This window comes from Somniosus microcephalus, chromosome 28 (genome assembly GCF_052327205.1).
Source record: "Somniosus microcephalus isolate GS21.2 chromosome 28, FLI_Smic_1.0, whole genome shotgun sequence".
NCBI lineage: Eukaryota > Metazoa > Chordata > Chondrichthyes > Squaliformes > Somniosidae > Somniosus > Somniosus microcephalus.
The window spans coordinates 13,811,957-13,956,135 of record NC_141014.1 but is presented as its reverse complement, the minus strand read 5'-3'; the positions used below and the strand labels follow the sequence as shown (position 1 = coordinate 13,956,135).

Genomic DNA, 144,179 nt, shown 5'->3' with positions numbered 1-144,179 from the left:
GACAAAAAAAAATTGACACCGAGCCACATAAGGAGAAATTGGGCAGGTGACCAAAAGCTTGGTCAAAGAGGTAGGTTTTAAGGAGCATCTTAAACGACGAGAGAGAGGTAGAGAGAAGTGGAGAGGTTTAGGGAGGGAATTCCAGAGCTTAGGGCCCAGGCAGCTGAAGGCACGGCCGCCAATGGTGGAGCGATGGAAATCGGGAATGTGCAAGAGGCCAGACCCGGAGGGGGAAGGGATAAAACTGGCAGGAGAAAAGAACAAAACGTAAACCAATTCTTCCATCAAATTGTCAAACTTCAAGCGGATGGTCTGAAAATATCAGGAGCAGCTATGAACAAACACTAGGCTGCTGTCACTTCCAAGAGATTTTACTTTTTGCACTGTACTCGAGCTCTACTGCACCGCAGCACCTTCCACCAACACAAGACAAATGTGGCATTCTCACAGGGAGATCCTGTTAATTGTACCAACAGGTTTGTTTTTAGAAAGAGCTGTGGAGAGAACATACCAGATCCACTGCAGCAAACAGCATTGAGCCACAGTTTCTCATACTAGTTAAAAGAACATGCAACAAAACATGCCAGTTATTACTGCCCAATTGTACGCATTGTAAAAATAATACGAACGACAATGTGGGAACACAGATTGCAAGAGGTTGATTCCGGAGATGAAGGGGTTGTCTTATGAAGAAAGGTTGAGCAGGTTGGGCCTATACTCATTGGAGTTTAGAAGAATGAGAGGGGATCCTATTGAAACATAAGATACTGAAGGGCTTGACAGGGTAGATGCAGAGAGGATGTTTCCCCTCGTGGGGGAATCCAGAACTAGGGGGCATCGTTTCAGAATAAGGGGAAACCCTTTCAAATTGGAAATAAGGAGGAATTTCTTCTCTCAGAGGGTCGTGAATCTGTGGAATTCTCTACCCCAGAGAGCTGTGGAGGCTGGGTCACTGAATATATTTAAGGTGGAGCTAGGCAGATTTTTGAACGATAAGGGAGTCGAGGGTTATGGGGAGCGGGCAGGGAAGTGGAGTTGAGGCCAAGATCAGATCAGCCATGATCGCATTGAATGGCGGAGCAGGCTCGAGGGGCCGAATGACCGACTCCTGCTCCTACGTCTTATGTTCTTATGCAAGAGATTTTTTGTTGCCGTTGTGCTTAGTGAGATTTTGCAATCAGACTGAAAAATGGTTAAACCTCGGGGAGGTGGTTGGAGCTCAAGGCGGAGAAGGCTCCTGACTGCGACAACTTTGATCCCGGGACAATGTTCCCTCGAATTCTTTTTCCCCCCCACCCTGTGCGCGGTCCCTTGAAACTTGCTGCCCGGCTACGCGTGCGCAGTATCTTTTCCAGCGGCAACAGCTGGTGAGCGGCCTTCGCGGGACCTCCCGATCGACGTGCGGCCATGGGGCAACACTGCCCAGGGGTCTGAAGGAATGTTCACTGGACCCAGAGGATTGGGGGGGGGGGGGGGGGGGGCAAAAAAAAAATTAATCGCTCACCTTCAAATAAAAGGGGCGAAAGATAAACCATAAAATAGAGACCTGTTAAGCTTTAGTTGCACTGTTGGGAAAGTTTTTGAAAGTATTATGAAGTAGAAGGAGCATTTTGAGGGACATGAGGTAATCTGAAACAACCAGTGTGATTTTAAGAGTGAGGGAGTCCTGCTTGATTAATTGAATGGATTTCTTTGAGGAGATGACAGACCTAATTAGATAAAGGAGAGACAGTAAATATCTACCAGGATTTCTGGAAGGAATCCAACACTGTCCCACATCATCAGCTACTACATAAGGTCTAAGACCATGGAATAGCTGGGAATGTATTGGCAAATGGTTGCTTGGTGGCGAACGAGTATGGTGCATGGGCAGGTATCGGGTAAACAGCTGGATACCAGAAGTTTCAAAGAACCAGAGGCGACATGAGGAAACAAAAATTGCTCAGCGAGTTATGATGATCTGGAACGCGCTGCCTGAAAGGGCGGTGGAAGCAGATTCAACAGTAACTTTCCAAAGGGAATGGGTTAAATACTTGAAAAGGAAACATTTGCAGGGCTGTGGGGAAAGAGCAGGGGGGAGTGGGACTAATTGGAGAGCTCTCTCAAAGAGCCGGCGCAGGCACGATGAATGTTGGAGCTGCCGTTTATAATTTTTATATAAATGATTTAGAGGAAGGAATTATGTCCATAGTTTCCAAATGGTGAGCAGTGGAAAACAATGAATATCAAGGAGCACAAATTCAAAAAGGATCTCGACAAGATCGATCGTTGGGTGGAGAAATGGCAGATGCTATTTAAAGGGAGAAAAGTGCAGATACACGATCTGGCAGAGGGAAGGTTTATGTGGATTATGCACTACATGGGAATGTAATTGAGCTATCAGAGTAAGGGAGAGATCTTGCGATTTTAAAGGACAGGTCGCTAAAACTAACGGCACAATGTTCTCAGAAATCCCCGGCTGCTTTTGTTGTTTATAAACCTACAGAGTACGAACGTACCCAGTCAACTTCCATCAGAATATCTCGCTCACACAGAAAGGAAGATCCCAGCTACAATCTGCAGTCTGCCCCAAGTTTGCTCATCTTAGAGAGGGTAAAATTGGCCAGTGTTCTCACTCATGATCAATATCAGTGACTCCAACTGGGAATATTTCTACAGCGCCTTTCACGACCACCAGACGTCTCAAAGCACTTTACAGCCAATGAAGTACTTTTGAAGTGTAGTCACTGTTGTAATGTGGGAAATGCGGCATCCAATTTGCACACAGCAAGCTCCCACAAACAGCAATGTGATAATGACCAGATAATCTGTTTTTTTAGTGATGTTGGTTGAGGGATAAATATTGGCCAGGACACCGGGGAGAACTCCCCTGCTCTTCTTCGAAATAGTGCCATGGGATCGCTAGATGTTTTTCATTTTGAAGGTGCTATCTAAATGCATGTTGTTGTTTCACATTAGGAAAAATTGGAATTATTTGATAGTGAAAAAACGACATTAAAATCATCAGTAAGATAGTAATAGACTCATTCTGTAAAAAACAATTTGGAACCCATTCAGCCGGAGTCACTGGAATCCTTCCAGTCACCTCAGAAACCTTCCTCGTTAATTACAGCACAGAAATGTGAAAAAGCTGATGTGCACATCTGGCTGGCCCGAACTAAAAACCAGTCGAGGTTTGCGTGTCAGATTGGCCAATCCATCAGTTGCACACATCATCACAACCATCTTTCGATAAGAGAGAGAGAGAGAGAGAGAGCGCGAGATCGCAAGTCCGAGAGTGGAGTGAATCTGTCGCAAAAGCAGCATCTGGGCATTCGTGTAATCACACACAAATCATTCACACAACACACAGTCTCATCAGCACTCAATACTTAAACATACACACAAAAATGCAAAAGTTAGACATTCCTGCCACTATTTTAAAAAAAGGATACTGGTGGTTAATAAATGGTAACAGACCCATTGGATGAGAAATGACCACAACTTTGTCAGCTGACTGCAACGGCCAGCTTCAGAAAAGTACAAGTTTCCTAAATCTAGAGGTTACAAGAAAAGGATATTGACATCAGCATTATAAAATGACACGTGTTGTGGTAAGCAAGACCGAATTAGATAGACAACTGGAAGTGAATATCACATCAGAGGGTTTCAGTTGACAAGTTTAAGGAGTGTGATCTGGAACGCGCTGCCTGAAAGGGCGGTGGAAGCAGATTCAATAGTAACTTTCAAAAGGGAATTGGATAACTACTTCAGAAGGAAAAAAAGGGCTGTGGGGACAGGGGGACTAATCGGAGAGCCCTTCCAAAGAGCCTGTACGGGCACGATGGGCCGAATGTGTGGATCATTCTAGGAGTGAAACTTAAGCGATTTAAAGTTCATTTTAACAAGACCATAATGTACTACGTGAATATAGTGGACGGCATTAGATTTTTACAATTTAAGATCATAAATCCAAAGCTGTCCGGAGAGAAGCTTAAACTATTCACAGTTTACAAGATCAACCAAACTGGCTGATTATATTACGCCACATAAAATGGGTTATGAAATCTACATAATAAATGTATTTCAAAAATATAGGTTCCAAAAAACACTATTGTGCAAGTCTTTTCCCACCGATTGGGTACTGCATTTGAAAAGAAGAGCCTGTGTGTAATGTGTAGAGACACAATGAAAAAATATGAAACTTCTTTTTTTACGATTCCAAAAGTAGGTGGAACAAATATAACTGGAAACTATCTGTGCAGATTTGACAAGTTTCCAGCACATTTCACAGCACAGAAAGAGGCCTGAAGCCCACTGCCTGTGCTGGCTTTCTGAAACAGCTGTATACAGTACTTAGTCCCATTCCCCTGCACTTCCCACATACTCTTTCCCCACATATTTAACCACTTCCCTTTCAAAAACCATTATAATTGTTACTTCCACTGCCCTTTCTGGATGGGCATCGCATGTCCCAACAACTGACAAAAAAAACCAGCCTCCTAACCTTCCCTTTGTTCTTCTGGGGACATCTAGCTCTGTAACCTCAGCCAGCGTATTGAATCAACCTCATTTGTTTCCAATGGACTTCAGGAAGTCCAAAGGCGGAAGTCACACCCCCATCCACATCCATGGGGCTGTGGTGGAAAGCTTTAAGTTCCTCGGAGTCCACATCACGGAAGACCTCTCCTGGTCCCTCAATACCTCCTCTCTGGTGAAGAAGGCCCAGCAGCGCCTATATTTCCTAAGGAGGCTGAAGGGATGTAACCTGTCACCCCTGATCCTCTCGAACTTTTACCGCTGCACAATAGAGAGCATCCTGACGAACTGTATCACAGTATGGTATGGCAGCTGTAGCTACTATGACCGGAAAGCCCTGCAGCGGGTAGTCAAAACTGCCCAACGCATTACCGGCACCCGGCTACCGACCATAGAGCACATATGCCAGAAACGCTGTTTACGGAGGTCACGGACCATCATCAAAGACCCTACCCACCCCAGCCACAGTCTGTTCGCCCCCCTGCCATCTGGGAGATGCTACAGATGCATTCGCACCCGAACGACCAGATTTAGGAACAGCTTCTTTCCCAGGGCTGTCATCCTACTGAACTCCACAAAAACTCTAAAGCCTGCACATCTGCCAATGCACTTTATTATGGTTATGTTTATGTTAATGTATTACAAGCCAAATGAATGTTGAATGTTTAAATGTCTTAATCTAAATGTACACTCTCGGGAGCCGCAAGCCTACATTTCGTTGTACTGCACTTGTGCACTAACAATGACAATAAAGTTGATTAGGATTATCTGTTAGATGAGCAGCACATTTGCACTCAGAAGCTACATTCACCATTTCCCTCAAATACAGTGCTTAAATTAAAATACGCCTTCCCTCGTAAACGGCAAGTACGTGAGGGAGAAAGGAACGGAAGGATATGTAGATAGGGCGAGATGACTTGGGGTGGGAGAAGGCTCGTGCGGAGCATAAGCGCGGCATAGGCCAGTTGGGCCGAACGGCCGGTTTCTGTGCCATGGGCTCTATGTAATGGACAGAGTGGAAAAATGCTGCAGTCGCCAACACTGGGAATCCTCACTTGGAGCAGCACAAAAAGTGATCCAAAATATTGCTCCCACAATAAACACAATCATTCTCCAATGGTCCACCATTTTATTCCAGCAACATTTTTTTCAAAACCCTGAAAGGTCAGGAAATTGTGTTATTTTTAGGCTCAATGAACAAGTAGAATCTTAATTCACTAGCAGAGGGGCAGATTACATTCTCCGAAAATCAAATTCTCAACAAATAAAAGCCAACGAGCAGAACCATCAGTGCTCGTTTACTGTGAATCTCAGCAGCCTCGTACTAAGCAGGATAGAGCGAACTGGTTCCAAAAAAACCTACTTACATACACAGTACCTTACCACAACAACGGTGGCTAGCAGAAGATTATTCATTTGAAAATGGAGAGAGGAAATGTTATTTATTGAACAGCCATAAAATACTACTTTCTGCTAACACAGCTCATTGGGTATAATACATTAGTATGCTGTACATCGGGTTTTAGCCTTGAGTATTGTGCAGTTTTGGTCGCCTTATCTGAGGAAGGATGTTCTTGCCATGGAGGGAGTGCAGTGAAGATTCACCAGACATACCTGGGATGGCAGGAATGACGTATGAAGAGAGATTGGGTCGATTGGGCTTATATTTGCTAGAGTTTAGAAGAATGAGAGGGGATCTCATTGAAACTTATAAAATTCTAACAGGACTAGACACAGGAAGGATGTTCCCGATGGTGGGGGAGTCCAGAACCAGGGGTCACAGTCTAAGGATAAGGGGTAAGCCATTTAGGACAGAGATGAGGAGGAATTTCTTCACCCAGAGCGTGGTGAACCTGTGGAATTCTCTACTACAGAAGGCAGTTGAGGCCAATTCATTAAATATATTCAAGAAGGAGTTAGATATATTTCTTAAGGCTAAAGGGATCAAGGGATATGGGGAGAAAGCAGGGACAGTTTAGGGAGCTAGGAGTGAGATTAAAAAGCAGGACCTCAAAGGGGAGTAATCTCCAGATTACTCCCAGTGTCACGTGCTAGTGAGTACAGGAATAGGAGGATAAAACAGATGAATGTGTGGCTGGGGAGATGGTGCAGGAGGGAGAGCTTTAGATTCCTGAGCCATTGAGACCGTTTCTGGGGAAGGTGGGACCAAGAGTCATAACGGCACAGAAGGAGGCCATTCGGCCCATCGAGTCCACGCCGGCTCTCTGCAGAGCAATCCAAACAGTCAAGAAACACTGTAGCCGCCAGCATTGCACAAATTTATTGTAACCTCTCCCAACAGCTTCACTGGTAAATGCATCTCCAATGTCACGGAGCCACACAGCCATACAAACAAGGCTGGGTCACAGGTTCAATCGCCAGTCCGTGCAGAGTTAACTGATCCGAGCCCGGCCGCGGCAGCAGAATGGACAAAGCTTCCCTGGGCTAAACAAAGCAGCAAGGTTCCTGCTCACTATCCACAACTTCTGTTCCGAGTGTACACACGTGCACATTGAGGGAACTGGGTTCAGTCGAGATGCCCGTTGTAGTCAGACTGATAGTGAAGAATAGCATCTGGTGTCAGCCGTGGCCGAGTGGGCAGCACTCTCCCGCCTCGGAGTCAGATGGTTGTGGGTTCAAGTCCCACTCCAGAGACTGGAGCACAGAATCCAGCTGACACTCCAGTGCAGTGCTGAGGGAGCGCTGCACTGTCGGAGGAGCCATCTTTCGGATGAGACGTTAAACCGAGGCCACGTCTGCTCTCTCAAGTGAGCATAAAAGATCCCAAATCACTCTTCCCAAAAGGAGCAGGGGAGTTATCCCTGGTGTCCTGGCCAATAGTTATCCCTCAATCAACATCACTAAAATAAAAAAACAGATTATCAGGTCATTATCACATTGCTGTTTGTGGGAGCTTGCTGTGCACAAATTGGCTGCCGCGTTTCCTGCATTACAACAGTGACCACACCTCAAAACGTACTTCATTGGCTGTTTGAAAGGCACTATAGAAATGCAAGTCTTTCTTGTTTTCCACACTTCAAACTAGCGCTCAAGGACATTTGAGAAATGCGATACAGTGCTACATAGAAATAATTCTCTTTGTTACTCATGTATGCCCTCCTTGGCTGTTACAACATGTCCACACAGAACCAACTTAACCGAAAACAAGTTGCACTCAGGCTCTTATGAAGAAACCCTTGAACTGGAGATAAATAACATCAATGAAAGGATCATCGGCCTGAAACGTTAACTCTGTTCCTCTCTCCACAGATGCCGCCTGACCTGCTGTATACTTCAGATTTCCAGCATCCGCAGTATTTTTCTTTTATTATAATTATCTGGCCTTATTTAAAAATGTATTCATTAGGAATGACCAGCTCCCCCCTACACTGGCTCAGTTGCCAAGGCCAACAAAACAGCCATTTTGACAAAAAAGCTGCAAGCTGGATTCCTGGTCTGTGCCAAGTTAGTAATTTCAGCAGAGGTGGGAGTGGAAGGACTGCAATTTGTCTCAGCAACTCTGGCGGGGGAGGGGGGAGAAAACTCTGGCGGGGGAGGGGGGAGAAAACTCTGGCGGGGGAGGAGCGAGGGAGTATAGGCCCAATCTGCTCAACCTTCAGTCATAAGACAACCCCTTCACTTTCAACCGACTGCGTTGGTTGTTGGGGGAAAATACGTTGTGGGCAGACTAGAGGGAACTTTTCTCGGCCGTCTCATCTGCTGCTGAAACCTCTGCTTACCCAAAGAGCGGTGAGAATGTGGAACTCGCTTCACAAGAGTGATTATCAAACAAAATGTAACACCGAGCCAGATAAGGAGATATTAGGTCATAGAGGTAGGTGTTAAGGAGCGTCTTAAAGGAGGAGAGGTAGAGAGGCGCAGAGGTTTAGGCAGGGAATTCCAGAGCTTAGGTAGCTGAAAGCACGGCCACCAATGGTGGGACAATGAAAAGCGGGGATAATCAAGAGGCCAGAATTGGAGGAGTGCAGAGATCTGAGGGTTGTAGAGCTGGAGGAGGTTAGAGACACGAAAGGGCAAAGCCATGGAGGGATTTGAAAACAAGGATGAGAATTTTTTTAATTGAGGCGCTGCCGGAGCAGCAGCCAACGTAGGTCAGCGAGCACAGGGGTGTTGAGTGAAAGCGATTTGACGTCTATGTTTCTATTAAGGCTAAAGGGATCAGGGGATATGGGGAGAAGGCAGGGACAGGGTACTGAATTTGGGATGAGTTCAAGCTTGCAGAGGGTCCAAGGTGAGAGGCCGGCCGGGAGAGCATTGGAATAGTCGAGTCTGGAGGTAACAAAGACATAGATGAGGATTTCATAGGATACACAGCTCAGAAACAGGCCATTCGGCCCAACCAGTCCATGCCGGCGTTTATGCTCCACTCGAGCCTCCTCCCGTCTTTCCTCATCTAACTCTATCAGCATAACCCTCTATTCCCTTCTCCCTCATATGCTTGTCCAGCCTCCCTTTAAATGCATCCATATCGCTTCAACCACTCCCTGTGGTAGCAAGAGCCACACTCTTTGGGTAAGCAGAGGTTTCAGCAGCAGATGAGACGGTCGAGAAAAGTTCCCTCCAGTCTGCCCACAACATATTTGCCCCCGACAACCAACGCAGTCAGCTGAAAGCGATACTTCAGCATTTTCTTTTAGAAGAATTATACACATATACAAATTTGGAACATTTCTACAACAGACTGAATCTGACTCAACATCTCAACCCACAAAGGCCTACAATTGCACTCAACAAAAAAATCTGAATTCTTCCAGCAAAATATTAATCTCGTGCAGACCCAGACTTCTTTGGGTCTGCACAAGAGAAAGAAACCACGTGTGTATAATCGCTCCTTTCACAAACTCAGGATAGCCTGTCGTTTTAACATCTGGCAACCAAACAAATTGCAGATGGCATAATGCAAAACCCGGATGTGAACCTCCTGTAATCAATATCACACATTATAGAATGGAACGCACAGAAAAAGTCCTGACGGTGTTCGTGTCAGCCGTGGCTCAGTGGGCAGCACTCTCGCCTCCGAGTCAGGAGGTCGTGGGTTCAAGTCCCACTCCAGAGACTGGAGCACAAATATCTAGGCTGACACTCCAGTGCAGTACTGAGGGAGTGCTGCACTGTCGGAGGTGCCATCTTTCGGATGAGACGTTAAACCGAGGCCCCGTCTGCTCTCTCAGGTGGATGTGAAAGATCCCATGGCACTATTTCGAAGAGGAGCAGGGGAGTTATCCCCAGTGTCCTAGCCAATGTTTATCCCTCAATCAACATCACTAAAACAGATTATCTGGTCATTATCACATTGCTGTTGTGGGAGCTTGCTGTGGGCAAATTGGCTGCCGCGATTCCTACACAGCACGGTGGCATAGTGGTTAGCACTGTTGCCTCACAGCGCCAGGGACCCAGGTTCGAATCCGGCCTCGGGTGACAGTCTGTGTGGAGTTTGCACATTCTCCCCGTGTTTGCGTGGGTTTCCTCCGGGTGCTCCGGTTTCCTCCCACAGTCCAAAGATGTGCGGGTTAGGTTGATTGGCTATGATAAAAATTGACCCTTAGTGTTAGGGGGATTAAATACGTGGGGTTACAGGGATAGGGTGGGATATGTGTCGGTGCAGGCTCGATGGGCCGAAATGGCCTCTATCTGCACTGTGAGGTTTCTGTGATCTGTGATTACAACAGTGACTACACTTCAAAAAGTACATCATTGGCTGTAAAGAACTTTGGGACGGCCGGTGGTTGTGAAAGGAGCTATATAAATGCAAGTCTTTCGTTTTAGGCTCCACACGAGCCCGAAACGCATCTATGCTAAATCTGCATTTTGTTTGGCTACACGTAGTGGTAGCGTAAGAAAATAAGAATTAGGAGCAGGCCACACGGCCCCTCGAGCCTGCTCCGCCATTCAATATCATGGCTGATCTTCGACCTCAACTCCACTTTCCTGCCTGATCCCCATATCCCTTGATTCCTCTGGAATCCAAAAAATCTATCGATCTCAGCCTCAAATGTACTCAAAGACTCAGCATCCACTGCCCCTTTGGGGTGGAGAATTCCAAAGATTCACAACCCTCTGAGTGAAAAAATTCCTCCTCATCTCAGTCTTAAATGGCCGACCCCTTATCCTGAGACTATGCCCCCTAGTTTTAGACACTCCAGCCAGAGGAAACAGCCTCTCAGCATCTACCCTGTCAATCCCCTTCAGAATCTTATATGTTGCAATGAGATCACCTCTCATTCTCAATAAGCTGCACATTCTCACCACTTGCTATTTCTAACATTTCACTACAGTCTCTGCAAAGATAAATATAAAATGCTTTAAAAATAAAACGCACAACAATGCATTCCCCGCCCCGCCACGAAAAAAGAAATCTGTTGATATCTGAAGTGCGGTCCCTGCAGCCCAAAGCCTGCAGAACGCAGCCAGCTGATCCGACCTGTCAATCACCCCGGCCTCGCCCCGCCCCATTGGTCGCCGACCGATTGGCCGGCGCGGCTGTCAATCAATCAATCAAACAATCACCCGCCCACCGCAAACGCCCATTGGCCGCTGAGCCGAGTGGAGCCGGCGCCCGATTGGCCGGCGCCGCTGTCAATCAATCAAATAATCACCCGGCCGCGCCCCGTCCATCGCAAACCCCCATTGGCCGCCGCGCCGGGTTGAGCCGGCGCCCGATTGGCCGGCGCGGCTGTCCATCAATCAACCACCGGCGCCGTCAAAGTTCGGCCGTTGTGTTGAGAGGGGGAGGAGGAAAAGAGAAAAAAAAATCTTTTCAATGGCGATTGAAGCGAGACGGCAGGAGAAACCGGCACCGCCCCGAGGAATATGAATGCGTTTTTTTCCTTACCGACCCGCTGGCCGACCTGGGTGCTGAAGGGATTGCCGTAGAGAAACTCCATGGCGGGCGAACGGCTGAGGGAGCGAGCGGACCAGCGGACGGACAGCCGCCCCGCCTCACGTGATGTTTACCGCCCGCGCCAGAGACCCTGGCAAACAGCGCCGCCAGCACAGTCACCCGCTGCCCGTCAGCGGCGTGCCCAGAGTCAAATACTGCGCCTGCCAATATCGCCTCTTTTTGATCTTAACCCCCGCCCCCTTCATGCACTCATCGCTGCCGACAAGCTCTGCCCGGCGGCAAGAGGCCACCTTGACTCCGCGGACTGTGTGGAGTCGCGCCCTCTGCCGCCTGGGCTGAGTAATGGCAGCAGATTCAAACCAGAGACAGCCAAAACATGCTCTACACATAAAGAGTGGAATTAATACAGCGCCTTTCACCACCTCAGGACTCCCCAAAGCTCTTTACAGCCAATGAAGTACTTTTTTTTTTAAGTGCAGTCGCTGCTGTACTCTTTTGGTGAAGCAATAAACAAATAACATAGAAGATAGGAGCAGGAGTAGGCCATTCGGCCCCTCGAGCCTGCTCCGCCATTCAATGAGATCATGGCTGATCATCCAAACTCAGTACCCTGTCCCTGCTTTCTCCCCATATCCCTTGATCCCTTTAGCCTTAAGAAATACATCTAACTCCTTCTTGAATATATTTAATGAATTGGCCTCAATTGCCTTGTGTGGTAGAGAATTCCACAGGTTCACCACTCTCTGGGTGAAGAAATTCCTCCTCATCTCAGCCCTAAATGGCTTACCCCTTATCCTTAGACTGTGACCCCTGGTTCTGGACTCCCCGACCATCGGGAACATCCTTCCTGCATCTAGTCTGTCTAGTCTTGTTAGAATTTTATAAGTTTCAATGAAATAAACTGTGACTTATAAAACATTAAAGGAAACTTAATAAATTAAATTAAAATTTGGTTGTGGGGTGGGGGATGTGCCCACCGGTCGCGGAAGGCGTGCTCCATCTCCAGGACCGCGGAAGAGAGGCAGGCAGTGCAGTCGCTGTTGCAATGTAGGAAATGCGGCAGCCAATTTGCACACAGCAAGCTCCCACAAACAGCAACGTGATAATGACCAGTTAATCTGTTTTAGTGATGTTGATTGAGGGATAAATATTGGCCCCAGGACACTGGGGAGAACTCCCCTGCTCTTCTTCGAAACAGTGCTGTGGGATTGTTTACGTCCACCTGAGGGAGCAGACGGGGCCTCAGTTTAACATCTCATCTGAAAGACGGCACCTCCGACAAGGCAGCACTCCCTCAGCACTGCACTGGGTGTGTCAGCTTAGATTCTGTGCTCAAGTCTCTGCAGTGGGACTTGAACCCACGACCTTCTGACTCGGAGGTGAGGGGGCCTACCTAACATCAGAGTTAGGGGTTACCAATCCTCCAGGAAGTAAAGGTTAATCTCCAGGTGCACTGCTGCAAACAGCTCAGGAGATAAATCACAGGGGGCATTAAAAACAAATTGTGTTTTTTATTTTATTTTATTTGAACGCTTTTGTTGGTTAGTAATAAAAATATTGAATTTGGGGAAAAAAGGTTGTTACACTGACAGCCAAGGATCATCCAATTGGGTAACGGAGAGTTCATTCACTTTCCAATTAGCATGGGCAGACGGTACTGCATGAGAATAGACATGTCGGACAACCAATGACTGGAGCATAGGTGCGGGGTGGTTGGACACAGGAGACCATGTGATGACACCCTCCAGGAACACATCCAACCATTGTTGGCAACTGTAATCGGAGTCGGGATGACCCATGCTGGGCACATTACTTTCCACCTTGGTATTGCCGTTGTGCTGATTCCACGGTGCCATATGCAATCAGGTGGAGCACCAATACCATTCAATGCCCATTCGCTGAAATCGAGGCAGCTCTGTCCCACTGCTGAATCTCGGAATGTCACAACGCAGAAACAGGCCATTCAGCCCGTCGAATCTGCCATGGTGTCTTTCTCCAAATCTAATCCCGTTCTGTTGCTTGCACCCAATCCACTTTAATCATAGAATCTTAGAGCACAGAAGGAGGCCATTCAGCCCATCGTGTCTGTACTGACTCTTTGAAAGAGCGATCCAATTAGTCCCACTCCCCCCTCTGGTCCTTTTGCTAATTATCTTAAATCTGTTTCCTCTGGTTACCATTCCCCCATCTTACCGATAAAAAAACCTGTACTTCCTATTTTCAACACCGTTCCCTCTCGACCGACATCCAAATCATTGACCAGCACAGTGAACAGATGTGGCTCCAGAACTGAACTTTGTGGGACACTGCCACCCACTTCTAACCACTCGGACAACCTTTGTTTCCTTCCTGCTATCCAATTTTTAATCCAGTTTTCTATCCCCCTCCTGTTTCATACCCCTTAGCCTAATCATTTTCCATGTGGTACCTTGTGAAAATCTTTCCTAAAGTCCATATGCATTTCCCCTATCGAGGAACAGCACCTCATCTTTCGATTGGGCACTCTACAGCCCTCTGGACTCAACATAGAGTCCAACAATTTCAGATCATAACCTCGGCCCCTATTACACATATATATATATATATTTTCTCTTTTTTTTAATCCACACTTTTGTCTGGGCTTTTTTCTTCCCTCCCACACGGCAGCTATCCTTCACTCTGCCAGCGCCATTCACACTTCATCTCCAGCCACCCTTTATTCCTTGAATATCTCTTAATGTCTCTCAATGTCTCTTAATCTCTCCTGCTTTCTATCCTATCTCTGACCTTCCCTTTTGTTCTTTTATCCCCTCCCTTTTCCCAGCCCCCGCTTGCTTTAAAATCTATCCCTGTTCCTGCTTTTTTTCCCGTTCTAACGAAAGGTCTTCGACCTGAAACGTTAATATTATGTCCGTGTATAATTGAGACACGGAATGCAGGAGTTGATTATAACAAGTCTTTACTGAATGGAGACAACCTGGAAACTGAAACTACAGAAGCCTGCTAGGGCCTTTTATACAGGGGTGGTCACTGCTGGTACTGCAGTCTGAGACCAGTTATTCCCTTAAAGGTACATACACAACAATTCCTCCCCTTTTAGATAAATAGTACATAACATTCATTTAACAACTAAATAATAACTAATTACAATTACAATTACGGTTGCTAGATACATTGGTTGAAGTTAAGCAATTATAAGTTCAGTCTTTGAGGAGGCTTCCTGATTCTGTCTGGATAACGCCTCTTTGGGATATCAGGTTCTTCTGGCAAGGTTGTGTCGGGATCAATGTCGTTGTTTGGTTCGTCTGCTTCCAATATCACCGATTCTGCGGTAGATGCAATTGGTACTTCGGTTTCATCGCCAGGTGTATCAGATCGTGGTGTGGAGTTGGCGTTTTCCAGTGACTCTAGAATCTGGTCAGCATGGCGTCTTACAATGCTCTCTCCAACGTCCACGGTATACATTAGAGGTCCTTGCCGTGTACAGATCGTTCCTGGCTGCCATTTCTCTGTGCAGTAGTCCCGGGCCAAAACTGGTTGACCTATCTTAAAACTCCTGGTCGGCCTTTCATTCATATTCTGAAACTGCCTGTTCTCCACATCTCTTCTGACGTTTGGCTTAACCAAATCCAAGCGGCACCGTAGTCTTCGATTGAAGAACATCATGGCTGGAGTTTGGTTGGTAACCGCCTGTGTCGCATTCCAGTAGGCAAAAAAAGAAGTTATCCACCTTGTGTTGTAGGGGTATATCTTCATTACACATTGCCTTGATAGCCTTCTTGAATGTTTGAACGAACCTCTCGGCCAATCCATTAGTGGCTGGATGATATGGGCCGGATGTGTAATGCTTGACACCATTGTTCTTTAAGAACCTCCGGAACTCTTCAGACACAAACTGTGGTCCATTGTCAGAGCAAATCTGTTCAGGCAGCCCATTCCTGGCGAATATGGTTCGTAAGACTGTGATAGTTTTTTCTGTGGTGGTTGAGGACATTTTTATTACCTCTGGCCACTTTGAATGTGCATCCACCGCAATTAAAAACATCGAGTCCATAAAGGGACCAGCAAAATCAATGTGCACCCTTTGCCATGGAGATGAGGGCCACTCCCATGGATGTAGAGGGGCTTGTGGTGGGGCGTTTTGGACCTTCTGGCATCCTGTACAGCTCTTGGTCATCTCTTCGATTTCTATATCGATTCCCGGCCACCACACAAACGCTCTGGCTAAGTTCTTCATTTTTACCCCTCTCAGATGACCCTCATGAAGCTCATTGAGCACTCTATCCTTCAATTTGGGTGGAATTACTACTCTGGATCCACACATCAAGGTTCCTCTGCACACTGACAGCTGTTCTCGGCGAGAATGCTGGCAGCAGTGGTTCGCCATGTGCTGGCCATCCCTTCACCGTTAAATCATAGACCCAGGAGAGTGTCGGGTCATTTCGTGTTTCCTTTTCTATGTTTGCATTCGTCACCGGGAGACATTCGACTACAGTCGAGTGGAATAACTCCACTGGATCCACTGCCAGTTCTTCTTCCACCGTCAGCAACGGTAGGTGCGACAATCCATCAGCATTCCCATGCTGTTTAGTTCCTTTGTACCCGATGTCATATTGGTGTGCCCCTAGGAAAAGGGACCACCTCTGTAGCCGTTGTGCCGTCATTATCGGTACGCCCTTCTGAGGGTTGAAAATGGAGACGAGAGGTTGATGATCAGTTAGTAGAGTAAATTTCTGACCGTGCAGGTAGTGATTGAACTTCTTCACCCCCCACACCAGGCTGAGGGCCTCTCTGTTAATCTGGGCGTAGTTACGCTCGGCTGAAGTTAACGAGCGTGACGCAAAAGCTATCGGCCTCTCTGAACCATCAAGGAATTTATGTGACAGTACCGCCCCAATGCCGTAGGGAGACGCATCACACGCCAGTCTTATCGGTAGTGATGGGTTGTAGTGAGCCAATACTTCTCTTGAAGTGATTAGGTCCTTACTCTTCTGAAAGGCCCGCTTACATTCATCGCTCCATTTCCATGCTATTCCCGTTCGTAGTAGGGCATTCAGTAGATGCAGAATTGTGGACAAATTCGGCAAAAACTTATGGTAGTAATTCACCAATCCGAGGAATGACCTCAGTTGCGACACATTTTCAGGCGCTGGAGCCTTAACTACTGATGTAAGAAAAGGAGACTGACCATCAAGTAACTTTAAAGTAAGCTTTAAGTAACTTATAAACACACTATATACAAGAGAGGTCTTTACCATGCCTCTGGTAGAAGCCTCTTACAATACTGAACAGACCAGTATTTATACCAGTCCAACAGGAAGTGACATTTACAGGAAGTGAGGTATGTACACAGTTCATAGTTCATAGTTCATAGTTCACAGGAAGTGATGACATAACTTCCCGGAAGTTAGCATTTTTATCACATTCTTCCCTCCTGCAGGATTAGGAGGCTGTGGTCTACCTTTTGGTCCGCAGCCGCCGAACAAGGAAGAGTCGTACCCGTTTGGATTCCCGTCGTAGAGGGTCGCTGGTCCGCTTACATGCGGTTGGCCATTGGTCAGAGTCTGTGTGGCCTGGATTGCCCTGTGAAGGGTCGGGGAGATCATGGCTTCGAGTGCGAGCCCCAATAGGTTCAAAGTCGGACTGCCTCTGTTCAGAGGGAGGTGCAGAGCTGGTCTGTGGCGGATCAGTACTTTCATGCACGGTACTGGGAGGGTCGCAACCTTGAGCACGGGGTTCTGCCGGCACCAAGCTAGTTGGTGTCCGATCAGGATCCTGGAGAGGGGTACCCGATAGGTCCCAAGAGTTTCCTGGTGAAATGCCATCACCCGATGTCCCACTAGGTCCTGGTGGGCAGGGAGCCAGATCCCGTAATGATACGGTAGATTCTCGGCCGTCGGAATATCGTATGTTTGCATAGGTGGGGTTGGCATCGGTTAGTTCGACCTCGTCTACAAGAGGGTCATTTTTAGACGTCCGAACGTATCTTCGGAGTAATACAGGTCCAGGAGTAGTTAGCCATGACGGGAGTGATGTTCCATGAGATGAGCGACGCTGGAATCCAAAGAACCGCTCATGAGGTGTAGTATTTGTGGCTGTAGAAAGCAGGGACCGTATAGAGTGCAATGCATCCGGAAGCACTGTTTCCCATTGCTGGTCTGGTAGGCCCCGAGATCTTAAAGCGAGACGTACGGAATTCCAGATGATACCGTTATACCTCTCTACCTGCCCATTTCCGATGGGATGGTATGGTGTTGTTTTGCTTGCAGCAATTCCCCGTTCTGAGAGGTAGTCCTTGAGTTCCCTTGACATAAAGGATGGACCCCGGTCTGAGTGAATATAAGCCGGCATGCCACAGAGAGAAAATACCTGCTCAAGGCAGCAGATTACTGTGGATGCCAGCATATTGGAGCAGGGGAAGGCAAACGGAAAACGTGAATATTCGTCGATCATGGTGAGCAAATATGTGTTCCGAGTTGAAGAGGGCACTGGGCCCTTAAAATCGATGCTAAGTCGTTGCATCGGTTGGGTTGCATGTATGAGTATACCATCTGAGGGGCGGAAGAACTGAGGTTTTAATTCCGCACAAAGCCGGCATTCTGAGCATATTTTCTTTACATCTCCAGTGGAAAAAGGGAGATTCCGTGATCGTACGAAATGTAGCATGCGCGTAACGCCAGGATGACACAAACCATTGTGGACATCCATGAGAGTGGAGGATGACATAGTGGAGCAGAATGCCCGTGTGAGGGTGTCCGGGGCCACATTCTCCTTGCCAGGCCGATAGAGAATGGTATAACCAAAAGAGGCCAGTTCCATCCTCCAAAGTTGTATTTTATTATTCTTAATTTTGGTTCGTTTTCGATTATCGAGCATGAAGGCGACTGATCGTTGGTCCGTGATCAATGTAAAGTGCTGGCGAGCTAGAAAATGGTTCCACTTCCGTACTGCCTCTATGATGGCTGTGGCTTCTTTCTCAACCGGAGGATAATGTAGCTCGGCACCTTGTAAGGTCCTGGACATAAATGCTACAGGACGACCTTCCTGATTCAGAGTAGCCGAGACCGCCACCTCCGAGGCATCACATTCAACCACGAAAGGGAGATTCTCATCGATGGAGTGAAGAGCCGCTTTCTCCAACTGTTTTTTGAGAAGGTTAAAGGCTGCAACAGCCGCTGTTCCCAGTGGAAATGATCTAGCATGCAGCAAGGGTTGGATTTTGTCCGAAAAATGAGGAATCCATTTAGCGTAGTATGCAAACAGACCGAGAGCCCGACGTAAAGAAGCCGGATTCTTAGGTGACGGGAGCTCTTGGAGCGGGCGAAGTCTTTCTGGGTCTGGCTTAATGATACTATTGCCTACGCAGTAGCCAAGGATGTTGATGGTCGGTTGCGACTCAACAGATTTGGATTCATTCAGGGTCAAATTACGGCGATGGAGGGCATCCCGAAATTTTTGGAGGTTGGAGTCGTGTTCCTGTTGATCGTGACCTGCAATGGTAATGTTATCAAGATAGGGAAAAGTGTCCCTTAGGTTTTCCTGCTTAACCAGGCCATCCATTGCCCGTTGAAAGACAGCCACTCCATTAGTAACCCCGAATGGGAGGCGACGAAATTGGTACAGCCGTCCATTAGCCTCAAAGGCTGTGTACTGCTTTTCTGAGACCTTCAAGGGTAACTGATGATAGGCACTTTTTAAATCGTAAGTTGAGAACACTTTGTATTCGGCCAGTTTATTAACCATATCATCAATGCGTGGCAATGGGTAGGCGTCCAAGTCGGTATATTGATTGATGGTTTGCGAATAATCGATGCATAGTCGCTGTTTGTGAGGTTTTAGAGGGTTCTTGACAATGACGACTTGAGCCCGCCAGGGCGACGAACATGGTTCAATGATATCCTCTGCTAGAAGTCGAGAGATTTCAGCCGCAATAAAAGATTGGTCTCCCTGATTAAAGCGCCGCGATTTCGTTATTATCGGTTGGCATTGAGGCGGAATACTGGCAAATAATGAGGGTTCATCAAGTGAAGCTGCTGATAATGCACAAAATGGTAATTTAGATGGTATATTAGAAATAGTAAGTCCGGGTTTGGATCCACCAAACTCAATGGTGAGTTTCTTATGCTGTTTTTGGAAGTCCAGCCCTAAGAGGAGATCACTACATAAGTCTTTGAGCACTGAAAGTCGGGTGGAGGGATACATACGACCATGAAGTGTCATATCAACAACACAAAAGCCGGAGATTCTGGTATTAAGTGATGACTGGGCCATCGCAATTGCCTGGTCCGATGGGAAGACATGTAGTTTCAATTTCGCAACAATCTGTTCCTTAATGAAACTATCAGTACTTCCTGAGTCAATTAAGGCATCTAAGGTATGCCCTTTAATTGAAATTTTTGTGGCTGCCTGAGACAGGTTCTGTGGGCAAGCAGCTGTAATTGGTGTCGTTGCACAGAGAGTGGCTAAAACTCTCGGTGTGCTTCTTCGGGAGAGAGCTCGAGAGGAAGCTTGATAGGTCCTAGCTGGAGCATCTTGATAGGCCCTAATTGGGGCAGCTCGGTAGGCCTTAGCTGGATTGGCCCTCGTAGAGGCCCTTGATAGGCAAACTTTAGCAAAGTGTCCTTTTTTCCCGCAATAACTGCAGATTGCATTGCGAGCAGGGCAGGTTTTCCTAGGGTGAAAAGCATCTCCACAAAAGAAGCATTCCTTCCTAGATTGCCAAGAGGCTGCTAAAGTGGGGTCGTCCTCCTCTTCTTCATCAGAATTATCAGAATTAGATTCCCCCATGATAGGGTTCACCTGAGACCGCTTGAATTGTCTGGTTGCAGCTACAGCAGCAGATCGAGATCTGGGCAGCTGATAGAGGTCTGCATTTCTCTTTGCCAAATCCAGTGAACAAGCTAGGTCAAAAGCTTTTTGTAGCTCAAGTGTTTTACTTTCTAGTAGACGCTGGCGTATAAATGGAGAGGCAATCCCGCAGATGAAAGCATCACGAATCATTTCTTGGCGGTACAGCTCAGCTGAGGCTGCCTGAAAGTTACAATCTACGCTGAGCCTGCGAAGTTCTTGCAGGAATTCGTCAATTGATTCCCCTGGCCCTTGTCGGGCTGTGGCCAGTAGATGTCTAGCATAGACCTCATTTGGGGTCTTCGCATACAGTTTCTTAAGTGCCCGAATCACCTCTTCGTAATTATCCCATTCATCAACATATTCGAACACTTTTGGGGTCACATAATTGACAAGTATCTTCAATTTAGCAGGAGCATCCACTTTACATTCATCCAGAAAATTCTCAAAAGTACGATACCAATGCTTCCATACCCTGCCAGCTGCTGGTGTATTCGGGTCCAAGTCCAGACGAATAGGTCTAAGGATTTTATCCATGATGGGTGGTTCCCTGGATCCTTAACTTCCGAGTTTGTCTGAAGGTCTAGTATTTGTCAGTGTAAATACTAAGTTACTTAAATTGATGTAAGAAAAGGAGACTGACCATCAAGTAACTTTAAAGTAAGCTTTAAGTAACTTATAAACACACTATATACAAGAGAGGTCTTTACCATGCCTCTGGTAGAAGCCTCTTACAATACTGAACAGACCAGTATTTATACCAGTCCAACAGGAAGTGACATTTACAGGAAGTGAGGTATGTACACAGTTCATAGTTCATAGTTCATAGTTCACAGGAAGTGATGACATAACTTCCCGGAAGTTAGCATTTTTATCACAACTACCGCTTCAATTTTGTCAGGGGACTTATGCAACCCCTCTTCATCAATCACGTGGCCACAATACGATATCTGTTTCTTAAAAAACTCGCACTTGGGGCGATTGGCTCGTAGCCCATGTTCACGTAGTCTAGTGAGCACCTGCTCTAGGTTGGCAAGGTGTTCACTGTCATCTTCACCTGTCACTAGGATGTCGTCTAAGTAACACTGAGTCCCCGGAATCCCTTGCAGGACTTGTTCCATCGCTCTTTGCCATATTGCCGGAGCTGATGCTACTCCGAATACCAGTCGATTATACTGGTAAAGACCTTTGTGAGTGTTTATCGTGAGATACTTCCTAGAGGATTCTTCAACCTCCATCTGCAAATATGCTTGTGCTAGGTCAATTTTTGTAAAATGCTTCCCTCCAGATAGTGAGGCGAAGATATCTTCTATCCTTGGAAGAGGATATTGTACTGTGTGAAGGACTGGGTTCACCATCACCTTGAAGTCCTCACAGATGCGAACCTTCCTTGGCTCCTCAGACTTATTGTTTAACGTTTTCTTCATGACAGGAACGATGGGTGTCGCCCACTCGCTCCAGTCTACCTTAGATAACATGCCTGCATTCTCCAGATTCTCCAGCTCTGCCTCTACGGCTCGGTGAATTGCATATGGTACCGGTCTTGCTTTGAAAAACTTGGGAATTGCATTCTCTTCTATTTTTATCAAGGCGGTTACGCCTTTAAGAGTGCCCAGTTCTTGTTGAAATACCTCTTTGGCGTCAGCTAAGATTGTTGACAATCGTCCAGGAGTGACGTCGTCATCCTTTTTACCAGCCACCGTCAGTGCCTGAATGGAGTGCCAGCCTAAACTTATCTTTCTGATTCGTTCACGTCCCAATAACGGTGGTCCACCATCTTGCAGAATGTAGAGATACAATTTCCGTATTTTCTTGCCGTTGTATTCGACAGGCACCCTTATTTTTCCTCTGGGGTATACTTTTTGCCCCGTATACGTCCTCAAGACAATGGATGTCTCTCTCAAGGGTATGTGTGAGAATAGCCGCTCGTAGTCTCGTCGATTCATGACGGTTAGAGCTGATCCTGTATCCAATTCCATTTTGACTTGGGACCCTGCTATTGTGAGGGTGACCCAAATGGTTCGGAGATCCTCTTTTGCGATTACGTTGTAAAGTTTGAGACAGTTTAGTCTCTTGTTCCCGGATTCACTATCGCTCATCTGGTCTTCGGAACTACTGTCCGTCATCTTTTGTACTTTCCTGTACGGTTCCTTAGTAGCCTTTTTGTTGTTGTTGGTCTTCTTCCCAGACCTGCAAACTCGTGCAATGTGTCCCATCTTTCCGCATTGCCTGCATATTTTGTCCTTGGACCAGCAGTCCTTCTGGTCATGGTTTGTTCTGCTGCAGCGATAACATTTTGCAAATCCCTGTGTCATTTCGTGGGTGCCGTATTCCTGTGGCTTTTGTTGTATTTCCGCAGCTCCCCTTGCTGCTGCTTCGTACGATACTGCCACGCTGAAAGCCTTATCTAGCGTCAGCTCTTTCTCTGAGAGTAACCTCTTCTGGGTTCCTTCACTCAGGAGTCCACAGACAAATTTGTCCCGTAAGGTATCTGCCAGTCCTGCTCCGAACTGGCAGTGCTTTGATAGCTTGCGTAGTTCCGTAAGGTAATCAGCATTGCTCTCATTTTTATGCTGATTTCTCCTGTGGAATTTAAATCTTTCTGCTATTAGCAGCGGTGTAGGATTTAGGTGTTCCTGTAGGATAGCAACAATTTTGTTAAAACTCTTCGCCTTCGGTTTGGCTGGAGTAATCAGGTCCCACAATAGGCCGTACGTTCTTGCGCCCATTAAATTTAGCAATACCGATGCCTTTTTCTCATCGGCTATTTCGTTTGCCTCGCAATATACCTCGACTCTTTCCACATACGTGGTCCAGTCTTCTATTGCATTATCGAAGGCAGTGATATCGCCAGTCTTTGGCATCTTGAAAATCTAAGATGGCGCCTCCAGCGCTTTGCCTTCGTCCCCGATGGATCAAAATGGCACCTCCCGCGCTTTTCCTTCTTCCCCGCCGAGTTAAGATGGCGCCTCCCGCGCTTTCCCGCCGCTGCTGCCAACGCTGTTGCTGGCGATTATATTTATTTTACTATCCTGTAATGGCGACGCCCTATAGTCTTCGCGCCTCCCCGATCGCTGCTGCCAACGCCACGCTCCGCGGTATTTTTATTTTTCTATCGCGCTTCAATATTTGCTCCGTTAATTGAAGAACCGTTCCCGTCATGGAGCGGACCCTCTGGGACACTTTCCTCCCTCTTCTTAGGTCCGAACGCTGCCCGGCTTCGAAGCACCGGCCGCGCCCTGTGTGCTCCACCCTCTCTCTCTCTCTTTGCTTCCCGACTCGCTGCCCGGCCCCGTTGCAGAGCCACCCGATCGAGCTCTAGCCCGCCGCAGCCCAGGAAGGATCAGTGCACTACCTGCCACCAGCCCGATTAGCTGGGTAACCACAGACTGGAGAACCAAGCCTGGCTCTCGACAGTCTCTCCTGCACTTTTCAATTCGATGATTTGGAGGGCAGTTGCCCACGGTCGACGCCCGTTTCTCGAGTTTCTTTGGATTTTTTTTTTTTCTGGCTTCGACCTTCAATAACGTCGTCTGAGGTGCTGCCGAGTTGCAGGTAAGTTCGTTTCTCACTCGTCGCCAGTATTATGTCCGTGTATAATTGAGACACGGACTGCAGGAGTTGATTATAACAAGTCTTTACTGAATGGAGACAACCTGGAAACTGAAACTACAGAAGCCTGCTAGGGCCTTTTATACAGGGGTGGTCACTGCCGGTACTGCAGTCTGAGACCAGTTATTCCCTTAAAGGTACATACACAACAGTTAACTCTGTTTCTCTCTCCACGGATGTTGCCTGGCCTGCTGAGTTTTTCCAGCATTTTCTGTTGTTATTTCGGATTTCCAACATCTGCAGTATTTTGCTATCGTCCCCTATCTACTGGTCTTGTTACATTCTCAAAAAAACTCTAGGAGGTTTGTCAAGCACAATTGTTCCTTTTGAAATCCGTACTGGCTACTTTTAACTATTTTCTCTTTAAGTACATGGTCATTTCATCCTTAATTAAAGGCTCTAAGAGCTACCCTGCCACAGACGTTAAACTAACTGCCCTGTAATTACCAGGATTAGCTCTGTCTCCCTTTTTAAAAATGGATAGCCACTCCAGAGCACACGCGATGTAGCCCTGAAATATAATTTCTAGGGCCTCGCCAATGTCCTCCCTCATGATTCGAGGATGTACCCCATCAGGCCCTGGCTTCTTGACTTCCTTTAGACTAACTTATCTAAAAATGTCCTTTTATGCTCCATAACATTCATCTCACTCTCGAGCATTCTAAAACTCACCTCCCCTTCGATATCCTTCTCTTTAATAAAGACCGATGTAAAGTACTTACTAAATACCTCCACTATTTTCTCAGCAACAAATTGACAATCTTCTCCTCACCAGGGGTCCGACCATTCAGCCCAACTGGTCCGTGCTGGTGTTTATGCTCCACACAAGCCTCCTTCCCACAACCTCTTCATCTCACCCTATTGCCATATCCTGCAGTTGCTTTTCCGATAACTAGTTATTTCAAGTGCCAGCTGTGGCTCAGTTGGCAGCACCCGTGCTGCTGAGTCAGAAAATTGTGGCTTTAATCATAGAATCATAGAAATTTACAGCCCGGAAGGAGGCCATTCGGCCCATCATGTCCGCTCCGGTCGACAAAGAGCTATCCACCCATATCCCACCTCCCAGCTCTTGGTCCGTAGCCTTGTAGGTTACGGCACTTCAAGTGTACATCCAAGTACTTTTTAAATGTGATGAGGGTATCTGCCTCTACCACCCTTTCAGACAGTGAGTTCCAGACCCCCACCACCCTCTGGGTGAAAACATTTCCCCTCTAAACCTCCTGCCTTTTAATTTAAATCTATGGCCCCTGATTATTGACCCCTCTGCCAAGGGAAATAATTCCTTCCTATCCACTCTATCTAGGCCCCTCATAATTTTATACACCTCAATAAGGTCTCCCCTCAGCCTCCTCTGTTCCAAAGAAAACAACCCCAGCCTGTCTAATCTTTCCTCATAGCTAAAATTCCCCAGCCCAGGCAACATCCTCGTAAATCTCCTCTGCACCCTCTCTAGCTCAATCACATCCTTCCTGTAATGTGGTGACCAGAACTATTCTAGCTGTGGCCTAACTAGTGTTTTATACAGTTCCCACTCCAGAAACTGGAGCACTCCAGTGCAGTACTGAAGGAGTGCTGCACTGTCGGAGGAGCCGTCTTTAGGTTAAGACGTTAAACCGAGGCCCCGTCTGCTCTCTCAGGTGGACGTAAAAGATCCCATGGCACTATTTCGAAGAAGAGCAGGGGAGTTCTCCCCGGTGTCTTGGCCAATACTTATCCCTCAACCAACATAACAAAAACAGATTATCTGGTCATTATCACATTGCTGTTTGTGGGAGCTTGCTGTGCGCAAATTGGCTGCCATGTTTCCCACATTACAACAGTGACCACACTTCAAAAAGTACTTCATTGGCTGTAAAGCGCTTTGGGACGACCGGTGACCTCTGGAGTGGGGCTATGAACCCACAACCTTCTCACTCAAAGGCAAGGGTGCTACCAACTGTGCCACGGCCGAGTAGAGTAAGATGCCTCTCCGCGGACTCAGACAGAGTAAATTGTTCCTCCACGGAGCTTGCGCTAGGGCCTGGAGAAATGTTTGCGGGCATCTTGGCAGGTGTGAGCATCTAGATCACCCCAATATGTTCTTGTCCGTGCAGTGCCACTGAAACCATGATGGCCATGGTTTTGCTGAATGAATAACGGCATGTGAACGACGTTCGCCGTTATTAATGCGTAAACCGGTTAGAAACTTGCAGCGTGGCAGAGATTCCTGCGAATTGCGAATCGCCACAAGGTGCTGGACGATTTGTTGCTATTAGCTTCACGCAAACAGCACCTCGCGCTTAACTTCCCCGTGATTTTCATGCAGTTGCTGCATTTGCACATTAATTGCCCATTAAACTCGCCACAGAAAGTGAAGTCTAGTAATTAACAGCGTAAGTACCCTTTTACTGATTTGATAATTGTTACTGACTGCCAGTCAACCCCTCTAGCCCAGAAAGTAAACAATTGTAAATACAGAGTTTCATTCCTTCAGGTTGTGAATTATTTTAGGAGATTTAAAAAATGTCAAATTTTAACATTTTTTTCCTTTCTTTTCCTTTCTGTCTCTTTCTTTCACTCTCTTTATTTCTCTTTCTGTACCTGATTTGACATTGAATTCACTCACTCTAATTCATCCTCCTTCTCAGTTCTTCCTCTGTTTATTTTGTATTCCTTTAATCACCGAATCGTAGCACAGAAGGAGGCCATTCGGCCCATCGAGTCTGCGCCGGCTCTTTCGAGGAGCAATCCAGTTAATCCCACTCCACCGCCCTATCAGGCAGTGCATTCCAAATCCGAACCACTCGTTGCTTAAAAAAGTTTCCCCTCATGTCGCCTCTGTTTCTTTTGTGAATCACCTTCAATCTGTGCCCTCTGGTTATTGACCCTTCAGCCACTGGAAACAGTTTCTCTTTATTTACTCGATCTAAACCCTTCATTATTTTAAACACCTCTATCAAATCTCCTCTTAGCCTTCTCTGCTCCAAGGAGAACAATCCCAGTCTATCCACGTAACTGTAATCCCTCATCCCTGGAACCATTTGGGTAAATCTCTTCTGTACGCTCTTCAAATCTCATTGGTTAAGGAGATGCACTGTTTGTCCCATTGTTCACCAAGGTCCCAGATGCCCTGTTGCCCTCATTCCGCTGTTATCAGCTCAAACTTCCAGCAAAAATTTTTAAAAACCTAATTGTGCAATTGTAAGTCTAACAGAGCACTTCGCGAGATGCCTCGTTCCAGCAAATCTGGCCCAATATTCCCTGATTGGGGTATTGGGAGGAAACAGCTTCCAACAATTCATCGGGCATTCTCATAGCTGCCATCGGGAGGTTACTGTCCCAGCTTCCTTTGCAAGGAGTCATAACGGCACAGAAGGAGGCCATTCGGCCCATCGAGTCCGTGCCGGCTCTCTGCAGAACAATCCAGTCAGTCCCATTCCCCCGCTCTATCCCCGTAGCCCTGCAAGTTTATTTCCCTCAAGTGCCTATCCAGTCTCCCCTTGAAAACATTGAGGCCTAGAAATTGAGTTTGCGCTGCGCCAGGGCTTTAGCGCCGGAAGTTAGCGCCGGCGCTAAGTCCCTTTGCGCGCGCCAAAAATTCAGTAGCGCCGCGCCCAAACGGCTGCCGGCGCTACTGAAGGGTTTTAGCGCCTGAAAACTGGCGCAACGCGCCGCATTGCGGCGCTATTCCGGCGCTGCGGTGCCCGCTGCGGTGCGGCAGGCTCGGGAAGTGCAGGCCTCCTCCTTCCGTTAAGGAGGAGCTGCCTGCACCCGGCCGCGGCCCGCGCAAATCTCTTCAAAAATGAGCCCGGCACCTCGGACAAGTGCCGGGCTTGCATCTGTTCCGGGGGGGTGGGGGGGGAGAAGTCCGGGGAGGGAGCTGCGGGCAGGCGGCCGGCGGGAAAGCGGCCGGCCGCGGCGCCTCCTTAAAGCGCCGGCGCAGACTCCGGCAACACTCGTTTGCCGGAGTCTTAGTTGCGGCTGCCACTGGCGAGGCGGCCGCAACTGAATTTCGGCTTGGGGCCGGGTTACCACGGCAACCGGGACGCTGCGCACACCGATGACGTCATCGGTGCCGGCGCAGCGCTACCGGTCTACCGCCGCGGAAGGGCGCCAGGCAATTTAGGAACCGGCGCCAATTGCAGCGCTAGGCCCTCTAGCGCCGCAAAATCGGTGCTAAGGGCACTGAATTTCTAGGCCTGAGTGTCTCCACATCCCACTTCCGTCGGCAGTGAGTTCCAGGTCCTCACCACTCGCTGCGTAAAAAAGTTTGTCCTCACATCCCCCCTGTATCTCTTGCCCAAAACCTTAAATCTGTGTCCCCTGGTCCTTGTACCATCAACTAGTGGGAAGAGCCTTTCCCCGTCTAGCCTATCCAAACCCGTCATAATCTTGTACACCTCGATCAAATCACCCCTCAACCTCCTTTGTTCTAATGAAAACAAATCCAGCTTCTCCAACTTGTCCTTATAGCTAAGATCCACCATCCCCGGAACCATTCTGGTAAATCTCCTCTGCACCCTCTCAAGGGCCTTCACATCCTTCCTAAAGTGTGGTGACCAGAACTGGATGCAATACTCCAGTTGTGGCCTATCCAGCGCTTTATAAAGGTTCAGCATAACTTCTCTACTTTTGTACTCAATACCTCTATTTATGAAACCCAAGATCCCATATGCTTTGTTAACCACTTTCTCAATATGTCCTGCCACCTTCAGGGACCTATGCTATATTGGATAGGAGCAGACAAAGAAAGATTACAAAAAATTCAAAAATGGGTTTATAGAAACATGGAAGATAGGAGCAGGAATAGGCCATTCGGCCCCTCGAGCCTGTTCCGCCATTCAATGAGATCATGGCTGATCATCCAAATTCAGTACCCTGTCCCTGCTTTCTCCCCATATCCCTTGATCCCTTTAGCCTTAAGAAATATATCTAACTCCTTCTTGAATATATTTAATGAATTGGCCTCAACTGCCTTCTGTGGTAGAGAATTCCACAGGTTCACCACTCTCTGGGTGAAGAAATTCCTCCTCATCTCAGTCCTAAATGGCTTACCCCTTATCCTTAAACTGTGACCCCTAGTTCTGGACACCCCGCCATCAGGAACATCCTTCCTGCATCTAGTCTGTCTAGTCCTGTTAGAATTTTATAAGTTTCAATGAGATCCCCTCTCATTCTTCTAAACTCCAGCGAGTATAAGCCCAATCGACCCAATCTCTCCTCATACGTCATTCCTGCCATCCCAGGTATCAGTCTGGTGAATCTTCGCTGCACTCCCTCCATGGCAAGAACATCCTTCCTCAGATAAGGCGACCAAAATGGCACACAATACTCAAGGTGCGGTCTCACCAAGGCCCTGTACAACTGCAGCAAGACAGGGCAATTCTGATCAGAAAGCTAGTCCGTGCCAGTAATGGTGCTGGGGGGGAAAATAATTTACAACTAACACAAAGGCCCATGAGAATGTAAGCGCCAGCGGAGGAATACAATTAAGAATGGTTAAGCAAGAAATAAGAGGAGAAAATTGCTGGGCTCTGGGGAAAGAGCAGGGGAGTGGGGATAATCAGATCGCTCTTTCAAAGAGCCGGCACAGGCACGATGGGCCGCATGGCCTCCTGTGCTGTATGATTCTATGAATATATACTTAACTTTATTGTACTGTGTCCTTTCCACAACTACAAGAACACAATGGGAAATGGAGTACAAGACCAACATACCCACACATTAACATTTAAATCAAATACCCAACTCTACTGATGCTGGTCCCACCCACCAGCAAACTCAACACAACTCTGGCAGGGCAGGACTTCCACTCATTATCTGATAATGTCTAGAACCAGGGGGCACAGTCTCAGGATAAGGGGTCGGCCATTTAAGACCGAGATGAGGAGGAATTTCTTCACTCAGTGGATTGTGAATCTTTGGAATTCTCTGCCCCAGAGGGCTGTGACTGCTCAGTCGTTGAGTATATTCAAGGCTGAGATCAATAGATTTTTGGACTCAAGGGGAATCAAGGGCTATGGGGATAGTACAGGAAAGTGGAGTTGAGGGTGATGATCAGCCCTGATCTCATTGAATGGCGGAGCAGGCTCGAGGGGCCGTATGGCCGACTCCTGCTCCTAATTATTATGTTCTTGTGCTATTGGCCGTCCGACTAACGCACAACAGGCATTTGGGATTGTAAGATTCAAACTTGGTCATTTGCCAACAACTAAGAAGACTCATTTCCAAGCTTATCCTGATCTCCTATTCTGAAGATGAATGCTCATCTTCGCCCCCCTTCAGTCACCTCGCAATTTTACTGAGAAAGAAAGCAGAACTTGCATTTATGTAGCGCCTTTCAAGACCGAGGACGTCCCAAAGAGCTTCACAGCGGATTAAGTACTTTTAAAGTACTGCTATAATGTAGGGAAAAACAACAGCCAACTTGCACACAGAAAGATCCCACAAACAGCAATTAGATAAATTAGATAAGGGGCGGCACGGTGGCATAGTGGTTAGCACTGTTGCCTCACAGCGCCAGGGACCCGGGTTCGAATCCGGCCTCGGGTGACTGTCTGTGTGGAGTTTGCACATTCTCCCCGTGTTTGCGTGGGTTTCCTCCGGGTGCTCCGGTTTCCTCCCACAGTCCAAAGATGTGCAGGTTAGGTTGATTGGCTATGATAAATTGACCCTTAGTGATGGGGGGATTAAATACGTGGGGTTACGGGGATAGGGTGGGATATGTGTCGGTGCAGGCTCGATGGGCCGAAATGGCCTCTATCTGCACTGTGGGGTTTCTGTGTGTGTGTGAAATGATCAGATAATCTATTTTAGCGATGGTCATTGAGGGATACGCGTTTGCCAGAAGACCAGAACAACTCCCCTGTTCTTCTTCAAATAGTACCGTGGGATCATTTAAGCACATCCTGACCAGGCAGATGGGCTTTTGGTTTCATAACTTAAGAACATAAGAAATAGGAGCAGGAGTCGGCCATTCGGTGTCTCAAGCCTGCTCCGCCATTCAATCAGATCATGGCTGATCTTCGACCTCAACTCCACTTTCCTGCACTATCCCCATATCCCTTGATTCCTTTAATATTCAAAAATCCATTGGTCTCTGTCTTGAATATACTCAACGACTGAGCCTCCACAGCCCTCTGGGGTAGAGAATTCCAAAGATTCACCACCCTCTGAGTGAAGAAATTTCTCCTCCTCTCAGTCCTAAATGGCCGACCCCTTATTCTGAGACTGTGACCCCTGGTTCTAGACTCTCCAGCCAGGGGAAACATCCTCCCTGCATCTACCCTGTCAAGCCCTGTAAGAATTTTGTATGTTTCAATGAGATCACCTCTCATTCTTCTAAACTCTAGAGAATATAGGCCCAGTCTACTCAATCTCTCCTCATAGGAAAATCCCCCCATTCCAGGAACCAGTCTGGTGAACCTTCGTTGCACTCCCTCTATGGCAAGTATATCCTTCCTTAGGTAAGGAGACCAAAACTGTACACAATACTCCAGGTGTGGTCTCACCAGGGCCCTATATAATTGCAGTAAGATGTCTTTACTCTTATACTCAAATCCTCTTGTATTAAAGGCCAACATACCATTTGCTTTCTTAATTGCTTGCTGTACCTGCATGTTAACTTTCAGTGATTCGTGTACAAGGACACCCAGGTCCCTCTGAACACCAACATTTCCCAATCTCTCACCATTTAAAAAATACTCTGCTTTTCTATTTTTCCTACCAAAGTGGATAACATCACATTTCTCCACATTATATTCCATTTGCCGTGTTCTTGCCCACTCACTTAGCTTGTCTATATCCCCTTGAAGCCTCTTTGCATCCTCCTCACAACTTACATTCCCACCCAGCTTTGTATCATCAGCAAACTTGGATATATTACATTTGGTCCCCTCATCCAAATCATTGATGTAGATTGTGAATAGCTGAGGCCCAAGCACTGATCCTTGTGGTACCCCATCAGTCAGGGGAAACATCCTCCCTGCATCTACCCTGTCAAGCCCTGTAAGAATTTTGTATGTTTCAATGAGATCACCTCTCATTCTTCTAAACTCTAGGGAATATAGGCCTAGTCTACTCAATCTCTCCTCATAGGGCAATCCCCCTGATGTAAGAAAACTACTAGGCACTTGGTCAGAGTATTAAACAAGGCTTTAATCGACTGTTTCACAACATGGAGGTCTAGTTGTGTCCTTCACTAGTTCCTGTTTACAAAATGTCCTGAGCAAGCTGGGCCCATGCCCAAGTATTTATACTCTCCCTGGACAGCGCCACCAGCAGGCCGCTCAGTATTATTCCATAAGCCATTTCTACATGAATGGCAAGATTCATGTCACCCCCCATCCCAGGAACCAGTCTGGTGAACCTTCGTTGCATTCCCTCTATGGCAAGTATATCCTTCCTTAGGTAAGGAGACCAAAACTGCACACAGTACTCCAGGTGTGGTCTCACCAGGGCCCTATATAATTGCAATTGCAAGTTTCACGTCCCATCCAATAGTGTCAGCCTACATTCTGTGCTTAAGAACCTGGAGTGGGGCTTGAACCCACAACTTTTTGACTCCGAGTCCAGAGTGCTACCATTAAGCCAAGGCCAGCACCTCCAAATTTTGGAAAATTATATTCAAAGTCTCTGCTATTTCTTCTCTCAGGACCTGCTGATGTAAACCATCCTGGTGATCTGTTTACTTTATGTTTGAGTAACTTCTTCAGTACCAGAAAGGAATAGAAGGACATGCTGATCAGGTTAGACGAAGAAGGGGCAGGAGGAGGCTCGTGTGGAGCATAAACACCAGCACAGACCAGATGGGCCAAATGGCCTGTTTATGTGCTGTGCATTCTATGTAATTCATTGAAGAAAGGCAGACTTGCATTTATATAGCGCCTTTCACGACAAGCACTTTACAGCCAATAAAATACTTTATGAAGTGTAGTCACTGTTGTAATGTATGAAACGTGGCAACCAATTTGGCACAGCAAGCTCCCACAAACAACACTGTGATAGTGACCAGACAATCTGTTTTTGTGATGTTGATTGAGGGATAAATATTGGCCAGGACACCGGGGAGAACTCCTCTGCTCTTCTTCGGAATAGTGCCGTGGGATCTTTCACGTACACTTCCTTTATCAGTTCTCAATCACAATATCCATTTCCTCTGTGAAAACTGAAATTCAGTACTTCAGCCACTCCCTCACTTTTAAATACAAGTTTGCCTCCTTTATCTCTTATGGACCATATTCTACCTTGAATGTCCCGTTACCATTAATGTATCTGTAAAAGCATTTATATCGCCCATGATTCTTTTCAGACAATTTTCTCTCGTACACCTTCATAGCCTTTCTAATCTCCCTTTTTGTAGCGTTCCTGTATATTTCTCTTGGCTTTATATTTTATAAATCGTAAGAACACATTTTTTTTCAAGTTTCAAATTTAATCTAATTTCCCTACTGATCCTTGGAACCCCAGCCTTTGTTTGTGTGATGAAATAACTCTGTGTTCTGGCGTTTTGTATTGTTGTTGTTGTTGTACTTGTTAATGTCTGGAATGTTCCACCGGTGTAACCACTAATGCTCCTCACTAGTCCCGCCCCTCTTCTGGAATGTTCTACCAAGGGCTGGGTCGGTGATGACTGTGTTAACTTGATGCCGTGTTCTTACTTAATAAAAGCCTTTAGTTTTAAACTTTAACCTCATGGATTCAGGCAGTTATTTGGCACATCAATTTGATACACCTCTTCACTTCCTGGGAATGTACTTGATTTGTACCCATTCTATTTCTGGTTAAAATATTTCCCTCTGTTGATCTATAGTTCCATTTGTTGAGTTTTCCCTTCGATTTAATCTGGGATAGATCCATTTCTCACTATAATGTGATTTCTTTTCTCCAGTCAAGTATCTTTGCTTACAACTGATCCTTTTTCCTTTTTAGTTTTTTACACTGAGCCTAATTGTATTATGGTCAGTGTTTTCAAAATGGTTCCTTACTTTGTTGTCCACTGTCTTACCATAATCGGGTCAAGTGGTGCTTCCTTCCGTGTTGGAATAGCAAAATTCGGATTCAGTAAAAACACCGCTAAAGAGCCCCTTCTCTTTATCACTACATTTCCCAATCCCAGTCTATTTTTGGGTAATTAAAATCTCCTACAGTTGTAAATCTAATGTGAATATAGTGTCTTTCTAACTTGTCTACAGATCTCATAGAAATTTACAGCACAGAAGGAGGCCATTCGGCCCATCTTGTCTGTGCCGGCCGACAGTTATCCACCCTAATCCCACTTCCCAGCACTTGGTCCGTAGCCCTGTGGGTTTCGGCACTTCAAGTGCATATCAAAGCACTTTTTAAATGTGATGAGGGTTTCTGCCTCGACCACCCTTTCAGGCAGTGAATTCCAGACCGCCACCACCCTCTGGGTGAAAAAAATTCTCCTCAAATCCCCTCTAAAACTCCAACCAATTACTTTAAATTATGCCCCCTGGTTATTGGCCCGTCTGCTAAGTGAAATAGGTCCTTCCTATCCACTCTATCTAGGCCCCTCATAAATTTACACACCTCAATTAGGTCCTCCCTCAGCCTCCTCTGTTCCAAAGAAAACAACCCCAGCCTATCCAATCTTTCCTCATAGCCAAACTTCCCAGCCCAGGCAGTATCCTTGTAAATCTCCTCTGCACCCGGATCACTCCCGGTGCCACGTGCTAGTGAGTACAGGAATAGGAGGATAGAACAGATGAATGCGTGGCTGGAGAGATGGTGCAGGAGGGAGGACTTTAGATACCTGAGGCATTGGGACCATTTCTGGGGAAGGTGGAACCTGTACAAGCTGGACGGGTTACACCTCAACAGGGCCGGGACCAATATTCTCGCAGGGAGGTTTGTTAGTCCTGTTGGGGAGGGTTTAAACTAGCTTGGCAGGGGGATGGGCACCAGCATATAGGAGTAGAAAAGAGGAATAAGGTTCATTAAAGAGTGAGTGTGTGAATAGAACTAGAGAAGATAGTACTAGGGGCGGTAGTAGTATATTAGATAGGAGCAGACTAAGAAAGGCTACTAAAAATTCAAAAATGGATTTAGAATGCATGTACGTAAACGCACAAAGTGTGGTGAATAAGGCTGGTGAGCTATAAGCACAATTAGCCCTGTGGCAATATGATGTTGTGGCAATAACGGAAACGTGGCTTCAAAACGATGAGGACTGGGCACTTAATATTCAAGGCTACAAGGTGTTCAGAAAAGATAGGGAAGGAATAATGGGAGGTGTGGTGGCAGTGCTGATTAAGGAAGACATTGTAGTGTTGGAAAGGGAGGATGTTCTTGAGGGGACAAGGACAGAATCCATTTGGTTAGAGTTGAGGAGCAAGAAGGCTATGATCACGCTATTGGGGGTATTCTATAGGCCTCCAAATAGTGAGAGGGAGGTAGAGGAGCAAATCTGTAGGGAAATCGCAGAGATATGCAAGGGCTATAGAGTGGTGATATTGGGGGTCTTTAATTACCCAAATATGGATTGGGATAATGCTAGGGTAAAGGGAAAGGAGGGGGAGGAATTTCTGAAATGTGTTCAGGAGAATTTCCTTGACCAGTATGTTCTTGGCCCAACTATGAAGGAGACATTGCTGGATCTGGTGCTGGGGAATGAGGTGGGCCAGGTCGACCAAGTGTCTGTGGGAGGACACTTGGGTACGACTGATCATCGTATCATAAGATTTAGATTAGCAATGGAGAGGAGCAAGGGATAATCTAAAGTGGAACTTCTAAACTGGAATAGGGTTAACTTCAATGGTATGCGAAAGGATCTAGCCAGGGTAAAATGGAACCAAAGACTGACAGGAAAAACTGCAATGGAAGAATGGGTGATCTTTAAGGAGGAGATGTTCCAAGTACAGGCTAGGTACATTCTAACAAGAGGGAAGGGTAAGGTAACATAGAAACATAGAAGATAGGAGCAGGAGTAGGCCATTCGGCCCCTCGAGCCTGCTCCGCCATTCAATGAGATCATGGCTGATCATCCAAATTCAGTGCCCGGTCCCTGCTTTCTCCCCATACCCCTTGATCCCTTTAGCCTTAAGAAATATATCCAACTCCTTCTTGAATATATTTAATGTATTGGCCTCTACTGCCTTCTGTGGTAGAGAATTCCACAGGTTCACCACTCTCTGGGTGAAGAAATTCCTCCTCATTTCTGTCCTAAATGGCTTACCCCTTATCCTTAGACTGTGACCCCTGGTTCTGGACTCCCCGACCATCGGGAACCAAAGCAAGGGCTCCTTGGAGGACGAGGAAGATAGAGAGGATGATGAAACAAAAAAAGAGGGTGTATGATGCATGTCAGGTGAATTCTTCAAGGGAGAACCAGACCAAATATAATAAGTTGAGAGGGGATTTGAAGATGAAAATACGATTGGCAAAGAGAGAATATGAGAGTAGAATGGCGGTTAACATAAAAGGGAACCTGAAAATCTTCTACCGACATGTAAACAGTAAGCGGGTAGTAAGAGGCGGGGTGGGGCCTATTAGGGACAAAGAAGGTGATACATGCTTAGAGGCGCAGGGCAAGGCTAGAATACTCAATGAGTTCTTTGTATCGGTGTTTACTAAGGAGGTGGATGCTGACAAAATATCGGTAGAAGTGTAAAAGGTAGAAGCAATGGAAGGGGTGAAAATTGATAGACAGGATGTACTAGAAAGGCTGGGTATGCTTAGAGTGGACAAGTCGCCTGGTCCAGATGGCTTGCATCCCAGTTTGCTAAGGGAATTGGGGGAGGAGATAGCGGAAGGGCTTGCCATAATTTTCCAATCTTCCCTAGATGCGGGGGAGGTGCCCGAGGATTGGAAAGTGGCAAATGTAACACCATTGTTCAAGAAAGGGTGTAAGGACAATCCTAGTAACTCCAGGCTGGTCAGTTTAATATCAGTGGTGGGTAAAGTTTTAGAAACAATAATCAAGGAAAAAATTAACGGGCACTTGGAGAGGTTTAAGCTAATTAAGGAGAGCCAACACGGATTTGTAAAAGGCAGATTGTGTTTGACTAATCTAATTGAATTTTTTGATGAAGAAACAGAGAGAATCGTTGAAGGGAATGCAATGGATGTTGTCTACATGTATTTTCAGAAGGCGTTTTACAAAGTACCACATAGAAGGCTGGTTAACAAAATTGAGGCTTATGGAATAGGTGGGTCAGTGGTAGCTTGGATAAGGAATTGGCTTAAGGTAGAAAACAGCGAGTTGTGGTAAATGGCTGTTTTACAGACTGGAGGATGGTAGACAGTGGTGTTTCCCAAGGGTCAGTGCTGGGACCACTGATTTTTTTGATATATATATAAATGACCTGGATATTGGAATACAGAGTAGAATTTCTAAATTTGCCGATGACACCAAACTTGGGGGTGTGGGAAACAGTGATGATGATACCAATCAACTGCAACAGGACATAGAAAGGCTAGCAGAATGGGCAGATGGAATTTAATACAGAGAAGTGTGAGGTGATTCATTTTGGCAGAAGGAACAGGGAGAGGCAATATACACTTAATGGCACAGTTTTATAGAGTGTGCAGGGACAGAGGGACCTGGGAGTTAATGTGCATAGGTCCCTGAAGGTGGCAGGACATATTGAGAGAGTGGTTAGCAAAGCACATGGGATCTTGGGCTTCATAAATAGAGGTATTGAGTACAAAAGTAGAGAAGTTATGTTGAACCTTTATAAAGCGCTGGTTAGGCCACAACTGGAGTATTGCATCCAGTTCTGGTCACCACACTTTAGGAAGGATGTGAAGGCCCTTGAGAGAGTGCAGAGGAGATTTACCAGAAAGGTTCCGGGGATGGGGGATCTTAGCTACAAGGACAGGTTGGAGAAGCTGGATTTGTTTTCATTAGAGCAAAGGAGGTTGAGGGCTGATTTGATAGAGGTGTACAAGATTATGACGGGTTTGGATAGGCTAGACGGGGAAAGGCTGTTCCCACTAGTTGATGGTACAAGGACTAGGGGACACAGATTTAAGGTTTTGGGCAAGAGATACAGGGGGGACGTGAGGAAAAACTTTTTTACGCAGTGAGTGGTGAGGACCTGGAACTCGCTGCCGACGGAAGTGGTGGAAGAGGACACACTCAATGTTTTCAAGGGGAGACTGGATAGGCACTTGAGGGAAATAAACTTGCAGGGCTACGGGGATAGAGCGGGGGAATGGGACTGACTGGATCGCTCTACAGAGAGCCGGCATGGACTCGATGGGCCGAACAGCCTCCTTCTGTGCCGTTATGACTCTATGACATCCCCTCTGGTGCAATCACATCCTTCCTGTAATGTGGTGACCAGAACTGCATGCAGTACTCTAGCTGTGGCCTAACTAGTGTTTTATACAGTTCAAGCATAATCTCCCTGCTCTTATATTCTATGCCTCAGCTAATAAAGGCAAGTATCCCGTATGCCTTCTTAACCACCTTATCTACCTGTCCCGCTACCTTCAGGGATCTGTGGACATGCACTCCAACATCCCTCTGATCTTCTGCACTTCTCAGTGTCCTACCATTTATAGTGTATTCCCTTGCCTTGTGTAGCCCTCCCCAAATGCATTATCTCATCCCCAATTTCCTTCCTCTGCTATTTATAGGTCTATGATATATGTAAACAATCCCTTGCAATGAAAAGATTCTGTTTGGACAACTTGTCTGTTTAGATGCCTATCACCCTCTGGTGTTGTCTTCAATTAATGTCACTGCCCCTCTTCCCTTCCTCTGTGTCAGCCTTGGCTCAGTAGTCGCCATCTTGCCTCAGAGACAGGAGTGTCAGTCCAAAATTTGAGCAGATAATTTAGGCCGACACTTCACTGCAGGTCTGAGGGAGAGCTGCATTGTCAGAGATGTCATCTTTTGGTTGAGATGTTAAACCGTTGGTGGGCATAAAATATCCCATGGCATTATTTGAAGTGCATGGCGTTCTCCCAATGTCCTGGCCAAAGCCTGCTAGAAGTTTTATAGCCAAGAATATTTCATGGTCAATTCTGGCCCAGCTGCTTCAGTTAATGCTATTGTCCTGATTTTAATCAACAACTTTTAGTTTCCCAATTGTGTCTTAATGTATATTAAGACTAGCTGAAGTGCCCGGCGGTGCCGAGGCTTTTTCGAGGGCATGTTGTTGTTGGAAGAGAGAGAGAGAGCGACTGGGGGGAAGAGAGAGAGTGACTGGGGGGGAAGAGAGAGAGCGACTGGGAGGAAGAGAGGGAGGGGAGGGGGAGGGGAAGGGAGGGCGGGGAAGGGAGGGGGGGAGGGCGGGGGAAGGAAGGGGGGGGAAGGGAGGGCAGGGGAAGGGAGGGGAGGGGGGATGGAGGGCGGGGGGGAGGGAGGGAGGGTCGCGCCCCCCCCCCCCGAGGTGAAGACCGCTGATTGCGCGCGCAGCAGGAGCTGAGACGCGGCGTCTCTCTCGGCCGGCGGGCCCGGTTGCCAGGGCAACCGTGACGCTGACCAAGCCAGAGAGAGAGACGCCGCGTCTCAGCTGCTCCTGCTGCGCGCGCGGCCCCCCCCCCTCCCCCCCGAGGTGAAGACCGCCGATTGCGGCTGTGCGATACGTCCGGCGGGCCCGGTTGCCAGGGTAACGCTGGACGCTCAGCAAGCCCCGGCAGAGAGAGACGTCTCAGCTCCTGCTGCGCGCGCACCCTAGTGCCGCTGGGCTGAGGCTCGGCCCTCCAGCCTTCGAGTGGGGCCGGGAGGTGCCTAGCTCGGGCGTGGGTGCGGAGGAGACGCCGAGGCTTCTAGGCCTACCTGGAAAAACGGGGAAAGGTAGGAAAATTAATGAGATTAGATAAGTTAATTACTTTCTAAATCATTTTTTAAAAAAACAATATGTGTTTTAAAAGCAACGTTTTTTTTTTAAGACGCAGAAAGCGGGAAAAAGGAAAAGTTTGGAATCAAGATGGCGGCGACTCACCTCGGTTCAGAACGATAAAGCCCGGCCACACGCGCACCGATTGGCCCGGCGGCACACGCCAGCAACCCGGCGTACGATTGGTCGAGCTCGAGGTCACTCTGTCGCTAATGAGCGGATAATGAGATGCTAATGAGCGGAATGTTGAAGGTTTTTGGGATACCGCGGGCGCAATTTTAGCCCGGCCGAAACGTAAATACGCTTAAAACCGTCTCGGAAGCGTAAGCTTTCTTTGGAGGTAACGCGCGCGTAGGTACGCCCTGTAACTTTCGAGTGCATACCCGCAATGCACACGCGATGACAGACAGATAGACAGAATGACAGAAGTACCGATTTATATATATAGATACGTACACCTTCGTTTGGATTCCCTTGCTTTGGCAATCTCTCCCTTTGTCTTCTACATGAACTACAGTCATTTTCTATTGATGGGGGTGGTTGTACATTTGCTTGTCTGTGATTTGGTCCACTTTGTTCATCCACCTGGCCCGACACTCTGCAACGCAGAGGCGGGGGCAGAAAGTCTGGCTCCAGCTCATGACTTGGTGCCTCTCGCAGCCAGCTTCTGTGGGTGCCAAGGCGTGACTCTCTCATCCACCCCCGCTATGAAGCATTAGTTTCCTCGTTTTGCCTTTGCCCCTGCTGTGCTTTAGATCATAGAGAGGAGCTGCATTCACCACCCCCGCCCTCACCAGTGCTCCCAAGGATAATGCTATCAAAATGTGTGCTCGAGTTAAAAACAAAACCCTGATGGTTCAGAGTTATCGTAGAAGGAGCGATCGGCATTGTGTGCGGAGTTAGCTTCATTCAGCCCAAGCAGCAGGAAGGGGTACTGAAACTGCTGAGTACGACAAGGTTCCCAATCCTGAACCCCATCCAACTACCCCTGCTAGTGGTGCACATGTATGAACATCAGGCGAGGGCAGAATCAGGCTTGGTTTTGCTACTCACCCATGTTAGAATAGCCCTCTCTGTGCGTAATTAGTGCCTGATACACATTAATCTCAGTGTGTGATCATTGCCTGATATCCATTAATCTGTGTGATGGGTTATTCCCTGTGCATAGAATTAATGGGTATTATTCAGTGCAAAAACTGTTATCCCCATGCCACCACTGCTGATGAGAGCAATAATGCACACAATGGAATAATAAGACTGACTCAAGTACAAAAACTCATCTTTTATATGATGATAGTACGTATAGTACTGCTACAATTTACAGTGTGCAACTCGAGACAGAGCAGGAAGCACTTTTTATAAAAGCTCAAAGTAAAAACAGCAAATATTCTTTACATGTTTTCTTTTTTTAAAAAGATACAATCAACAAACAAATATATAAATCTTTAAAAGGGTAACACCCAACCTAGGGCAGTACTGGAGAAGTGTCAGTGATACTAGCATCAGCCTCATGGTGCCACAGTGGGGATAGAAAGAAAACCAAAGTGACCCATTAAACATTTCAATACCACAGCCATCGTGCATGTTATAATCAGTTCAGTAACCCTCAATGATCCATGGTTATAGTGTGGTTTCCTGCCTGGGGGCAGGTGGGTGTAATGTGTACTGTAACGGGAAAGGTACAGGGAGTGGTTGAAGCAAATCGTATAGATGCATTTAAGGGGAGGCTAGATAAACATGAGGGAGAAGGGAATAGAGGGTTATGCTGATAGAGTTAGATGAAGAAAGACGGGAGGCTCGAGTGGAGCATAAACGCCGGCATGGACTGGTTGGGCCGAATGGCCTGTTTCTGTGCTGTAAATCCTATGGCCTAGTTTTATTTTAAACAGTGTTGCTTTGAGCTCATCAGGTCAGGCATGCTAGTCTATTTCTGGCTCCCAGTTTCCGCCCGTATTCCTAGGTCAGGTGCAGCAGAGAGTGAGGGGCAGGTACAGCAGAGAGTCAAGTTCCTGCTAGTCAGCTCCAACGACATGCTCCAGGTCCATCCTCTGAACACCTTCTATTGCATTAGTGTGACATTTCCAATTCCCACACCAGCCATCCTCGTGGTCTCAGTTAGTCAGAAGAGATGGGGAGACCTTTATCCCATCGGTCTGGACTGTGTGTGAATTCTGACCGCAGACATGAAAGGACATGTGCAAACAGACTTTAATAAATAGAGTGAGACTGGGAGAAATAACCTACCAATCAGGATTCTCTTTCTATTCCAAGTGGGTTGTATGCCAAGCTGTTATTGTCATTATCGACCATGACCTCCAACCTACCTTAACTTCATTAATTTGATGCACGGCCAACGTAGTGGTCATATTCTAGACCCTCAATACCTGGGACCTGCTTTGGGTTACGAGGCACACTGTACCTTGTGTTTTACACCATTTGGATTCACAACTTCCGACCCCAGTTCCTGTAGCCTGGGGACACAGCTTAGCCTTGAGCGCCGTTACACAAAGCCTCATCAACCATCAGATACGGACTGCCCATATGATGATCAGGTGCTGAATGCACGACCCACACAGGATGCAAAAACTGTACGTAGCACACTGACTGTTTAACTTAGATGGTGCAGATATGCACAGGAATGGGACTCCGCTGCACGAGATTTCTCGGATGAAGGACTCACTTGAGTTATTCTTCCTGTTTCGATTGGGACAATGCTCCCTGTATTCTGAAAAGTAAGTTAAAAATGTGATTCAAAATAATGGCATGCAAATAGTTAGGATTGGGGAGATGGCATTATTGCTAATAGCCCGCTCACGCTGCAGGGTAAATGTTTGAAACATTTCATTCGGAGTTTGAAAGAGCTACTCCATTGCAGTCGACATGAAGGGTCAGCTGTACTGCCATCTCATGCACTGTGTGCTTGTTGAGGACACACTGCACTTTAAGATGATTAAAAGGATTTGATAGGGTAGAGAGAGAGAAAAACTATTTCCTCTGGTGGGGAGGGTCCACACACTTAAAATTAGAGCCAGGCCGTTCAGGGAAATCTAGAACTCTCTCCCCAAAAAGCTATTGAGGCTGGGGGGGCGGGGGTCAATTGAAAATTTCAGAACTGACATTGCTAAGATTTTTGTTAGGCAAGGATATTAAGGGTTACGGAACCAAGACGGGTAGATGGAGTTAAGATGCAGATCAGCATCATTGAGTGGCGGAACAAGTCCGAGGGGCTGAATGGCCTCCTCCTGTTCCTATGTTCCGTCACACCAACTGACCAAAATACTCCAGCCATTGCTCAGTTAATGACAACTCAAAGTTTAGCAAGGCATGATCAAACTTGCATCCAAACTGAATTGATGCACATAAAATGTAGCTTGAGTAGCTGTAAGGAGGCCGGCCCAGTTGCTTCCCAAAGATGCGTTGTAATGCAATCAGCCCAAACCAAAGCAAGCCACTGCAATCATTATGGGCGCCGATAAAGGAGCATCCAAGTTCCACCCATGGAAGTATGGCCCTTCTTCCAAAAACCGGACAGGTTCACATTTCTGTCCAAACACCCACAACATATCTGACACCAGCTCAGTTCCGATTTCACGCATAAAAATGTTCAGCCGGTTATTGGCGAGCCAGACGGGACACTGCAGGCAGGCTCAGGTCAGAAGCTGGCTCTCACTCATCCGGAGAATTAAACTGGCTGAAAACATGAAGATCCACACAAATACCAAAGTACTCCAAATGATGTGTGCACGTTTGAATGGTATTTAACCCTTTAAAATGTGTTCTGGGAAGGCAACTTATACACCAAAACAATTCACACTGCAAATGTTTCCATTTACAGAGCTCCTTCATGGAGCCCCATGTATTCTCCATCTCCTCAATGGCACTGACTGAGGAAGTGGAAGACAGAGGTATGGTTTACAAGATGGAATAATTCAAACATTTCTCGTCAAAATAAATATGGGTTAACTGAGGACATGGTAGAATCGAGCTGGAATGATGTCGTGGTTCAGTTATCAATCTTCCAATTAACACCTGACTCTAGTGGTAGATAGCTGTCTTGAAAACTGATCTTATCTTGTGCACTTAAAAGTTGTCTGCACTGAGGTACAAAACAATTTATGGTTTCTTAAATGATGCGACACAATTGCAGAACTGTTGGGAAAATTGCAATATAGCTCTACACCCTCAAAGGTCCTCAAACATGGTATTATACGAAGAAATATGGAGAGAAACAAGGGGAATAGTGTTACTTTCCTTCCTACAGATCAGAGTACCATAACTTGCATTTTTATAGCGCCTTTAACATAGTAAAAAGTCCCAAGGCACTATACTTTTTGCCTGTAAGCAAATGAAAGAATAACAAAGCATTGCTACGTTAAAGACACAACATAGATGCAAGCTGTCAGCGAATGTTTCCAACCCGGTTCAGAACATGTCAGCCATTTGGACAACCTTCTCTTTCTACGCACCACAATATTTTTTTTGCCATTTTAACCCGTCATTCCAAGTACAGAATCATGGGATCAATGCACAACAAACTTCTCCATGGGTGGAATTTTCTCGACAGTGGGTGCATTCCATGGTGAATGGTGCTGTTTTTTTTGTGGAATAGTTGTTCACGGGCCATAGCAGCTACACAAAGACCCTCAAACATGGTATTATACGAAGAAATATGGAGAGAAACAAGGGGAATAGTGTTACTTTCCTTCCTACAGATCAGAGTACCATAACAACTTGCATTTATATAGCGCCTTTAACATAGTAAAAAGTCCCAAGGCACTTAATAAACATCAAGCATAATGTCTGCAGTTACCATCAGCATTTAACCCACTTGGACAGCCAGCCCTGCTCACGAAACCAGTTATAGAATCAGGTCATTTATAACTGCACAGTTAATTTCAATCAGTTTCTAGAAATGCTATTAATAAATGCCATTTGGTTAATGCACTAAAATATTCGCACACAGAAATCAAGAAACTAGGGCAATAATCAGGTATTACAATTAGCTTCAATTGAGGTGGGAGAAAAACAAAAATAAAACTGAAGGACGTCAAGGCCTTGGAGCGGGCGCAGAGGAGATTTACTAGGATGTTACCAGGGGTGCGGGACTTCAGTTACGTGGAGACACGAGAGAAGCTAGGATCGTTCTCCTTCGAGCAGAGAAGGTTAAGGGGAGATTTAGTAGAGGTGTTCAAAATCATGAAGGGTTTTGATAGAGTAAATAAGGAGACACTGTTTCCAGTGGCAGGAGGGTCAGTAACCAGAGGACACAGATTTAAAAAGAAAAAAAAAAGACTTGCATTTCTATAGCGCCTTTCACGACCACCAGACGCCCCAAAGTGCTTTACAGCCAATGAAGTACTTTTTGAAGTGGAGTCACTGTGGTAATGTAGGAAACGCGGCAGCCAATTTACGCACAGCAAGCGCCCACAAACAGCAATGTGATAATGACCAGATAATCTGTTTTAGTGATGTTGATTGAGGGATAAATATTGGCCCCAGGACACCGGGGAGAACTACCCTGCTCTTCTGTTGAAATAGTGGCCGCGGGATCTTTTACATCCACCTGAGAGGGCAGACGGGGCCTCGGTTTAACGTCTCATCCGAAAGACAGCACCTCCGACAATGCAGCACTTCCTCAGCACTGCACTGGAGCGTCAGCCTAGATTTTTGTGCTCAAGTCTCTGGAGTGGGACTTGAACCCCCAACCTTCTGACTCAGAGACGAGCGAGTGCTGCCCCCTGAGCCACAGCTGACACTTAAGGTAATTGGCAAAAGAACCAGAAGGGATTTTTTTTTTTTTTTTTTTTTTTTAAAGCAGTGAGTTGTGGTGATCTGGAACGCGCTGCCTGAAAGGGCGGTGGAAGCAGATTCAATAGTAACTTTCAAAAGGGAATTGGATAAATACTTGAAGGGGAAAAATTTGCAGGGCTGTGGGGAAAGAGCGGGGGAGTGGGACTTATTGGAGAGCACTTTCAAAGAGCCGGCACAGGCACGATGGGCCGAATGGCCTCCTTCTGTGCTGTATGATTCTATAACAGGTCAGGGTTCCCTCGCCTGATCATAACCCAATGACCCAGATGCCAAGTGCACAGTTGTGGGCATTGGTAAGGACTGGAATGGCTCAACTGTGATACTTTGATGGGAAATAGCCGACTTAACACTCACTGTCCAGACTCTCTCACCGAGAACTGTTAACCGAGTAACCAGTCAAGGCGTTCAGGAAACGAGCGGGTAAAAGGTTCAAAACTGAATGGAAAAAAAGAGACATGATTGCACAAGATTTTTGCACGGCCAAAACAGATTTTGAAAAATGTTAAATACCAGCTGTATACTGGACGAGAGCTGCTTGCGCATGCGCATAGAGTCAAGCTTGAAATAGGACAATGAGTCATGACTGGCTCTGAAATTTTACAAAACATTAGATTCCTCAGCAAGATGCTGTCACAGTGGGAGCTTTATACTCTTATCTACTACAGGGATAATCCACGGGAGAGCTAATTGGAGGAGTTCGTTTAAAGGCCAGTCGCAAGGAGGACTGAATGAGACCATTGGGAAACAAGCTGCATTTTCAGTGCTATATAATAATGAAATAAAACACAAAACACTGCAAATACACAACAGGTTGCTCAGCGCCCGAAAGCAAAAGACGGGTTTGGCACTTTGGGTGTGATCTTTCGTCACAACACTCCATTTTTCTTGTTTCGGCTGGCGACTGACCGGCTACATATTTCCAATGTTTTGATTTATTCCAGACTTGCAGTTTAAAAAAAAAAAATGTTGTAATATACATTTTTTTTTAACATTACAAACTTACAAAAGGACACATACCCGTGACAACAATGAGGTTTCAGCACACAAGATGCTCCAGTGAGGACGTTCAGATTTGGCGTCGGTGGTCCCTGGTGGGCGCAGGTTAATCCAACACTCCCTCCGATAAATGCACATTCTTCCCAGCGAATCATCAGTCCCAGGCTTACCTTGTCTCAACCGTTTCAAACCAGGCTTTTCACGCCATTCAACAATAATTGCAAATACTATGGGAAAGGGTATTCTGCAGCGAACAGTCTTTATGTACAATATATTATTCAGCTTTCCGCTGTTGATCCAGTCCCAAATGTCTCTCACGGTCAAAGCCCTGGCATGATATAAGCGATGTTATCCAGTGTGTGTGCCTGGGTGAATGAAGAAAATGCAATGAGAAAGCTGTAGTTAGAATGGAAGACAGCTGGTGAACTGATCTCAGCCCCTATTGGTGGTGGACACGATCCATTTCTCCTCGAGCCTCCATGGGCTAGAGATGGGTAGAGGAAAGAACAAACAGGAACAGAAGAAAAACCAGAGTGTCTATTGACGCCACTGTGTCAGCCAATGAGTTGGAGGCGGGGCGGGACTTACGGCAGGGCTCACAGCAAACAGAGTCTATTTACTCAGCAAACAGAGTCTATTTAAAGAGAGTCTCTGTGAACGACAGCAAACAGAACTCGTGGCCGAAACTGCAGCAACTTATCCCATTCATCTCCATTCTGGCCAGGAATCGCGGTGTCACTCTGTGCAGCCCAGAAAAACAGGGCTCCTGCTCTTCATCACGGTCCAGTGGTCCCTGGTGGAAGGCGCACTCGTCTGGACAGGATCAGGTTTGGCTGTGATGCCCTTCCAGAGTCAAAATAGCCTGCCAACACTCAGTGCCAGGCTCACAAATGAATAATGGCCAAGTCAGTGGAAGGCATGTAATTCCCGTCGAACTGTTGCAGCATACAAAATGGAGGGCCAGGGTTTGCGCTGACATTTGGGTTGTCCTATGAGGAGAGATTGAGTAGATTGGGCCTACACTCTCTGAAGTTTAGAAGAATGAGAGGTGATCTCATTGAAACATACAAGATTCTGAGGGAGATTGACAGGGCAGATGCTGAGGTTGTTTCCCCTGGCTGGAGAGTCTAGAACTAGGGGGCATAGTCTCAGGATAAGGGGTCGGCCATTTAAGACTGAGATGAGGAGGGATTTCTTCACTAAGAGGGTTGTGAATCTTTGGAATTCTCTGCCCCAGAGGGCTGTGGATGCTCAGTCGTTGAGTATATTCAAGGCTGAGATCGATAGATTTTTGAACTCCAAGGGAATCAACGGATATGGGGATGGGGTGGGAAAGTGGAGTTGAGGTCGAAGATCAGCCATGATCTTATTGAATGGCGGAGCAGGCTCGAGGGGCCAGATGGCCGACTCCTGCTCCTAATTCTTAATTCCAGGAACGCTTGACCTGGAAAGTACCAGTGAATAGTCCTGAATGTGCGGACGGCAGATTTATTATCTTGCTGACCAATGCATCTCATGAAATCAATAAAAATATTTCCATTACTGAAGTGGCAGTGGCATTGGTTCACTCGAGGGTTACATATTTACTTTCTAGTCCCTCTGCAATACTCTATTGTATCAACAATATCAGGAACCATCCAGGAGCTAATAAAAAATGCTTTCCGAGTTAATTACATAGAATTTACAGCACAGAAACAGGCCATTTGGTTCAACTGGGCCGTGCGGGTATATATGTTCCACACTCTAACCCTATTAGCGTATCCTTCTATTCCTTTCTCCCTGATGTGCGTATCTAGCTTCCCCTTAAATGCATCTACACTACTCGCCTCAACTACTCCCTGTGGGAGCGAGTTCCACATTCGCACCACTCTCTGGGTAAAGGAGTTTCTCCTGAATTCCTTATTGGTGTCTATCTTGTATTGGTGGCCTCTAGTTGTGGCCTCCCCCACAAGTGGAAACATCTTCTCTACGTCTAACTTATTGAACCCCTTCATAATTTTTAATGACCTCTATTCGGTCACCCCACGGCGTTCTCTTGTCTAGAGAAAAGAGCCCCAGTTATAATCTTATACTTTGTAACTGTTCTGGGGGAATACAGGAAACTTTGGTTTATCCGGAGGTTAACTGTCCGGAATGCTCGATCCGCCGGCAAAAATCAGGAGCCGTTTCGTTAGTTTTTTTTTCTTTTCGTTGCTTTTTTTCCCCACCAGTCAGGCTCTGCAAGGTCTCGCTGAAGCTGTTGCTAAGCTACAGAGACGCTTGCAAGGTACGGCCGACTGTTTAGAAGCTGTTGCTAAGCAACAGGGTTTGTTGCCAGATACGGAGCGTATGTTTCAACATTAGCGCTGGTTTGTCCGGCAGTTTTGATGGGACGGCAACAGCTCGGTCCCGTCGGTGCCGGATAGCGCACAGTTTCCTGTAGAAGGAAAAAAATGAAGCAAGAAAATTGAATGGAAAATAAAAGGGAAAAAAATGGAGTGCGAGAATAGTATACATTAGCAGCCAAGTGCAGAGTTACAAAGTGCTGGGATATGGGCTGTCACCCACGATTCCTTCAGAGTGAGTTCCTGCTCTCAACCATATTGTTTGGGAGTGTCAAGTGAAGAGAGGGGGAGAGCAGCTCCCAGAGTGGCTTTCGAATTAAAGAGAGGCAGCGGAACGGTCTTTGGCTGGGGAGGATGCACATCACATGGAGGTGACGGCGGAGCGTGGGAGAAAATCTAAAATGCTTAAAAGGGACAGTCTCAACGTCAGAAGAAATTAAAGAGCCAAAAGGAAGTAACAAGAAAAACAGGCACTCAAAGAGAAATATCACATCCAGTGTGGCCCCCCCACCACCCAAATAAAACCCAACAGAAATCCTTTACCTCAGAAATCTCCCAATCTATCCAGGACGTTTCCCACCCCAAGTCTGCCCCTGATTTCGCAGGAAGGCATCCCAACATTTGAGGGGCTTCAGTTACGTGGAGGAGCTGGGATTGTTCTCCTTGGAGCAGAGAAGGTTAATATTGCAGTTATCTAGGAGAATCTCAATTTATCCAAGCTGGCCCCAACCCCAACAAACTTTGCCCGCTCGCTGGAGCAGTGTAGTTATAGGATCTTACAGCACAGGAGGCTGCCATTCGGCCCAGCTCTTTGAAAGAGCGATCCAATTAGTCCCACTCCCCTGCTCTTTCCCCGTAGCCCTGCAAGTAGATACCCAATTCCCTTTTGAAAGTTACGATTAAATCTGCTTCCACCACCCTTTTAAGGAAGTGCGTTCCAGATCACAACAACTCCCTCTGTAAAAAAAATGTTTCCTCATGTCGTCTCTGGTTCATTTGCCAATCACCTTTAATCTGTGTCCTTTGGTTACTAACCCTTCTCCCACTGGGAACAGTTTCTCCTTGTTTGCTCTATCAAAACCCTTCATAATTTTGAACACCTCTATTAAATCTCCCCATAACCTTCCCTGCTCTAAGGAGAACAACCCCAGCTTCTCCACGTAACTGAAGTCCCTCATCCTTGGTGCCATTCTAGTAATTCACTTCTGCTATAAAGTTTGAACTTGGGACAGTCCAGTATATTAATTCCCACGCCAGACCTTACTGGATCAGGCAGCCTCCTACCTCATTACCGGCAGGAGGCTTATTTGAGCCTAGCGAGGCAGCGGCCTCAGTTTAGCCGGCTCAGATTATGACTTGCAAATTGCCAAGTCTGCGGGACGGGAGAAGCTTTTCAGTTCTGAGAGATGAAATATTGCAGGAGGAGAAAAGAGCTTACCAGAACCTCTTTCGGACAGCCATTGAGATGATCAAGCTGTGCGGTGAGGCAGGTTAAAGGTCCCAGTGCACAGATTATGGAGTCCAGCAGGACAGAGAGACTCCCGGACACTGCCACCATGCCCTGGAAAGAAGAAGGAACTGTTTCAACTCTTATCCATTTGATGAATTCAAAACAAAAAGTACGTTTGCGCAGTGTTCGATGCTGTTCCGGCCTTAACTTTAAAAACAAAAAAAACACTGGTCCCGGATTGCTCAGCAAGTTTATCCATTGAGCTGCTGAGCCCACAGGGCCAGGAGGGTTCCAGGTTCCAGCTCCACTCTGTGCTGTCGTTGGACGATCTCAACTGGGGACGGACGGCGCTGGTGGAAGCTACATTTGCCTGGAGAACCCTTGAACTAAGGGAAGGGAGAAGAAGAAAAAAAAAAAATCAGTCAAGGTGCCCGCTCCCAATTGCTATCCAGTGACCTGTGCTGGAAAGCGTGCACGGACTTCGGGCGAGGACAGGACCAGATTATGACTCTGTTGCCCTGGTCAAACAGCCCAACACCATCAAAGCTCACACATAACGGGGAATACAGTGTGGACGACAACTACAATCGTGATCGTGATTATACTAAACCATGATCAGTGTAGTGCAAACAAGATTTCAGATTTTGCTCACCCAACTTGAACAATATTTGAGCCCAGGACTCTTGTCCGCGTTGTTTTTGTAAATTTTTCTGTTTTCTTCTCTAGAATGGGATTTATTTATTTGGGGACGGGGGGGGGGGGGTGGGTGGGGGGAACCGATTGTATTTGTTGTATTGTTCCTATAGCTTGTTGAGGAGAAAGCCCTTTTGACTTGTGGAAACCAGTGTTTTGAGGGAAAAAAATAGCTTTTCAAAGAAACAGAATGTAGTCGTTGGCTGAGCTGTGGTTGACGGCCTTTTGCGAATCCGTTCTGTTAAAATTCATTATGTGACAGGACAAATTTGAGTATTTCCGAGGATAAATACTTGAAGGGGAGAAAATTTGCAGGGCTATGGGGAAAGAGCAGAGTGGGATTAATTGGAGAGCTCTATCAAAGAGCCGGTACAGGCACGATGGGCCGAATGGCCTCCTTCTGTGTTGTATCATTCTATGATTCTATAACCCACTTTCAAGTTATAAGGAAAAAAAAAAGTTTTCTTTTTAAATATCTACCAGATACAGATCCTTCGACGCTGCTCCAACAAAGGGCCTCAGCCCAACCTCAGAGAAACACCCCGACTGCACCGGTATGACGTTCCTTCCATTTCCACACCAGCTGTCTCTGAATGATAGTGCTAATTAGAGACAGTTTGGGACATTAACTCCTACCCACTAGGATCCTTACGGCTAACAGACAGAAGAGACTTTTGTTCCATCAATCTGGACTGCATTTGTCCCAAAGCGGAGAGGCCAGTGTCTAACCCACTGCAACACCCAATTCCCTAGTTTATCATTAAAAAAACCACATTGGCTATTCTAGGAGAAGGGCCAAAGCCCACAATGCAGGGCACCATCAACGAGAGAAGCTTCGGTGAATCACAAGGCATTGTTAGGTGACAGCAAACTTTGTTTTTAAAGTTCAACAATTTCAGATCATAACCTCTGCCCCCATTTTTTCCCCCGCCCAGACGGCAGCAGTTGTTGATGATTCTGATATTCCCATTTACACCTCCTCTAGACCCATCTTTTGTTTCTTTACTTGTCCCATTACCACCCCCTTTTGGCTTGCACTGTCATCCTTTATGTCATTTAATCTCTCCTGCCGTCCACCCCATCACAGACCTTCCCTTTTGCTCTTTCCTCCCCTCCCCCCTCTCCCAGCCCCTACACTTGCTTAAAAACCTGTTACATCTCTAACTTTTTCCAGTTCTGACAAAAGGTCATCGACCTGAAACGTTAACTCTGTTTCTCTCTCCACAGATGCTGCCTGACCTGCGGAGTATTTCCAGCATTTTCTGTTTTTATTTCAGATTCCCAGCATCTGCAGTATTTTGCCTTTTGTATTAGCTTTTAAAAGCATGTAGTTTATAGAATTACATCGAGTTTCACAGCACAGAAACAGGCCATTCGGCCCAACTGGTCCACGCTGGTGTTTATAATCCACACGAACCTACTCCGGCCCCTCTCCACCTAAACCCATCAGCATATCCTCCTATTCCTTTCTCTCTCTCATCTGTTTATCTAGCTTCCACTTAAATGCATCAAGGAGTGAAGAGTGAAGTCTGAGGAAAGAAGAAAGACTGGCATTTCTATAGCACCTGTCACGACCACTGGATGTCCCCTTTCAGCCCATGAAGTACTTCTTGAAGTGCAGTCACTGTTGTAATGTGGGAAACGTAGCAGCCAATTTGCACACAGCAATGTGATAATGACCAGATAACCTGTTTTAGTGCTGTTGCTGGCGAGATAACTATTGCCCAGGACACTGGGGAGAACTCCCCTGCTCGTCTTCAAAATAGCGGCCACGGGATCTTTTACGTCCACCTGAGAGAGCAGACGGGGCCTCGGTTTAACATCTCATCTGAAAGACAGCACTCCCTCAGCACCGCACTGGAGTGTCAGCCTGGATTTTTGTGCTCAAGTCTCTGGAGTGGGACTTGAACCCACAACCTTCTGACTCAGAGGCGAGGGTGCTGCCCACTGAGCCACTGGCTGAACATAGTTTCTTCCAATCGGAAAGAATTTATATCACTGTATTTTAGCTAGAGAAGGAAAGAGGGTGTGCAGTGAGTTTTAAAGAAGCTTTAAATAAGGCTGCTCAAACAAAAAGTTAGCCACTGCACGACAATATTAAAATCTTTCTCTTTAACATTTGATATTTTATACAAATACTCGAAGAAATTGCAGGGCTGTAGTGTGGAAAATCCCTCTATCTTCATGTAGGAAACTCAGATTTATTCAGCGGTTAATCATTCTCCCACGTTTATTAGATTTTACAGGACTGTTCTACATGGAGTTTGATCCATAGAAACTAGGAGCAGGAGTAGGCCATTCGGCCCCTCGAGCCTGCTCCGCCATTCAATGAGGTCATGGCTGATCATCCAAATTCAGTACCCTGTCCCTGCCTTCTCCCCTGTTCCTGGGACTAGGGACAGGGTCACTGGCAAGGCTTGGAAGCTAAGCAGAGCCAGGCCTGGTTAGTACCTGGAGGGGTGACCATCAGGGAAGACCAGGTGCAGAAGGTCACGGAAGGAGCCCCGGGGAGGGGCGGTTGGTGAGAAGGTCACGGAAGGAGCCCCGGGGAGGGGCGGCTGGTGAGCAGGCCCGGGCGTTGGGCTGAAGATTGTCGGACAGGAGGAATGATGGAAATGGAATGGCGGCGCGCATAGACGCAGCGGCTTTGCTTCTCCCAGGACGGTGCTATTTACGTTTAATGTTAATGTTATTTGTACTGGACTCATGGGAGCTTGCAAGATCACATTTCGTTGTTCATGTACTTGTGCATTGTACAATGACAATAAAGTTGAATTATTATTATTATATCCCTTGATCCCGTTAGCCTCAAGAAAATTGACATCACCCCAGACGGGACTGGAACCCACAATCCCTGGCTTAGGAGGCCAGTGCCTTATCCATTAGGCCACTGGGGCTGGACCTCTCCTTCTCGCCCACTTCCCACCACATCTCACCTCGGTTTCCTGCAAGCGGTGACCGATGAGACTCAAGGATTCACCCAGGAGCTGCAAGTGTGCTGCGACATCGATTGGATCGGCTTCTGGCATTTTAACCGGGGAGCAGGAGTGACTGCTTCCCCCTAATCCCACCGGATGGGATGATTTCTTGTGAGGTGTTGCCATGCTGGACAGAGACGAAGAGCTCTGCCTGCCTGAAATACGGAGAGAATGAGAAGTTGAGGAAAATCGACCCTGTTCCACCATTCAATTAGATCCCGGCTGATCTGTAGCTCAACTTCATTCACCCGCCTTGGTTCCATAACCCTTACCTAACAAAAATCTATCAATCTCAGTATTCAACCTGTCAATTAACCCCCAGCATCCACAGCCTTTGGGGAGAGCGAGTTCCAGATTTCCACTACCCTTTGTGTGAAAAGTGTTTCCCGATTTCACTCCAAAATGGCCCAGCTCTAATTTTAAAATGATGTGGAGATGCCAGTGTTCACAGAATCACAGAAACCCCACAGTGCAGATAGAGGTTGGACTGGGGTGGACAAATGTGAGAAGTCACACAACACCAGGTTATAGTCCAACAGCTTTATTTGAAATCACAAGCTTTTGGAGCGCTGCTCCTTCGTCAGGTGAAGTGAAGAGATGCATACAGACACAGCATATATAGTCAGGCAGAGCTCTTCGTCTCTGTCCGGCATGGCAACACCTCACAAGAAATCATCTCATCCAGTGGGATTAGGGGGAAGCAGTCACTCCTGCTCCCCGGTTAAAATGCCAGAAGCCGATCCAATCGAAGTTCTCTGACTATATATGCTGTGTCTGTATGCATCTCTTCACTTCACCTGACGAAGGAGCAGCACTCCGAAAGCTTGTGATTTCAAATAAAGCTGTTGGACTATAACCTGGTGTTGTGTAATTTTAAAATGATGCCCCCTTGTTCTGCATTTCCCCCACCAGTAGGAAAAACCTTCTCTGTATCTACCCCATTGAATCCCTTTATCAGTTTAAACACCTCAATCAGATCACCACTAAACCTTCTAAACTCCAGGGAATACAAGTCACATTTATGCAACCTGTCCTCATAATTAAGCCCCGGTGTCATTCTGGTGAATCTGCACTGTTCCCCTTCCAAGGCAAATTTATCTTTCCTGAGGTTCAGTTTCCAAAAATGAATGCAGTTCTCCAGATGGGGTCTGACCAAGGCTCTGTACAACCGAAGCATCACTTCCTCACTTTTGAATTCCAACCACTTTGAGATAAAGGCCAATATTCTATTGGCATCTTTGATGACCTTTTGTGCCTGTGCACTAGCTTTTCGTGATGTGTGTACCTGGGCACCCAAATCCCTTTGTTCCTCCACAGCTCCTGGTCTCTCACCATTAGGAAAACATTGCGATTTATCTTTCACTGACCCAAAGTGGATGACCTCACCCTTCCCCACATTCATACTCCATTTGCCATAGTTTTGCTTGGCAATTTCAAAATCATGAGGGGACTGGACAGAGTAGATAGGGAGAAACTATTGGCGGAAGGGTTGAGAACCAGAGGACACAGATTTAAGGTGATTGGCAGAAGAACCAAAGGCGACGTGAGGAAAAACTTTTTTACGCAGCGAGTGGGTAGGATCTGGAATTCACTGCCTGAAAGGGTGGTGGAGGCAGATTCAATCGTGGCTTTCAAAAGGGAATTGGATAAGTACCTGAAGGAAAAAATGTGCAGGGCTACGGGGAAAGGGCAGGGGAGTGGGACTAGCTGAAGTGCTCTTGCAGTGAGCCGGCACGGGCTTGACGGGCCGAATGGCCTCCTTCTGTGCTGTAACCGTTCTATGATTCTATGTCCCTCTGTAACGTCCTCCTCCCATCCAAACAACGTACTGTGCCTCCTAATTTAGTGTTATCTGCAAACTTGGATATGGAACTCCATTTCTTCATCCAAGTCATGAATGAATATATATAGTGAAAATCTGATATGAGATCAGGCTGCTTACTTATATAATGTGTCATACTGGAAAACATGAAACAAGGAAGAATTTGAAAATAAATGAAGTTCAATCTACAACATATGGAAAGAAAGACTTGCATTTATATAGCGCCTTTCGCGACCTTATGCTTCACGTCACAGCGCTTTACAGCCAATGAAATACTTTTGAAGTGTTGTAATATAGGAAATGCAGCAGCCAATTTGCACACAGCAAGATCCCACAAACAGCAATGTGATAATGGCCAGATCATCTGTTTTAATGATGTTGACTGAGGGATAAATAATGGCCAGGACACCTCCCCTGCTCTTCTTCGACATAGTGGCCATGGGATCTTTTATGTCCGCCTGAGAGAGCAGACAGGGCCTCAGTTTAACGTCTCATCCGAAAGACGGCACCTCCGACAGTGCAGCACGCCCTCGGTAGTGTCAGCCTGGATTATGTGCTCGAGTCTCTGGAGTGGGACTTGAACCCACAACCTTCTGACTCAGAGACATGAGTGCTACCCACTGAGCCACAGCTGACTCCAAATATAATTTAAAATGCAATTATCTTTTAATTGGTGAAGCACGTGGCCTTAGTTCCAGCACCATACATCCTATGATTTTGCTTCTACCTATCAACAATCTTTAAAGTACCTCCTATATATCATTATTGAGAGGGGGAGGAGGCACTACAAGTTGAAACACCAGCAAATTGTGGGAGGACAGTTGGATTTTCACCCTCTCTCAGGCCTCAATATCACTCGCATGGTGGGTGATATTGAGGTTTTGGAAAGGGTGGAGAGGAGGGCCGCTAGACTAATTCCCAGCTTAAAGCATCTTCGTTACCAAAATAGGCTAAAAGAGCCGAGACTCTACACGATACAGAAGCGTAGACTTGGGGTGATTTGATCGAGGTTCATTAGATGATGAAGGGAATAGATTGTGTAGGCAGTTTGTTTGAACTAACTAGGTTAGGGAGTCACAATCTCAAGTTATATAAGGCCAGATCTAGGTTAGATGTCAGGAGGTGGCTCTTTTCCCAGAGAATAGTGGTCCTCTGGAACAGGCTGTTGGCTTGTGCGGCGATGCTGATTCGCTGAATCCCTTCAAGCGAGAGCTGGACCTGTTTCTGGCTAGGGCGGAGATCACCTAATATAAAAAGGCAGGTACTGCATAGAATGATCAGAGCCAGAGTGAGCTGCTGGACCAGTGTTGACAGCCTAAAGGGGTCGGAGGAGAATTTTTCCAAATTATTTCACCCTAATTGGTTTAGGGTTTATCTGTTTTATTGCCTCTCCCAGGTCACAGTCTAAAGATAAGGGGTAAGCCATTTAGGACTGAGATGAGGAGGAATTTCTTCACCCAGAGAGTGGTGAACCTGTGGAATTCTCTACCACAGAAGGCAGTTGAGGCCAAGTCAAGAAGGAGTTAGATATAATTCTTAAGGCTAAGGGGATCAAGGGATATGGGGAGAAGGCAGGGACAGGGCACTGAGTTTGGATGATCAGCCATGATCTCATTGAATGGCGGAACAGGCTCGAGGGGCCGAATGGCCGACTCCTGCTCCTATCTTCTATGTTTCTACCGGCTTCCGGGTGGGGTGGGGAGTGTACATCTTGTGATACACGAGGCATCGCAGTTGTGATGGGATAGTAAGTCTGTTCCTTCTTCATATGTAGCTGTGTTCATTGCTGAGGAATACCTTTGTGTTTAGCAGTTGTCTCCTCCAATAGATCAGTCAGTTTCCGCTTCACTGTCATGGCTTCAGCTTTGTTCTGCTTATGCTGCAAGTATTGGCACTTCTGCTTCCAGACCTAGAATTGCAAGAAAAATCATCACACTTTCCATAAAACAGCTCAACCTGGAGTGCGTCTAATTCAAGAATAAATCCCGTCTTTGAGAATAGCTTGAAATGAGTCCTTGCCTAGCTCACCAACAGCGCAGTGCAGAACTTGACGTGTTTGCACTAACTCGATCCCGTCGCACACCGACAGTGTGATCAGAAAACCCAGTGCTCAAGTAACAAGACTACGAACGTACAAAATGGATGGGCAGGAGACGACCAGCTGGTCTATCAAACCTGCCCCACGCCATGGTGGCCGGAGCATCATGGTAACACACCACCACCCCCTCCCCACCCAGGCAACTGTGTAATCTCCTGGGAGGCAAAAAAAAAACCCAGAAAAAAGACAGCGGCAATAAGGGAAAAAAACGCCTTTCCCGATAAAATCCGTAATTGCACTCGACAACTCAACTGGGCGTAGTGCACTGGCCCCACATTTCCAGGGCCAGTTTGGTAATGTTCCCACAGACACTGAAGCAAAGTTAACCACTTAGTTTGACAGGTGCTGATTTTGCTTGAAACAAATTGGTTGCTTCGGCAACAGAACTTTGCTCGATGTTAATAGGTGTTTTTTTTTGTGAAGCTGCATTCTTTAATATCTTATCACAGGACTTTTTAAACTTCAATTTTTGGATTGAAAATTTCACACACTATACTTCACTAAAATCTGAGTGATAACACTAAATGGTTGGAAGTGAAAGAACATAAGATGTAGCAGCAGGAGAAGGCCATACAGCCCCTCGAGCCTGCTCCTGCCATTCAAGAAGATCATGGTCTTATCCACGTATCCCTCCTGCCACTGGAAACAGTTTCTCCTTATTTACTCTATCAAAACCCTTCATGATTTTGAACATCTCTACTATATCTCCCTTTAACCTTCCCTGCATGGAGGAGAACTACCTCAGCTTCTGTAGTCTCGCCATGTAACTGAAGTCTTGCATCCCTGGTACCATTCTAATAAATCTCCTCTGCACCCTCTCCAAGGCCTTGACATCCTTCCTAAATTGTGACGCTCAGAATTGGAGACCAAATACTCCTGCTGAGGCCTAACCTTTATAAAGGTTTAACATAACGTCCTAGCTTTTGCACTCGATGCCTCTATTTATAAAGCTAAGGACCCTGTATGCTTTTTTTTTTTAAACAGCCTAATCAACTTGTACTGTCGCCTTCAAAGATTTGTGTACGTGAAACCGCAGGTCTCTCTGTTCCTACACCCCCTTTAAAATGGTACCAGTCAGTTCATGTTTCCTCTCCTCATTCTCCCGATCAAAATACATCACTTTACTCTTCTCTGCGTTAAATTTCATCGGCTATGTGCCTGCCCATTTCACCAGGCTGTCTATGTCCTCCTGAAATCTGCTACTATCCTCCTCACTGTTTACTACATTTCCAAGTTTGGTGTCATCTGCAAACACCAAAGGATCTGGGGGTCCTTGTACATGAATCACAAAAAGTTAGCAGGCAGGTACAGCAAGTAATTGGGAAGGTACAGGAAACTCTCTGTTAACCGGCACCTCAATAACCGGAAATCTCTGTTAACCGGCAAAATTCAGGAGTAGGTTCAGGTAAGTTTTACTTCATATTAGTGGCGGTTCCTGGATCCGTGGCTGTGTAACTGGGGTTCGTGCACTTGTTGCTAAGCAACAGGGACGCTTGGTCTGTGGCCGGAGTTCCTGCACATGTTGCTAAGCAACAGGGAAGCCTGGATTTGTTGCTGTGTACGGACCTCTCGTACCTTTTAAACTAAACCTCTCTGTAATCCGGACTTTTTCATAAACCGGCACCACGCCGGTCCCAGATAATAAAGAGTTTCCTGTAAATGGAGTGTTGGCCTTTATTGCAAAGGGAGTGGAGTATAAAAGTAGGGCAGAGACGATTCACACAGTTGATTCTGGAGATGGGGGGGTTGATTTATGAGGAAAGGTTGAGCAGGTTGGGCCTATACTCATTGGAGTTTAGAAGAATGAGAGGGGATCTTATTGAAACATATAAGATTCTGAGGGGGGAGTACTGAACAATAGGTGGAGTGGCTGGATGCATGTTCATGCGTGCACTTGCTCAGAAAGTGAGTTATCATGCCACCTGGGCTTTCAGGGTAGGTGCTTCCCCATGGGGAGAGGGGGAAATCCACATGCTCTTAACACATGCAGGGACAACTGATATAATGTGTCGGGCATCGTCACCTTTATGTCAGAAGGTCATGGGGTTCAAGGCGCACTCCAGGATTTGAGCACATAAATCTAGGCCCACACGCCAGGGCAGTAACGATAGAGTGCTGCAGCGCCATGGTGTCATCATTGTGAGATGCACAAGATTAAATGACATGATTCGAGGAAAAGCAGAGAGTTCTCCCAATGTATTGGCCAACATTCCTCTCACAAAACAAAGTATTAATGAGACAAGATCCCTGTTTGACTATAGGGCAGCGTCGAGCTGCAAACCAACTGTGTTAAACATATACAACATGTCTTAAATGGCCGGGTCATAGCATCAGTTCATTTTGACTGTTCATCACAAGAAAAGCATGTTTCAAGATGTATATATTTTGTATATATCTGACTTCGTCTTGATCTGATTTGCAGTCTGTTGGATCTTGCTGTGCTCCATCTGTCACATTTCATTCCAAAAAAAACTGTGAATACATTCTAAAAGTACATGACTGGCTGCGAAACGCTTGGGACATCCTGAGGATGTCAAAGGCACTATATAAATGCAAGTTCTTTCTTTTTAATAATGCAACTACAAAAAATTAACTCCTTTTAAGCGTCAAGCAAGTCCACTTTGGGATAAAACCAGCACCGCACAACGTGCTCTGATCTCATAGAAAGTTACAGCACGGAAGGAGGCCATTTCGGCCCATCGTGTCCGCGCCGGCCAACAAAAAGCTATCCAGCCTAATCCCACTTCCCAGCTCTTGGTCCATAGCCCTGCATCCCAAGTGCACATCCAAGTACTTTTTAAATGTGGTGAGGGTTCCTGCCTCTACCACCCTTTCAGGCAGTGAGTTCCAGACCCCCACAGCCTTCTGGGTGAAGAAATTTCCCCTCAAATCCCCTCTAAACCTTCCACCAATTACTTTAAATCTATGCCCCCTGGTTTTTGACCTCTCTGCTAAAGAAAATAGGTCCTTTCTATCCACTCTATCTAGGCCCCTCATAATTTTATACACCTCAATAAGGTCTCCTCTCAGCCTCCTCTGTTCCAAGGAAAACAGACCCAGCCTATCCAGTCTTTCCTCATAGCTAAAATTCTCTACTCCCAGCAACATCCTTGTAAATCTCCTCTGTACCCTCTCTAGTGCAATCACATCTTTCCTGTAATGTGGTGACCAGAACTGCACGCAGTACTCTAGCTGAGGCCTAACTCGTGTTTTATACAGTTGAAGCATAACCCCCCCCTGCTCTTGTATTCTATGCCACGGCTAATAAAGGCAAGCATTCCGTAAGCCTTCTCAACCACCTTATCTACCTAGCCTGCTACCTGTGTGAACATTACCAAACTGGCCGCAAAGTAACCGCGTGGGCTCAGCTGGTAACTGGACCGTTTCTCAAAAGCTGGTCTGAACACAACGCAGCAGTTGGGCCGTGCTTACCTGCTTTTCCTTGTCGGGAAGCTGTTTCCACACCTCCGCCAGCTTCTTGCTGAGCTCGCCGAAATCTGCGGCAAAGACAAGTACAACCATCAGCGAGAAGCCGAATCCCAAGTTACATTTAACCACAGTGATGTGACTGACCGGACACCGTCTGGTCAGCTTATTGAAGGATGGGATTGATGGTCAAGCTCATCAATGTCGCACACCGATCCTCAACTCGGGATACGCCAATAAATAGCATTTTCTTTAGCGACCTCAGCAGCCTTTTTTTTTTAAAAAAAGAGTAATTTTATACCCCAAATCCAGGCCCGTATTCGCTGGATCAGTAATTAATCTAATTCCCTTTTGAATGATCCAGCAGTTTCAGTATATAGTGCAGCATTGAGCGGCCTATTGGACACCAAGCACGAACACCTTGCTGGTTACACTAAGTTTTTAATGTGGCTCCGTCAGTGCATAAATCATTTTCTCGGATTTCTCTAGACTGGCTTTTCACAAACTACCTTTCTACAGCAACGGGGGCTGGTCAACCTCCAGTACCTCACAGTTAATAGCCTCCGCATGTTAACATGTTCTACTTTTAAGATAGCTTAAACAAAGGGCAAAATGGCCAGTCGTACAACCAGAACATTTAACAGCACAGAAGGAGGGTATTCAGCCCATCGTGCTCGTATGGGCTTTCTGAAAGAACCAGCCATTTAGTCCCATTCCCCTGCCTTTCCTCCGTGACCTTTTAAATGTTTCTTTCTTCTCAGTATTTATCCGTTTCCCGGTCAGAAGCTTGATGGATTCTGTTTCCATCACTCGTTCATATCCCGACAACTCTGAGTAAAATAAATTAGCCCGACCTCTCCTTTTGTTGATGTCTTCTAGTCACCAATAATTTCTCCCACCTCTATTGAAACCTCTCAATTTTGAACACTTCGACCGGAGTGACATCAATCAGAGGGTAAAGGTTTCCATCGCTCAGCTGCACAGTTTCAATGTTTGACAACGCAAGTTAAAGAGAGTGGTGAACCTGTGCAATTCTCTACCACAGAAGGCAGTTGAGGCCAATTCATTAAATATATTCAAGACGGAGTTGGATATATTTCTTAAGGCTAAAGGGATCAAGGGATATGGGGAGAAGGCAGGGACAGGGTACTGAATTTGGATGATCAGCCATGATCTAATTGAATGGCGGAGCAGGCTCGAGGGGCCGAATGGCCTACTCCTGCTCCTATCTTCTATGTTTCTATGCAACAGATTTAAGGCAATTGGCAAAAAAGAGGCGACATGAGGAAAACATTTTTTATAACATAAGAACATAAGAAATAGGAGCAGGAGTAGGCCAATCGGCCCCTCGAGCCTGCTCCGCCATTCAATAAGATCATGGCTGATCTGATCCTAACCGCCAATCTACTATCACAGAACCATCTCCTGAATCTAACAGAATTAGACACACGAAATAGGAGCAGGATCAGGCTACACGGCCCCTGGGCCCGCTCCGCTACCCACAGGGCCATGACCGATCCGAACCTAGACTCATGTCCAAATTCCTGCCCGCTCCCCGTAACCCTTAATTCCCTTTTCTTCTAGGAGACTGTCTATTTCTGTTTTAAATTTATGTAATGATGTAGCTTCTACAGCTTTTTGGGGCAGCATATTCCATGGACCTACCACCCTCTGAGTGAAATAGTTCCTCCTCATCTCAGTTTTGAAAGAGCAGCCCCTTATTCCAAGACTATGCCCCCTAGTTCTAGTTTCACCCATCATCGGGAACATCCTCCCCGCATCCACCCGATCCAACCCCTTCACAATCTTATATGTTTCAATAAGATCGCCTCTCATTCTTCTGAACTCCAATGAGTAGAGTCCCAATCTACTCAACCTCTCCTCATATGTCCATCCCCGGGATTAACCGAGTGAACCTTCTTTGTACTGACTCGAGAGCAAGTATGTCTTTTCTTAAGTATGGACACCAAAACTGTATGCAGTTGTGATCTGGAATGCGCTGCCTGAAAGGGCGGTGGAAGCAGATTTAATAGTAACTTTCGGAAGGGAATTGGATAAATACTCGAAGGGGAAAAAAAGTACAGGGCTATGGGGAAAGGGTAGGGGAGTGGGACTAATTGGAGAGCTCTTTCGAAGAGCCGGCACAGGCACGATGGGCCAAACGGCCTCCTTCTGTGCTGTATCATTCTATGAATTGAAAGATCAATTGCTGATCTCAGCAGGGATGCCCTGAACAGACGTCAATCACTTCCTATGGAGGCAAGAAGGGAAATTCCTAAACTAATCTCTTAACAACTACTTCAGGGCATTACAGACACAAGTTCACTCCCCTTCCCCACCCGGTTTCCTTTGCCAGGGACAAGTACCTGTAAAAAAGACTCACTCACCCTCACCAAAACAAACACGCACACCGACAACATATATATATATTTAAAAAAAAGTACTCTTACCTATTCCTGGATGTTCAGCCACAATATTAACCCGGTACTCCTTGCAAAACAGCTGATAAGCAGACATATTCTTTTTTTTCTGGTAAAAAAAAAATGCATAAAGATATCATTACAAAAGCAACTCTCAAGTGATGCTAGTCACTTTGATACCCCTCTCAGCAACTGGTCACATAAACTGCAGCTTTTCCATGTTGACTTATTATGGGTTGCTTTGTTTAATTAATTTTTTTGAGTGAGCTTTTGCGATCAGCAGGTTGATGGATGTTTGTGCTGGAGGAATGCACGGTTTCCGATTTCAGGCACCCCATTTCAGTACGGAGCACTGCCGGATCAGGTATTGCACAGTTCGATGCAGAGTACAGTTGCATTTACAGTACTCAGCCCCAACAACACGTGTCTCAGCTCGAAGCCCAGGTGGGGTTATAACGAAGAAGTTATCCGTTAGCGAGTGGCAGCTAATGGTTACTTTAAAAAAAAAAGCAGCTAGCAATGGTTTTCCTGTGGTGTTGCTGGGTTTATATGGATCAGGCGAAGGGGTGTGGCTAATTTGAAGTTTGTACAGCCACCGACCCTTTGGTTCTCCCTGGTGGAGCCCATGCTGCATCCTGCAGATACAAGTCACCCGCATCAACCCTCTCCATTGGTTCATCAAAGAACTCAAGCACGTTTGTCAGACACGATTTTAAGTACCTCCTCTTTATCTACTTTTATTATCCTATCCAATTTCTCTACCCACTCCTTTACTGTGACAGTGGCAGCATCCTCTTCTTTATGAAGACAAATGCAAAGTATTAATTTAGTACAGGAAACTTTGGTTTATCCGGAGGTTAACTGTCCAGAATGCTCGATCCACCGGCAAAATTCAGGAGTCGGTTCAGTAAGTTTTTTTTTCTTTTCGTTGCTTTTTTTTCACCAGTCAGGCTCTGCAAGGTCTAGCTAAAGCTGTTGCTTAGCTACAGAGACGCTTGCAAGGTACGGCCGACTGTTTAGAAGCTGTTGCTAAGCAACAGGGTTTGTTGCTAGATACGGAGCTTTTTTGTTTTAACATTAGCACTGGTTTGTCCGGCAGTTTTGATAAGATCGGCAACAGCTCGGTCCCGTCAGTGCCGGATATCACAAAGTTTCCTGTACACAATTGTCCTTACATATTTCTAAACTTTGCTCCTCTATCTCCCTCGCACTATTTGGTGGCGACACGCACACAGCAGCACTTCTGCATTTGTGCTATCATTGTCAAGAGTACATAAAATCCAGCTCCCACAGCGGACTCGATATTTGTATACAGGATTATAGTGGTGTAGTACCACTGCTGGCTCAAGCACCTCTAGCTTACTCCACCATTGGCGGCCGTGCCTTCAGTTGCCTAGGCTCTGGAAATCCCTCCCTAAACCTCGCCGCTTCTCGATCTCTCCTCCTTTAAGTTGCTCCTGAAAACCGACCTCTGTGACCAAGCTTTTGGTCACCTGTCCTAATATCTCCTTATGTGGCTCTGTCAAATTTTGTTTGGTAATCGCTCCTGTGAAGCTTTACTAAAGAAAGAACAATTTGCATTTCGACAGCGCATTTCATGACCTTCGGACGTCCCAAAGCGCTTTACAGCCAATGAAGTACTTTTTTGAAGTGTAGTCACTGTTGTAATGTAGATAACGCAGCAGCCAATTTGTGCACAGCAAGCTTTCACAAACAGCAATGTGATAATGACCAGATAATCTGTTGTAGTGATGTTGATTGAGGGATAAATATTGGCCAAGACACCAGGGAGAACGCCCCTGCTCTTCTTTGAAATAGTGCCATGGGATTTTTTACGTCTACCCGAGAGGGCAGACGGGGCCTCAGTTTAACGTCTCATCCGAAAGACGGCATCTCCAACAGTGCAGCACTCACTCAGTACTGCACTCACTCAGTGCTGCACTGGAGTGTCAGCCTGGATTTTTGTGCTCAAGTCTCTGGAGTGGGACTTGAACCCACGACCTTCTGACTCAGGCGAGAGTGCTGCCCACTGAGCCACGGCTGACACTCTGAAAGGAAAAGATGGGGGGGGGTACCCAATAAATTAACCTGAATTACTATGTAGTCCCAGCAGTTGCAGCGACCCCAGGAAACCTGTATTGTTACATCTTTAAATAGTCAGCCATCTTAAATAATGCAGGGGTCCCCAACTCACAGCGCGGGAAAACCTCCTTTCCCCACCCAGAGTACCCTCACCTTTTCTACTGCCACTGCTCTCTCCTTACCCCCCTGCCAATTGCGTACCCATGACTTCCCTCTACCCCCCTGCCACACTGCCAACCCGCCTCCCCAGTGAAAATCCCTACTTTTGTCAGCAGCACCCCACAAACTCTTCCCAACGACTTTAACTGATGTATTGTTCTGTAGCATCTTTAACGGAGAACAATGTCCCAAGCACTTCACAGAGGCACAAGGTAAATGGACACCAGGCCCGAGGCAGAGAGATTGGCCAGATACCCTAATGCTTGGTTAAAGGATGGGCTTTAAAAGGAGGAGGGAGATGGAAAGGAGGAGGGAGGTGGAAAAGCAGAGTGGTTTAGGGAAGGAATTCCAGAGAGTGGGAACTAGGCAACTGATGCCAAATGAAAGGAGAATGCACAAGAGGATGGAGCAAGGGGAATGGAGATTGTGTGTTTGGAGGGGGGGGGGGGGGGGTGCGTTGGTGTGGAGGAAACTATAAAGAAGATAATGGCCTAGGCCACAAATGATGTATACACAGGAGGAGTATTTTAGAAGTTATGGCTCTGGATACAAGAGGCCAACATGACTTTGTGCGGGACGGGATACAGGCAGCTGAGTTTTGGTGAGCTTAAGTTTATGGAGGATGGAAGAGGGGAGGCCGGCCAGGAGAACATTGGATTCAGCAGCAGACAGGCTGAGGGAGGGGTGGAGGGGCCAACGTCATGAGGGTGGAAGCAGGCTGTCTTTGTGGCGGGGAGGATACAAGGTCGGAAACTCAGCTCTGGGTCGAACAGTTTGTCGACGTTGAGAACAGTCTGGTTCAGCCCGAGTCCGTGGCTGGGGAGGGGAATGGAGTCGGTGGCAAGGGTTGGGAGGTTATGGCAGGAGCTGAAGCTGATGGCGTTGGTCTTCCTTTTAGAATGACAGAAGTTGCATTTATATAGTGCCTTTCATGTCCTCAGGGCACCCAAATGATTTCACAAAGAAGTACTTTTAACTGGAGAAACCAAGGCTCATGAAAAAATAAACCTTGCATTTCTATAGCGCCTTTCATAACCACCGGACGACCTAAAAGTGCTTCACAGCCAATGAAGTACTTTTTTTTGAAGTGTAGTCACTGTTGTAATGTAGGAAACGCAGCAGCCAATTTGCACACAGCAAGCTCCCACAAACAGCACTGTGATAATGACCAGATCATCTGTTTTCGTGATGCCGATTGAGGGATAAATATTGGCCCCAGGACACCGGGGAGAACTCCCCCCCGCTCTTCATCGAGATAGTGGCCATGGGATCTTTTACGCCCACCTGAGAGAGCAGACGGGAACTCGGTTGAACGTCTCATCCGAAAGACGGCACCTCCGACAGTGCAGCACTCCCTCAGCACTGCACTGGAGTGTCAGCCTGGATTTTTGTGCTCAAGTCTCTGGAGCAGGATTTGGACCCACAACCTTCTGACTCAGAGGCGAGGGTGGGACACACTGAGCCACTGGCTGACGCTCTCTTGGACATCATCCAAGATTAGATGTCGGACAAGCAGTCTAACAGCAGAGAGGCAGTGGGGGAGTTTGAGAGAGAGTTCAGCTCATTAGCTTTTTAAGCCGTATTTTGTCCTAGCGCCTTTTCTTAAAACTTGCGTGAATACATGTGCTTTTAAACCCTATCATTGAAAAGTCATTATACAAAAGCAAAATACTGCGGATGCTGGAAATCGGAAATAAAAACAGAAAATGCCAGAAATACTCAACAGGTCAGGCAGCATCTGTGGAGAGAGAAACAGAGTTAACGTTTCAGTTCTGACGAAAGGTCATCGACCCAAAACGTTAACTCTGTTTCTCTCTCCACGGATGCTGCACCGTGGCTGCAGTGTGTACCATCTACAAGATGCACCGCAACAACTCGCCAAGGCTTCTTCGGCAGCACCTCCCAAACCCATGACCTCTTCCACCTAGAAGGACAAGGGCAGCAGGCACATGGGAACACCACCACCTCCAAGTTCCCCTCCAAGTCACACACCATCCTGGCTTGGAAATATATCGACCGATCCTTCATCGTGGCTGGGTCAAAATCCGGGAACTCCCTCCCTAACAGCACTGTGGGAGCACCTTCACCACACGGACTGCAGCGGTTCAAGAAGGCGGCTCACCACCACCTTCTCAAGGGCAATCAGGGATGGGCAATCAATGCCGGCCTTGCCAGCGGCACCCACATCCCACGAACGAATAAAAAAAAGTAATTTTGGTTGCCTGCCAACACTTCTTGTAGATGTAAACATAATGCACATATTTCTTAAGGCTAAAGGGATCAAGGGATATGGGGAAAAAGCAGGGACAGGGTACTGAATTTGGATGATCAGCCATGATCTCACTGAATGGCGGAGCAGGCTCGAGGGGCCGAATGGCCTACTCCTGCTCCTGTCTTTTATGTTTCTATATTCACAAAAAAAATGGGTGAAATACAAACAACTAAAGCAGCCGTGCAGTAAGTCTACTGCTCGAGCAAGGCTTTGTCCTGTGAAAATTCTGGTGGATAAAGGAGGCTCCAATGTTTGAAGCACACAAGTAGACTGCCAACATCTATTGCGTACACTTACACAGTCACTTGAGCAAGGTACCTCCGTCACTGCTCCTGTGGGACCGGACTAGAATTGGCTTGCTGTGTTTGGGAAGGTGAAAAATCAGAGGCAAAATAAAACATAAATAGACACCGAACAGTTCTGCAAACGAATCACCGGGTTCAGAAGGCAGTTCGGACCCTGCGGAGCTTGCCTTCTGGGGTTTCGGGTTTCATCTGAATATGCTGATTAGATTACAGCCTTGTATCACTCGGAGGTGATTATTATTTCCTACAACAGTGACTGCACCTCAAAAGTACTTCATTGGCTGTAAAGCGCATTGGGACATGCTGAGGTTGTGAAAGGCGCTATAGAAATGCAAGTCTTTCTTTTCTTACATGTGATCACCTCTAATCTAACTTGACAGCAACTGGGACAAGTAATTGGATATTTGGTGTTTCAGTGGAGTACCTCGGGAGCCTACTGTCAACAAGGGCAGACGTCGACAACGAAGTCCAACACCGCCTTCAGTGTGTCAGTGCAGCCTTCGGTCGCCTGAGGAAGAGAGTGTTTGAAGACCAGGACCTCAAACCCGACACTAAGCACATGGTCTACAGAGCAGCAGCGATACCCCGCCCTGCTGTATGCCTCAGAGACATGGACCATGTACAGCAGGCACCTCAAAGCACGGGAGAGGTGCCACCAACGCTGCCTCTGCAAGATCCTGCAAATCCATTGGCAGGATAGGCACACCAACGTCAGTGTTCTTGCTCAGGCCAACATCCCCAGCATCGAAGCTTTGGCCACGCTCAATCAGCTCCGATGGACGGGTCACATTGTCCGCATGCCCGATACGAGACTCCCAAAACAAGCGCTCTACTCGGAGCTCCGGCACGGCAAGAGAGCCCCAGGTGGGCAGAGGAAACGCTTCAAGGACACCCTCAAAGCCTCCTTGAAAAAGTGTAACATCCCCACCAACACCTGGGAATCCCTGGCCCAAGTCCGCACAAAACGGAGGAGAAGCATCCGGGAAGGCGCCGAACACCTTGAGTCTCTTCGCCGGGAGCAAGCGGAAGCCAAGCGCAGGCAGCGCAAGGAGCGCACGTCAACCCAAGCACCCCACCCACCCGCCCCTTCAACCACCGTCTGCCCCACCTGCGACAGAGACTGTAGGTCCCGCATTGGACTCATCAGTCACCTGAGAACTCATTTTTAGTGTGGAAGCAAGTCGTCCTCGGTTCCGAGGGACTGCCTAAGACAGAAGAAGAAGAAGGAGGAGTCTCCTGATGGTGTAATAAAATACGTTCAGAGTGGTCCTACCTTTTCAGGCTTCTCCACCTTTTCTTTGTCTTTTTCTTCTTTTTTCTTCTTTTTCTCACTCTGTCCTTCCACGTGGAATATGGAAGGTGGGGGCACATTTACTGCATAAGGTGTGCTAACGCTCGACTGTGGTGGGTGACAGCACTTAGTGGCTGATAAGCCCTTCCCCGGGGCATGGGGCAGCATCTTCTTCGACTTGGAGTGTTTCTTCTCTTTGTGTTTCTCCTTGTCCTTCTTCTTTTTGCTCTTCTTGTCTTTCTTCTTTTTCTTCTTCATCTCTCGGAAAGAGTCGTCGATGACCAGCTCTCCCGCCTCCAGCTCCCCGCCGGAGGACGACGCAGTATCCAGCGCCTCCAATCCCGAGAACTCGTACTCGGAGAGGTTGCCGGCGTGGACGTCGGTGTAGAAATGCGCCTCGGAGTCGAAGCTCTCGCTGACCCGAGAGTCCGACTTGTGCTTTTTGCGAACAGCCGACGCCTTTGGCATGCCGTGGGCTTCGAGGGCCGCGAGGAAAGGGCCGTGCTCCTCCCTGCCTATCTTCTTGGAGGACTTCTTTAGACTTGATGTCCCGGCAAAATTGAACGGCTCGTCGTCCGTGCCCGATTTGTCCTTGGGCGAGAGGAGGAGTTTCATTTTTAAACCCTCCCCCTCGCGCACAGTCACAGTGTCCGTACTTACAAAAAGCGGCTTCATCTTTTTCGACTTGTGGAACTCCCCTTCTTCAGAGGGTTCCTCGTGCTCTGTACTGCTGGCCTTTTTCTTGTGCTCCTTCTTGCTCTCACTGTGAAAAGGAGGATAGGATGGAGAGCTGAAAGCGGAAAATGGTTTCTCGACTTTTTTAGGAGGCTTTGCGGCCGTTGGTATGGGCGAGGTGATAGCCTTGAGGAGACCCATGGCCGTGTCAGGCTGATGACTCTCGGATTTCTTTTTCTTTTTCACAGGTTCCATAGGTGACAGTTCTACATATATTACAGGAAAAAAAAATAAAACAGTGAATTGTTTTGTGACACAAGTTCACGGAAACGCAAGACTGCTGAACAGGCTGGGGCCCTTTTCTCTAGAAAAGAGAAGGCTGAGGGATGACTGATAAGAGGTCTTTAAAATTCTGAAGGGGTTTTAACTCGCACCAAGTCCCGTTTGCCCATCACCCCGGTGCTCGCTGGCCTACTTTGGCTCCCAGTTAAGCAATGCCTCAATTTCAAAATTCTCATCCTTGTTTTCAAATCCCTCCATGGCCTCTCCCCTTCCTATCTCTAATCTCCTCTAGCCCCACAACCCCCCCCGAGATATCTGCGCTCCTCTAATTCTGCCCTCTTGGGCATCCCTGATTATAATCGCTCAACCATTGGTGGCCGTGCCTTCTGTTGCCCCGGCCCTAAGCTCTGGAATTCCCTGCCTACACCTCTCCGCCTCGCTACCTCTCTTTCCTCCTTTAAGACGCTCCTTAAAACCTACCTCTTTGACCAAGCTTTTGGTCACCTGCCCTAATTTCTCCTTATGTGGCTCGGTGTCAAATTTTTTGCCTTATAATACTCCTGTGTAGCACCTTGGGATGTTTTACTACGTTAAAGGCGCTATATAAATACAAGTTGCTGTTGTTGTTTGATAGAGTAAACGTAAAGATGTTTCCACTTGTGGGGAGTCCAAAACTAGGGGCCATAAATACAAGATAGTCACCAATAAATCCAATGGAGAATTCAGGAGAAGCTTCTTTACCCAGAGAGTGGTGAGAATGTGGAACTCGCTACCACAGGGAGTGGTTGAGGCGAATGCCAGAGATACATTTAAGGGGAAGCTGGACAAATACACGATGGAGAAAGGAATAGAAGGATATGCAGATAGGGTTGGATGAAGCGGGGTGGGAGGAGGCTCGTGTGGAGCATAAATGCCAGCATAGACCAGTTGGGCCGAATGGCCTGTTTCGGTGCTGTAGACTCGATGTGAATGAGAACAATTATCTCACGCACCATCATCCAAGGGCTTGTTTCAGAATCCAATCCATCGCTTCTCCCAATCCTTCCCCCACCCCCATTATTTTGCTCACTCCTTTTCTGAAAGCACAAACTAATTACGGGATACCGGTTCCACCGGCACTGGCCGTGGCCACTCCAACAGTCCCCCAACCAAGTGACAATGAATCAGTTTTGATGTGAACACTGGTAGAGCCCAATCCTGACCTCTTTCGATCTCCATGCAGTAGTCAGCAGTAGAACACTGGCTGCTTCTTCCCCATCTTAATTTATAGAAACATAGAAGACAGGAGCAGGAGTAGGCCATTCGGCCCCTCGAGCCTGCTCCGCCATTCAATGAGATCATGGCTGATCATCCAAACTCAGTACCCTGTCCCTGCCTTCTCCCCATATCCCTTGATCCCTTTAGCCTTAAGAAATATATCTAACTCCTTCTTGAATATATTTAATGAATTGGCCTCTACTGCCTTCTGTGGTAGAGAATTCCATAGGTTCACCACTCTCTGGATGAAGAAATTCCTCCTCATCTCTGTCCTAAATGGCTTACCCCTTATCCTTAGACTGTGACCCCTGGTTCTGGACTCCCCGGCCATCGGGAACATCCTTCCTGCATCTGGTCTGTCTAGTCCTGTTAGAATTTTATAAGTTTCAATGAGATCCCCTCTCATTCTTCTAAACTCCAGCGAGTATAAGCCCAATCGACCCAATCTCTCTTCATACGTCATTCCTGCCATCCCAGGTATCAGTCTGGTGAATCTTCGCTGCACTCCCTCCATGGCAAGAACATCTTTCCTCAGATAAGGCGACCAAAACTGCACACAATACTGAAGGTGTGGTCTCACCAAGGCCCTGTACTGTAACTGAGACCGGCTGAGGCCAATTCTAGCACCCTTACTTTCACCCTCGGCGAGATCAGCTCCATTTGTATCAAAGCTTGATTGACCATTTGGTGCTCTGTCCAATAACACCTCTTAATTTCTTACAAAGTATTTACAGCACAGAAACAGGCCATTCGACCCAACAGGTCCATGCCGGTGTTTATGCTCCACATGAGCCTCCTCCCACCCCTCTTCACCTAACCCCATCAACATAACCTTCTATTCCTTTCTCCCTCATGTGCTTATCCAGCTTCCCCTTAAATGCATCTATATTATTCGCCTCAACCACTCCCTGTGGCAGCGAGTTCCACATTCTCACCACCCTCTGGGTAAAGAGGTTTATCCTGAATTCGCTATTGGATTTATTAGTGACTATCATATATTGAAGGCCTCTAGTTCTGGTCTCGCCCGCAAGTGGAAGCATCTTCTCTACGTCTACCCTATCAAACCCTTTCATAATCTTAAAGACCTCGATCAGGTCACCCCTCACTCAGTCTTCTCTATATTCAAGGTTATAGCACACTCTGGATTCAGGCAGCTGTTTGATTCTCTTGTACTCAATGATCTAGTCTGCACCAACCCAGCCCCATCCCCGATAGAATGCTGCAGCATTCTAACACACCATCACTGTTTTCAAAAACACCCACAACCTCATCAAAAGACCATGTCATCTCACTTCCAATCTAGAAACTCATACCCGAGGAAGAGTTTATAGGACTATAACACTTTAGGAAGGCCTTGGAGAGGGTGCAGAGGAGATTTACTAGAATGGTACCAAGGATGCGGGGCTTCAGTTAGGTGGAGAGACTGGAGAAGCTGGGACTGTCCTCCTTAGAGCACAGAAGGTTAAGGGGAGATTTAATAAAGATGTTCAAAGTCATGAAGGGGTTTGACAGTTTCTCCTTATTTACCCGGTTTCCAGTGGTAGACGGGTCGGTAACCAGAGGGCACAGATTTAAGGTAATTGGCAAAAAGAACCAGAAGAGACAGGAGAAGTTTTGGACTTCCCCACAAGTGGAAACATCTACCCTATCGAACCCTTTCAAGATCTCTATTAGGTCACCTCTCAGCCTTCTCTTCTCCAGAGCAGAGAGCCCCAGCCTGTTCAGTCTTTCATAGAAATTTACGGCACAGAAGGAGACCGTTCGGCCCATCGTGTCCGTGCCGGCCGATAAAGAGCTCTCCAGCCTAATCCCACTTTCCAGCTCTTGGTCTTCACTTCAAGGGCATATCCAAGTACTGTTTAAATGTGGTGAGGGTTTCTGCCTCTACCACCCTTTCAGGCAGTGAGTTCCAGACCCCCACCACCCTCTGGGTGAAGAAATTTCTCTTCAACTCACCTTTAATCCTACTACCAATTACTTTAAATCCATGCCCCCTGGTTATTGTCCTCTCTGCTAAGTTCTAATTGTTTTAGCCCCCAGTTAACTCTGCCCTCTGTATTAACTTCTGGTGAATTATAGGACTCAAAGGCCTGGATTCAGGCTTGTTCAGGTCCTTGAAGCTGCAAATATTGCTGGTGCCCAATGGCTGAAAGTGTTCGTCTATCAACAGAGGCGAGTTATAAAGCAAATCAGTATCTTGGTTAATGCAGTTAATGCCTTCACTCTTTTCAAGCATTTTAAAAACTATTTTCAGACCACTAAGTCTATTAGCCAACTCTTTGAATGTACTTAGCCTAAATCTGTGCTCTTAATCCCTAGCTGCTGTTCAACCCTTTTAGCTTTGATCAGTTCTACAAATGGTTTCTCTCCCCTCCTGCCCAGACTCTGAAGAAGAGTTCCACCCAAAACATTCATCTGTCCTCTTTTGTTTTCAAATGCCAACTAACGATGCGTATTTACATAGTTTTAATCCCAGACTTTCATATGGTTTGGATTTCAATAACAGTCTTGCGCACCACCGCTGGAGTGATCTAGTTTTATTTGTTGTGAGCTTTAATGGGATGAACAGATTGGGATGTTTCGTACTACATATATGTGGTGGTTCAGTTCCGCTGGCTTGCTCCTCCCACACACCACGGCTGGAACTATTTACGGATTCCTTTAACAAACAGATACATGGATAAACACGTGCGTGCAGCCAGTTACTGACAGCAGGGCTGCAAAACCCTGGCTACAGCTCATGACATCAGGGTGATGCAACACATGAATATCTTATGGCCTAATTCACGAAAACACCTCATAAAGTTGATATTACGTAACACCGCCCCCCCCCCCGCCTTGAAATTGGGCTTGTGCTACCCTTGAGCAATCTTTTGATACCAAAAAAAGACTTACATTTATACAGCACCTATCATGGCAACCAAACGTCCCAAAGCACTTCACAGCCAAAGAAGTACTTTTTGAAGTGTAGTCACTGTTGTAATCTACGAAATGCAGCAGCCAGTTTGCGCACAGCAAACAGCAATGTGATAATGACCAGATAATCTGTTTTTAGTGACGTCGATTGAGGGATAAGTATTCCCCTGCTCTTCATCGAAATAGTGCCACGGGATCTTTTACATCCGCCTGAGAGAGCAGACGGGGCCTCGGTTTAACGTCTCATCCAAAAGATGGTTTAACATAATATGGCCTAGGAGCCTGACATCTTGTGGGTTATACGGTCCAAACTTACTCAGTAGTTTATCTTCCGGTAAACTGCTCTTTAGTATTGTTTATTCTCTACGCAATGTTTTGTGTCGGCCATTAAAGGTTGGCTCACCGTTGTAAACAGAGTTTGTGTGATTTCCTCAGAACAGATCAACATCTGACTATTAGAGAACACCGCCATCGTGTGGCCACTGGACAGTGTTGCTCAATTTTAAACTGTTCTACCATCGACAGGCTCATAGTAAAGTCTCGGAGTTTGACAACTAAATTACAAATATGGATTTTTCATATGGTATCTACTGTTTCCATCAATCTCTCGGCTTCTGACCAGGATAAAGTAAATTTAAAGTAGATGGACAGGGACTGCAAACGGCATCTGAATAGGGGAATTGGGAGAGAGCACCAGTAAATGGGGGAATTGGGGGAGAGCCCAGTAAATGGGGCAATTGGGGGAGAGGCCCAGTAAATGGGGGAATTGGGAGAGAGCCCCAGTAAATGGGGGAATTGGGAGAGAGCCCCAGTAAATGGGGGAATTGGGGGAGAGCCCCAGTAAATGGGGGAATTGGGAGAGAGCCCCAGTAAATGGGGGAATTGGGAGAGAGCCCAGTAAATGGGGCAATTGGGGGAGAGGCCCAGTAAATGGGGGAATTGGGAGAGAGCCCCAGTAAATGGGGGAATTGGGAGAGAGCCCCAGTAAATGGGGGAATTGGGGGAGAGCCCCAGTAAATGGGGGAATTGGGGGAGAGCCCCAGTAAATGGGGGAATTGGGGGAGAGCCCCAGTAAATGGGGGAATTGGGAGAGAGCACCAGTAAATGGGGCAATTGGGAGAGAGCCCCAGTAAATGGGGGAATTGGGGGAGAGCCCCAGTAAATGGGGGAATTGGGAGAGAGCGCCCCAGTAAATGGGGGAATTGGGGGAGAGCCCAGTAAATGGGGGAATTGGGAGAGAGCCCCAGTAAATGGGGGAATTGGGGGAGAGCCCAGTAAATGGGGGAATTGGGAGAGAGCCCCAGTAAATGGGGGAATTGGGAGAGAGCACCAGTAAATGGGGGAATTGGGAGAGAGCCCCAGTAAATGGGGGAATTGGGAGAGAGCCCCAGTAAATGGGGGAATTGGGGGAGAGCCCAGTAAATGGGGGAATTGGGAGAGAGCCCCAGTAAATAGGGGAATTGGGAGAGAGCACCAGTAAATGGGGGAATTGGGAGAGAGCCCCAGTAAATGGGGGAATTGGGAGAGAGCCCCAGTAAATGGGGGAATTGGGGGAGAGCCCCAGTAAATGGGGGAACTGGGAGAGAGCCCCAGTAAATGGGGGAATTGGGGGAGAGCCCCAGTAAATGGGGGAATTGGGAGAGAGCCCAGTAAATGGGGGAATTGGGAGAGAGCCCCAGTAAATGGGGGAATTGGGAGAGAGCCCCAGTAAATGGGGGAATTGGGGGAGAGCCCCAGTAAATGGGGGAATTGGGAGAGAGCCCCAGTAAATGGGGGAATTGGGAGAGAGCCCCAGTAAATGGGGGAATTGGGAGAGAGCCCCAGTAAATGGGGGAATTGGGGGAGAGCCCCAGTAAATGGGGGAACTGGGAGAGAGCCCCAGTAAATGGGGGAATTGGGAGAGAGCCCAGTAAATGGGGGAATTGGGGGAGAGCCCAGTAAATGGGGGAATTGGGGGAGAGCCCCAGTAAATGGGGGAATTGGGAGAGAGCCCCAGTAAATGGGGGAATTGGGGGAGAGCCCCAGTAAATGGGGGAACTGGGAGAGAGCCCCAGTAAATGGGGGAATTGGGGGAAGAGCCCAGTAAATGGGGGAATTGGGGGAGAGCCCAGTAAATGGGGGAATTGGGGGAGAGCCCCAGTAAATGGGGGAACTGGGAGAGAGCCCCAGTAAATGGGGGAATTGGGGGAAGAGCGCCCCAGTAAATGGAGGAATTGGGGGAGAGAGCCCCAGTAAATGGGGGAATTGGGGGAGAGCCCAGTAAATGGGGGAATTGGGAGAGAGCCCCAGTAATGGGGGAATTGGGGGAGAGCCCAGTAAATGGGGGAATTGGGAGAGAGCCCCAGTAAATGGGGGAATTGGGAGAGAGCCCCAGTAAATGGGGGAATTGGGGGAGAGCCCCAGTAAATGGGGGAATTGGGGGAGAGCCCAGTAAATGGGGGAATTGGGGGAGAGCCCCAGTAAATGGGGGAATTGGGGGAGAGCCCCAGTAAATGGGGGAATTGGGAGAGAGCCCAGTAAATGGGGGAATTGGGGGAGAGCCCCAGTAAATGGGGGAATCGGGAGAGAGCCCCAGTAAATGGGGGAATTGGGGGAGAGCCCAGTAAATGGGGGAATTGGGGGAGAGCCCAGTAAATGGGGGAATTGGGGGAGAGCCCAGTAAATGGGGGAATTGGGGGAGAGCCCCAGTAAATGGGGGAATTGGGAGAGAGCCCCAGTAAATGGGGGAATTGGGAGAGAGCCCCAGTAAATGGGGGAATTGGGGGGAGAGCCCCAGTAAATGGGGGAATTGGGAGAGAGCCCAGTAAATGGGGGAATTGGGGGAGAGCCCAGTAAATGGGGGAATTGGGGGAGAGCCCCAGTAAATGGGGGAATTGGGGGAGAGCCCAGTAAATGGGGGAATTGGGGGAGAGCCCAGTAAATGGGGGAATTGGGGGAGAGCCCCAGTAAATGGGGGAATTGGGGGAGAGCCCCAGTAAATGGGGGAATTGGGGGAGAGCCCAGTAAATGGGGGAATTGGGAGAGAGCCCCAGTAAATGGGGGAATTGGGAGAGAGCCCCAGTAAATGGGGGAATTGGGAGAGAGCCCCAGTAAATGGGGGAATTGGGAGAGAGCCCCAGTAAATGGGGGAATTGGGAGAGAGCCCCAGTAAATGGGGGAATTGGGGGAGAGCCCCAGTAAATGGGGGAATTGGGGGAGAGCCCAGTAAATGGGGGAATTGGGGGAGAGCCCAGTAAATGGGGGGACTGGGAGAGAGCCCCAGTAAATGGGGGGACTGGGGGAGAGCCCAGTAAATGGGGGAATTGGGGGAGAGCCCAGTAAATGGGGGAATTGGGGGAGAGCCCAGTAAATGGGGGGACTGGGAGAGAGCCCCAGTAAATGGGGGAATTGGGGGAGAGCCCCAGTAAATGGGGGAATTGGGGGAGAGCCCAGTAAATGGGGGAATTGGGGGAGAGCCCAGTAAATGGGGGGACTGGGAGAGAGCCCCAGTAAATAGGGGGACTGGGGGAGAGCCCAGTAAATGGGGGAATTGGGGGAGAGCCCAGTAAATGGGGGAATTGGGGGAGAGCCCAGTAAATGGGGGGACTGGGAGAGAGCCCAGTAAATGGGCTCTTTTCTCTAGAAGAGAGAAGACTAAGGTGACCTGATAGAGGTCTGAAATGAAGAAGGGGGTTTGAGGGTAGGCATTGAGATGGTGGTGGTGAGCTGCCTTCTTGAACCGCTGCAGTTCGTGTGGATTATAATTTTTCCTAGCGGGTTATGATACAACTGAATGGCTTGCTAGGCGATTTCAGAGGGCAGTTAAGAGTCAACCATATTGTGCTGTGGGTCTGGAGTCACATTTCGGCCAGACTGAGTAAAGACGGCAGGTTGCCTTCCCTAAAGGGCATCAGTGAACCATTTGGGTTTTTACGACAATCCGGTAGTTTCATGGTCACCATTACTGATACTAGCTTTTTATTTCCGATTTATTTAAAGAATTGAATTTAAATTCCCCAGCTGCCATGGTGGGATCTAAACTCACGTCTCCAGATTATTTGTCCCGGCCTCTGGATTAGAATCACAGAATGGTCGCCTTCTGTGCTGTAACCATTCGGCCCGTCAAGTGAGTGCCGGCTCTCTGCAAGACCACTTCAGCCAGTCCCACTCTCCTGCCCTTTCTCCGTAGCCCTGCAATTTTTTTTCCTTCAGGTACTTATCCAATTCCCTTTTGAAAGCCACGACTGAATCTGCCTCCACCACCCTTTCAGGCAGTGCATTCCAGATCCTAACCACTCGCTGCGTAAATAGTTTTTCCTCATGTCGCCTTTGGTTCTTCTGCCAATCACCTTGAATCTGTGTCCTCTGGTTCTCGACCCCTCTGCCAATGGGAACAGTTTCTCTCTATCTACTCTGTCCAGACCCCTCATGATTTTGAACACCTTTATCAAATCTCCTCTCAACCTTCTCTGCTCTAAGGAGAACAACCCCAGCTTCTCTAGACTATCCATGTAACTGAAGTCCCTCATCCCTGGAATCATTCTTGTAAATCTTTTCTGCACCCTCTCTAAGGCCTTCACATCCTTCCTAAAGTGCGGTGCCCAGAATTGGACACAATGCTCCAGTTGAGGCCGAACCAGTGATTTATAAGTGGATTACTAGCCCACAACATAACCACTATGCTACCGTACCCCATACTCATACTGCAGTGGTTGAAACCTTCCTAATAGTTATAACCTCTCAGTTCTGGTATCATCCTTGTGAATATTTCCTGCACCGTCTCCAGTGCCTCCACTTGTACACAAAGGAGGGAGATCACAAAGAAAAACAAATACCGGAAAAAGAACTTCACCAAATACCTCCATAGTAGAATTCTTCTCCCGTTAAATGCTGTAGTTTCTTTTTCTTCTTATGAAAATCAGCACCCAACAGGAAACCTTCACCCTCCTATAAATAGAACAAAAAAACTAAGATTTAAACTCGGAACAGTATACACAAGAGCCATTACATTTAATAACTAGGATCAAGGTTTATGGTAATCAATGTAAGTCAAGGTTAAATGGATAATTAAGAGACGAGCAACGAGTTTATAGAAAAGGGGCAAATTAGAGAATGGGTGGCGTGGTGCGTTACACTACCCTTTGCCCTCCGATATCTGGGCCCGGGCAGTTGGGGTGAAGGGCTTCTCACACTGATTGTTAAGGAATCCTGAGGGAAATGAGCTTGGATCATCCCCTCCAGAGTCCCAGTAAAGGTTAGTCCACAGCACAAACTTGCCCTGAACAATTCCACAGTTTTATTCAGGTAGACTCGAAGCAGAAGGAAGACCAGCACCCTCGGGGAAAGATAGCAGCTGGCTTGTTGGTCGTGGAAACATGCTTGAAGAGGGTGGAGCTGGCTCCCGTGCAGATTGTGGCAATGTCTTCAGGGGAAGTGATCAACCTCCTGGAGGGTTTTGAGTGGCTTCGGCAACATACGAGATTGCAAATGCAAAGACTTCAACAAGTTGTCGCTGGCATTTGTGGGAGGTCTCTAGGTTAGACAGTGGTAACAATATTGAATGAATAAATCCATGTAAAATTAGAATACCAAGGTTCTGCTGTCCATTGGTCGCTGTAGCAATGTAATTGTGTTGGGTAACTTTATATTTTACATGTTACTCAGGAAAATCTCCAAACACCTGGATTCCAGAATGTTGAGGGCAATGGTTCCAATTACACTGCTCCATATGGGAAATGAACAACTGGCATAGGTAATCTCCAATCCATAATGGAGCGGCCATCGTGGTGTGGGGCAAGCTTGATGGACCAGCTGGTCTTTTCCAGCCTGACAATTTCAGATGTCAATTTCATATGATCCTCCCGGTTATGTCAAGCAGCTTATAACATACAATATTCAACAAGGAACTGCCCCGATAACTTACCCTCATAGTAAACGTCTCTGCCTCTCTTTCCTCCTTTAAGATGCTCCTTAAAACCTACCTCTTTGACCATATCACCTGTCCTAATTTCTCCTTCTGTGGCTCGGTGTCAAATTTTGTTTTATTACGCTCCTGTGAAGCGCCTTGGGATGTTTTACTACATTAAAGGAGTTATATAAATACAAGTTGTTCTTGTTGTTGCAATGCAAGTTAAGAGTTTGATATTGGTAGTGTGGCTCCCTGCTCATTAGTGATGGCTTAGGAAGGAGCATTATCTGTTGGTGCAGCATATTGGCGGTCAGCACATGGTACCACGGGATGTGGTTTACAGTTGATTGGACACCCAAGAGATTCCCATATGGATGAGTTCTTGATCTTAATTCACAGAATCACAGAAACCCCACACTGCAGATAGAGGCCATTTCAGCCCATCGAGCCTGCACCGACACATATCCCACCCGATCCCCGTAACCCCTACACCAACACATATCCCACCCTATCCCTGTAACCCCACGTATTTAATCCCCCTAACACCAAGGGTCAATTTATCATAGCCAATCAACCTAACCTGGACTGTGGGAGGAAACCGGAGCACCCGGAGAAAACCCACGCAAACACGGGGAGAATGTGCAAACTCCACACAGACAGTCACCCGAGGCCGGATTCGAACCTGGGTCCCTGGCGCTGTGAGGCAACAGTGCTAACCACTATGCCACCGTGCTGTGTGCCAAGTGATTCCCGATCAAGAGATGGGAAAGCATTTGTAACGGCCACGGAGAAACTGCAAAGCAGCTCAATGGTGAGAATCCAAAATGGTTGTTTCAAACAAAAAAGTAAAACCAAGGAGGAAAAAAAAAGCGATTTTAACGGTTGGAGGAGCAGTATGTTTTGGATAGGATATCATAAACTAGCACAGAAGTTAATGCCCGTGCCTGCGAGGGACACCTCAGTGTGATCAGAGAGTCCTTCTTGACAATAGCACAAGAGATGCTATGTGGATGAAAATGGTAGTGAGGAAATGCAGCTGAAAGGATTGAGAGAGAGAGAGAGAGAGAGAGAGAGAGACAGAGTGTTCTTATGCCTTGGGACGTTTTACTATATTAAAGGCACTATACAAATGCAAGTTGTTGCTGTTCGCTCGCGAAAAGTGGACTGCATCCATGATGGTAGATCCATGAAGGGGGAATATCCCCCCCCAACCACTTCCTCTCCTGAAAGCACCGATTCCTTTTTAACCTACAGTTCCACAGACACCCTCCGGTAGGCATTGTGTGCGCCTCGACAACGAATGACAGCAGGCCTGTTCCGACTCCAGCAAGTCCTGTCCTCAACCTCTGACCGCATCCATGGACTTCCCGCATCCATGGACTTCCCGCACGGATTGCAAGGTATTGATCAGGAGTGGGAACCCTGGCTGTTTTGTCCCCTTGCAGTCCAGGGCGGTGAAGACAATAGTAGTGCCGACCCACCAGCACTCTGCTCAGGGTCAGCTAACTCAGTAGAGGCCTGGGATTTCCTCATTCTCACTGCATAAACTCAGCAAGACATTTGGAGGGAATCAGGACTGTTTTCAATGCAGTGCAAAATTCGGGCTATTGCAGTGACCCAGATTAGATAAAACGCTACCACCAAAGTTAACCTTCATATGTCTGCAATGTAGATCACAGGTGCCAACTTCCTTTCTGCCATCATACACAGTGCACAAAAGACACTTCATTTTCCCACTCCAGAAACCCGAGCACAAAATCTAGGCTGACGCTCCAGTGCAGTGCTGAGGGAGTGCTGCACTGTTGGAGGTGCCGTCTTTCGGATGAGACGTTAAACCGAGGCCCCGTCTACTCTCTCAGGTGGACGTAAATGATCCCATGACACTATTTCGAAGAAGAACAGGGGGGTTCTCCCTGGTGTCCTGGCCAATATTTATCCCTCAATCATCATCACTAAAAACAGATTATCTGGTCATTATCACATTGCTGCCGCGTTTCTTACATTACAACAGTGACTACGGTTCAAAAGTACTTCACTGGCTGTAAAGCGCTTTGGGACATCCTGAGGTTGTGAAAAGCGCTGTAGAAATGGGAGTCTTTCTTTTTTGTTTAACATGATGACAGTGGGTTGCAACTTAAACATCAGACGTGGTGGGTGAGTGGGGTGAAGAGAGACGGGTAGTGGGAGGAAGGAGTCTACAAAGACAGGCCTTACGACAGACTGAAACTGTAAACTCACTGACAAAAAGACTGAAATGTTTACAGTATTCAATATTTCAATCACGATTGCCAAAGTTAATAGTCACCCGCAACTGTGAAGAATCAAGAACGGCAGTTTGATAAATGTTCCTTTGACATCTTTTTGCGGTCAATCTGACAACTACCCCCCCCCCCCACCCCCCTTGTTTTGGGACGTAGAGCAAACAACAACAAAAAAAGCCAAATACAACTGGATACTGCTCAGCTTCGCCCTGCCTGAATCACAGCCCCTGAATCTGGAGCCCCTTCGGTCGCTCCTCGGATGAAAATGCGAGGTGGGGCGGCCGCATCCAGGGTGAGCAAAAAAACAGCAAGGTTTAAAAAAAAAACACAAAGAGCAGCCCTCACCTTCGCTTTCTTTTTGGCTGACTTTCGGACTTCTGCATCTATTTCCTCTTCTTCTCTCAGCAAATCTTTATACGAGCGCTTCTTCTCCCGCTGGCTTCTGCCTGCTGCCAGACCCACCTCTTCAATTCCGCTTTCACCCACTATACAATCTGCAACAGCAGTAAAGGGCTTACAAATCATCTATTTATATTTGAAGTATGTTTATATATATTTACCCCTCTGTTATTTTTGGGGAGGGGATGAATGGGTGGGGACTTCCTCACACTGACACCGTTTCTCCTTCAGCTGCAAAGACCTGGGCCTCACGCTTCACCCCAGCCACCAACATTGTGATGAGCTGCTGCTGCTGCTGCTGCGCTCTGCGAGGGCGGGCTATTTCTATCAGGTGCGCGGCCCCACTGCACTGGAGTGATCCGCACAAGAGAACCAGCCGAGAGCTGGTGGAAGCCCATCCAATAGAACAGGCGAGAGCTTGGTCATTTACTGTCTCCTCTTCTGCACCGTCCAAAGCCAATCGCCGACCAAGAGAAGGCCCGCTGACAGGCTTCCCCCCCCCCCCACCCCTCGGTGACGCTCTCTAGTCAGCCATGACAATACGATGGAGCACCCCAGGGCGATTTGCTTCGGGGGGAAGCTTTGCCTCTGCTCGCTGCCTCCTCTTGGCAGCACAGCCAACGTTACCGCAGATGCAAATTGACATCTTGCGCCTCTCCCCGACACAATGCATTCCAACGCGCGATGCAATCATACCGTCTGGGTAAGGGAGTCTCAATTTCAAGTCGCGCCAGGGATTCAAACTTGCAATCCTGTGTTTGGGAAGTCCACCGCCACAATCTTTTTGTGCATGGCTGCCTGCTGGCGCTCCTCAAGGTAAGTGATGACGGTGATGGAAAATTACTCTTCCAACGTGACAGCAGCACTCTTACATCGGCCGTAAGACACACCAGCGGTCACAGCAAGCACACAATGCACCAGCCTCAACAGCATGCTTGAACTCAATGACCAGAAAAGCATCTCCGACTGCAGGGGGGCTGGGAGGGAGTCATATTTTGCATTCACACCAGCGTGAGGTAAAACGGACTCAAACTGGAGAGCAGGTAATTATGCTGCAGACTCGTGTCCGAAATGGAAGTTGGATTAAAACTAGTCAAACTCAAAAGATCCTCAACAACCGTGAGAGGAGACCTTCATCGTATCTCTCGGGGTAGAATTTGAAAGCAGATAATGAAAAGGCTTCATAACAACCCACGGAAGGCATGCATTTACAAGCCAAACATGTCAAGGGTTGAGTCTATTTTCCTCCCAGATATTTTTCTAGTGTTCTGCAAAATGTTTATAAAAATCAGAAAGCGTTATAGCTTCCCATTCGGTTGTAGAATAAATATGAATGATGCTGCAGATCAGCCATGATCGAATTGAATGGCAGAACAGGCTCGAAGGGCTGAATGGCCTCCTCCTGCTCCTAATGCTCCAAAAGCCAGAATGCTGGACTCCGTACGAGAAGGGCCGAGTTAGAATCCCACTGGTGACTAATATTTGCAATTGGGCTCCCCCTCGAGAATGAGTTTCACAATCTTGGCTGGGTTCCAACTCAAGCAAGTCACCCAAGCGTGCCTCTCGGAGGGCCAATCAACTGTGCTGCAGTGGGGAGGGTCCGTGAGCATCTCTGGAGCATGTATTGTCCTGCCTGACCACCTCGGGACCCTTATTTTACACTGAAATAGGAGGACGGGAAAAGGTGGACAGGAAACAAATATTAAAATTAGCAGCTGTGTAGAAAATAACCGGAAATGATGCACATTTATAGAAATCTAAACTAAACAAGGAAATTCATAACTATTTGAGTATTTTTTTGTCTTCATCGAGATAATGCTGAGGAACACAAGCTCCCCCCACCCCACTTTCTTTGCCTCCAGTATCAACATTTAGCATTCCGAAGTCAGGTACAGATTAAAGGACCCTCTACAACGCAGTACTGTAGCACAGCAGAAGAGCGCCTCCTACTTGGTCACCAGCAAGCTTAATAGCCCCAACTTACCTTGCGCTGGCAACAGAGACCCACATGTTTCTGAGCTTCGTGGATGCCACCAGGTTTTCCGACTCTGCTGAGGCCCAGTGTCCGATGGCGACGGGGTGGGTGGTTTGGGTGGGAATGCAAATGGAAGAAGGAGGTGTCACGGGATGGCTGGCGTGGCATCGCTCTCAGGAAATCAAAACTGTAACTGAAAAGTGCCTCGAGATCATCAAATTGTGGTCCAAGCTGTGCCAATTGAAGGAAAGTCTTGCTCTGCAGGCTTGCACACGCTGGGAGCCTCACCAAGGCTGACGGATTGAATTGCGGCTCCTTCCAGCTGGCCGTAAAAGTCGATTTTCATTCAGTCGGTTTTGAATTGGAACCCAGGTCCCGGAAACGAAAGATCAATGTTCTAACCCACCATGCACCCAGTCCCATTAACCATTTAAACAATATTTAGCCATGTGCTTTGCATATAAATGACTTAGGACTTAGTGCGAGAGGCTGCAGCATTGCAATTATATACTGCAAGTCTACCCATCTTATAACTGTAGTGTAATTAAACTGCTATGAGCTAAAGGTAGCTACTGTAAAACCTGTTATACAAGATGTACTGTGTATAATTCAAACAACAACTTGCATTTACATAGCACATTTAATGTCGTAAAATGTTCCACGGAGCGTCACAGGAGTGATAATCAAACAAAATTTGACACCGAGCCACATAAGGAGATATTAAGACAGGTAACAAAAAGCTTGGTCAGAGGTAGGTTTTAAGGAGCGTCTTAAAGGAGCAAAGAGAGGTAGAGAGGTTTAGGGAGGGAATTCCAGAGCTTAGAGCCAAGGCAGCTGGAGGCACGGCCGCCAGTGGTGGAGCGGTTGAAAATTGGGGATGCGCAAGAGGCTTTTGTTTAAAAACCCTACTAATTGGTCCACTGCACAATTGCTCACGCAAGTGGAAGAAAAAGCACCCCCCTTCGCCCACATACACTGCTGCAGCCAAGTTCAATTTCAGTACTGCGCAGCTTGTGCGCTGATACCGAGGACTGGCACAAACCTGCAAGGGGAGGAGAAGCACCAGACTAAGCCACATCGGCACACCAGACCCCACAGATCTGGAGTGGTGGCGGCGAGGGAGAGCCTGCACAGGAATCAGCCGCAGTGCCTGCACTGGGCCACTATACAGTGCGTGTGAACATGACGATTTGGATAGGATGGTGCACGGCTGCTTAGCCCAGGCCCTCCCTCCCGTCTGTGTCCTGCTTGCTGGCGTTCCTCCTTCCCTTCTCGGATCCCAACCAACACACACTTTCCAGGCTCAGGTTTGAAAACGGCTCGCTGGTCGACTCTCGGTGCCCACAGAACTGTACTTCATTGCGAATTAGCGCCTCTCGGAGAGACAGGTAGGAGGGGAAAGAAATTAATTGCTGAAAAAAAATGGTGACGGGAAAAATCGCATTGCACGAGGAGCACCATAAGATGTACATCGAACATTCAAAGCCCCATAAAGTACCTTCCATACTCGGTGAAAATTATGGATTGTCCCTTGAAATGAAACAGTATTCATAAAATTTCACATGTATGTGTTATAAAGCTGGCAGTTAAATGCAACCACAACAAATCAAAAGTCCCTTATTCTTTGCTAAAGAGGAAACATTTGACAGAACGGCCGTCAAAAATTGCAAACATACAGGCTTAAGAGATGTGAGCGTCAGAAAACTAGCCGTGCAAAAGGCTGCGAGTGTCCCAGTTTGAACAAGCACCCGGGACTTTAAAAAACACCATTCATTTTAGATGCAACCAACTTGTTCCAAGTTACACTCATTGTGCCATCACCCAAAATAAATTACCTTCTTTCTTCTTGAGTGCTTCATCATATGCCATGACTGGAATCGGAATTTAAAATAGTGTCCGACAGTGTAAACATTGGGAAAGCCAGGTTCTTCAGTCAGTTGTAGGTTTCATCTGCATATAATCCTGCAGCACGAGAGAGAGAGGGGAGAAAAACATTTCAACATATCTCCTTCCCACAACATAGAACTATCAGGAAGGACTGGACAGACAGGGACTCTTTTCTTCAGAGGGAAGGCTGAGGGGTGATCTGGTGGGAGTCTATAAAGTTGTGAAGGGCTTTGATGGGGTAGATATTAGAGAAGATGTTTCCATTTGTGGGGGAATCCAATACTAGGGGTCACAAATGTAAGATAGTCACTAACAAATGCAATTGGGAATTCAGGAGAAACTTATTTACCTGGAGAGTGGTTAGAATGTGGAACTCGTTACCATATGAAGTAGTTGAGGTGAATAGCATTTAAGGGGAAGCTATAGAAAGGAATAGAAGGATATCTTGATAGGATGAGATGAGCAAGGTAGAGGAGGCTCGTGTGGAGCAGGGCCGAATGGGACAGTTTATGTTCTGTAAATTCTGTGACATTTCTAGCTAAGACATCGTCTCCTCCTCCAGTCCTGAATGCAGGTTGATCTCTGCCTTCGTTGCACCTTTCTAAAACAATACTTTGTAACTTGCCGGCTGGTAGTGTAATTAAAGCAGTGGCCTTACAGCCTTAAACTCTGCAAGACCTGGAATTGAGCTCTGCGGACATCATTAATCCCACTCTTTAATCAGCCCACCGAGAGGCAGGAGAGGAAAACTGAACCTACCCCGACCTCTTACATCTCGAGACAAGGCAGCCAGGGCAGTACCTCACCCACCGGGGTTACTACTGAGATATCACATTGACAAGACAATCACACTTGAAAGACAAGAGTTAACATTCTGGCTAGGGTCATTCATCAGAACTTCGGATGGAGGGGCCTGCCTGAAAGGTATAAATACATTTGTCTTTCGGTCGCTGTTCGTCCTTGCTGTTCATTGCAAGCAATTTGCGGTTCCACTTCAGATTTTGGGTCATTTTAATTCTTTAACTCGGTTATACCACGGTTATCTGCTGGTCCCACTTTTTTTTTTTGAACACGAGACAAACATCAGCTGTGTTACTGTGGCTATAACAAAGACTGCAGTCTCTTTTACACTACAACGGGGATTGAAATTAGGAATCGTTGCCACCAATAAAATCCCATTTTTTCCACACGTTGAATCAATAAAGTTCGGATCTCTACGTCACCTGTCCTAATGTCTCCTTATGTGGCTCGGCGTCACATTTTGTTTGATAATCGCTCCTGTGAAGCGACGTGGGAGGTTTTACTACGCTGTATAAATGCTAGTTGTTACTGTAGACTGGTTAGGGAGGATCAAGGGACACAAGTTACGAAAGCGCTTTTTCACACACAGAGAAGTGGAAAACTCTCCCTAAAATAAGTGTGGACTGCATCTAAAATGGACCCCAACAGGGTACTTTTCACAAAGAGCCATCGACCTTTGGAATAAGTTGCAGTGAGCGCAGATTCACCTCGAGCATTGCAATGTGCCGATGAGTGGCCAACATCTATACACACAGCTACTAGGCGATTAGTTCAGGGTTCGCGTCAGTGGGGTCTCCTGCAGCTTGCTGGAACATCTTTGGGGTGGGGGGGGGGTCAGAGAGGAACTTCTCAAGAGGTTTCCCTAAATTGGCCTAGAGTTTTGCTGCCTCTCCCAGGGGATTATATGACTGTGTGAATGGGGTGGGAGAAAGAGGAGAATGGCTGTGATGGCTTGTGTGAGTTACATCGTGCTGGCAAGGGAGAGGGTCAATGGGCCAGCTGGGTTTTTCCCCCATGTCCTTTTTAGAATGTTCACAATGTCATGACTCAAACACCGAGATTGTGCATAAATTGGTATGGTTATAAATTTATCTTAAAATACTGTAACATAGAAACACAGAAGACAGGCGCAGGAGTAGGCCATTCGGCCCCTCGAGCCTGCTCCGCCATTCAATGAGATCATGGCTAATCATCCAAATTCAGTACCCTGTCCCTGCCTTCTCCCCATATCCCTTGATCCCTTTAGCCTTAAGAAATATATCCAACTCCTTCTTGAATATATTTAATGAACTGGCCTCCACTGCCCTCTGTGGCAGAGAATTCCACAGGTTCACCACTCTCTGGGTGAAGAAATTCCTCCTCATTTCAGTCCTAAATGACTTACCCCTTATCCTTAGACTATGACCCCTGGTTCTGGACTTCCCGGCCATCAGAAACATCCTTTCTGCATCTAGTCTGTCCAGACCTGACAGAATTTTATAGGTTTCGATGAGATCCCCTCTCAATCTTCTAAACTCCAGTGAGTATAAGCCCAATTGACACAATCTCTCCTCGTACGTCATTCCTGCCATCCCAGGTATCAGCCTGGTGAATCTTCGCTGCACTCCTTCCATGGCAAGAACATCCTTCCTCAGGTAAGGTGACCAAAACTGCACACAATACTCAAGGTGCGGTCTCACCAAGGCCCTGTACAACTGCAGCAAGACATCCTTGTTCTTGTATTCGAACCCTCTTGCTACGAAGGCCAACCTACCATTTGCCTTCTTAACCGCCTGCTGCACCTGCATGCTTACCTTCAGCGACTGGTGCACAAGGACACCCAGGTCTCTTTGCACTTCCCCTTCTCCCAATCTATTGCCATTCAAATAATAATCTGCCTTCCTGTTTTTGCCACCAAAGTGGATAACCTCACATTTATCCACATTATAGTGCATTTGCCATGTTTCTGCCCAATCACCCAACCTGTCCAAATCGTACTGCAATTCTTTATATTCTCACCCCCCCCAATTTTTCCCACTGTGATACTACTACTCCATATTAACACACTTGCCAACCTTTAGATGAGATGGGGAAACCTGTCTCTCTGCACAGCTGAACATAAAAGAACCCATGGCACTACTGAGGAGGAGCAGGCAGCTCTGCCGGTGCCCTGGCCAATATTCCTCCCTAAAACCTGGTTGGCTCATCATTTGGATAGAGTGAATAAGGAGAAACTGTTCCCAATGGCTGAAGGGTCGATGACCAGAGGGCCCAGGTTGAAGGTGATTGACAAAAGAACCAGAGGCGACAGGAGGAAACACGTTTTTAACGCGACGAGTGGTTAGGATTTGGAATGCACTGCTCAATAGGGTGGCAGATACAGGTTCAATAGTAGCCTTCAAAAAGGGAATTGGATAAATACTTAGCGGAGAAGAAATTGCAGGGATACGGGGGGGGGGGGGGGGGGGGGGGGGAAAGAGCGGGATTAACTGGGTCGCTCTTCGAAAGAGCCGGCACAGACTCGATGGGTCGAATGGCCTTCTGTGCTGCACTATTCTAGGGTTTATCTCACGGCTGTTTGTGGGACCTTGCTGTCTGGAAGTTAGCTTCACATTTGCCTACAAAACCGGTCACTACACTTCGAAAGCAATCCAATGTTTGTAAAGCTCTTTGGGGTGTCCTGGGATGTGATACGGTGCTATAGAAATGCAAGTCCTTTCCCTTATTTGTAAGTCTTCCATTAAAATTCCAGATGTTCCCTCCATGTCCCTCTTGTAGCTATTTGGGTAATTTCAAGTTAAAAGCACAAACAGTACTTTTTCAATATTTTATAATACATAACTATAAGCTAAAAAAGTGACTTCAGATTGTCATTAAAAAACCAACTGATTCACTAATGTCCTTTAGGGAAGGAAACCTGCTGTTTTTAACCAATCTGGCTTATATGTGACTCCAGTCCCACACCAACGTACAGGAAACTTTCTTTTATCCGGCACGGACGGGACCGACGTGGTGCCGGTTCATCAAAAATTCCGGATAACCGAACGCTATAGTAAAAGATACGGAGCTGAGAGCTCCGTATAAAGCAACAAACCCTGTACTGTAGAACAATGGCCACAAGTTCCAAGCGTCTCTGTAGCTTAGCAACAGCTGCAGCCACACCCTTGCACAGCAACACATGGAGGAAGGCAAATACAATATGAAGTAAAACCTACTCCTGAATTTTGCCGATTAACCGAGATTTCCGGTTATTTAGGTGCCGGTAAATCAAAAGTTTCCTGTAGTTGACTCTTAACTGCCCTGTAAAGGGGCCTTGCAAGCCACTCCATTGTATCAAACTGCTACAAAGAATAACAGCAGTTCAAGAAGGTAGCCCATTACCACCTACTCAGGGCAACTAGGGATGGCCAATAAGAACAGGGAATGCTGGAAATACTCAGGAGGTCAGGCAGCATCTGTGGAGAGAGAAACAGAGTTAACGTTTCAGGTCGATGACCCTTCGTCAGAACCGGAAAAAGTTAGAGACGTAACAGATAATAAGCAAGTGCAGCGGCAGGGAGAGGGGGGAGGGGAGGAAAGAACAAAAGGGAAGGTCTGTGATAGGGTGGAAGGCAGGAGAGATTAAATGACAAAAGGGATGATGGTGCAAGGCGAAAAGATGGTAATGGGACAAGTAAAGAAACAAAAGATGAGCCTGGAAGAGGTGTTAATGGGAATGGCAGAATCATCAACAGCTGCCGTGTGAAAAAATAGGGGCCGAGGTTATAGTGTGAAATTGTTGAACTCGATGTTGAGTCCAGAGGGCTGTAAAGTGCCTAATCGAAAGATGAGGTGCTGTTCCTTGAGCTTACGTTGAGCTCCATTGGAACAGTGCAAGAGGCCGAGGGCGGTGAGGTCTGAGTGGGAGTGGAGCGGAGCGGAGAATTAAAGTGACAGGCGACCGGAAGCTCGGGGTCACGCTTACGGACTGAACGGAGGTGTTCCGCAAAGCGGTCGCCCAATCTGCGTTTGGTCTCCCCAATGTAGAGGAGACTGCATCGTGAGCAGCGAATACAGTATACTAGATTGCAAGAAGTACAAGTAAATCGCTGTTTCACCTGGAAGGGGTGTTTGGGGCCCTGGACAGTGGGAAGGGAGGAGGTAAAAGGGCATGTGTTGCATCTCCTGCGCTTGCACGGGAAGGTGCTGTGGGAAGGGGAGGGGCTGTTGGGGGTGATAGAGTCGTGGAGGGAGCGGTCCCTTCGGAATGCTGAAAGGGGAAGATGTGTTTGGTGGTGGGATCACGCTGGAGGTGGTGGAAATGGCGGAGGATGATCCGTTGAATGTGGAGGCTGGTGGGGTGAAAGGTGAGGACAAGGGGAACCCTATCGTGGTTCTGGGAGGGAGGGGAAGGGGTGGAGCAGAAGTGCCGGAAATGGAACAGACATGGTCGAGGGCCGTGTCAACCACAGTAGAGGGGAATCCTCGGTTGAGGAAAAAGGAAGACATATTAGAAGCACTGGTATGGAAGGTGGCATCGGCAGAACAGATGTGACGGAGAAACTGGGAGAATGGAATAGAGTCCTTACAGGAAGCGGGGTGGGAGGAAGTGCAGTCCAGATAGCTGTGGGAGTCAGTGGGCTTGTAGTGGATGTTTGTCGATAGCCTATCCCCAGAGATGGAGTCAGAGAAGTCGAGGAAGGGAAGGAAAGAGTCGGAGAAGGACCATGTGAAAGTGAGGGATGGGTGGGAATTGGAAGCAAAGTGAATGAAATTTTCTAGTTCAGGGCGAGAGCAGGAAACAGTCATCAAAGTATCGGAAAAAGAGGTGAGGGAGGGGACCCGAGTAGGACTGGAACAAAGAATGTTCCACATATCCAATGAAAAGGCAGGCATAGCTAGGAGCCGTGCGTGTTCCCATAGCAACACCTTTAATTTGGAGGAAGCGAGTAGAGTCAAAGGAGAAGTTGTTCAATGTGAGAACAAGTTCAGCCAGGCGGAGGAGGGTGGTGGTGGATGGGGACTGGTTGGGCTTCTATTCAAGGAAGAAGCGGAGTGCCCTCAGCGGGATGGAGGTGTAGAGGGATTGGATGTCCAGTGAAAAGGAGACAGTAGGGGCCAAGAAACCGGAAACTGTTAAAGTGGCGGAGGGCGTCGGAAGAGTCGCAGATGTAGGTGGTAAGAGACTGGACAAGGGGAGAAAAAAAGTCGAGACAGGAAGAAACCAGTTCCGTGGGGCAAGAACAGGCTGAAACGATGGGTCTACCAGGGCAGTCCTGTTTGTGGATCTTGGGAAAGAGGTAGAGGCGGGCTGTGCGGGGTTGGGGAACTTTTGTTTCTTTACTTGTCCCATTACCATCTCCTTTTGCTTTGTACTATCAAACCTTTTGTCTCTTAATCTCTCCTGCCTTCCACCCTATCACAGACCTTCCCTTTTGTCCTTCCCTCCCCTCCCCCCTCTCCCTGCCCCTGCACTTGCTTAAAATCTGTTACATCTCCAACTTCTTCCAGTTCTGACGAAGGGTCATCGACCTGAAACGTGAACTCTGTTTCTCTCTCCACAGATGCTGCCTGACCTGCGGAGTGTTTCCAGCATTTTCTGTTTTTATTTCAGATTTCCAGCCTCCGCAGTATTTCGCTTTTGTATTAGGGATGGGTAATAGATGCCAGCCTTGCCAGTGGCACCCACACCCTAAGAATTAAAACAAAAAGTACATCAATATCTTTTTGAAGGCAACAATCTTGCGGCCTAATTGCAATAATCAATTGCAAAGCATTAATGGACTTGGAGCTAAGCTCGAAATAATGATTTGGTTCAGGATAGACCATTATAATTATTTATAACAGTCATTTTTTTTAAAGAATGGAAAGATTAGTCTGACAATATATTCTCCAATCCCAGTTTTTTCCCCATTCTGTATTGATCTGGGGTAAGGATTAATTTTAACTCATTTTCATAAAAAAAAAAAATTCTCTGGGCAATTTTCTCCCCTCCTATAAAAGGCCTTGACTTCTTATTGTTTTGCAAGACCCCTCTGGTACTTTGGACAAGTGATTGTTATTCCTGCATAAACCTTGACATTTGGCAGGTTCCCTAACATCACCGATGAACCTGGTCCCTGATCTAGACGAGGGAACTAGATGTAAAGGGGGAGAAATTGGGTGAGTAGCGCCACCTGTTAGCGCCTAAAGAGGCAGTCAGTGGCTGTAGCGCCACTGGCTGCGCCTCCCGCGATATTCAGCAGGGGCGCTAATGGTGGCGTTAGCCATTTGCGCTGCGCCGCCACCGATGACGCCATCGGTGTGCACAGCGCCCCGTTCGCGATATTTGGTAGCGAATGGCGCAGTTGCACCATTCGCTACCCGCGCCCGGTTCACGGGGCCTTACTGTGCCGGCAGCAGTGCAAGTTAAGATGATGGTGCGGGGCGGCCCCCTTTTTCGGCGGCCGCCTGCCAGCACCTCCGTCCCCGGCCTCCTAACCACCCGCCCCCCCCGGCGGCATTGCCGGCTGTTCCCCGAGAGCCCGGCACTTCTCCTTGGTGCCGGGCTCATTTGCCGGCACTCGCGATCGGGGCTCGCGCTGTTGCAGGCCCCTCCCCCTTAACAGTGGGAGGAAGGCCTGCAGTACCGCAGCGTGCCGTGCCGCAGTGTGTGGCGCCGCGGCACGTTGCGCTGCGATATTCAGTTTCAGCGCCCTAAGAGGGACGCAGAGCGCCTCGAGCCTCGCCCCGTCTCCCTCGAGGGGCAATGAAACTGAATATCTGACGATCGCTAAAGCCTCGAACGCTGCGCTAAATCCTGCGCTCAGGCGACTTTTGCGCCACTTTGGAGCCCCAACCCAATTTCTAGGCCAGTATCTCCAAGTTTGCAGACGACACAAAGCTGGGTGGGCGTGTGTGCTGTGAGGATGCCGAGAAACTCCAGTATGATTTGGACAGGTTGGGTGATTGGGCAGATGCATGGCAAATGGAGTATAATGTGGATAAATGCGAGGTTATCCACTTCGGTGGCAAAAACAGGAAGACAGATTATTATCTGAACGGCAATAGATTGGGAGAAGGGGAAGTGCAATGAGACCCGAGTGTCCTTGTGCACCAGTCGCTTAAGGTAAGCATGCAGGTGCAGCAGGCGGTTAAGAAGGCAAATGGTATGTTGGCCTTCATAGCGAGAGGATTCGAGTACAGGAACAAGGATGTCTTGCTGCAGTTGTACAGGGCCTTGGTGAGACCGCACCTTGAGTATTGTGTGCAGTTTTGGTCACCTTATCTGAGGAAGGATGTTCTTGCCATGGAAGGAGTGCAGCAAAGATTCACCAGGCTGATACCTGGGATGGCAGGAATGACGTATGAGGAGAGATTGGGTCGATTAGGCTTATATTTGCTAGAGTTTAAAAGAATGAGAGGGGATCTCATTGAAACATATAAAATTCTAACAGGACTAGACAGACTAGATGCAGGATGTTCCCGATGGCGGGGGAGTCCAGAACCAGGGGGTCACCGTCTAAGGATAAGGGGTAAGCCATTTAGGACAGAGATGAGGAGGAATTTCTTCACCCAGAGAGTGGTGAACCTGTGGAATTCTCTACCACAGAAGGCAGTAGAGGCCAATTCATTAAATATATTCAAGAAGGAGTTGGATATATTTCTTAAGGCTAAAGGTATCAAGGGATATGGGGAGAAAGCAGGGACAGAGTACTGAATTTGGATGATCATTAAATGGCGGAGCAGGCTCGTGGGGCCGAATGGCCTACTCCTGCTTCTGTGTTTCTATGTTTCTATAGGGCAGATGAAGAGGGGTGGGAGGAGGCACGTGTGGAGCATAAACAGCAACATGGACCAGTTGGCTAGTTTCTGTGCTGTACATTGATGCATCATCAAACGTCCACATATTGCCAGCAAGGATTACTGAATAGTGATTGGGAGTACTAAGACCAACTGTAGCACCCTGACCACCACCACCTGAGCTCACTCAGCACAGATCAAACCAGCAATTTTTCTTGTCTGCAAGGATCAGATTAAAAAAAAATTCTCAATTTGTTTATGGGATCTGGGCATCGCTGGCAAGGCCAGCATTTATTGCCCATCCCTAGTTGCCTTTGAGAAGGTGGTGGTGAGCCGCCTTCTTGAACCGTTGCAGTCCGTGTGGTGAAGGTACTCCCACAGTGCTGTTAGGGAGGGAGTTCCAGGATTTTGACCCAGCGACGATGAAGGATCGGCGATATATTTCTAAGTCAGGATGGTGTGTGACTTGGAGGGGAATTTGGAGGTGGTGGTGTTCCCATGCGCCTGCTGCCCTTGTCCTTCTAGGTGGAAGAGGTTGCGGGTTTGGGAGGTGCTACTGAAGAAGCCTTTGCGAGTTGCTGCAGTGCATCTTGTAGATGGTGCACACTGCAGCCACGGTACACCGGTGGTGGAGGGAGTGAATGTTTAAGGTGGTGGATGGGGTGCCAATGAAGCAGGCTGCTTTGTCCTGGATGGTGTCGAGCTTCTTGAGTGTTGTTGGAGCGGCACTCATCCAGGCAACTGGAGAGTATTCCATCACACTCCTTACTTGTGCCTTGTAGATGGTGGAAAGGCTTTGGGGAGTCAGGTGGTGAGACACTCGCCGCAGAATACCCAGCCTCTGACCTGCTCTTGTTGCCACAGTATTTATGTGGCTGGTCCAGTTAAGTTTCTGGTTAATGGTGACCCCCCCCAGGATGTTGATAGTGGGGGATTCGGCGATGGCAATGCCACTGAATGTCAAGGGGAGGTGGTTAGACTCTCGCTTGTTGGAGATAGTCATTGCCTGGCACTTCTGTGGCACGAATGTTACCTGCCACTTATCAGCCCAAGCCTGAACGTCGTCCAGGTCTTGTTGCATGCGGGCATGGACTACTTCATTATCTGAGGAGTTGTGAATGGCGCTGAACACTGTGCAGTCATCAGCGAACATCCCCATTTATGACCTTATGTTGGAGGGAAGGTCATTGATGAAGCAGCTGAAGATGGTTGGGCCTAGGACACTGCCCTGAGGAACTCCTGCAGCGATGTCCTGGGGCTGTGATGATTGACCTTCAACCACCACAACCATCTTCCTTTGTGCTAGGTATGACTCCAGCCAGTGGAGCATTTCTCCCCCGATTCCCATTGACTTCAGTTTTACTAGGGCTCCTTGATGCCAGACTCGGTCAAATGCTGCCTTGATGTCAAGGGCAGTCACTCTCACCTCTGGAATTCAGCTCCTTTGTCCAGCTTTGGACCAAGGCTGTAATGAGGTCGGGAGCAGAGTGGTCCTGGCGGAACCCATACTGGGCATCAGTGAGCAGGTTATTGGTGAGTAAGTGCCGCTTGATAGCACTGTTGACAACACCTTCCATCACTTTGCTGATGATTGAGAGTAGATTGATTCTTGCTGGATAAACTTACTGAGATTGTGGAAATCTTAAATTTAACCTGTATTAATACTTTGAAAATCAAAAACCACTCCATATATTTCAATGATTTGCAATCTAAAAAAAGAGAAAAAAAAGGACAGGAAGGCACTGCAAAAGTAGCAAAAGAGATTTACAATGATGATACCAGAACTGAGAGGCTACACCTATTAGGAAAGACTGACTAGACTGGGCTTATACTCTCTGGAGTTTAGATGAATGAGAGATGATCTCATTGAAACATACAAGATTCTGAGGGGGATTGACAGGGTAGATGCTGAGAGGTTGTTTCCCCTGGCTGGAGAGTCTAGAACTAGGGGGCATAGTCTCAGGATAAGGGGTTGGCCATTTATGACTGAGATGAGGAGGAATTTCTTCACTCAGAGGATTGTTAATCTTTGGAATTCTCTACCCCAGAGGGCTGTGGATGCTGAGTCTTTGAGTATATTCAAGGCCGAGATCGATAGATTTTTTGACTCTAGAGGAATCAAGGGATATGGGGATCGGGCGGGAAAGTGGAGTTGAGGTCGAAGATCAGCCATGATCTTATTGAATGGCGGAGCAGGCTCCAGGGACCTTTTGTCCTAATTTTTATATTCTTTTCTCTAGAAAAAAGACTGAGGGTGACCTGATAGAGGTCTTTAAAATTATGAACGGGTTTGATAGGGTAGATGTGGAGAAGATGTTTCCACTTGTCGGGGAGTCCAACACTAGGGGCCATAAATATAAGACAGTCATTAATAAATCCAACAGGGAATTCAGGAGAAGCTTCTTTCCCAGAGTGGCTAAAATGTGGAACTCGCTACCACAAGGAGTAGTTGAGGCGAATAGTATAGATGCATTTAAGGGGAAGAAACATAGAAGATAGGAGCAGGAGTAGGCCATTCGGCCCCTCGAGCCTGCTCCGCCATTCAATGAGATCATGGCTGATCTTCCAAATTCTGTACCCTGTCCCTGCTTTCTCCCCATATCCCTTTAGCCTTAAGAAATATATCCAACTCCTTCTTGAATATATTTAATCAATTGGCCTCAACTGCCTTCTGTGGTAGAGAATTCCACAGGTTCACCACTCTCTGGGTGAAGAAATTCCTCATCTCTGTCCTAAATGGCCTACCCCTTATCCTTAGACTGTGACCCCTGGTTCTGGACTCCCCGACCATCGGGAACATCCTTCCTGCATCTAGTCTGTCTAGTCCTGTTAGAATGTTATAAGTTTCAATGAAATCCCCTCTCATTCTTCTAAACTCCAGCGAGTACAAGCCCAATCGACCCAATCTCTCCTCATACGTCATTCCTGCCATCCCAGGTATCAGCCTGGTGAATCTTCGCTGCACTCCCTCCATGGCAAGAACATCCTTCCTCAGATAAGGCGACCAAAACTGCACACAATACTCAAGATGTGGTCTTACCAAGGCCCTGTACAACTGCAGCAAGACATCCTTGTTCCTGTACTCGAATCCTCTCGCTACGAAGGCCAACATACCATTTGTCTTCTTAACCACCTGCTGCACCTGCATGCTTACCTTCAGCGACTGAAGCTAGATAAACACGAGGGAGAAGGGAATAGAAGGATATGCAGATAGAGTGAGATGAAGAGGGGTGAGAGGAGGCCCGTGTGGAGAAATACAGCAGCAGCGACCAGTTGGGCCAAATGGCGGTCATTTATTTCTACGTAATATCTCTTTTGCATCACAAATGTCACGTCACAGTTTCCCCAATATTGATAAAATCTGTCTTAACTTCCAATAACAGCAATTTCCCCCCCATGGTCAGTTCCAGTCTCTTTCCCCACCCATGGATTAATTCCCTATTTCAGATGGAGAAATGATCTGATTTGGTGAGAGATCAGAAATGGAGAGAGCTCCTTCTAAAAAAAAAACCTGCAAAATGTTAATTAATTTACTGCTTAATTAAAAGAAAACCACATTTAACTTTACAAAGTGAGTGAATGGGAAGTGAGTCAAATTGATGTAAGATGTTCCATTTGGCCTTATATCAGCACCTCGCACTACCTTCCCGCTCTTTCTCTTAAATCTCTGCGCCCAACTTTCCCCCCCGCCACTCCCGCGGCCGCCCACCAGACGGCTTCTCCCGGCCACAGCATCCAGGAAACGCCGAGGCCTGGCTGGATCCGCTAGGCCTCCCCGGTGGTTTGGCCGCCCGATCCCGGTCAGCCCGGGCCGGTTACCGGTGTGTTCGGGCTGGGCTGAGGGGACACGCTTACTCGGGGGCCGCGGAAACACTCGCTCACTCTGTCGTACCGTGAAGAAGAAGAAGCCGCCATTACCCGCCCGCCAACCGCCGCCATCTTGGTCCGGGAGAAAAAAAAGGCAGCCGACAGGCCGGGCCAACCGAGCACAGAGCGCATCGATCCGCATCCCCAGGACAGCACCATCGGCACTCGACACACTCAATCCACACAAACACACATGGGTTTTAAATAGCGATGTTTAGGTTGAATGTAAAAGTTCCCATTGCCAATAAAAATGCTGGACAATTCTCCCAGTCAACACTTAACCAACACTGCCACTTTTGCACCCATTAACAACCAAATGAAACAGTGCAGTGCACATAAAGAAATGATGTGGAGATGCCGGAGTTGGACTGGGGTGGACAAATGTGAGAAGTCACACAACACCAGGTTATAGTCCAACAGCTTTATTTGAAATCACAAGCTTTCGGAGCGCTGCTCCTTCGTCAGGTGAAGTGGCGAAGGAGCAGCGCTCCGAAAGCTTGTGATTTCAAATAAAGCTGTTGGACTATAACCTGGTGTTGTGTGACTTCTCACATTTGTCCACATAAAGAAACAGCAACAATGACTACTTGTATTTATATAGCACGTTTAACATAGTAAAATGACCCAAGGCGCTGCACAGGAGTGTTTTAAGACAAAAAATTTGGCGCCGATCCACACAAGGAGAAATTAGGGCAGGTGACCAAAAACTTGGTAGGTTTTAAGGAGCGACTTAGAGGAGGAAAGAGAGGTAGCGAGGTGGAGAGGTTTAGGGAGGGAATTCCAGAGTTTAGGGCCCAGGCAACAGAAGGCACAGCCGCCAATGGTGGAGCGATTATAATCAGGGAAGCTCAAGAGGGCAGAATTAGAGGAGCGCAGATATCTCGGGGGGGTTGTGGGGTTGGAGGAGGTTACAGAGATAGGGAGGGGTGAGGCCATGGAGGGATTTGAAAACAAGGATGAGAATTTTGAAATCGAGGCGCTGCTTAACCTTGTATTTATATAACACCTTTCACAACCTCAGGATCCCACAGGGCCTCACAGCCAGTTAAGTACTTTTTTGAAGTGTACTCTTATTGGTGCACACAGAAACAATAAAACTGTAACTTAAATCATTAAAAGAAACTTAACAACTTAAATTAAAATTCCATTGCCAGTGGTGATGATGCACTCCAGTCCCCGCGGTGCCCAGCAGTCGCAGAAGGCCTCAAGCGTGCAGGTGGACACCGCACGCTCCATCTCCAGGGCCACCCAGGTGCGAACGTGGCTGCGGAAGAGAGGCAGGCAGTCGGGCCGGACAACCCCCTCGACCACCCGCTGCCTGGACCATTTTTGAAGTGTAATGTAGGAAACGCAGCAGCCAATTTGGCGCGCACAGCAAGCTCCCACAAACTGCAATGCGATGATGACCAGATAATCTATTCTCGTGATGTTGTTTGAGGGGTAAATGTTGGCCCAGGACCCAGATTGCTATTCTCTGTTCAGTAACTCCTTCCTGCAAGCTACTTTTAGTTCCACCCTGATTTTGAGCGTGTAGAAATGAGCTTCTGACCCCATATCCCTTCCATCATTAAGACCATCTACTTCCACCTCTGTAACATCGCCCATCTCTGCTCAGCGTATCTGCTCCTGAAACCCTCATCCATGCCTTTGTTACCTCCAGACTCAACTATTCCAACGGTCTCCAGGCCGGCTGCCCATCTTCCACCCTCCGGAAACTTGAGCTCATCCAAAACTCTGCTGCCCCGTGTCCTAACTGGCACCAAGCCCCGTTCACCCATCACCCATGTGCTCGCTGACCTACACTGGCTCCCGGTCCGGCAAGCCTCAACTTTAAAATACTCATGTTTGTTTTCAAATCCCTCCGTACGAGATGCATATGTTCCATTGAGTGTTGTCGTAATATGTAGACTGTGCATATATGTATAATATACACAGAAAGTTTATAACATATATAGTCTATGAATAATATATATGTCTGCTCTCTCAGGTGGACGTAAAAGATCCCCTGGCACTATTTCACAGAAGAGCAGGGGAGTTCTCCCCGGTGTCCTGGCCAATATTTACCCCTCAACCAATATCACTAAAACAGATTATCTGTTCATTATCACATTGCTGTTTGTGGGAGCTTGCTGTGCGCAAATTGGCTGCCGCGTTTCCTACATTACAACAGTGACTACACTTCAAAAAGTACTTCATTGGCTGTAAAGCATTTTGGGATGTCCAGATGTCGTGAAAGGCGCTATAGAAATGCAAGTCTTTCTTTTTTTCCCCTCTCATTTCACAAATGAAGGACTGGAAATGCTCACAAAAATAGTTATTGCCCTCAAACAATGTAAAGCAGAACTGCAGTTATTTTCAAATATCCCAGTAAAGTAATTGTACTTTGCATGGTTGAGATGTGCACCTCACCCGGGCAAGAAACGCTTCAGTAACCAAAAGCCACAGATAAACATCCTTTGTTGAAGGAGTTTAATTAGTCTTCCTGTCTTTACTCACTTTGAGCACAGAGTCATAAAATATAAAATAACGAAAATACAAATAATAATTGTCATTGCACCACGTTTCCTACAGGAGGCAGAAAGACAAAGCAAAATATTGCATTATTTCAACTTAAGCCTCCTTATCACCATTATATCACTGAATGAATCTGACAATATAAATGTCAGAAGATCAAAAGACAAATTTCTCTCTAAATTCCAGCTGAAAAGCTGGGTCCACGATTTTTAAATTTCGAAGTAAATTACGGGGGGTTAAAAATAAAATCGAAATAAATATTTCTGGCTTTTAAAATAAAAGAATTAATTCTCTGTGGAACGAAAATGTCAACCCACCCCAGATGGGACTCGAACCCACAATCCCTGGCTTAGGAGGCCAGTGCCTTATCCATTAGGCCACTGGGGCTGCACTTAAACAGCCCGAAATCGGCAAACTTAAGGTTCATTTTGAGCCTGAGCCACAGGGCAGGCTTTGAGTTTGGATTTAAAATGCACATTGTTGGGCGGCTAATGAATTGATTTCTCCCCAGTTCTCCCCCATGTGGCCCGAACACCACAGTAGCTAATTCAATCTAGACCCCCAACTGTGCACAGGCAGAGTAAAGTTTGAGGTAAAAGGCACAAAAGGGATTTAGGCAGATTTGCATTTCTGTAGCGCCTTTCACCACCTCAAGGATGTCCCCAAAGCACTTCACAGCCAATGAAGGACTTTTTTTTTTGAAGTGCAGTCACTGTTGTAATGTAGGAAAGAACCAATGGCTCGATGCTAGTTGCTGTATCGGTATCAATAAATAGTCATTTGAGGGAGAGAGAAAATGACAGAAAATGCTACTGTGGTGAGAGGAAACAGTTAACGTTTCAGGTCAATTCAGATTCAGTGTCAGCATTGGCTCAGTCAGCCTCTGAGTCAGAAGGTTGTGGGTTACATAGAAACATAGAAGATAGGAGCAGGAGTCGGCCATTCGGCCCCTCGAGCCTGCTCCGGCAATCAATGAGATCATGGCTGATCATCCAAATTCAGTACCCTGTCCCTGCCTTCTCCCCATATCCCTTGATCCCTTTAACCTTAAGGGATCAAGGGATATGGGGAGAAAGTTACTATTGAATCTGCTTCCACCGTCCCACTCCACGGGACTTGAGCACATAACTCCAGGTTGGCACTCCCAATGCAGTGCTGAGGGAACGCTGCACTGTCAGAGGTGCCGTCTTTCAGATGAGACATTAAGCCGAGGCCCCGTCTGCTCTCTCAGGTGGATGTAAAAGATCCCCTGGCACTATTTCGAAGAAGAGCAGGGGAGTTCTCCCCGGTGTCCTGGCCAATATTTATCCCTCAACCAACGTAACAGAAACAGATTATCTGGTCATTATCACATTGCGGTTTGTGGGAGCTTGCTGTGTGTAAATTGGCTGCCGCGTTTCCCACATTACAACAGTGACTATACTTCAAAAATACTTCATTGGCTGTAAAGCACTTTGAGACGTCCGGTGGTCGTGAAAGGCGCTATATAAATGCAAGCCTTTCTTCCTTTCAATGACTTTCCACAGAATCTCACAGCATAGAGTCGGCCCGTTGTGCCTGTGCCAGCTCACTGGGTCGACAAGATGGCGTCCGTGGCGGTCGCAGGGTAAGCGCTCTCCCTGAGTTGGTCGGCCCACTCCCGCTACAGACGCTGTGCATCGGCGCTGATGAGTTCGGCGCGTCGGCGGGGAGGCAGCAGAAGCAGCGATGGAGACCACGACGACCCGCTGTAGCACGGCGGCCGGCAGCTCCTCGGCGGGAGGCTCGGAGGTCGAACCGGTAGGAGGGGAGGCGGCCAGCGGACCGAGGGCGAGAAAAGCAGGCCCTGGAAGGTCGTACACCGCGGGAGGCTCGGAGATCAGACCGGGTGGAAGGAGAGCCAGGGAGAAGCAGGCCCCGGGACGTCGGTACCACGGCGGCTGAAGATTGTCGGGCAGGAGTGCGGGAAAGGCGGAGCGAGGTGAGAGCGGACCCTATTGTGATGGCACCGATAAAGATGGCTGCCGTCCTTGCGGGCTCCGTGCGTACCAGCAGCTAAGTGTCCTTTGCTGCTTGGTGCGCTCGGCTCGTTAAGAAAAAAGCATTTCACTGACTAGATTTCAATTGTTGTATTTGGTTATGTGACAAATAAAAATTGAAATTGAAATTGAAAGAGCGATCCAATTAGTCCCACTCCCTCCCTGCTCTTCCCCACAGCCCTGCAAAATCTTTCCCCTTCGAAGTACTTATCCAATTCCCTTGTGAAAGTTACTGTTGAATCTGCTTCCACCGTCAGGCAGTGCGTTCCAGATCGCTGCGTTTAAAATATATTCTCCGTATCTTTAGCCAGTTAGCTTCCATTTGTGTCCTCTGGTTACCGACCCTCAGCACCCTGTGGCTCCAGAACAGAAATGACCATTGCACAAAGCTGCAGTGCTTGGAGATGTGCCAGGATCTCTCGAGAGACATCTATGTCTCAGCGCAAATTAGAGATGCAGTCAATCGTAATCCCTGGAAACGTTCCATTGTGCCAATCTTCAAAAACACATCACCCCATATGGGATGCAAACTCACAATCCCTGGCTTACAAGGCTCATGCCTTATCCATTAGGCCACTGGCACTGAGCACATAAAACGATCCACATGAGGGCAATTGACCGCTCTGAAATTCCTCACATTTCCCAAATCCTGGAAAGTTAAGCACAGAGGGAAGCTATTTTCACCCATCATACCCGCTGCTGCTCACATGCCGTGCCAGAGCCATCTACAGCAAAAACTTGCATTTATATAGCATCTGCAAAGTAGTAAAACGTCCCAAGGGGCTCACAGGAGCGATTATCAAACAGAATTTGACACCGAGCCACATAAGGAGATACTAGGACAGGTGACCAAAGGCTTACCATAGAATGGTTACAGCACAGAAGGAGGCCATTCGGCTCGTCGAGCCCGTGCCGGCTCTCTGCAATACCACTTCAGCTAGCCCCACTGTTCCTGCCCCTTCCCCGTAACCCTGCAAATGATTTTCCTGCAGGTACTTATCCAATTCCCCTTTGAAAGCCGTGATTGAATCTGCCTCCACCAGCCTTCCAGGCAATACATTCCAGATCCTAACCACTCGCTGAGTAAACAAGTTATTCCACACGTCGCCTTTGGTTCTTCCGCCAATCACCTTAAATCTGTGTCCTCTGGTTCTCGACCCTTCTGCCAATGGGAACAGTTTCTCTCTATCTACTCTGTCCAGACCCCTCATGATTTTGAACACCTCTATCAAATCTACTCTCAATCCTCTCTGCTCTATGGAAAACAACCCTAGCTTCTCCAGTCTATCGACATAACTAAAGTCCCTCATCCCTGGAATCATTCTCGTAAATCTTTTCTGCACCCTCTCTAAGACCTTCACATCCTTCCTAAAGTGCGGTGCCCAGAATTGGGCACAATACTCCAGTTGAGGCCGAACCAGTGTTTTATAAAGGTTCATCATAATTTCCATGTTTTTGTACTCTATACCTCGGTGGCAGGACATATTGAGAGAGTGGTTAACAAAGCATATGGGATCTTTGACTTCATAAATATAGGTATTGAGTACAAAAGTAGAGAAGTTATGCTGAACCTTTATAAAGCGCTGGTTAGGCCACAACTGGAGTATTGCATCCAGTTCTGGTCACCACACTTTAGGAAGGATGTGAAGGCCCTTGAGTGGGTGCAGAGGAGATTTACCAGAATGGTTCCGTGGATGGGGGATCTTCGCTACAAGGACAGGTTGGAGAAGCTGGATTTGTTTTCATTAGAGCAAAGGAGGTTGAGGGGTGATTTGATAGAGGTGTACAAGATTATGACGGGTTTGGATATGCTAGACGGGGAAAGGCTGTGCCCACTAGTTGATGGTACAAGGACCAGGGGACACGAGATACAGGGGGGACGTGAGGGAAAACTTTTTTACACAGCGAGTGGTGATGACCTGGAACTCGCTGCCGACGGAAGTGGTGGAAGCGGAGACACTCAATGTTTTCAATGTGGATAAATCCGAGGTTATCCACTTTGGTGGCAAAAACAGGAAGGCAGATTATTATCTGAATGGCAATAGATTGGGAGAAGGGGAAGTGCAACGAGACCTGGGTGTCCTTGTGCACCAGTTGCTGAAGGTAAGTATGCAGGTGCAGCAGGCGGTTAAGCAGGCAAATGGTATGTTGGCCTTCGTAGCGAGAGGATTCAAGTACAGGAACAAGGATGTCTTGCTGCAGTTGCACAGGGCGTTGGTGAGACCACACCTTGAGTATTGTGTGCAGTTTTGGTTGCCCTATTTGAGGAAGGACGTTCTTGCCATGGAGGGAGTGCAGCGAAGATTCACCAGACTGATACCTGGGATGGCAGGAATGACGTATAAGGAGAGATTGGGTCGATTGGGCTTATACTCACTGGAGTTTAGAAGAATGAGAGGGGATCTCTTTGAAACTTATAAAATTCTAACAGGACTAGACAGACTAGATGCAGGAAGGATGTTCCCGATGGCGGGGGAGTCCAGAACCAGGGGTCACAGTCTAAGGATAAGGGGTAAGCCATTTAGGACAGAGATGAGGAGGAATTTCTTCACCCAGAGAGTGGTGAACCTGTGGCATTCTCTACCACAGGAGGCAGTTAAGGCCAATTCATTAACTGTATTCAAGAAGGAGTTAGATATATTTCTTAAGGCTAAAGGGATCAAGGGATATGGGGAGAAGGCAGGGACAGGGTACTGAGTTTGGATGATCAGCCATGATCTCATTGAATGGCAGAGCAGGCTCGAGGGGCCGAATGGCCTACTCCTGCTCCTATCTTCTATGTTTCTATGTTTCAAGGGGAGACTGGATAGATACTTGAGGGAAATAAACTTGCAGGGCTGCGGGGATAGAGCGGGGGAATGGGGCTGACTGGATTGCTCTACAGAGAGCCGGCACGGACTTGATGGGCCGAATTGCCTCCATCTGTGCCGTTATGACTCGATGACTCTACGACTCTATTCATGAAGCCCATGATCGTGTAAGCTTTTTTAACTGCTTTCTCAACCTGCCCTGCCACCTTCAATGAGTTGTGTACATACACCCAAGGTCTGTCTGTTCATGCACCCCCTTTAGAATTGTACCCTTTAGTTTATATTTCCTCTCTTCATTCCTTCTACCAAAATGTATCAGTTTTCTGCATTAAATTTCATTTGTCACGTGTCCGTCCATTCCACCAGCCTGTCTATGTCCTCTTGAAGTCTATCACTATCCTCCTCACTGTTCACTGCACTTCCAAGTTTTGTGTCATCTGCAAATTTTGAAATTGTGTCCTGTACAAACTTTACTCTGGCTGTGCAGTTTGGGTTTGATTGATTACCTACCGTAGTATTCGGGCCACATGGGGAGAATGGGGTGAACCAATTCATTAGCCTCCTAACAATGTGCATTTTAAATCCTAATCAAAGATTTTCTGTCTGCGGTGTGAATAATTTGCCCTGTAAATTAGATTTGGTGGTCACAAACTGACCCTTAAGTCTCACGATTTTCATTATTTTATGTATAGCCCCAGTGGCCTAATGGATAAGGCACTGGCCTCCTAAGCCAGGGATTGTGGGTTCGAGTCCCATCTGGGGTGATGTATTTTTAAAGATTGGCACTATGATATAGCCATCAAGGCCCAAAACGTCAATACAACCATCCAGAATAATCTCGTAGATGGTCAGGGCAGTGTTCGGAAGTTGATGGGCATTCTGAAGAGATTGGGGAGGGCAAATAAACCGAGAGGTACGCTGGAGTTATTTTTGTGGAAATGTGCAGAATTGTTGTGTGGCAGAAAGCACTGGTAAAGTTGGAGGCCACCATAAGATCCTGAAATGGACGTTGGCCCAGGAGAGTGAATTTCTGACCAGGAACCCAGACAGCAGCAAAATAAACCAGTGGGACAGTCACAGACGCAGCAGCGATTGGGGATGGGCTGTAAACTGGACAAAGTTACCTTCAAACTGCAGCAACTGAATAGAAGATCAGAGTCACAGCAGCTGAGTCTTACAGTGTATTCCAGTGGAGTCCAGTGGAGTAGTGAAGTATAGATGGCAGAGAAGGCCAGGAATTGGGAATCAAATTTGAGCAAAGTTCCAGGGCTCTCTGATGAAAACAAAGAGCGGGCAGGGTCGGGGAATGGACAGTGGGCACGGTACCTCCCTAAACATCTCCGCCTCACTGCCTCTCTCTCCTCCTTTAAATGTTCCTTAAAACCTACCTCTTTGACCAAGGTTCAGGACTCCTGTCCTAATATCTCCTTATGTGGCTCGGGGTCAAATTTTGTTTGATAATCGCTCCTGTGAAGCGCCTTGGGACATTTTACTATGTTAAAGGCGCTATATAAATGCAAGTTGTTGCGGTAGGTGGCTCTGGTATGGCGCGACCAGTGACAGATATGATGGGTGAAAATAGCTCCCATCTCTGCTGAACTTTCGAAGACTCTGAAACTGAGGATGATGTCACATTTCAGAGCGGTCAATTGCCCTCAGGCGGGTTACATTGTGTATTCAGCCCCAGTGGCCTAATGGATAAGGCACTGGCCTCCTAAGTCAGAGATTATAGGTTCAAGTCTCATCTGGGGTGCTGTGTTTTTAATGATTGACACAATGACGGTTAAGGCGGGGCAAGTGGTGGAAGGTGCTGCCAGGCGGGGAGGCTGCATTAAGGAGGATTGTATTATCACCTGCAGCCAAGATTCCAACAAGGCCGTAAGGTCAATGCAATCATCCACAATAAGGAGGGAGAGAGAAGAGAGGCCAGTTAGCCTGACATCAGTCATTGGGAAAATGTTGGAATCCATGATTAAGCAAGTGGTAACAATGCACTTAGAAAATCATATGATTAGGTTTTTGTGAAAGGGAAATTGTGTTTAACAAATTTATTGGAGTATTTTGAGGATGTAACTAGCAGGGTAGATAAATGGGAACCAGTGGATGTCGTATATTTGGATTTCCAAAAGGCATTCAATAAGGTGCCATGTAAAAGGTTTTATTTTTATTTGTTCCTCGGATGTCGGCGTCACTGGCAAGGCCAGCATTTATTGCCCATCCCTAATTGCCCTTGAAAAGGTGGTGGTGAGCCGCCTTCTTGAACCGCTGCAGTCCGTGTGGTGAAGGTAGTCCCACAGTGCTGTTAGGGAGGGAGTTCCAGAAATTTGACCCAGCGACGATGAAGGAACGACGATATATTTCCAAGTTAGGATGGTGTATAACTTGGAGGGGAACTTGCAGGTGATGGTGCTCCCATACGGCTGCTGCCCTTGTCCTTCTAGGTGATAGAGATCGCGACTTTGGGAGGTGCTGCCGAAGAAGCCTTGGCGAGTTGCTGCAGTGCATCTTGTAGATGGTACACACTGCAGCCACGGTACGCCGGTGGTGGAGGGAGTGCATATTTAAGATGGTGGATGGGGTGTGATGGGCCTTCAATAACCACAAAACTAGAAGTTATAGACTTAAACAAGTTGGCTTTTAATCACTAAGCTCCGAGCTAACATCTCAACACGCCGACTGGTTCATAGGAATGAGTCATACAGATCCTGGGATCTTTATGTAAGAGAAGTCAGGGGCGGAGCCAAGAGCCAAGACCTGGAACCTCCCAGGTTAGTCGGGAAAGAGGAAGTGAAACTATACACAGTGGGGGAGGGTAATATACATGAGTGCAAAACGAATACAGGATCAAGACAAACAGATTTCATTACAGGTTGCCGATCAAGCGGGCTGCTTTGTCCTGGGTGGTGTCGAGCTTCTTGAGTGTTGTTGGAGCTGTACTCATCCAGGCAAGTGCCGAGTATTCCATCACACTCCCTGACTTGTGCCTTGTAGATGGTGGAAAGGCTTTGGGGACTCAGGACGTGAGACACTCGCCGCAAAATTCGGCGATGGTAAGGCAATTGAATATCAAGGGGTGGTTTTTAGACTCTCGTAAGTTGGAGATAGTCGAGAATCAGAGGGCACCGATTTAAGGTGATTGGCAAAAGAACCAAAGGCGACATAAGAAAAAACTTTTTTACGCAGTGAATGGTTAAGATCTGGAATGCGCTGCCTGAAAGGCTGGTGGAGGCAGACTCAATCTTATCTTTCAAAAGGGAGTTGGATAAGTATCTGAAGGAAAAAAAATTGCAGGGCTACAGGGAAAGGGCAGGGGAGTGGGACCAGCTGAGAGCTGGCACGGGCTCGACGGGATGAGTGGCCTTCTTTCGTGCTGTAACCATTCTATGATGCTATGACAGTCACTGCCTGGTACTGTGCGTGGCGGGAATGTTACTTGCCGCTTATCAGCCCAAGCCTGACTGTCATCCAGGTCTTGCTGTATGCGGGCATGGACTGCCTCATTATCTGAGGAGTTGCGAATGGAACTGAACACTGTGCAATCATCAGCGAACATCCCCACTTCTGACCTTATGATGGAGGGAAGGTCATTGATGAAGCAGCTTCAGATGGTTGGCCCTAGGACACTGCCCTGAGGAACTCCTGCAGCAATGTCCTGGGGCTGAGGTGATTGACCTCCAACAACCACAACACTATGCAAGATAAGGTATCCTGGGGTTGGGGTAATATATTAGCATGGATTGAGGAGTGGCTAACAGACAGAAAACAGCGGGTAGGGATAAACGGGTCATTTTCCAGTTGGCGGGCTGTAACTAGTGGGGTGCTTGGGCCTCAGCTATTTACAATCTATATTAATGACTTAGATGAAGGGTCTGAGGACAATGTATCCAGATTTGCTGACGATACAAAGCTAGGTGGAAAAGTAAGCTGTGAGGGGGACACAATGAGCCTGCAAAGTGATCGAGACAGATTAAGTGAGTGGGCAATAAGGTGGCAAATAGAGAATAATGTGAGGAAAGGTGAGGTTATTCACTTTGTTCGGAAGAATAGAAAAGCAGAATATTTTTTAAATGGTAAGAAACTATTAAATGTTGGTGTTCAGAGAGATTTAGGTGTCCTCGTACAGGAAACACAGACAGTTAGCATGCAGGTACAGCAAGCAATTAGGAAGGGAAATGGCATGTTGGCCTTTATTGCAAGGGAGTTGGAGCATAAGAGTAAGGAAGTCTTACTACAATTGTACAGGGCTTTGGTGAGACCACACCTGGAGTACTGCGCACAGTTTTAGTCTCCTTATCTGAGGAAGGATATACAGGCCTTAGAGACGATGCAACGAAGGTTCACTAGATTGATTCCTGGGATGAGAGGGCTGTCCTATGATGAGAGATTGTGTAGAATGGGCCTATACTCTCTGGAGTTTAGAAGAATGAGAGGTGGTCTCACTGAAATATATAGGATTCTGAGTGGGATTGACAGGGTAGATGCTGAGAGGTTGTTTCCCCTGGCTGGAGAGTCTAGAACCAGGGGTCACAATCTCAGGATAAGGGGTCGTGCATTTAAGACTGAGATGAGGAGGAATTTCTTCACTCAGAGGGTTGTGAATCTTTGGAATTCTCCACCCCAAAGGGCTGTGGATGCTGAGTCGTGGAGTATATTCAAGGCTGAGATAGATAGATATTTGGACTCTAGTCATGATCTTATTGAATGGCGGAGCAGGCTCGAAGGGCTGTATGGTCGACTCCTGCTCCTACTTCTTATGTTCTTCTGACGATGGACATTGAAGTCCACCTGATGGCATGAGAGTTCATGGGGTCCGGAGTCAGCGTTGAGGACTCCCAGGGCCACTCCCTCCTGTCTGTGTACCACTGGGCCGCCACCTCTGCTGGGTCTGTCCTGCTTGTGGGACGGGACATACCCAGAGATGGTGATGGAGGAGTCTGGGAACTTGGCTGATAGGTAAGATCCTGTGTGGTTGCATTCTAGCCAAGCTACAAGTTTAAAGTTACCTGGGCCCACTGCCCAACCGCCTCTTTGTTTGCATCAGTCAGCCCTGGAAATTTCCACAGAAATACCTCCAGCAAACCTCTTGGTCACTCGGCCGTCCCAAATCCCTGCTCCCACTTCCTCGAAATGTTGATCCACTTGTCCACAAGGCCCTTACCACCCTTGAGCTTACTGCGGATGATTGCATTGACATCATGGCCTTGATGGAAACTTGGCTCACAAGTTACAATTAATGCAGCCTCCCCGCCTGGCTGTGCTTTCCATCACTTGCCCCGTCTAATCCGCCATAATAAATCATTAAAAACACATCACCCCAGATGAGACTCAAATGCACAATTCCTGGCTTAGGAGGCCAGTGCCTTATCCATTAGGCCACTGGGGCAGAATACAAACAGCACCACACCTGAGGACAATTGACCGCTCTGAAATTCCTCACATTTCCCAAATCCTGGAAAGTTAAGCATAGAGGGAAGCTATTTTCGCCCATCATATCTGCCGCTGCTCACGTGCCGTGCCAGAGCCATCTACAACAACAACTTGCATTTATATAGCGTCTGTAAAGTAGTAAAACGTCCCAAGGGGCTCACAGGAGCGATTATCAAAGAGAATTTGACACCGAGCCACATAAGGAGATACTAGGACAGGTGACCAAAAGCTTACCATAGAATGGTTACAGCACAGAAGGAGGCCATTCGGCCCGTCGAGCCCGTGCTGGCTCTCTGCAATACCACTTCAGCTAGTCCCACTGTCCCTGCCCCTTCCCCGTAGCCCTGCAAATGTCTTTCCTGCAGGTACTTATCCAATTCCCCTTTGAAAGCCGTGATTGAATCTGCCTCCACCAGCCTTCCAGGCAGTGCATTCCAGATCCTAACCACTCGCTGAGTGAACAAGTTATTCCACACGTCGCCTTTGATTGTTCCGCCAATCATCTTAAATCTGTGTCCTCTGGTTCTCGACCCTTCCGCCAATGGGAACAGTTTCTCTCTATCTACTCTGTCCAGGCCCCTCATGATTTTGAACACCTCTATCAAATCTTCTCTCAATCTTCTCTGCTCTATGGAAAACAACCCCAGCTTCTCCAGTCTATCGACATAACTAAAGTCCCTCATCCCTGGAATCATTCTCGTAAATCTTTTCTGTACTCTCGCTAAGGCCTTCACATCCTTCCTAAAATGCGGTGCTCATAATTGGACACAATACTGCAGTTGGGGTCGAACCAGTGTTTTATACAGGTTCATCATAATTTCCACGATTTTCTACTCTATACCTCGGTGGCAGGACATATTGAGAGAGTGGTTAATAAAGCATATGGGACCTTGGGCTTCATAAATAGAGGCTTTAGGTTTTGAGTACAAAAGTAGAGAAGTTATGCTGAACCTTTATAAAGCGCTGGTTGGACCACAACTGGAGTATTGCATCCAGTTCTGGTCACCACAATTTAGGAAGGATGTGAAGGACCTTGAGAGGGTGCAGAGGAGATTTACCAGAATGGTTCTGTGGATGGGGGATCTTAGCTATCAGGACAGGTTGGAGAAGTAACTATGCCCAGATTGACAGGGAGGCCCTCAGCCTAGTGTGGGGAGTGAAAAAGTTCAATCACTATCTGCACGGGCAGAAGTTCACCTTGCTGACTGACCACCAACCACTTGTCTCCATCTTTAATCCAAAGAAGGGCGTTCCGGTGATGACTGCGCAACGGCTACAAAGATAGTCCCTTTTTCTAGGGGTGAACCAATATGAAATCGAGTATAAGGGCACGAAACAGCATGGAAACGCTGATGGGCTATCACGCCTGCCACTGCCTACTGCGGAGGAAGCACCAGCAGTGGATCCTGTCGAAATATTTCATTCGACTATAATTGAATGCTTGCCAGTAACTAACGCTGGTATAGTGAAGGAGACCCGAAATGACCCGACACTGTCTCGGGTATATGATTTGACGGTGAAGGGATGGCCAGCACATGGCGACTCACTGTTGCCAGCATTCTCATCCAGAAGAGAACAGCTGTCAGTATGCCAGGGGACCTTGATGTGTGGATCCCGAGTGGTAATTCCACCCAAGTTAAGGGAGAGAGTGCTCAATGAGCTTCACGAAGGTCATTTGGGAGGGGTGAAAATGAAAAGCCTTGCTCGGGCTTATGTGTGGTGACCGGGGATCGATCAGCAAATCGAGGACCTGACAAAGAGCTGCTCAGGATGCCAGAAGGTCCAAAATGCACCACCACATGCCCCTCTACACCCATGGCAGTGGCCCTCATCTCCATGGCAACGGGTGCATATTGATTTTGCTGGTCCATTCATGGACTCAATGTTTTTAATAGCCGTGGATGCGCACATGAAATGGCCTGAGGTGATCAAAATGTCCTCCACCACCACGGAGTTACTTTTGCAGTCCTACAGACCATTTTTGCCAGGAACGGCTTGCCAGAGCAGATTTGCTCTGATAACGGACCACAGTTTGTGTCCGAAGAGTTTTGAAGATTTATGAAAAGGAATGGGGTAAGGCATTACACATCCGCCCCGTATCATCCAGCCACAAATGGATTGGCTGAGAGGTTTGTACAAACCTTTAAAAAAGCAGTAAGGGCCATGTGCGATGACGACATTCCACTGCAGCATAAGGTGGACAATTTCCTGTTAGCCTACAGAAATGCGACACATGCAGTCACCAATCAGGCCCCGGCCATGATGTTCTTTAACCGAAGGTTGAGATCTCGTCTGGATTTGCTCAGACCAAATGTACGAAGAGATGTTGAGAATAAGCAATTCCAGCACATCAATGAGAAGCCGACAAGGAGCTTCAATGTAGGGCAACCAGTCTTGGCCCGCGACTACCAAACAGAGAAATGGCAACCAGGAACGATATGCACATGGCAGGGGCCACTAATGTACACAGTGGACGTTGGAGAGAGCATCATGAGACGCCATGCTGACCAGATTCTAGAGTCACAGGAACAAGCCAAAACCGTACCACGAGCATGTGCACCTGGTAATAAACCCGAAGTACAGATTGCGTCTACCTCAGAAGCAGTGGTATTGGAAGCTGACGAACCAACCAATGACAATGAGCCAGAATCGACTCCGCCGCAAGAACAGGATACTCGAGAAAGGCGCTATCCAGTCAGGATCAGGAAGCCTCCTCAAAGACTGAACTTATAAATGATTATTTCAGTTGATGTATATAGTACAGAGAAAATTGTAATTGTAATTAGTTATTATTTAATTGTTAAATGAATGTTATGTACGGTTTATCTAAAAGGGGAGGAATTGTTGTGTATGTACCTTTAAGAGAAGAACTGATTTTATACTGCAGTACCGGCAGTGACCACACCTGTATATAAAGCCAGAGCAGGCTTCTGTACTTCAGTCTTAAGTTACCCTCCGTTCAGTAAATACCTGTTATTATTGTTCCCCTGCAGTCCGTGTATTATTGATACTCAGCTAGTCCCACATGCTGACCAGATCCTAGAGTCACAGGAGCGAGTCAACCCCATGTCTCACCCATACGTACCTGGTGATGAACCCAACGTACAGGTAGCATCTACCCCAGAAACAGTAGCATCGGAAGCGGACGAACCAACCGACGACAGGGGGCCAGAATTGCCTCCGCACCAAGAGAAAGACACTCGGGAAAGACGCTATCCAGAAAGGATCAGGAAGCCTCCCCAAAGACTGAATTTATAAGTAGACTATTTTCAGCTAATGTTGCATGTTAAAAGTGTTAATTATAATTAGTTTGATATTTAATTGTTAAATGAGTGTTATGGACTGTTAATCTAAAAGGGGAGGAATTGTAATGTATGTACCTTTAAGGGGAGAACTACTTTTTACAGCTCCTGTATACTGTAGTACCGGCAGTGACCACACCTGTATATAAACCCTGAGTAGTGATCTGTACAGTTAGTTCTAGAGTACCCCTCATTCAGTAAACACCTGTTGAATCGTTCCCTGCAGTCTGGTTGTCTAATTATTGAAGGACACAACATCAAGATACACGGATCTAACACTGGTCACCACACTTTAGGAAGCATGTGAAGGCCCTTGAGAGGGTGCAGAGGAGATTTACCAGAATGGATGGGGGATCTTAGCTATAAGGACAGGTTGGAGAAGCTGGATTTGTTTTCATTAGAGCAAAGGAGGTTGAGGGGTGATTTGATAGAGGTGTACAAGATTATGACGGGTTTGGATAGGCTAGACGGGGAAAGGCTCTTCCCACTAGTTGATGGCACAAGGACTAGGGGACACAGATTTAAGGAATTGGGCAAGAGATACAGGGGGGTTGTGAGAAAAAAACTTTTTTACACAGTGAATGGTGATGACCTGGAACTCGCTGCCGACGGAAGTGGCGGGAAGTGGAGACACTCAATGTTTTCAAGGGGAGGCTGGATAGGCCTTTGAGGGAAATAAACTTGCAGGGCTATGGGAATAAAGCGGGGGAATGGGACTGACTGGATTGCTCTAAAGAGAGCTGGCACGGACTGGATGGGCCGAATGGCCTCCCTCTGTGCCGTTATGACTCTATGACTCTACAACTCTATTCATGAAGCCCAGGATCCCGTAAGCTTTTTTAACTGCTTTCTCAACCTGCCCTGCCACCTTCAATCAGTTGTGTACATACACCCCTAGTTCTGTCTGTTCATGCACCCACTTTAGAATTGTACCCTTTAGTTTATATTTCCTCTCTTCATTCCTTCTACCAAAATGTATCAGTTTTCTGCGTTAAATTTCATTTGTCACGTGGCCGCCCATTCCACCAGCCTGTCTATGTCCTCTTGAAGTCTATCACTATCCTCCTCACTGTTCACTGCACTTCCAAGTTTTGTGTCATTTGCAAAGTTTGAAATTGTGTCCTGTACAAACTTTACTCTGGCTGTACAGTTTGGGTTTGATTGATTACCTACCGTAGTATTCGGGCCACATGGGGAGAATGGGGTGAATCGATTCATTAGCCACCCAACAATGTGCATTTTAAATCCTAATCAAAGATTTTCTGTGTGCTGTGAGAATAATTTGCCCTGTAAATAAGGATTTGGTGGTCACAAACTGACCCTTAAGTCTCATGATTTTCATCACTTTATGTGCAACCCCAGTGGCCTAATGGATAAGGCACTGGCCTTCTAAGTCAGGGATTGTGGGTTCGAGTCCCATCTGGCGTGATGTTTTTTTAAAGATTGGCACGATGATATAGCCGTCAAGGCCCAGAATTTCAATGCAGCCATCCAGAATAAACTTGTGGATGGTCAGGGCAGTGTTCGCAAGTTGATAGACATTCTGAAGGGATTTGGGAGGGCAGAGTAACCGAGAGGTACGCTGGAGATATTTCTGTGGAAATGTGGAGAAGTGTTGTGTGGCAGAAAGCACTGGTGAAGTTGGAGGCCACCATAAGATCCAGAAATGGACGTCGGCCCAGGAGAGTGAATTTCTGACCAGGAACCCAGACAGCAGCAAAATAAACCAGTGGGACAGTCACAGACTCAGCAGGTGACAGCAGCGATGGGGGATGGGCTGTAAACTAGACAAAGTTACCTTCAAACTTAAGCAAGTGAATAGAAGATCTGAGTAGTCCAGTGGAGCAGTGTAGTATTGATGGCAGAGAAGGCCAGGAATTGGGAATCAAATTTGAGCAAAGTTCCAGGGCTCACTGATGAAAGCAAAGACCAGGCCGGGTCGGGGAATGCACACTGGGCATGGTATCTCCCTAAACATCTCCACCTCGCTACCTCTCTCTCCTCCTTTAAATGTTCCTCCAAACCTACCCCTTTGACCAAGGTTTAGGGCACCTGACCTAATCTCTCCTTATGTGGCTCGGTGTCAAATTTTGTTTGATAATGGCTCCTGTGAAGCACCTTGGGATATTTTACTAGGTTAAAGGTGCTATATGTTATGTTCATTAATAACTAGTCGTTTTAATTAAGAACAGCTAGCTTTTGCTAGACACTTTATTGGGCACATGTGGACTAGGCACAGTATCTGTAGAGGCCTCCATCTTGACTGCTGCCTTGTGGGTAGCCTAGTGCATCATGGGTAGCCCACTCTTATTTACATACAGCACCACCTAGTGTACCATTCCAGAATGACAGGTCACTGATCATTACATCCCCCTTTCTTTGAGGTTAAACAAAATCAGTATCAATCAATATCAATCAATAACAACATAAACATCTTCAACAGTCAATGCATTTCAATGTAGTTTTCTTTGTACTCAAAAATTAAGTCTATCAGGCTTTTTTACTTCACGTGTGGATCTTCTCAGCACAGGTAAGTCTGATGTGTTTTCATGAGAGCCTGTATGTGTATTTATGTTTGATTGTTCTGGTGGTGAGTGACAAGATTCCATTGTGGCATTGTCATCGATTTGCTCTTCGATAGTCTCTTGTGTTTTTAGGAGGGAACGGCGGTTCCTCCTGAGAATCTGTCCTTCCTCAGTTCTAACAGTGTATGACCTTGGCCCTACTTCCTCAAGAACTGTAGCTTCCCTGTTCCATGCATCTGGATCCTCAATCCTGACAACATCATCCCTTGTCAATGGTTTCAGAGTTTTGAATGACTTTTCATAGTGTGATTTCTGCTTCAGCTTTAACAGTTGAAGTCTCTGTCTCAGTTCCTTACTCTGCTTTTCTTTTGCACAGCAGGGTAGCGTGGTACGCAACTTGCGACCCATTAGGAGTTCAGCAGGTGAAGAACCAGAGTCTAAAGGTGAGGCTCGGTAGCTCAGCAGGGCGAGATAAGGATCAGACTTGCTTTCTGTCGCTTTCTTCAGTAGCTGCTTGAGAACTTGAACACCTTTTTCTGCCTTACCATTCGACTGAGCATACAAAGGACTGGATGTGATGTGTTGAAAGTCATAATGTGCTGCAAACTGTTGCCACTCCTTACAGTTGAAGCACGGACCATTGTCGCTAACGGCAATCCTGGGAATTCCATGTCTGGCGAAGATGGATTTCACATGCATTATGACACTGCTTGCTGTGGTGCTTGAGAGCAGCGCCATCTCAGGATAGTTAGAATAGTAGTCAATCGCTATTAGATAGTCTTTACCATTTAAATGAAAAAGGTCCATACCAACCTTTTGCCATGGTGCTGTTGGTATGTCAGCTACTATCATTGGTTCCTTTGCTTGTTTGTTTTGGTGTTTCTGACATGTCTCACATTTGCCTATCATGTTCTCAATGTCCTTATTTATGCCAGGCCAATAAACAGTGTCTCTTGCTCTCCTTTTGCATTTTTCAATTCCGAGGTGTCCCTCATGAATCCTTGTGAGCATGTCTTGACGTAGAGCCTGTGGAATGACTATTCTGTTCTGTTTTAGTAATAGTCCACTTGCGACACTCAATTCTGACCTTATGTGAAAATATTTTGGACAGGAACCTTTTGGCCAACCATGATGAATGTTCTCTATTACTGTTTGCAATACTGTATCTTTTACTGTTTCTTCTGCTATTTGCTTTGATTTTGCGTCTGACACGGGCAGCGCAGCAGTGACCATACTCACATGAACATCCACGTCTTCTTCAGTACAGCTCACATGACTCATTGTGGGTGCTCGGGATAGTGCATCTGCTAACACTATGTATTTGCCTGGTGTGTAGATCAGTTCAAAGTCATATCTTTGCAGCTTCATCATGAGTCGTTGAATCCTTGGAGACATCTCATTCAGGTTCTTTTTTATGATGGCAACCAGTGGGCTGTGGTCTGTCTCAACTGTGAAGGTGGGAAGTCCATATATGTAGTCATGAAACTTTTCTAGTCCAACTACCAAGCCTAGACATTCCTTTTCAATCTGGGCGTATCGACACTCAGTATCAGTCATAGACCTGGAGGCATAGGCAACAGGCTTCCAATCTTCACCCTCTGCTTGTAGCAAGACCGCACCTAGGCCATCTTTTGATGCATCCGTTGACACTTTGATTCTTTTTGTTGGGTCAAAGAAGGTGAGTACAGGTGTGGTTGTCAGCACTGTTTTGAGGTTTATCCACTCTTGTTCATGTCTTTCTGTCCATGCGAACTCATTTGTTTTACGTAGCAGGTCTCGCAGACAGGCTGTCTTGGCTGACAAGTTAGGAATGAACTTTCCAATGAAGTTTATCATCCCCATGATGCGTAGCACTCCTTTTTCATCAGTGGGTCGGGGCATTTTGAGTATGGTGTTTACTTTTTCCATATCTGGCTCTGTTCCTTTACCAGATAGATTATCTCCTAGGAAAGTGACTTCCTGGACGCCAAACTGACATTTGGCTTTGTTGAGCTTCAGTCCATTCCGGCGTATGCTCTGCAGCACTTTAGTCAGTCTCTCATTGTGTTCTTTCAGTGTGGAGCCCCAGATGATGATATCATCAACATCGACCCGAACTCCTTCCAGACCTTCAATTATGTGTTCCATCGCTCTATGAAAGATTTCAGATGCAGATATTATCCCGAAAGGCATTCTGAGGAAACAATACCTGCCAAATGGTGTGTTGAAGGTACAGTATTTGGTGCTCTCTTCATCCAGTTTTAGTTGCCAAAGTCCTTGTGATGCATTGAGCTTTGTAAAGTATCTGGCACCTGACATTTCACTGGTGATTTCTTCTCGCTTGGGAATCTGGTAGTGTTCACATTTTAGGTTTGCATTTAAGTCCTTTGGCTCCATGCATATTCTTAGATCATTGTTCTTTTTCTTTACACATACCATGGAGTTAACCCAGTCTGTTGGCTCTTCGACTTTCCTGATGACTCCTAGCGTAGTCATTCTGTCCAGTTCGTTCTTGAGCCAGTCACGCAGGGGTGCTGGAACTCTTCGTGGAGCATGTACCACTGGCTGAGCATCCTCCTTTAGCTGGATCTTGTAAGTGAATGGTAGAACTCCAAATCCTTTGAACACATCCTGGAAATTATTTACTACAGAATCCACTGAGTCATCTGGTCTGCTTATGGCACAGTTTATACGGTATACTCTCTTGACCAGTTCTAAGTCCTCACAAGCTTTGTCACCCAGTAGTGAATCAAGTCCTTCAGCCACAACAGAAAACATGAGATGATGCACTTTGTCTTTGACTGTCACTTTAAGTCTGCATACACCTAAGCTATCTATTTTCTGTCCATTATAGTCCTTCAGTAGTACTGACCTTTTCTGTATTTTGGGCTTTTCTTTCATGTTTTTAATGTCACTCATGGTGATTAAATTTGCTTTTGCCTCAGTGTCCAGTTTCAATGTAACTAATGCTCCATTTATCTGCAGTGGGATCATCCATTTGTCCTCTTTTACTGCATTAATTTTATATTCAGCATTGTCCACATCTGAGGGCTGCACATTTTCTGTATCATTTTTGACATTGTCACATGACACCATTCATACAAAAAATGTCTCACTTAAATCAGTGTCATCAATCACATTAACTCGTTGACCTTTCTTTGTTTTCAGTTTTGAAAAGCATTGTACGGCAAAGTGATTCTTTCCATTACACTTTGTGCACATTTTTCCAAACGCTGGGCATTTTCTTAACTGGTGTTTGTAACCACAGCGTTTACAATTAAAAATTTAATCCTCCGATTGCTTTTCATTTCTGTTCTGCCCACGTTTCTTCCCCTTGTAGGACACAGCACCGACAGCAGCATTATCACTCATTACAATCGCATCATTATTGATTTCACTGAAAGTCTTCGCGTGCTTTCGAGCTAGCTCGCTGGCTTGGCATATTTTCACAGCAATTTCCAATGTTAGTTCGGTTTCTCTCAACAGACGTTCCCTGGCTTTTTTTATCATGAATACCAAACACAATCTGATCACGAATCATGGATGCTTTCAGCTCAGAGAAATTACATGTCTGTGCTTTCAGTTTCAGATCAGTTATAAAGCTATCAAAAGTCTCATTTTGCTGCTGTGTCTGAGAACAGAAGATGTACCTCTCATAGGTTTCATTCTTTTTGGGAGAACAATGTGTATCAAACTTCTTTAGCACATCGTCTAATTTTCCTCTGTTCTCCTCTGGATTAAATACAAATGTATTAAATATCTCTATCGCCTGTGGACCTGCAACCGTGAGCAGCAACGCTATTTTCCTTGCGTCTGGCTTCGTACCGAATCCGATGGCAGCAATGTAGAGTTCGAATTGTTGTTTAAAAGTCTGCCAATTGTAGTCGATATTTCCTGTGAGTTTCAAACGCTCTGGTGGCTTCAAATTCTCCATGTCGCGTTGCACAATATTCAGCAGATCTTACCAATCCTGGTACTGTTGCAGTTCGAGTAAATCGCCACTAAATAAAAGAGTTTAACTTCAACGAACTATAAATAAGTTGTTTATTTACCAGAACAGGATAATTACAGCAGGTAAGGTAGCAGGTAAGATGGCTGACTGCAGGAGCACCATGTTGTAGGTCTTGTCCCAGCGGGGACTCCACAAGGACTAAGTTCCCAGTCCCGTCGGGAGCGTCATGACCTCATTACGCTCTGCTCTATATTCCCGCGCTTTGGGCGTCACGTGACCGCATCGTGACGTCAGCACGTTCGCGTGCGCTTAGGCGGTCACGTGACCTGCGCCGTTGCATCGGTACATCTCCCCGGTACGGAGGCTGGCCTTTGAGGCCGAGGTTGCAAAGCTGGACTATGCCAGTACTTGCCGCGGGAGTGGAGAATCGCTTCGCTCCCGCCTGCTGGCCGATGCGGCCGAAGTCGCGGTTGGCCGGGCTGTGCCCGCGGCCGTCTAGGAAACCCGAGTCGGGCCGGTGGCCGACGCGCATGCGTCACGTGATGCGTGACGTCAGCGCGTTAGGTCGCCTCTTAAAGGGGCAACGGCCTAACAGGTAAGTTAAAGAGGCAACAGCCCCAACTGGTAAGTTATACAAATAAGTAAGTTAAGTACATACAGTTAAGTAAGTTATACATACATAAGTAAGTTAAGTTAAAGGGAATTATGTATCTCAATGTAAAGGACAACCAATGGGACCGCCACAGTACCATGTTATGTTCATTAATAACTAGTCGTTTTTATTAAGAACAGCTAGCTTTTGCTAGACACTTTATTGAGCACATGTGGACTAGGCACAGTATCTGTAGAGGCCTCCATCTTGACTGCTGCCTTGTGGGTAGCCTAGTGCATCGTGGGTAGCCCACTCTTATATACGTACAGCACCACCTAGTGTACCATTCCAGAATGACAGGTTACTGATCATTACACTATATAAATGCAAGTTGTCGTTGTAGAGGGCTCTGGTATGGCGCGAGCAGTGACAGATATGATGGGTGAAAATAGCTCCTATCTGTGCTTAACTTTCGAAGACTCTGAAACTGTGAGGCAGATGTCACATTTCGGAGTGGTCAATTGTCCTCAGGCGGGTTACATTGTGTATTCAGCCCCAGTGGCCTAATGGATAAGGCACTGGCTTCTTAAGCCAGGGGTTGTGGGTTCGATCCCTATCTGCGGTGATATGTTTTCTAATGATTGATATAACGGTGGTTTAGGTGGGGCGAGTGGTGGAAGGTGCTGCCAGGCGGGGAGGCTGCATTAAGGAGGATTGTATTATCACCTGTCAGCCAAGAATCCATTACAGCCATAAGGTCAATGTAATCATCCACAATAAGAAGGGAGAGAGAAGACGGGCCAGTTAGCCTGACATCAGTCCTGGTTTTGGGAGATGCTGCTGAAGAAGCCTTGGCAAGTTATTGCTGTGCATCTTGTAGATGGCACACGGTGTGCCGGTGGTGGAGGGAGTGAATGTTCAAGATGGTGGATGGGGTGCCAATCAAGCGGGCTGCTTTGTCCTGGGTGGTGTCAATCTTCTTGAGTGTTGTTGGAGCTGTACTCATCCAGGCCAGTGCAGAGTATTCCATCACACTCCTGACTTGTAGATGGTGGAAAGGCTTTGGGGAGTCAGGAGGTGAGACACTCACCGCAGAATTCGGCGATGGTAATGCTGTTGAATATCAAGGGGTGGTGGTTAGACTCTCGTAAGTTGGAGATATTCGAGAATCAGAGGGCACAGATTTAAGGTGATTGGCAAAAGAACCAAAGGCGACATAAGAACATAAGAAATAGGAGCAGGAGAAGGCCATATGGCTGCTCGGCCATTCAATAGGATCATGGCTGATCTGAATCTAGACTCACATCCACTTCCCTGCCCTCTCCCCGTAACCCCTAATTCCCTTATCTGCTAGGAAAATGTCTATCTCCATTTTAAATGTATTTAATGTTGCAGCTTCCACAGCTCTCTGGGGTAGCAAATTCCATAGATTTACTACCCTCTGAGTAAAGAAGTTTCTCCTCATCTCAGTTTTGAAAGGGCAGCCCCTTATTCTAAGATTATGCCCCCTAGTTCTCGTCTCACCCATCAGTGGAAAAAACTTTTTTACGCAGCGAATGGTTGAGATCTGGAATGCGCTGCCTGAAAGGGTGGTGGAGGCAGACTCAATCTTAACTTTCAACAGGGAGTTGGATAAGTATCTCAAGGAAAGAAAATTGTAGGGCTACAGGGAAAGGGCAGGGGAGTGGGACTAGCTGAGAGCCGGCACGGGCCGAATGGCTTTCTTTTGTGCTGTAACCATTCTATGATTCTATGATAGTCACTGCCTGGTACTTGTGTGGTGCCAATGTTACTTGCCACTTATCAGCCCAAGCCTGACTGTCATCCAGGTCTTGCTGTATGCGGACATGGACTGCCTCATTATCTGAGGAGTTGTGAATGGAACTGAACACTGCGCAATCATCAGCGAACATCCCCACTTCTGACCTTATGATGGAGGGAAGGTCATTGATGAAGCAGCTGCAGATGGTTGGACCTAGGACACTGCCCTGAGGAACTCCTGCAGCGATGTCCTGGGGCTGAGGTGATTGACCTCCAACAACCACAATCCAGAGTAACTGAGAGGTACGCTGGATGTGTTTCCGTGGAAATGTTGGAGAATTGTTGTGGGGCAGAAAGCGATGGTGAAGTTGGAGGCCACCATAAGATGCGGAAACGGTGGAGAAATGGACGTCGGCCCAGGAGAGTGAATTTCTGGCCAGGACCCAGACAGCAGCAAAATAAACCAGTGGGACAGTCACAGACTCAGCAGGAAACAGCAGCGATGGGGGATGGGCTGTAAACTGGACAAAGTTACCTTCAAACTGCAGCAACTGAATAGAAGGTCAGAGTCACAGCAGCTGAGTCTTACAGTGTATTCCAGTGGAGCCCAGTGGAGTAGTGTAGTATTGATGGCAGAGAAGGCCAGGAATTGGGAATCAAATTTGAGCAAAGTTCCAGGGCTCACTGATGAAAACAAAGAGCGGGGAGTGTCGGGGAATGGACAGTGGGCACGGTATCTCCCTAAACATCTCTGCCTCGCTGCCTCTCTCCTCCTTTAAATGTTCCTCAAAACCTACCTCTTTGACCAAGGTTTAGGGCACCTGTCCTAATATCTCCTTATGTGGCTCGGTGTCAAATTATGTTTGATAATCGCACCTGTGAAGCACCTTGGAATATTTTACTATGTTAAAGGCACTATATAAATACAAGTTGTTGTTGTAGGTGGCTCTGGTATGGCGCGAGCAGTGACAGATATGATGGGTGAAAATAGCTCCCATCTCTGCTGAACTTTCGACGACGCTGAAACTGAGGCAGATGTCACATTTCGGAGTGGTCAATTGCCCTCAGGCGGGTTACATTGTGTATTCAGCCCCAGTGGCCTAATGGATAAGGCACTGGCCTTCGAAGCTAGAGATTGTGGGTTCGAGTCCCATCTGGGGTGATGTGTTTTTAATGATTGACACAATGACGGTTTAGACGGGGCAAGTGGTGGAAGGTGCTGCCAGGCGGGGAGGCTGCATTAAGGAGGATTGTATTATCACCTGTAGCCAAAATTCCATCAAGGCCGTAAGGTCAATGCAATCATCCACAATAAGGAGGGAGAGAGAAGACAGGCCAGTTACCCTGACATCAGTCATTGGGCAAATGTTGGAATCCATTATTGAGGAAGTGGTAACAATGCACTTAGAAAATCATATGATTAGGTTTTTGTGAAAGGGAAATTGTGTTTAACAAATTTATTGCAGTATTTTGAGGATGTAACCAGCATGGCAGATAAATGGGAACCAGTGGATGTTGTATATTTGGATTACCAAAAGGCATTCAATAAGGTGCCACGGAAAAGGTTTTATTTTTATTTGTTCCTGTGATGTGGGCGTCGTTGCCAAGGCCAGCATTTATTGCCCATCCCTAATTGCCCTTGAGAAGGTGGTGGTGAGCCGCTGCCCTGAGGAACTCCTGCAGCGATGTCCTGGGGCTGAGGTGATTGACCTCCAACAACCACAACGCTACGCAAGATAAGGTATCCTGGGGTTGGGGTAATATATTAGCATGGATAGAGGAGTGGCTAACAGACAGAAAACAGCGGGTAGGGATTAACGGGTCATTTTCCGGTTGGCAGGCTGTAACTAGTGGGGTGCTTGGGCCTCAGCTATTTACAATCTATATTAATGACTTAGATGAAGGGACCGAGGACAATGTATCCAGATTTGCTGACGATACAAAGCTTGGTGGAAAAGTAAGGTGTGAGGAGGACACAAAGAGCCTGCAAAGGGATCTAGACAGATTAAGTGAGTGGGCAATAAGGTGGGAAATAGAGAATAATGTGAGGAAAGGTGAGGTTATTCACTTTGGTAGGAAGAATAGAAAAACAGAATATTTTTTAAATGGTGAGAAACTATTAAATGTTGGTGTTCAGAGAGATTTAGGTGTCCTCGTACAGGAAACACAGAGTTAGCATGCAGGTACAGCAAGCAATTAGGAAGGCAAATGGCAAGTTGGCCTTTATTGCAAGGGTGTTGGAGCACAAGAGTAAGGAAGTCTTACTACAATTGTACAGGACTTTGGTGAGACCACACCTGGAGTACTGCGCACAGTTTTTGTCTCCTTATCAGAGGAAGGACATACATGCCTTAGAGGCGGTGCAACGAAGGTTCACGAGATTGATTCCTGGGATGAGAGGACTGTCCTATGAGGAGAGATTGTGTAGAATGGGCCTATACTCCCTGGAGTTTAGAAGAATGAGAGGTGATCTCATTGAAACATATAAGATTCTGAGGGGGATTGACAGGGTAGATGCTGAGAGGTTGTTTCCCCTGAATGGAGAGTCTAGAACCAGGGGTCACAATCCCAGGATAAGGAGTCGGCCATTTAAGACTGAGATGAGGAGGAATTTCTTCACTCAGAGGGTTGTGAATGTTTGGAATTCTCCACCCCGAAGGATGCTGAGTCGTGGAGTATATTCAAGGCTGAGATCGATAGATATTTGGACTCTAGGGGGAACAAGGGATATGGGGTCGGGCGGGAAAGTGGAGTTGAGGTCGAAGATCAGTCATGATCTTATTGAATGGCGGAGCAGGCTCGAAGGGCTGTATGGGCGACTCCTGCTCCTACTTCTTATGTTCTTATGGTGATGGACATTGAAGTCCACCTGATGGCATGAGAGTTCATGGGGTCAGGAGTCACCGTTGAGGACTCCCTGGGCCACTCCCTCCTGTCTGTGTCGCACTGGGCCGCCCCCTCTGGTGGGTCTGTCCTGCTTGTGGGATGGGATATACCCAGGGATGGTGATGGAGGAGTCTGGGACCTTGGCTGATAGGTATGATCCTGTGTAGTTGCATTCTAGCCCAAGCTACAAGTTTAAAGTTACCTGGGCCCACTGACCATCCACCGCTTTGTTTACATCAGTCAGCCCTGGAAACTTCCACGGAAATACCTCCAGCAAACCTCTCGGTTACTCAGCCATCCCAAATCCCTCCTCCCACTTCCTCGAATTGTCAATACACTTGTCCACAAGGCCCTTACCAGCCTTGAACTTATTGCGGATGATTGCATTGACATCACGGCCTTGACGGAAACTTGGCTCACAAGTTACGATTAATGCAGCCTCCCCGCCTGGCTGCACTTTCCACCACTTGCCCCGTCTAATTCGCCATAGTGTCAATCATTAAAAACACATCACCCCAGATGAGACTCAAACACACAATTCCTTACTTCGGAGGTCAGTGCCTTATCCATTAGGCCACTGGGACGGAATAGTAACAACACCCCACCTGAGGACAATTGACCGCTCTGAAATTCCTTACATTTCCCAAATCTTGGAAAGTTAAGCACTGAGGAAAGCTATTTTCACCCATCATATCCGCCGCTGCTCACGTGCCATGCCAGAGCCATCTGCAGCAACAACTTGCATTTATATAGTGTCTGTAAAGTAGTAAATCATCCCAAGGGGCTCACAGGAGCGATTATCAAACAGAATTTGACACCGAGCCACATAAGGAAATACTAGGGCAGGTGACCAAATGCTTATCATAGAATGGTTACAGCACAGAAGGAGGCCATTTGGCCCATCGAGCCCTTGCCGGCTCTCTGCAATACCACTTCAGCTAGTCCCACTGTCCCTGCCCCTTCCCCGTAACCATGCAAATGTTTGTCCTGCAGGTACTTATCCAATTCCCCTTTGAAAGCCGTGATTGAGTCTGCCTCCACCAGCCTTCCAGGCAGTGCATTCCAGATCTTAACCACTCGCTGAGTGAACAAGTTATTCCACACGTCGCCTTTGGTTCTTTTGCCAATCATCTTAAATCTGTGTCCTCTGGTTCTCGATCCTTCCGCCAATATGAACAGTTTCTCTCTATCTACTCTGTCCAGACCCCTCATGATTTTGAATACCTCTATCAAATCTTCTCTCAATCCTCTCTGCTCTATGGAGAACAACCCCAGCTTCTCCAGTCTATCCACGTAACTAAAGTCCCTCATCCCTGGAATCATTCTCGTAAATCTTTTCTGCACTCTCTCGAAGGCCTTCACATCCTTCCTAAAGTGCGGTGCCCAGAATTGGACACAATACTCCAGTTTGGGTCGAACCAGTGTTTTATACAGGTTCATCATAATTTCCACGATTTTCTACTCTATACCTTGGTGGCAGGACATATTGAGAGAGTGGTTAACAAAGCATATGGGATCTTGGGCTTCATAAATAGAGGCTTTAGGTTTTGAGTACAAAAGTAGAGAAGTTATGCTGAACCTTTATAAAGCGCTGGTTGGACCACAACGGGGGTATTGCATCCAGTTCTGGTCACCACAATTTAGGAAGGATGTGAAGGCCCTTGAGAGGGTGCAGAGGAGATTTACCAGAATGGTTCCGTGGATGGGGGATCTTAGCTATAAGGACAGGTTGGAGAAGCTGGATTTATTTTCATTAAAGCAAAGGAGGTTGAGGGGTGATTTGATAGAGGTGTACAAGATTATGACGGGTTTGGATAGGCTAGATGGGGAAAGGCTCTTCCCACTAGTTGATGGCACAAGGACTAGGGGACACAGATTGAAGGAATTGGGCAAGAGATACAGGGGGGATGTGAGATAAAACTTTTTTACACAGTGAATGGTGATGACATGGAACTCGCAGCCGACGGAAGTGGTGGAAGTGGAGACACTCAATGTTTTCAAGGGGAGGCTGGATAGGCACTTGAGGGAAATAAACTTGCAGGGCTATGGGAATAAAGCAGGGGAATGGGACTGACTGGATTGCTCTAAAGAGAGCCGGCACGGACTGGATGGGCTGAATGGCCTCCCTCTGTGCCGTTATGACTCTATGACTCTACAACTCTATTCATGAAGCCCAGGATCCCGTAAGCTTTTTTAACTGCTTTCTCAACCTGCCCTGCCTCCTTCAATGAGTTGTGTACATACACCCCTAGTTCTGTCTGTTCATGCACCCCCTTTAGGATTGTACCCTTTAGTTTATATTTCCTCTCTTCATTCCTTCTACCAAAATGTATCAGTTTTCTGCGTTAAATTTCATTTGTCACGTGTCCGCTCATTCCACCAGCCTGTCTATGTCCTCTTGAAGCCGATCACTATCCTCCTCACTGTTCACTGCACTTCCAAGTTTTGTGTCATCTGCTAAGTTTGAAATTGTGTACAAACTTTACTCTGGCTGTGCAGTTTGGGTTTGATTGAATACCTACCGTAGTATTCGGGCCACATGGGAAGAATGGGGTGAATCGATTCATTAGCCACCCAACAATGTGCATTTTAAATCCTAATCAAAGATTTTCTGTGTGCTGTGAGAATAATTTGCTCTGTAAATAATGATTTGGCGGTCACAAACTGACCCTTAAGTCTCATGATTTTCATTGCTTTCTGTGCAACCCCAGTGGCCTAATGGATAAGGCACTGGCCTTCTAAGTCAGGGATTGTGAATTCGAGTCCCATCTGGGGTGATGTTTTTTTAAAGATTGGCACTATGATATAGCCGTCAAGGCCCAGAATGTCAATGCAGCCATCCAGAATAAACTCGTAGATGGTCAGGGCAGTGTTCGCAAGTTGATAGACATTCTGACGGGATTTGGGAGGGCAGAGTAACCGAGAGGTATGCTGGAGGTATTTCTGTGGAAATGTGGAGAAGCGTTGTGTGGCAGAAAGCACTGGTGAAGTTGGAGGCCATCATAAGATCCAGAAATGGACGTCGGCCCAGGAGAGTGAATTTCTGACCAGGAACCCAGACAGCAGCAAAATAAACCAGTGGGGCAGTCCCAGACTCAGCAGGTGACAGCAGCGATGGGGGATGGGCTGTAAACTAGACAAAGTTACCGTCAAACTTAAGCAAGTGAATAGAAGATTTGAGTAGTCCAGTGGAGCAGTGTAGTATTGATGGCAGAGAAGGCCAGGAATTGGGAATCAAATTTGAGCAAAGTTCCAGGGCTCACTGATGAAAGCAAAGACCAGGCCGGGTCGGGGAATGGACAGTGGGCATGGTATCTCCCTAAACATCTCCGCCTCGCTACCTCTCTCTCCTCCTTTAAATGTTCCTCCTAACCTACCTCTTTGACTAAGGTTTAGGGCACCTGACCTAATCTCTCCTTATGTGGCTCGGTGTCAAATTTTGTTTGATAATGGCTCCTGTGAAGCACCTTGGGATATTTTACTAGGTTAAAGGTGCTATATGTTATGTTCATTAATATCTAGTCATTGTTATTAAGAACAGCTAGCTTTTGCTGGACACTTTATTGAGCACATGTGGACTAGGCACAGTATCTGTAGAGGCCTCCGTCTTGACTGCTGCCTTGTGGGTAGCCAAGTGCATCGTGGGTAGCCCACTCTTATATACATACAGCACCACCTAGTGTACCATTCCAGAATGACAGGTTACTGATCATTACATCCCCCTTTCTTTGAGGTTAAACAAAATCAGTATCAATCAATAACAACATAAACATCTTCAACAGTCAATGCATTTTCAATGTAGTTTTCTTTGTACTCAAAGATTAAGTCTACCAGGCTTTTTTACTTCACGTGTGGATCTTCTCAGCACACGTAAGTCTGATGTGTTTTCATGAGAGCCTGTATGTGTATTTGTGTTTGATTGTTCTGGTGGTGAGTGACAAGATTCAGTTGTGGCATTGTCATCGATTTGCTCTTCGATAGTCTCTTGTGTTTTTAGGAGGGAACGGTGGTTCCTCCTGAGAATCTGTCCTTCCTCAGTTCTAACAGTGTATGACCTTGGCCCTACTTCCTCAAGAACTGTAGCTTTCCTGTTCCATGCATCTGGATCCTCAATCCTGACAACATCATCCCTTGTCAATGGTTTCAGAGTTTTGAATGACTTTTCATAGTGTGATTTCTGTTTCAGCTTTAACAGTTGAAGTCTCTGTCTCAGTTCTTTACTCTGCTTTTCTTTTGCACAGCAGGGTAGCGTGGTACGCAACTTGCGACCCATTAGGAGTTCAGCAGGTGAAGAACCAGAGTCTAATTCCCTTAGCAGAGAGGTCAATAACCAGGGGTCATAGATTTAAAGTAATTGGTAGAGGGGATTAGAGGAGATTTGAGGGGAAATTTCTTCACCCAGAGGGTGGTGGGGTCTGGAACTCACTGTCTGAAAGGGTGGTGGAAGCAGAAACCCTCATCGCATTTAAAAAGTACTTGGATGTACACTTGAAGTGCCGTAACCTACAGGGCTACAGACCAAGAGCTGGAAAGTGGGATTAGGCTGGATAGCTCTTTGTTGGCCGGCGCGGACACGATGGGCCAAAATGGCCTCCTTCTTTGCTTTAAATTTCTGTGATTCTATGATTCTAAATAATGATTTGGACGTCACAAAATGGCCCTTACGTCTCATGATTTTCAGCAAGTTAATTGTAGCCCCAGTGGCCTAATGGATAAGGCACTGGCTTCCTAAATCAAGGATTGTGTGTTTGAATCCCATCTGGGGTGATGTGTTGTTAAAGATTGCCAGTGGCGAAAGGTGCAGCCGGGGGGGATTTTATCGGCACCTGTCAGCCAAGTTTCGGTCAATATCATAATATCAGTGTAATCGTCCAGAATAAGCTCGTAGATGTAAAGAGCCTAGTTTGCAAGTTGATGGGCGTTCTAAAGTGAGTGAGGATTTGGGAGGGCAGGGTAACCCAGAGTTACGCTGGAGCTATTACTGTGGAAATGTGGAGAATTGCCGTGGGGCAAGAAAGCACTGGTGAAGTTGGAGGCCACCATAAGACCCAGAAACAGTGGAGAAATGGACGTCGGCCCAGGAGAGTGAATTTCTGGGCAGGACCCAGACAGCAGCAAAATAAACTAGTGGGACAGTCACAGACTCAGCAGGTAACAGCAACGATGGGGGATGGGCTGTAAACTGAACAAAGTTACCTTCAAACTGCAGCAACTGAATAGAAGATCAGAGTCACAGCAGCTGAGTCTTACAGTGTATTCCAGTGGAGTATTGATGGCGGAGAAGGCCGTGAATTGTGAATCAAATTTGAGCAAAGTTCCAGAGCTCACTGATGAAAACAAAGAGCGGGCAGGGTCGGGGAATGGACAGTGGGCACGGTATCTCCCGAAACATCTCCGCCTCGCTACCTCTCTCTCCTCCTTTAAATGTTCCTTAAAACCTACCCCTTTTGACCAAGGTTTAGGACACCTGTCCTAATATCTCCTTATGTGGCTCGGTGTCAAATTCTGTTTGATAATCGCTCCTGTGAAGCACCTTGGGATATTTTACTATGTTAACGGTGCTATAGGTACTTGAGGGAAATAAACTTGCAGGGCTATCGGAATAGAGCGGAGCAATGGGACTGACTGGATTGCTCTAAAGAGAGCTGGCATTGACTCGATGGGCCGAATGGCCTCCATCTCTGCCGTTATGACTCTATGACTCTACGACTCTATTCATGAAGCCCAGGATCCCGTAAGCTTTTTTAACTGCTTTCTCAACCTGCCCTGCCACCTTCAATGATTTGTGCACATATACCCCCAGGTACTCTCTGTTCATCCACCCCCTTTAGAATTGTAACCTTTAGTTTATATTTACTCTCCTCATTCCTTCGAACAAAATGTATCAGTTCGCTCTTTTCTGCGTTAAATTTCATCTGCCACATGTCCGCCCATTCCACCAGCCTGTCTATGTCCTCTTGAAGTCGATCGCTATCCTCCTCACTGTTCACTGCACTTCCAAGTTTTGTGTCATCTGCAAATTTTGAAATTGTGTCCTGTACAAACTTTACTCTGGCTGTGCAGTTTGGGTTTGATTGATTACCTACCATAGTGTTCGGGCCACATGGGGAGAATGGGGTGAATCGATTCATTAGCCTCCCAACAATGTGCATTTTAAATCCTAATCAAAGATTTTCAGTCTGCAGTGAGAATAATTTGCCCTGTAAATAATGATTTGGCGGTCACAAACTGACCCTTAAGACTCATGATTTTCAGCATTTGCTGTACAGCCCCAGTGGCCTAATGGATAAGGCACTGGCCTCCTAAGCCAGGGATTGTGGGTTCGAATCCCATCTGGGGTGATGTGTTTTTAAAGATTGGCACTACGGTATAGCCGTCAAGGCCCAGAATGTCAATGCAACCATCCAGAATAAATTCGCAGTTGGTCAGGGCAGTGTTCGGAAGTTGTTGGGCATTCTAACGGGAGTGGATTCGGGAGAGCTGGAGGTATGTCTGTGGAAATGCTGCAGAATTGCCGTGGGGCAGAAAGCACTGGTGAGGTTGGAGGCCATTGTAAAGTCTGTGTGTTATATGGCGAATTAATACACAGACTACAAGAGTAACTTTAACAGGACTTTACTATTCGAAGGTCAGGACGAATCTGCCCAATAAATCCTTACACAGCACTTATATACCGGTGTGGTCACCACCGGTATTACAGTATACAGTAGCCAAGATAAAGTAGTGCAACCCTTAAAATAGTTCTCTTAAAGGTGGAACGTTACATACACTACAATCCTCCCTTTTTAGGTTAACAGTATATATATATTCCCATTAATATAACATCATAACATATATACAACTTTATCTAAAACAGTTCACAGATTCAGTCTCTCTGGAGGTTTCCTGACTCTGTCCGGATAACGCCTTGGTGGTGTAGTAGTTTTCGGTGGTGTAGTAGGTTCTTCTGGCAAGGTCGATTCTGCTTGAAGGACAGTGTCAGGTTCATCTGATTCCAGTATTACCGGATCGGAGGTAGATGCTCTGGGTATCTCTGCTTCAACATTAGGCGTATAGAGTTGTGGAGTAGGCTGGCCCTTTGTGGATGACTCTATGATCTGGTCAACATGGCGCCTTATTATGCTTTCACCAATGTCCACGGTATACATCAGCGGTCCTAGCCTTTTTCCAATAGTTCCAGGCTGCCATTTCTCGGTACGATAGTCCCGGGCCAAAAGTTGTTGACCTATCTGGAAGGTTCTAGTTGGCCTTTCATTCATGCCTTGAAATTGTCGGTTCTCTACGACCCTTCTGACGTTTGGCTTAATCAAATCTTAGTCTTCTATTGAAAAACATCATGGCGGGAGTTTGGTTTGTGACCGCATGTGTTGCATTCCTGTACGCCAACAAGAAGTTATCTACCTTATGTTGTAGATTTATGTCTTCATTACCCATGGCCTTTATGGCCTTCTTGAAGGTCTGGACAAACCTTTCAGCTAATCCATTGGTGGCGGGATGGTATGGGGCGGACGTGTAGTGCTTAACCCCATTGCTTTTTAAGAACTTCCTGAATTCTTCGGACACAAATTGCGGTCCATTATCAGAACAGATCTGTTCCGGCAGCCCATTCCCGGCAAATATGGTCCTTAATACTGTGATGGTTTTTTCCGTGGTGGTGGAGGACATCTTTATTACCTCCGGCCACTTGGAGTGTGCATCCACCGCGATTAAAAACATTGAGTCCATAAATGGACCAGCAAAGTCGATATGTACCCTTTGCCATGGAGATGAGGGCCACTCCCATGGATGCAGAGGAGCTTGTGGTGGGGCGTTTTGGACCTTCTGGCATCCTAGACAGCTCTTGGTTATTTTTTCAATGTCTCCATCAATACCTGGCCACCACACAAACGCTCTGGCTAGGTTCTTCATTTTCACTCCACCCAGATGCCCCTCATGAAGCTCCTTTAGCACTTTATGCTGGAGTTTGGGTGGAATCACCACTCTGGATCCACACATCAAGGTTCCTCGGCACACTGACAGCTGTTCTCTTCTTTGCGAAAATGCTGGCAACATTGGTTCGCCATGTGCTGGCCATCCCTCCACCGTTAAATCGTAGACTCGTGAGAGAGTCGGGTCATTTCTTGTTTCCTTTTCGATCATAGAATTTGTTACTGGTAGACATTCCACTATGGTTGAGTGGAACATCTCCACTGGGTCCACTGTAGTCGCCTCTTCTACCACTGGCAACGGTAGGCGCGATAACCCATCAGCATTTCCATGCTGTTTGGACCTTTTGTATTCGATGTCATATTGGTGTGCCCCTAGTAACACGGACCACCTCTGTAGCCTTTGTGCTGTCATAGTGGAAACGGCCTTGTTAGGGTTGAATATGGATACCAACGGCTGGTGGTCTGTCAGCAATGTAAACTTCTTGCCCTGCAGGTAATGATTGAATTTCTTCACTCCCCACACAAGGCTGAGAGCCTCCCTATCTATCTGAGCATAATTGCGCTCAGCGGAGGTCAATGATCGGGATGCAAATGCGACTGGCCTTTCCGAGCCATTTGGCAACTTGTGTGAGAGTACTGCTCCAATACCATAAGGGGAAGCATCACAAGCTACATGAAGAGGTAGCGTTGGATTGAAGTGAGCCAACACTTCCTCAGAGGTGATCAATGCCTTGCTTTTGCGAAAGGCCTTCTTACAGTCCTCGCTCCACTTCCATGGTACTTCTTTCCGCAACAGAGCATTCAGCGGGTGCAGCACCGTGGATAGATTTGGCAGAAACTTATGGTAATAGTTAATCAACCCCAGAAACGACCTCAACTGTGATACATTTTCCGGAGCGGGGGCCTTCACGACAGCTTCGATCTTTTCAGGTGACTTGTGCAGGCCCTCTTGGTCAATGACATGACCACAGTACGAGATCCATTTCTGGAAGAACTCACATTTCTGGCGGTTAGCTCGAAGGCCATATTCCTTCAACCTGGTGAGCACCAGTTTCAAATTTGTGAGGTGTTCCTCCTCGTCCTCTCCCGTAATCAGGATATCGTCCAAGTAACACTGAGTGCTTGGAATACCCTGTAAGACCTGCTCCATGGCCCTCTGCCAAATTGCTGGATCCGAAGCCACTCCAAAAACCAGTCTATTATATCGATACAAGCCTCTGTGCGTGTTGATTGTGAGATACTGGCGCGACTCTTCCTCGACTTCCATCTGTAAGTATGATTGCGCCAGGTCTATCTTGGTGAAGTGTTTCCCGCCAGACAATGAAGCAAAGATATCCTCAATCCGCGGAAGCGGGTATTGTACCGTGTGAAGCACCGGATTAACTGTGATCTTGAAGTCTCCGCAGATGCGGACCTTTCCCGGTCCCCCTGGCTTGTTACTCGACGAAGGCTTCATGACGGGAACAATGGGCGTGGCCCACTCACTCCAGTCCACCTTAGACAGTACCCCTGAACGTTCAAGCTCTTCCAGTTCTGCCTCCACAGCAGGTCGTATCGCGTAAGGTACCGATCTGGCTTTGAAAAATTTTGGGCTTGCATGTTCTGCAATCTTGATTTTTGCCTTAATTCCTCTCAGTATTCCCAGTCCCTGCTGGAATGCCTCTTTAGCCTCGTCCAATATTCTGGGCAATCGTTCAGGTTTGACATCTTTCTTTCTGGAATCTACCGTCATTGTGTTTAGGGAGTGCCAGTCTATCTTTATTTTCCTGATCCACTCCCGCCCCAGAAGTGGTGGACCTCCCTCGGGTAGTACATATATGTCCATTCCTTGGTGTTCTTTGCCCTTGTGTCTCACCTTGACTTTTATCTTTCCGATGGGGTATACTTTATGCCCCGTGTATGTCTGCAATACTATCTCCGTATCCCGTAGGGGAATATGTTTGAATAACTTTTTGTAATCTTGCTTATTCATGACCGTCAATGCCGATCCGGTGTCCACTTCCATCTTCACTTGGACTTTTGCAATCTGTAGTGTGACCCAGATAGTTTGTCGGTCAGTTTCCTTACTCACATTGTGAATCCTCAGACTACCCAGTTCCTTGCTGTTGGAATCTGAATCCGAATTCTGTTCATCTGAACTCTTCACAGTCACCTTATGTACCTTTCTGTACTTCTTCTGCGGTGACTTATTGTTGCTGGTCTTCTTTCCTGACCGGCATACTTTAGCTATGTGACCAAGCTTGCCACATTTTCTACATTCCTGGTTTTTAAACCAGCATTGGTTCTGGTTGTGTGTTGTCTTCCCACAACGATAACATTTCGTTGTACCCGAAGTCATTTGATCCACGCTGAGTACCGCTGTCTTCAGCTGCATCTCCGCCGTGCCTCTCGCTGCGGCTTCGTGCGATGCTGCAATAAGGACAGCCTGATCAAGTGTAAGATCATTCTCTTCGAGCAGTCGCTTTTGTGTTTCTTCCTTCGACATCCCACACACGAACTTGTCTCTCAGTGCCTCTGTCAGATTTTCCCCAAACTGACAGTATTTTGCTAGCCTACGCAGTTCAACCAAGTACTCCGCGTTGCTTCCCTCTTTTAGTTGCGTTCTCACGTAAAATTTAGATCATTCCGCTAACATCAGCGGTGTGGGGTTCAAATGATCCTTCAGGACAGCAACAATATTAGCGAAAGACTGATCCGCCGGTTTAGCTGGTGATAGAAGATGCTTCAATAGCCCGTATGTCTTCGCACCCATTGAGTTTAGGAAGGTTAGAGCTTTATCATAATTTGCTATCTTATTGACCTTACAATATATCTTGATGCGTTCTACATACGTGGCCCAATCTTCCACATCGGAATCGAAATCATTGATGTTACCACACTTAGGCATCTTCACAATCTTTCTGAGAACAACAACGAAATTTTTCTTTACTTTTTAACTTTTTTTTTCAAAAATGGCGGTTTCCCGCGCTTATCTTCTTCCCCGCCTCCGAGGATGGCGGTTTCCCACGCTTGTCTTCCTCTGGCGGGGGGTAAGCTTTGCCCTCGGGCGACGACCGCTGGCTTTCGGGTTTCGCAGCCTGCGCGCCGGCTTCAGTTTATTCTGAAGCTCTCCCGCTCGCTCGGGCTCTGTCTCTCCCTCAGCGGCTTTCAATCACGCCTCCCCAGCCCTCTCGCAGTCCGGTCCTTTCCTCCCCCGGCTGTGGCTGAGTTCTCCGCGGTTTTATTTATTTATTTCTTCCCGCGCCTTACGATCCCGGTCGCAGCGCTTCGCGGCCGCGGTAGCTGCCCGGCCTTTTTCGCCGGTCGCGGTCGAGCTGTCTCCCGATGCTGTTGTGTCTCCCAGCCCGCTTGTAGCCCAGTCTCTCACAACGGCTGCGTTCCCGCTTGTAGCCCGGTCTCTCACACCGGCTGCGTTCCCCCTTGTACCGCGGCTTCCGTGCCCTACGCTGCCCCAGTCTCAGAGTCACTGGCCCCGACTTCTGTCCGGCTCCTTTCCCCCGACCGTGGTCGAGTTCACCGCCCTTATCCTCCGTTTCTTTTTATTTCCCCCCTACTCACAGTCAACGTGGCCGACTTGCTTCTCGTGGCTGATCGGCTCACTCACCACCGTGACAGAAGGGATGATCACTGCCTGTTGCTGATGGAAGGCTTCATGTCTGAATTCTTCCTTCTTCCTTGCTCTGCAGACTCGAGTCTTCTCTCAGCAGAACGACGAGGGCGGATGCCTCTTCTCGACGCTCGTTAACTGCTTCGGATGTATCGCTGCCGCAGGGTAAGATCGAACTCGTCGCCACTGTAAAGTCTGTGTGTTATATGGTGAATTAATACACAGACTACAAGAGTAACTTTAACAGGACTTTACTATTCGAAGGTCAGGGCGAATCTGCCCAATAAATCCTTACACAGCACTTATATACCGGTGTGGTCACCACCGGTATTACAGCATACAGTAGCCAAGATAAAGTAGTGCAACCCTTAAAATAGTTCTCTTAAAGGTGGAACGTTACATACACTACAGCCACCATAAGATCTGGAAACAGCCAAGAAAAGGATGTCGGCCCAGGAGAGGGAATTTCTGGTCAGAACCCAGACAGCAGCAAAATAAACCAGTGGGACAGTCACAGACTCAGCAGGTAACAGCAGTGATGGGGGATGGGCTGTAAACTGGACAAAGTTACCTTCAAACTGCAGCAACTGAATAGAAGATCAGAGTCACAGCAGCTGAGTCTTACAGTGTATTCCAGTGGAGTCCAGTGGAGTAGTGTAGTATTGATGGCAGAGAAGGCCAGGAACTGGGAATCAAATTTGAGCAAAGTTCCAGGGCTCACTGATGAAAACAAAGAGCGGGCAGGGTCGGGGAATGGGCAGTGGGCACGGTATCTCCCTAAACATCTCCGCCTCGCTGCCTCTCTCTCCTCCTTTAAATGTTCCTTTAAACCTACCTCTTTGACCAAGGTTTAGGACTCCTGTCCTAATATCTCCTTATGTGGCTCGGTGTCAAATTCTGTTTGATAATCACTCCTGTGAAGCACCTTGGGATATTTTACTATGTTAACGGCGCTATGTAAATGCAAGTTGTTGTTGTAGGTGGCTCTGGTACGGCGCGAGCAGTGACAGATATGATGGGTGAAAATAGCTTCCATCTCTGCTGAACCTTCAAAGACTCTGAAAATGTGAGGCAGATGTCACATTTCGGAGCGGCCAATTGTCCTCAGGCAGGTTACATTGTGTATTCAGCCCCAGTGGCCTAATGGATAAGGCACTGGCCTTCTAAGTCCAGGGATTGTGGGTTCGAGTCCCATCTGGGGTGATGTGTTTTTAATGATTGACACAACAGCAGTTTAGACGGGGCAAGTGGTGAAAGGTGCTGCCAGGCGGGGAGGCTGCATTAAGGAGGATTGTATTATCACCTGCAGCCAAGATTCCATCAAGGCCGGAAGGTGAATGCAATCATCCACAATAAGGAGGGAGAGAGAAGACAGGCCAGTTAGCCTGACATCAGTCATCGGGAAAATGTTGGAATCCATTATTAAGGAAGTGGTAACAATGCACTCAGAAAATCATATGATTAGGTTTTTGTGAAAGGGAAATTGTGTTTAACAGATTTATTGGAGTATTTTGAGGATGTAACTAGCAGGGTAGATTAATGGGAACCAGTGGATGTTGTATATTTGGATTTCCAAAAGGCATTCAATAAGGTGCCACGTAAAAGGTTTTATTTTTATTTGTTCCTGGGATGTGGGCGTCGCTGGCAAGGCCAGCATTTATTGCCCATCCCTAATTGCCCTTGAGAAGGTGGTGGTGAGCCGCTGCCCTGAGGAACTCCTGCAGTGATGTCCTGGGGCTGAGGTGATTGACCTCCAACATCCACAATGCTACGCAAGATAAGGTATCCTGGGGTTGGGGTAATATATTAGCATGGATAGAGGAGTGGCTAACAGACAGAAAACAGCGGGTAGGGATAAACGGGTCATTTTCCGGTTGGCAGGCTGTAACTAGTGGGGTGCTTGGGCCTCAGCTATTTACAATCTATATTAATGACTTAGATGAAGGGGCCGAGGACAATCTATCCAGATTTGCTGACGATACAAATCTAGGTGGAAAAGTAAGCTGTGAGGAGGACACAAAGAGCCTGCAAAGGGATCTAGACAGATTAAGTGAGTGGACAATAAGGTGGCAAATAGAGAATAATGTGAGGAAAGGTGAGGTTATTCACTTTGTTAGGAAGTATAGAAAAGCAGAATATTTTTTAAATGGTAAGAAACTATTAAATGTTGGTGTTCAGAGAGATTTAGGTGTCCTCGTAAAGGAAACACAGACAGTTAGTATGCAGGTACAGCAAGCAATTAGAAATGGGAATAGCATTGTCATGAAATCTGTTTGTCTTGATCCTGTATTCGTTTTGCACTCATGTATATTACCCTCCCCCACTGTGTATAGTTTCACTTCCTCTTTCCCGACTAACCTGGGAGGTTCCAGGTCTTGGCTCTTGGCTCCGCCCCTGAATTCTCTTACATAAACATCCCAGGACCTGTATGACTCATTCCTGTGAACCCGTCGGCGTATTGAGATGTTAGCTCTGATCTTAGTGATTAAAAGCCAACTTGTTTAAGTCTATAACTTCTTGTTTTGTGGTTATTGAAGGCCCATCAATTTTAATCACTAAGATAATCACCATGCTACTTCTGCGGCCAGGCCAAACACCCCAGACAACGATGCCCAGCGAAGGACGCTACATGCTTCAAATGTAAGAAAAAGGGGCATTTTAGCAAAGTCTGCAGGGGGAATCCGATTTCCAACTCCGTCACCGCCTCGTGCGTGCCATGCGGGCCGCCATCTTGGGATCCGCCATCTTTTCCCGACTCAACGGCCGCCCAGGGCCCAACAGTGGCTTCGATCACGGTGGATCAATCCAGGCCACACCCGTTGACAAAATCCATGATGGACATACAGGTAAACGGGAATTTAATGAAATGTTTAATTGACTGTGGGAGTACCGAGAGTTTTATCCACCCTAGCCTGGTACAGCGGCACTCATTAACGGTAACCCCTACACGGAGCAGAATTGCTATGGCTGCTAAGCCCCACACTTCAGACATTTTGGGCTACTGTGTGGTAACACTGACTGTAAAAGGCACGGACTACAAGGATTTTAAACTCCTCGTGATGCCAGAACTCTGTGTTAATGCAATCTTGGGCCTGGGCTTCCAGTGCCACCATGAAAGTGTCACGCTAGCATATGGCAGGTCCCAGCCGCCACTCACAGTCTGTGGCCTATCAATCTTAAAAATCAGCCCGCCCTCTTTATTCGCTAATCTCGCTCCGAACTGTAGGCCCATAGCGACCAAAAGTAGACGGTACAGTCTGGAAGACAGACACTTTATCAAGGCGGAAGTGGACAGACTCCTGCGGGAAGGCATTATTGAATGCAGTACCAGCCCGTGGCGTGCCCAAGTAGTCATAGTTAAAAATAGCGAAAAGAAACGGATGGTAATTGACTACAGCCAGACTGTTAATATTTATACCCAGCTGGACGCCTACCCTTTACCCCGCATATCAGAAATGGTCAACCAGATTGCGCAATACCGAGTCTTCTCGACTATCGACCTCAAATCCGCGTATCACCAGCTCCCCATTAGAACGGAGGACCGCCCATACACTGCCTTCAAGGCGAACGGGCGCCTCTACCATTTTCTCAGAGTGCCCTTCGGGGTAACAAATGGGGTCTCAGTCTTCCAACGTGAGATGGACCGCATGGTTGACGAGAATAAACTACAAGCTACCTACCCCTATCTGGACAATGTCACTATCTGCGGGCACAACCAGCAAGACCACGATCTAAATCTTGCGAGATTTTTAAAAACTGCCCTAAAGCTGAATCTAACCTACAACGAAGACAAATGTGTCTTCAACACAGCCCGTCTCTGTATCCTCAGCTGTGTGGTGGAAGATGGGGTAATTGGACCGGACCCTGACCGATTACGCCCCCTAAAGGAACTGCCCCTGCCACACAATCCCAAAGCTTTAAAAAGGTGCCTGGGATTTTTTTCGTATTATGCCCAATGGGTGCCCAATTACTCTGATAAGGCCCGACCCCTCATTAAATCGACGTCCTTCCCACTATCAGCTGAAGCTCGGGAGGCTTTCACTAGTATTAAACAGGACATTGAAAGGGCTGCAGTGTGTGCAGTGGACGAATGCATTCCCTTTCAAGTTGAAAGCGATGCATCAGACTTTGCCTTAGCTGCGACCCTCAATCAGGCTGGGAGACCTGTGGCCTTCTTCTCCCGAACCCTTCAGGGACCTGAAATCAGGCACTCTTCTGTCGAGAAGGAGGCACAGGCTATAGTGGAGGCAGTGCGGCACTGGAGACACTACCTAGCCGGCAAACGTTTCACCCTGCTCACCGACCAGCGGTCGGTGGCTTTCATGTTTAGTAACAAACGAAGGGGGAAAATCAAGAATGACAAAATACTCAGGTGGAGGATCGAACTATCCACGTTTGACTATGATATTATGTACAGGCCGGGAGTCCTTAATGAACCCCCAGACGCCCTATCGCGGGGAATGTGTGCCAGCATTCATACGGACAAATTACAGGGTCTCCACAACGACCTCTGTCACCCAGGGGTCACCTGACTATACCATTTTATAAAGTCCCGCAATCTGCCCCACTCCATCGAGGAGGTCAGGGCAATGACCAGAGCCTGCCGCATCTGTGCAGAATGCAAGCCTCGTTTCTACAGGCCTGACCGTGCACACCTTATCAAAGCCACACGGCCATTCGAGCGCCTAAGTCTGGACTTCAAGGGACCCCTTCCCTCTGCCGACTGTAACGTATACTTCCTCAATATCATTGATGAATATTCCCGCTTCCCCTTCGCCATTCCCTGCCCAGACATGAACAGTGCCACGGTCATCAAGTGTCTCTGTAATCTATTCTGCATGTTTGGCATGCCGAATTACATACACAGCGATAGGGGGACGTCATTCATGAGAGACGAGCTGCGCCAGTTCTTGCTCTCGAAGGGAATAGCCACTAGCAGAACCACTAGCTACAACCCCCGGGGTAGTGGGCAAGTGGAAAGGGAGAATGCTACTGTTTGGAAGGCTGTCACGTTAGCCTTAAAGTCAAAAGGCCTTCCGACCTCCCGCTGGCAGGAAGTCCTCCCAGACGTGCTCCACTCCATAAGGTCTCTGTTATGTACTGCCACTAACGCTACCCCTCACGAAAAGATGTTCGTTTTCCCCCGGAAATCCACCTCGGGCATATCTCTACCCACGCGGCTGACATCTCCGGGG

The 144,179-nt window shown here is 47.1% G+C and overlaps 2 protein-coding genes and 6 non-coding genes across 17 annotated transcripts in view; 4 read left to right on the top strand and 4 right to left on the bottom strand.

The window, feature by feature from the left end:
- Positions 1 to 11,601, bottom strand: part of LOC147098978 (TOM1-like protein 2) — a 111,634-nt gene extending 100,033 nt beyond the window's left edge. For 5 of the 6 annotated variants that reach the window (XM_085969481.1, XM_085969482.1, XM_085969483.1 and 2 more), the window contains exon 1: positions 11,372 to 11,599. In XM_085969481.1, the coding sequence (XP_085825607.1) occupies positions 11,372 to 11,423 (52 nt within the window). In that variant the 5' untranslated portion in view covers positions 11,424 to 11,599. Of the gene's footprint in view, positions 1 to 11,371 lie in introns of all 6 variants that reach the window. The other variant, XM_085969484.1, reaches the window with a different exon arrangement.
- Positions 11,602 to 40,871: 29,270 nt separating this feature from the next.
- Positions 40,872 to 99,811, bottom strand: hmgxb4a (HMG box domain containing 4a). 5 transcript variants are annotated; one of them, XR_015073928.1, is made up of 12 exons: positions 99,709 to 99,811; positions 87,224 to 87,350; positions 83,360 to 83,508; positions 79,705 to 79,792; positions 69,719 to 70,677; positions 63,658 to 63,736; positions 61,214 to 61,278; positions 57,481 to 57,592; positions 53,820 to 54,016; positions 50,179 to 50,301; positions 46,438 to 46,781; positions 40,872 to 45,855 (listed from the first exon to the last, which is right to left on the bottom strand). XR_015073928.1 is itself a non-coding variant. In XM_085969478.1 (11 exons), exons 2-11 carry the CDS (start codon positions 87,255 to 87,257, stop codon positions 46,737 to 46,739), a joined length of 1,851 nt encoding a protein of 616 aa, XP_085825604.1. In that variant the 5' UTR covers positions 87,258 to 87,350; positions 99,709 to 99,811; the 3' UTR covers positions 40,872 to 46,736. The 5 variants fall into 5 exon arrangements, 3 of the variants coding, with proteins under 3 accessions (XP_085825604.1, XP_085825606.1, XP_085825605.1); XR_015073929.1 differs by having other exon boundaries at positions 40,872 to 42,334; XM_085969478.1 differs by having other exon boundaries at positions 40,872 to 46,781.
- On the bottom strand, positions 53,708 to 53,780 carry trnar-ccu (transfer RNA arginine (anticodon CCU)). The gene has a single exon. It is a non-coding gene; the product is annotated as a tRNA-Arg (tRNA).
- Positions 99,812 to 102,511: 2,700 nt separating the features above from the next.
- On the bottom strand, positions 102,512 to 102,584 carry trnar-ccu (transfer RNA arginine (anticodon CCU)). The gene has a single exon. It is a non-coding gene; the product is annotated as a tRNA-Arg (tRNA).
- A 5,132-nt stretch (positions 102,585 to 107,716) lies between these two features.
- Positions 107,717 to 107,789, top strand: trnar-ccu (transfer RNA arginine (anticodon CCU)). Its single transcript has one exon. It is a non-coding gene; the product is annotated as a tRNA-Arg (tRNA).
- Positions 107,790 to 125,652: 17,863 nt separating this feature from the next.
- Positions 125,653 to 125,725, top strand: trnar-ucg (transfer RNA arginine (anticodon UCG)). Its single transcript has one exon. It is a non-coding gene; the product is annotated as a tRNA-Arg (tRNA).
- A 7,992-nt stretch (positions 125,726 to 133,717) lies between these two features.
- trnar-ccu (transfer RNA arginine (anticodon CCU)) lies at positions 133,718 to 133,790 on the top strand. Its single transcript has one exon. It is a non-coding gene; the product is annotated as a tRNA-Arg (tRNA).
- A 6,323-nt stretch (positions 133,791 to 140,113) lies between these two features.
- trnar-ucu (transfer RNA arginine (anticodon UCU)) lies at positions 140,114 to 140,187 on the top strand. Its single transcript has one exon. It is a non-coding gene; the product is annotated as a tRNA-Arg (tRNA).
- The last annotated feature ends 3,992 nt before the right edge of the window (positions 140,188 to 144,179 follow it).

Excerpts from the sequence above, each read along its gene's own strand:
- hmgxb4a (XM_085969478.1), bottom strand. The coding sequence starts at position 87,257 with ATGGCATATGATGAAGCACTCAAGAAGAAAGAAG. Across the intron at positions 79,793-83,359 it reads CAGCCAAAAAGAAAGCGAAG|GAGGGTGAAGGTTTCCTGTT; the intron begins GTGAGGGCTGCT and ends TTCTATTTATAG. Across the intron at positions 57,593-61,213 it reads TTCCCGACAAGGAAAAGCAG|GTCTGGAAGCAGAAGTGCCA; the intron begins GTAAGCACGGCC and ends TTGCAATTCTAG.